Raw genomic sequence first — 144179 nt, forward strand, 5'->3', positions numbered from 1 at the left:
AAGCCGCCTGAGGTGGCTCCTTAAGATACCGTCCCCCCTCACCGGCTTAGCCATCCGGTGGGGAGGCATCCAAGGCAGGAACACTAGTGCAAAGAGCGCAACTGTGCTCTCTTGTACTAGTAAAGCCGAATATCCGGTTTCAAAAATGCAAATTCAGCTCTTAAAAGTACAGGAGCGGCTTTTTGCCACCCCTGGAAATGTATCTGCCGCTGCCGCCGGAGGCGAGCGCCTCAGCCCGCCTCATTAGCCGAGCACCCCTGCCACTAAATCGAGACTTTCTATGGCACCTTATAGCAGCCCCTCTGGCATTTGCCAGAACTCACAGATTGCCAGTCTGGGACTGCGGACCAGTGTCTGGGGATGTAAAATCGTACGCTCATTTGATAGATATTTGGAGCTAGCAATCCAGATTCATGAATTTACTTGAAAATAAATGTCAAACTGTGATCATTAGTTGCTGTGACTTAACCAGATAATGAGAGTGACTTTTCATCAATAACCTAAAATGTGCAATCACTGGAAGAGTGATTCCAGACATTTAAGGGATTATTTATTAAAGGGGAAAATTAAAATTTAATACAAGCTTCCTTATACTGAAGTAACAAACTTTCTAAATACAATCAATTGTAAATTCGGCATTGTTTCTGAAATAATAACATTTATATTCACTATTCCTGTCTCAGCATCTGTATCTCTTTATTCTGTCTTCATGCAGCAGTTGGGTGTCAGATGAATGATCCAATATATCTTATAAGGGGGGGGGGGGGTCTCTCTTTCCTAGCACTGAGCTCACTCAAATAACGGATTCCAGTACAAACAAAATAACTTCGTTTTGTACAAATTCTGCATGTACAGAGACAGGGTTTCTGGTGATCTTAATAGAGTGAGCTCTAATACATCTTCTAGGCAAAAGGAGCATACCTCCCAACATTTTGGAAATCAAAAGAGGGACAAAAAGTTGTGGCGCGTGTAGCGCGGCAACATTTTGGCCACGCCCATTTTGTGACCACACCCCCTAATTACCATGTTCATTTTACAAATTGTATGGTATGTTACACACACATTAACATGCAGTAACACACACTAACACACACACACAGTAACACATGCAGTAACACACACAGAAACACACACTAACACAAACACACACAGTAAAACATACACACTAACACACACATACTAACACACACACGAACAGACTATAAACAGATTCTGCTTTCAAAACCAATTACATTTATAAATAAGTAACATATTACAATCAGCCTTGGGAGGAAACGCACCCAGTGCGGCATCAGCCACATACCTCACAAGCAGCCTACCCCTAGTCCGCCACTGACAAAGGTTCAGCTCTTTGACGACAAAGAGAGCAGCGCTCATTTGCGCACATCCACTGCCCATTTGCACAGACCGCGCGCCCTAGTTTGCGCACGTTTATGCGAGGGCGCCATTAATTACGCTGGTGCGCCCTCGTTTGCGGGGGGCGCGCCCTGCACTGGCTGAACCTGTAACCCAGTGAGGTTAGACAGTCTAATGGTGTATCTGAAGGGAGCATGGTCCCCTACCTGGGAACACTTTGTCCCACTGACCCATATTTATGAGGCTGGAACTGATGCAGAATGATAGTCTTAGGTGTATCATTAAATATCACTTTGAAATCACAACCAAGCCATTCAAATTAGTGTAAAATAGTTCAACTCCACAAACACTGCTACGGACACCCACACAAACAAAAATGTAAACTTCTGCTCGTCACCTTTAATTATGCATATTGAAAGAAGAGTCTTGCACCAAGTTAGTTACCAGGGAAATACCAGCAAAGCTGTAGGGTTTCACGTGCTGAACCCGGACCCTCTGCTGTGCCGAAAGTGCTGAACCCGGAAGTCGGCAAGGAGTGCAGGAATCCAAACCGCCGCGGGACATCTCTCCCTGCTATCCGGGACGGCGGGACAGGCATGTAAAATCGGGACTGTCCCGCGTAATGCGGGACAGTTGGGAGGTATGAAGGAGCCCCCCTATAAGATATATTGGATCATTCATCTGACATCCAACTCATGAAGAGAAACAGAGGCTTAGAAAGGGGTAGTGATTATTTCAGAAACAATGCAGAATTTTTAATTGATTGTATTTATAAAGTTTCTAATCTCATTTCAGTATAATGAAGCTTATATTACACGATGGTTTCATTTTCACAATAGTTCCCCTATTGTTCAATATAAAAATAAAAACGGGTTAAATAGATAGGCTGTGCAAAATAAAAAATGTTTCTAATATAGTTAGTTAGCCAAAAATGTAATGTATAAAGGCTGGAGTGACTGGATGTCTAACATAATAGCCACAACACTACTTCCTGCTTTGCAGCTCTCTTAGTTTCCACTGATTGGTTAGCAGGCAGTAACCAATAAGTGACTTGAAGGGGGCCATATGGGTCATAACTGTTGCTTTTGAATGTGAGCTGCATGCTAAGGATCAATTGCAAACTCACTGAACAGTTATGTCCCATGTGGCCCCCTTCAAGTCGCTGACTAACTCAGAGTTAGAGAGCTGAAAAGCAGGAAGTAGTGTTCTGGCTATTATGTCAGACATCCAGCCTTTATAGATTCCATTTTTGGCTAACTATATTAGAAACATTTTTTATTTTGCAAGGCAATTTACCCAGTTTTTATTTTTACACTGAACTGTTTCTTTAAAGTCCCAATCCAAAAAGATCGAAAAATTTGAGGTTTTTTTTAACTATAAAATCTGAATTTTTAGTGAGGAAAAAAAACTAGAATTCTTTCGAGATTTATGATACCCCCGAGGATGGAAATGAAAATACTCCTAATCAGACCTGCCGAGGTTGTATATAAGTCAACGTCCTGTTTGGAAGTTTCTGTGGTATGCACTAGAATTAGTCCGAAGATCCAACTTTTTCTGACAAAAATCAGAAAAATTCGGACTTTTCAGGTGGGGAAAAGCCCAAAAAGAATCAAGAAATGCAGGAAAAAAAATTACGATTCAGATTTTCATCAATTATATTGAGTTTTTACCCGATCCGAAAAAAATCATGCATTTTTAATAATAAATAATGTCCATTTGTGGATTCTAGTTTGGTTGGACTTTTTTATTTTAAATACTCAGAAAAATTTGGATTTTGATAAATAAGGCCCTTAAAGTTTTGTGTTCATCTTCTAAAAGGTCTTTTCATTGATTTCCATCAAATTACCTGGTCCAGTGGGTGCATTTAGGGATCAGCCAATTGTCATTTTGAGACCATGACTATCATTTTGCCAAGCTACCAGCAGGACCGCCATTAGAAATAACGGGGCTCTGTACTGCAACATTTTCTGGGCCCCCTGGTCCCTGCCCGGCCCCCAAGCCCCACCCTAGATGCCGTCCCCACACCACACTAAAAAGTCTACACAGACATCAGTGCTGAATACGGTAACCCCCCCCCCCTCACATGTTAGAAAAAGCCATTTGTTGTCAGGGCCCCTTAAAAGTTAAAAAAAAAATGGCAGCCAGGATCAAACATAAACTTTTTTTTTTTTAAAAAAAACCCCTACAAGTTAAAAAAAAACATTGGTGGTCAGGGCCCCCTATAAGTTAAAAAAAACTGGTGGCAGGGCCCCCCTACAAGTACAAATGAATCATTGGTTATTTTTTTTTAAAAAAACTTTGGTGGCAGATTCCATCACTTGACTAATTCAACTTCCTCTGATCAAGGCTAAAGCCAACAATCATTTCTCACTACTAATAGAGCTTGATCTCTCAGCTGCATTTGACACTGTAGATCACCCTCTCCTCCTCCAGTCCCTCCAGTCACTTGGCCTTCGTGACACAGCCCTGTCCTGGTTCTCTTCTTACATCAACAATCGTTCCTTCAGTGTCTCCTACAAGGGAGTATCATCTTCTCCCCTACCTCTTTCTGTTGGAGTTCCTCAATGCTCTGTCCTGGGACCATTACTATGCAAATTAATAAACTCGTATGGTTTCCACTACCACCTCTATGCTGACGATACTCAGATCTATCTCTCATCTCCTGATCTCAAAACAGAACTCCTAACTCGCGTCTCCTCCTGCCTGTCCGCTATCTCTACCTGGATGTCGCAACGCTACTTTAAAATAAACCTCTCTAAAACTGAAATGGTTCTCTTTCCTACAACTAACACCAGTAACATCCCGGAAGTATCCATCATAGTTAACAATTCCACTATCACCCCCTCTCCCCAGGCCCGGTGCCTTTGGGTTATCCTAGATTCTGCCCTGTCATTCACTCCTCATATCCAGTCACTTATTAAATGATGTCACTTCCACCTAAGGAACATATCCAAAATACGATTATTTATTACCCAAGATGCTGCCAAAATTCTTACTTACTCTCTCATCATATCGCGTCTAGACTACTGTAACTCTCTTTTAATTGGCCTTCCCCTCCAGAGACTGTCACCTCTCCAGTCCATAATGAACACTGCTGCGAGGCTCATATACCTCAGCAACCGCTCCTCCTCTGCCTCGCCATTCTGTCAATCCCTGCACTGGCTTCCGTTACCTTTCAGAATCAAATTCAAATTAATGACACTGACTTTCAAAGCACTTCATAACTCTGCCCCACCCTACATTTTTGAACTCATCTCTATATACTCACCCAATCGCTTACTACGCTCCTCTACTGACCTGCTACTCAACTCTTCTCTCATTACCTCCTCACATGCTCGCATTCAAGACTTTGCAAGGGCTGCACCCCTCCTCTGGAACTCTCTCCCATGGTCTGTCCGACTTTCTCCCAACCTTTCTGCTTTCAAGAAATCTCTGAAAACTCACTTCTTTCGAGAAGCCTACCCTCACTCTGCTTAACTACCAAACGCAACACCACATACAATACCACATTTCTCACCCACTTAATTCGATCTTGCCCACTCCCACACCGTGTGTATTACTCCCTTCCCTTTAGAGTGTATGCCTATGCATAGGGCCTTCCTCACCATTTTGTACCTGTATTGATTGTGATGTTTGTTACTCCATATGTTCTATGTATAGAATTCATGTGATTTAGTTGATTTACAGTGCTACGCAATATGTTGGCGCTATATATATACATGTTAATAATAATAATAATAATAATAAAGTCTTGCCTCTGGTAATAGCACCATCCTAGTTAATTATAATATTGGTGGTGGACACTAGTGATGTGCGGGCCGGCCCGATACCCGCGGGTTCGGCCGACCTTGCACTCTTCTTCCGGGTTTGTCTTTCTAGACAATGCGCCTGCTTTCCCTGCCCCTTTTGTGACATCATCACGAGGTGGGTCTATATAAGCAACCCAGAAGTCAGATGCGGGTGGCCGCAGGCTAAGCCAGGGCGGGTTAAGGTTGGGTGTGGGTCGGGACCAAATCATATTTTAAGGTGCTCACTGCAGGGGTCATCTGTAAGATCCCCAGAGAAAAATAGAAATTAAGCAATAGCAGAACATTCCAGTTAAGTAAACTTATTTAATTTGCATATTAACCCAACACATTTCAACTCCTCCCCCCAATGTTTTAGGGGGTCAAAGCACCATCCTATTTAACAGTCCTTTAGGCCAATGGCATTTTGTTACTTGCTCATGACTGACAAAAACACACCTGCAATTACCTTTTCTTAGGTTAAACCTATAATTGCAGTGAACCTAAGATTAGTCATGCAGCGCTGTCAACTTTTATTTGGAGGGTTGTGGAAGATCTGCTGATTGCTCACTGCACATGTGCACTTTGTCCTCTGATGGCACTGACTCTGCACATGCGCCCAATGGGTTTCACCAGAGATAGTAGAAAATAGGGGACATGAGATAGATTGACAGGACACAGGTCTGATCATGTTATTGCTTTAGAATGTGGCAGTATGCATCTTCAAGCAATAACATGTTAACACTGGCACAATCCAACCAATTACAAGGTTAGCCCATGTAGTCAGTGTGCGTTTTGGTACCCTTGAGAGAGAATTCATGTGGTTGACCATATTCCCAATGTGGTATTGCACTTAGTAGCTTTTGGGCAGGCCTGGACTGGCAATCTGCGGGTTCTGGCAAATGCCAGAGGGGCTGCCATATGATGCCATAGAAAGTCACTATTTAGTGGGCTTGTGGGGAGCTGATTGGGCCTCTCTGTACTTGGAATGCCAGGACCTATTTTGACTCCCAGTCCAGACCTGCTTTGGGGTCCCAACTGTTTAGCCATTTGTGTTACTGTAGTACCTACCACAAAATCAACAAACCAGTGTCCAGGTGAATAGCTTATTGCAGCAAAGCATAATTCTTCCCTAATGGAATCCACACTCGCATACTGTTGGATAGAGGTTCAGTGTGACTCTTCTGTATCTCTGAACTCTGGTCAATTGAACCAATGAGGGTCAGACTGACCTGTTTGCAACATTTTCAAGGCAGCATATCTGGTTCATGTATAGTGACATGGTGCCAAATGAAATTTCTACAGTTTCTAAGCTAGGATTTTTTTGTCTTTTTAATCATATCCTCAGATGGAAAACTTTAATAATTGAATGTGATATATAAATGTTATATGCTGTAGGGTTCACCTGCCACGGTGCAGACAGGGAGAATGCTTGGTTGTGCCCAGCTGTCACAGTCATTGACTGGCATAAGCAGAGCTTTATTCATTCTCTATGGAAAGAAGAGACAGGCTGTTCCTAAAAATGCCACCATGATTAACATGCTCCATATGATAAAGGCCACCTGATAGCTCATCCTAACTGACTTTCAACCTGGGCTTTTAGGTACAGTAGATCAAGAAGAGGATATAATCAATAAGTCCCATGGATTGGAAATCACTGTTCAAGGGGAAGTCCTGTTGGGAAATTAAGGGCAGTGTGACTGCTACTAGGCAGAGCTTTCCACGTCCTTCCAGTTTAGAACCAATTGCTCTTGTCCTTTCTGGGCAAATGTACATGTACATTTTTGAAATCCTCTCAAAAGAGCATCTTTCAAGATGGGCTTTCTTTGTAGTTTAGTTTAGTTCCAAAAGGACACTTTTTAAATACAGACGTTATACAACATACATTAGACAACACTGAACAACTGATTTATTAAAAAATTGTTTTTTTATTTATCCGCATTAAAACACTTAGAACTCTGAAGAACAAAGAAAATGTGATGCAAGCGTACACCATCTTCAAGCATGTAGAAATGAGAAACAAAGAAGGTATTCCATTACATCTACAAAGGCAGAATACACATCAGTGTTGAGTCATTGGCAGTTTAACAGAATGTAGTGATCAAGTGATGGATGCATGTTGTCATCCCTTCTTAATAATATAAAAGCAGTGTCAGTGTCATAGCGAGAAGTCACCAGGTACCATTGAAAAAACCTTCAGCGGATTCCTGGTGTGCATCTTCAAGCAACTCCTGGGGCCTCCCCCCATGACTTTGGTTATCCTCTTTCCCGGTTTTAGTCAATTTGAAGGAGAAGATGTGGAAGGGGAAGTTGGACTACTATACAGCAGACCCCATGGTTTTGGGGTCTGCTGTATGGTAGCTCACAACTGAGCTAGCAGTGTTACTTTGTTAGATAGACGTTGATTCTCTTAAAGGTACTATTACAATAATATTATTATTGTGCCTGCCTATAACTAGTAATTAAAAAATTATGTTTATGCAAGACTATTTAAGAAACTTGAGAACCCTCATTTTGGTGCTTGGGTTCAAAGGGTGTCCCAAAGTCACTTACATGGATTCCTTAACCAGGTTTTTCCCAGATAAGGGTGCACATTTACATTTGGAGTTAAGTAATTGACCTCTCCTTCTGTCTGATATGGCACAAAATTCTTATTTAAAGTGTTCCATGTCCATCCAGTTTCTAATAGCCAGAAAAAAAAAAAAAAATATATATATATATATATATATATATGTGGTTAATCTCTGAGGCTAATAATGAAGAAAGCTTGTTGACATGCTGAACACTAATAACCAAACTTGACAGTCTAATAGAACCATTTACATATCCATGTCGACACCTCCGGATGACTTTAGAGGTACTGAATCAAATCCATCTGATGATCTCTGAAACAAAAAAAAATATTACCATACATTATACACAAAATACCACAATAGTTTGCAGTCATTTTGGAGAAGTAACAGAATTATGAGATATTACAGGGGGTTAAATAAAGTACAAACTGACATATTGATAATAGAAAAAGACAGCAAAATGTACAGCTATTAAGGATAAACTAAACCCAGAAATAATTGACATGTTCAGCTGTCCAGTGATTTAACCCTTTCTTAGATTGTATGCTCAACAGGGCAGGAACCTCCCTCCTACTGTGCCTGTTACCATATTGCATTTAATCTTTGTATATTTTTTACTTATAATGTTTGCACTCTCTGTGGATACTTTTCTACATTGTATAATTGTACAGTGCTGTGTATCCATGTGGCGCTTCATTAATGAAGCTATACACACCCTGTTATATTATTATGTGACAACTGCTTTTCTATAACCCAGTTACATTTTATGCTCTTTATTTATTTATTTTACAGAGGAAAACATTTTTAAGGTTAATCTAACCTTTCTTTATGTGCCTGAATTTTTGTGTTATTCAACTTTTGTAACGAGAAATAGAACTATAAACATATCAGAAATAAAAGGTATTGAAAGCTGAAAGAGTGCCAGTGCCAAATATGTACATTCTGGGGCACTTTTACTTAGCTCAAGTGAAGGAATAAAATAAAAAATACTTTGAATTTCAAAGTATTTTTTTGGCTACTTCGACCTTCGAATTTTCTACTTCGACCTTCGACTACGACTCAAACTATTCGAACTAAAAATCGTTTGACTATTCGACCATGCAATAGTCGAAGTACTGTCTCTTTAAAAAAAACTTTGCCCGCCTACTTCGCCACCTAAAACCCACCGAGCATCAATGTTAGCCTATGGGGAAGGTCCCCATGGGCCTTCTAGGCAATTTGTGATCGAAGGAAAATCGTTCGATCGATGGATTAAAATCCTCCTTCGATCAAACGATTTTTCCTTCGATCGTTCGATCGTACTAAATGCGGTAAATCCTTCGACTTCGATATTCGAAGTTGAAGGATTTTACGTAGACAGTCGAATATGGAGGGTTAATTAACCCTTGATATTCGTCCCTTAGTAAACGCGCCCCTGTATGTAGACGTCTGACTTGTATGGACCAAAAACTCAGCATGCTACTGAATTTTTAAAGCATAGCACCAGAAATCAGCATACTGCATACATATTGCAATCAGAAATAATACTGGTTTGAAAATAAACCAACATTTCTCAGCTTTGCTAGAGTTTTTTTATGAAGTTTCTCAAAATGACCTAATAGCTTGCATTTTAAATCTTATCTCCTATGGGTCATTTAATACTAATGTGACCAATACAAGATTATAATATGGGGCAATTGTGAATGTCACATAAAAACAGATCATATAATCAAAGATTTGAAGTTTGTTATGATTTTGATTTTCTATAGTCATCTGACTGTTGGGGGCTGTCAGGGGCGCTTCGCCAATGAGGCAAGTTGAAGCTGTCGCCTCAGGCGGCAGCGCCCCACTAGGTACCAGGGGCAGCAAAAATGCTGCTCCTGGTACTTTAAGAGCGAATTTCCGGGGGAGGGGGGGCAGCAGCAACTGCTCCTGCCTCAGGCGGCCGAGGGGCCAGGATCGCCCCTGGGGGCTGTTACAACACATAAACCACAGTGCTTTATTTGCTGGGTCTAAGATGTTAGTCAAGAAACTGATATACAGATATATTTTTTACTTTTGCGGTCTCTACATGACACATACTTGATATAAACCTAGACTAGATTAGAAAGGATTTCTAATCTTAAATCTCTGGGGACTCACCCAGCAACAATTGCTTCTATTAAAAATAAAATATCCAAAAATCTATTAAGAGCACATCCCCTACAAAATATTTATTAAAACATACAATAATAGTTTACAGGCCAGCCTACCAAAATTAATATTAATAAATAATCAACTAGTAAAATCGGACAACTACAGTTTTAAGGATAAAACAAGAAATGAAGACAACTCAACATCAAAAAATTTAATACAAACATTATAAATTGCATTTCAATAAAATCACGAAATCAAGAAAACAAAAATAATTGATCACAAATTGACAGTGTGATTCATTTTCATAATAACTAACACTTTAGTCATACTAATGAATAGTTTTTAGGGGCAAAAATAGATAGACAAAATGAAAAAACAAAATGTGTATGTAGTTTTGTGTGTAAAACACAAAATATTTTAATATTAATATTTAATATTTTAAAAACGTTACATTTAGTAATGTGTGCATGTTACCTGCCTCAGCAGATGTCCTAGTGGACACTAGGGGGCCTATTTAATAAAAGTCGAATTTCTGTTTTTTTACAAATTACATACTTATTATTACATACTAAATTTTTTCAAAGAAAACTATACAAATTTGAGATATTTTAAGGGGCAGATTTATTAAGGGTCGAATTGAAAATTCAAATTCGAATTTTTGATTTTTTTTATGGTCAAAACTGTCAAATTTGACTAGGGAATTAGCCAAACTCGATTCGAATTTTTTTAAAAACTCAAATTAGATTTTTTGAGATTTATCATACTCTTACCTGTTAAGAATTCGACTATTTGCCACCTAAAATCGGCCAAATGACTGTTTAATTCAATGTTTGCAGCCTTCCTGACATTGAAGTTTTTTTCGGAAAAAAACTCAAATGAAGTTTGATCAAATTTGATTATAGTTTTCGCTTCGTTTAAATTAGTCCGAGTTTAAATAATTTGATTTTATTAATAAATTCATTAGAATTTAAGGAAGTTTAAAAAACTCACAGGAATTTGAAATTCGACCTACAATAAATGTGCCTCAAACCACAAAAAATGAATGCAAAAATTTGCCAACTTAACATGGTCAAGGTCCAATAGAAGTCTACACTGATCCTGTTTGAACTTTTTTTAGCCATTTAGATTTTTAGAGGTTTTCAGATTTTTATGCTAGTTATTGTCCGAAAAACTCTTTAGATTTTCACATTTTTTAGCTCATCATTCAGCTTTTTTTGTTCATGCTTTTTATATTCAAATCTTTTAATTACTTTCATTGCATATGTGGTTTTAGAGAAAATAAGTTTATTTGTGGTTTCTAAAACCACTAAAATGAGAATGTTGCACATTGGTGTAATTACACCTGTTAAAGAGATGCAAGTGCCTGCCAATGTGAAGTTTATATGCCAAAAATTGTCATATTAATTTGCTGATGCTATGATAAATTACATTTTTTCCAAGTATTCTTCAAATTTGGCGATTCTCACTTTAGTAAATATGCCCCTAGATCCTTAAAAAGTACTAGGATTTAGCAGAATTCCAAACTTGAGACTGAATACAGTGCATCCCTAACATCTTAATTACCAAAAAGGTAGTCCATACTGTACCTTTCCAGACAAATACATGAACTTCCGTAACAGAGAACGGTGATTATTAAAGATTAGGTCATCCTCTGCATCCTCTCCCTCCATGATAGCACAACTGTCAGCAGCTGGAAGCTCCCCTTCTTTAGAGGGAGCATTCATCATTAAGCGTGAGTACTTAAACTCCAGTCTAGAAAAAAAATGGGAGAGGATATGTTCTATGAAGGCAATAGTCAACCACAAAGACACAAATAGTTATTACTTGTATTAATAGTTATTCTATGGAAACAAATGATTGCTTTCCACAAGCAGTATTACCTTTGCATGAATTTAATATCGTTTTTGCAAACCTGGAAAGTATTTAGCAACCCCATGTGAAAGAAAGCTTTTACATTTTTTAGTCTAAAACTTCTTAATGAAAAAGTTATTTTTTCTCCACAAAACACATAGTGCATTTTTGCCTGCTTAAAGGTGCCGTACCTTTAAGCAGGCAAAAATGCACTATGTGTAATAAAAATCCACAATGTAATAACTGTTACATTACAAAATACAGTTAATGATTAATAAGTTGTGTTGATTTTATTGTTTACTTCTTTTATTACATGTCCCTTTACGAATGCTGTTCTTATCATAAAGGCGCAGAGAATACATTAACCTTACATTCTATGAAGCAAATGGAGAACATTTCCACATACTTTTGATTTTTCCTCCAGAAGTACCCAGTAAGGACAGTGAGCAGCAGAGCAGTGCAGATACCACCAGATACACCCACTTTAAGCCAAAAGTCCTCACTCTTACAGATTGTGACACTTGGATTTGGTAGCTCTACACCACCAACACACAGGCGTGGATCTCTCCACATCGGGGAGGTCCTCTGAAATGGAAATTTAACACTGGTCATAAGTTCAACAAATGTTTAATTTAGAACATGACATTTTTTTCTAGACCAAATTTGTAAAGAGTTGTAAAACCTCACCGCAGCTACAGATTATGTATTAAAACACTAACTGGTGGCCTACATGCAGCCAAGGAATTCTTATGGCCCCATAGCCTGCTCAACAGCAACATTGTATATGATGATGTTACCAATTAGCATTGAACCTGTAGTACAGGTATGGGTGTCTGGAAACCTGTTATCCAGAAAGCTCCAAATTATGGGAAGGACATCGACCATTTTAATAAAATAATGAACAATTTTAGAATTATTTTTACTATATCCCAACTAAGATAATTTTTCTATACTGGAGGTAAAATAATCATTTTGGGTTTAATTAAAGTTGTTTGTTTTAGTAGACTTAAGGTATGGAAATTATAGGGAAACACCTTATCCAGAAAACCCCAGGTACCTAGCATTCTGGATAACAGGTCTTATACCTGTATGCTGTAATCAGCAGACTGCATATAAAAGGTTAAAAAGTACTATTCTGATATCTGTGGCATAATACTTTACAAGCATGTCTTTTCAGATGTCTTTATTTTCAGCAGTAGAACACTAAGGGGCCGATTCATCAAGCTCGAGTGAAGGATTCGAAGTAAAAAAACTTCGAATTTCGAAGTGTTTTTTGGGCTACTTCGACCATCGAATGGGCTACTTCGACCTTCGACTACGACTACGACTTCGAATCGAAGGATTCGAACTAAAAATCGTTCGACTATTCGACCATTCGATAGTCGAAGTACTGCCTCTTTAAAAAAAACTTCGACCCCCTACTTCGGCAGCTAAAAGCTACCGAAGTCAATGTTAGCCTATGGGGAAGGTCCCCATAGGCTTGCCTAAGTTTTTTTGATCGAAGGATATTCCTTCGATCGTTGGATTTAATCCTTCGAATCGTTCGATTCGAAGGATTTAATCGTTCGATCGAAGGAATAATCCTTCGATCGTTCGATCGTAGCATTTGCGCTAAATCCTTCGACTTCGATATTCGAAGTCGAAGGATTTTAGTTCCTAGTCGAATATCGAGGGTTAATTAACCCTCGATATTCGACCCTTGATGAATCGGCCCCTAAGTGATGAATTAAGCTATAACTCTTATTACCTGAAGACCATGCTGGCATTCACTGGTGATTATATGATAGTCCTGTTCACTGCAAAGGGGACATGCCGCCTGTGTCTCCCACAAAAAATGAAATGTGCACCCATCACATGTTCCTTCTGGACAGTCACTGTTAGAAAACAAGGTAAAAAATTATCATACATTTTTATATTGAATTATCAGAATTGTAACTTAAAATTTCCATGTAGAAACTGAGTTATTTGATCTTATTTATATATAAGACCATTATATATGGAATTATTTAACTTTTTGCTCTGCAGCTCTCGAATTTTAAAAACAGCACCTATCTACCCGTAGGAACCGAGTTACTCTAGCAACCTGGCAGTGGTTTAAATGACAGGAATGACTGGAATATGATAAGAGCTAAGAGTACAAATAGAATAAATAACAATACAGTTGTAGCCACCTAGAACCATAGTTTTTTGGCTGCTGGTGTCAATGATCCAAAACAATCTCCCAGAGCAGGGCAGCCATGTTGGAACTGACACATGGGCATAATGAGAGAGTGCTCCAGTTTGTTCAGTATATGTACCTGTGCAGATCTGTAAACCATTTACATCAACTCTCGTCTATTGTGCTCACCAGATAAAATCAACAGAGACTCTTGTCCAACTTAATCTGTGACTTTATGCACACATCGTGATCGTGGCAAACATTGTGCAGACAGCTTACACGTTTCATGCCTTTACTACTGCCACTTCCTCAGAGCTGAGTGAAACTCACGTGATATAACACTTATGGGCAGATTTACTAAGGGTCAAATTTCGAAGTTAAAAAAACTTTGAAATTCAACCCTCGAATTGAAATCCTTCGACTAGAATATTCCAACAATGAAAGGAAAACGATTAAATCCTTCGAATCAAACAATTTGAACGCTTTTAATGTACGATCAAAGGATTTTCCTTCGATGTACAAAGACTTAGAAAATGGTTGTAGAAGGTCCCCATAGGCTAACATAGCACTTCGGCAGGTTTAATTTGGCGAAGTATTGAAGTCAACGTTTTTTAAAAGAGACAGTACTTCGATTATCAAATGGTCGAATATTCGAACGATTTTTACTTTGAGTCGAAGTAAATTCGAAGACGTAGTATCTTATTCGATGGTCGAAGTATTCAAAAAATTACCACTTAATTTAGGATCTAAGTATAACACAATTAGATTTACGTGTAACTTTAGAGGTACAGTTTGAGAGAGATGTAAACGGACATGGTATGTTTGTGGACCCCTCAGAATAGATGTAACGTGTCTATTGAGAAGTTTTTAAATGAATCATTTTTAAATGAATTATATTTAACTCTGACACTTTTTTACATTTTTGCATATGAACACTGTTTTACACTTTTATATGTACTATTTTATATTTTTGTAGGTCTAATGCAGCAAAAGATGCAGAGCACAGCAATGCAGCAGTGACACTCATTTTGATGACCCCTGATCTTACCAGTCTCCACACTTTGTCTCATACACCATCTTGTTTTACATTGTAAGCAGGGCCTTTTTTAGCACTTTTATCAGTTCCATTTTAGTATGTTTTCACATAGTCAATGTTGATGCTCGAGAAATCTCCACCCGCACCCGACCCTAACTCGCTGTGCCCCAGCCCGTACCCAACCCTAATCGGAGTGCTTCCCTCTTTATATCCATCCCCGCATCCGCTGTGATGTCATGAAAAGGCAGGACCTGCACAAGTATATTAAAAGGCACATGCAGAGGTGGAAGTGGGGCAGGAGAAGGTTGCAGGCGGGTAGAATGGAGGCCAAAATTCAACCCGAACCCGAGAACGTCCCGCGGACATCATGCCGGCCTGCACATCACTAGTGTACACCCACGTATAGTACAGCACTTAAATTATGTTGTTGCAATACTTTATAAATATGTGATAATAATGACAGCAGGGACAGAACACAGGGGGACAGATGTTTACTGTCCTTACCTGACCTCTAATCCGTTTGTGAGGTGCAGAGCACATGTATGCCCCCAAAGGCACTGTTAATTAGTCCCCTGAAGTTAAATATTTTCACATTGGTGTCAGTAGAGGAAAATTCTTACCTAGGAGGGGACAATTTGTCCAAAACAGTCAGTTGTGGGTTACAGCGAAGTCGAACAGTTGTGGCACGGCCAGAACGGCAAGAATCCGTGAATTCATTTGACCTAAAGGATTACGCAACAAGTGAAAGAAGAGGTAAGCAATCTTTTTCTTTACATGATGCTATAATTTAGGGTTTGGCAGAAACAAAATGAGTATTTTGGTAAAACATATAAACAGAAATTGCATTGAAAAAACAGAAGCAAAGAAACCACTGCATTTGAAAAACAGCTGCAGTTTGGGTCATAAAGTATCACTGTCAAACTTTTCCCTTCTGCATAGCATTATGGCTTTGTAAAAGATATTTGCTTAAATGTTTCCATAATGCAGGTCCAAATATATGCCCCCATGCTGTTTAGGGTGGGTAACCATGAAACTTCCCACTATAATAAAAAATAGTTTACAAAAGTGTGGTACATAAACCGAGTTCTGGGTAGTAGCAATATCTCTCAAGGTATATCTGGGTCCCCTCAAATGCAATACATGCAATTATTTTCATAATTTATTTAGGTAAATGACAAACAGAAGATTGAGGAATATCTAGCTCCTTTTTAGCCCATAGCCTGGTCTGAGATGAAGTCAACTCTGATGAAAGAGGTAATGTTCTGTAAAATCCGCACTTTACTGAATTTGTGGAGAAACGACCTTTCGCCAGAGCGATAGAGTGTGAATGAACACTAGCAACGGTCTCTTTCACTAGCGAATTGGGGCCTGCAAGCGGGTGGAAACAATGGCGAATTGTCGCTAGCGTTAGCCACTTCATCCTTTAGTGAAACTGCCCCTATGAGAGATGGTCTTCCAGGATAATGGATCCCATACCTGTGCTGGGCATATTTTCAACTGGGAAATATGGCAACCAATTACAGGTATGGGACCTGTTATCCAGAATGCTCAGGACCTGGGGTTTTCCGGATAACGGATCTTTCCGTAATTTGGGTCTTCATGCCTTAAGTCTACTAGAAAGTCATTTAAACATTAAATAAATCCAATAGGCTAGTTTTGCTTCCAATAAGGATTAATTATATCTTAGTTGGGATCAAGTACAAGCTACTATTTTATTATTACAGAGAAAAAGGAAATCATTTTTAAAAATTTGGATTATTTGGATAAAATGGAGTCTAAGGGAGACAGCCATCCCAGAATTCGCAGCTTTCTGGATATCGGGTTTCCGGATAAGAGATCCTATACCTGTATATGTTTTTTCCTTGGTATCTCTAAAACATAAACCCCGGTGACATTAGCAGGGCCAAAAGTCAAGATGCACTTAAAATTATGAAATTTGGGGCAGAAAAAATCTAAAAATGAATGGGAGGAGTTAAAGTGAAAGTTGGTACAAGACCTATGTGTTGACAAAGAAAAGGAAGAGAGTGTGTAGGGCATGGCGGCATACACTTGGTCCATAGATTTTAAATAAGTTATAATGTGATAAAATGAAGGCATTATTATCAGTACTGTACCTAAAGTAGAAAATAATGTCTCGTATTCCTGCATTCTCTCCAGGAAACAATTGTGCAGAAATATTACCAAGAGTTGTGGCAGTTGTCACACCTGATAGAAACAAAATAGGAAAACAAAAAATATAATTTCTCCCTAAATGCAGTCCACTAAATGCACTGAAAATTATATAATTATTTTAAGGCACACAAATATTACCAAGTAGATGATCAGCAATGCTGACTGGTTGAGATGACATTGTGTGTCCTGATGCATCTGATGGTACAATAACAGACTGACAAATGTAGGAAGTCACAGTGTTCCATGATTCTGTCTCTGTCCCTCTGCCACCCAATACATTATCCACACAAGATGCCAGCCTTTTCCCCTAACAGGAGGAAACAACAAATTTGCATGTAAGACAGTGTAATGGAGCATATACAAATAAAGAATTCCAGTGCATTTTACTTTTACCAATATGCCATGGGACTGTGGAACCTAATGTCAACTTATTAGGCATACTAGACTTGTGGCCAATAGGATGCTATGTTAATTAAGTGTACCAGAGGTATTCGCTGGCATTCCCAAAATAGCATGCCTCTTTGGAATGTCTTCTGTATAAGGTACAAAAGAGGGACATAGAGAAATGCCAATTTAATACTATTTTAAAAGGGTTTAAATAATGTAGAAAACATTTAATTGTGCTGAATTAAAATTTTCCTTTAAGGAAAGAGTCAATCATAAGTGGTCACTTCCCACTGGACATAGGCATCATGATGCAACTGATTTTGGAAACAACTGATGCTCTGTCAGCAACCCCACAAATTAGAATTGACAAATAATGTGCATAAGAACTTGATTTGCTTTATGAGAAAGATACAGTAAAAGTAAAAGCTGAACATTTTTTTTATTATTATTATTATTTTTATCAATAATAAAGAATAATTAACTGTAATGGAACTATGGGGATTGAGTGGTACCCTAGCGTTGTAAATTGTGCATCTACAAGCTCTAACTGTACGTTTATATGGTTCATAGCAGTGTTGGACTGGGGGTTTGGGCCCACCGAAGCCTCCAACTTAAGGGCCAACCACCCCCATTATGAACTCCTGCAAATTTCAGGCAACCCGGGGGGAAGGGTGTTTGGTCATGAGCCAGCAGAACATGTCTTAAGGCACAGGTCTTTAATGCTAAAGGGCTTCAGTTACCATGGGCTGATACAGCGGCTGACTGGTACAGTACCCCCAAAACATTATGTGCAACCTTTCTGTCCTACTTCTTTGATACACTTTAGTTCTCCTTTACTAGACAACCATTATTCTGTGTGTGGAGCCAGCCAACACTTTTTACTGTAGATCAGTGATCCCCAACCAGTAGCTCCTGAGCAACATGTTGCTCTCCAACCTCTTGGATGTTGCTCCCAGTGGCCTAAAAGCAGGAGCTTATTTTGAATTCCAGGCTTGGAGACAGGTTTTGGTTGCTTAAAAACCAGATGTACTGCCAAACAGTCTCCTGTAGGCTGCCAGTCCTCATAGGGGCTACCAATAGCCAATCACAGCCCTTATTTGGTACCACCCAGGAACATTTTCCATGCTTGTGTTGCTCACCAACTCTTTTTAAATCTGAATGTTGTTTACGGGTGAAAAAGGTTGGGAACCCCTGCTGTAGATGATCATTATATGTGTAAGTGTGTAAAACATCCATTTGACTGATATCCTCCCTGAAAATGTTCTTCAGTCTGTTTGGGAAAAGTACTGCACAAACTTCTCTTGACTAAATTATACACAATAGGGAAATTGGGCCATCTGGCCAAACAGTTAGATAACCTGGCAATTATTCCCAGAGTTGCCAATCACAGACCTGGTTTCCACAAAGACTGATGCTGAAGTTATGATTATATCTCTTGCCCTTGGTGGTAAAGCTCGGTGGCCCAGAGAATGATGTCACATTAGGAAGAGAAGAGAAATTATATTTCAGCTGCCCCTTTCCTGCTGGTACAGTCAGTAAACAATCACTAAAACATGCTGAATGTGCCTGGGAAAAATGGGAAAATCAAAATGAGTTGAGAAATAATATAAACTATTACACAATTGTGATCATCAGTTTACATATCCCTGGTAGATTTCAAACATGGAGTCCATGCCAGACACCAACAAAGTTACAGATATACTGTATAGGACTAAGATTAAAGGAAACCTATGTCCCCAAAATTCATACTTAAGCAACAGATAGTTTATACCATATTAAGTGGCATATTAAAGAATCTTACCAAACTAGAATATACATAAGTTTTGCCCTTTTATATATTTTAGCTTGATTCCCCATTTTATGATATTTTCTGTGCTGCCTCAGAGATCACCTGACCAGAAATACTGCAGCTCTATCTGGAAAAAGCAAAAGATAGAGCTTTGTTTATTGGCTCATGCGACCTAACATGTATGGCTTGTTTGGTGCGTCTATGTGCACCGTGAATTGTAACATCCCAGGGGGTGGCCCTTATTTCTTAAAGGGGTTGTTCACCTTCCAAACACTTTTTCAGTTTAGTTGTTTCAAGATTGTTCACCAGAGATAAAGACTTTTTTTCAATTGATTTCAGTTTTTTATTTTTTATAGTTTTTCCAAAACTGAAGTTTAAAGTTTAATGTTCGTGTCTCTGGTGTTTCCGTCTGGCAGCTCCGCAGGCCCGGATTTGTGGAAAGGCCACCTTGGCCCGGGCCTAGGGCAGCAGGATTTTAGGGGGGGGCATGCTGCCCAACCACACCCACATTGGTTCAAAAACACTGGGGATGTGCTGTAGATACAATCATTTTTTAAATTTCCCATGCGCCAATCGCCATTGCTCCAGTCCAGATGATGAAAATTTGCATGAATAAAGGGAAGGGGACAGGGGCGATGAATGGCAGTGGGCCTTGGGGCACCCACTATGTAAATCTGGCCCTGCAGCTCCATGATTCAGGAGCATTCTGAACTGTTACAATCGGATACATTTAGTGGCTACATGAGTTGATACATTTCTTAGCAGTATCTTTGCAATAGTAGCAAAGATCAATTCTAATAGCTGACTTTAATGAAATGCAGAGATTCTGACGAAGATAAAATAAATTATCAGCTAAATGTATCAATTTAGAACAGTTAAAGAGTTGGCAACCCCCCTCCCAGAGCTGCTTTAGAAGGTGAAAACTTTACACTTTAGTATTAGAAAAAATTAGAAAATACAAGATAGAAACTTGGAAACTAATTGGAAAAAGCAGTGGTGGGCCTTCAGCAAACTCATTTTAGGGTTTGACCTTTTATACCAGTATATGTTGAAATGGCTCATTATTTAGGGCCTCATGTGGCCTCTATATGTCCTGGGCCCACCTGCAGTCTGCTTCCTCTGTAGTTACGCCACTAGGAAAAAGTCTTTATTTCTGGTGAACAATATGAAAACAACTAAACTGGCAAAAGTGTTTGAAGGTGAACAACCCTTCAGGTTGAAAATGGTTTGTTTAGATGAGGCAGGGTTATTTATATATAAATAAATGTGATTGAACAATACATTTTTTTGTATTTTTAAGACCTGAGAGTGCGGATCTTATTCGTTGGATTTAGAATTAATTGATCGATGCTGCATTATTTTTATTATCGTGAGTGCCGGCTTCTCAGTGGACTGTATTTGGCTATTTTAGCCTGGCACCCATGCATTTTTTGAACATTTAATTAATACATTTTCATACAAAGCCTATACCATGAGTGGCATTGGAAATAACAGCTTGGATTGATATATTCGACATCCTCTATTGGCCTTTAACAGTTTGGAAAGGAAGCAGTTACCAGTATTCTCACAATGCAAGCTGATGATTCCCGTTGTTTTATCGCACTACACCTACCACTTCATCACCTGGGTGAAAGGAACAGACGGGTTGATTCCTGTCTGCATGGTTGAAAACAAGGTGAGCTGGTCGGAGATATACTCAGCCACAATGAGGAGGTGATGTCTGGTGTGTGTTTTACATATGTGTGGGGGAACCCATTGTCACCGGAAGGGACCGGACAGTGATCGACATCCAGATTGACAAGCATGCTCGCGAGATGGTGGAAACCTCCAGCTTTACACCTGTCCGCTGAGTGGTGACCGCTTGCCGACTCTGCGCCCAGACAGAATTATTGTGCTTTTTGCTCACACTCAGTGTGATGATGCATGCAGAGGCTGGGGATGTTGGCTGCTTTGTACAGAGTTCTAACTATTTATGTGAGCATAATGAGCACCCCTCATTGATGTGGAGCTCCCCCCGACACCTTCTAGATAGTCGTCCGTATAAACTGTTCAGTTAACCATAAGGCACACCAATATGGTTTCTGCACACTCATTATACATACAAGGAGATAAAGAGTAATATGGACTTTGTTACATGACGGGGACTCTGAACAGATTGGGACAATGGGACTGGCCTCGCTATTCACATTTTTCGTTTGGCTATTTTATTTTATTAATCATGTTTAAATTAGTGTGATATTGATATATACACAGCGTGTTACTTTACAAATATGATTTATGTATAAGCGTGATGCTAAGGAATTTTTTTGGGGTACTTATTTACACTTTCTCTTACGGCCTTGGGGGACACAGGAACCACGGGGTTAAGCTCCTCGCTCCAGGAGGCAGGACACATACTAAACAAAACAAAAGACTGGACTCCTCCTTCTCCCTCTATATCCTCTCCTGCTTAACTCCCCCATATCAGTTTTTTAGTGTCCTGCCAAGGAGGTAGGATGACCTCTAGGAGGTCCTACTAAAGGATACTACGGTCAACGATTAGCGTTGACACCCGGGGTGTGACAAGAGTCAGGGGCACTCCTGATCTCTAAGGTTAGCCCCCACCGCGGGATACCTCTGCTGGGGTCAGTAAGACTCATGGGAGCAGACCACCCATCACGTACCTGCTCCACGCCTCAGTGGAGCAGGTGATGGCCAGACAGAGAGGCTCAGGAGGGGGAGTCCCAGAAGACCCTCCGGGGGTAAGTAGCCAGCTGGTTGACAAGCGCACCTCCTTCCCCCTTTTCTTGACTCACGCTTGGCTTGGTCTCCCGTCTGCCTGCCTGCTGGGGGGGGGGCGTGGAGGGAGGGGGAGAGGAGGTCGGCGGTCCTGATCGTTTCGTCGATTGGCACTCTTTCCCCGTAGGTTCCACTTCCGGGTTACGCTGGCGCGTGCGTATGACGTCAGCGTCGGCAGGGGAATATCAGCCTCGGTGGATAGCGCTGGAAACCTTTTCGCGAGACGCGCAGGACGGAGCCTGGATTCTCTTCTCTCTCCCTCTGTGTTCCCTCTCCCGGTGCAGGTACGGTGGGTGGGAGGCGGCTTAGGCTGGGCAAGACTGAAGGGGAGCATGTTTCCCAGGGGAGGGAGAGCGAAGGCCTCTGCCTCGGTGACATATTTGGCATGCTCTTTATGCTCTGCAAAATTTTCGAAGGGTCAGGAGAACCCAGTGTGCGCAGCCTGCTCAGCTACAGAGGAACCATCAGTCCCTCCTGTACAATCAGACCATACAGGTCTTGGGAACATTACCCCTACTCTGACAAATGCTGGGGATTCTGTGGGGGCTACAGCATCCCTGCCCAACACTAGGGGGGATAGCCCTCCTCCTTGGGCGCTTCAGTTGTCCCAGTCACTGGCTAACCTGCAGGGAATCAATAATCTATCTGCCTCCCTGGACAGGTTTGTTAAGCACCTGTCGGTGCAGCCCCACTCTAGGAGCAGGAAGTCAGCTAGTAAAAGAAAGACTATCCTGTCAGCATCATCTGGGGAGTCGGCTGAGGAAGTGAGCGATACCGAGTTAAGTGAGGGAGAAATTTCCTCAGCCTCGTCTGAGGATCTTCCCGAGCCTGATAGGGAAGTCCCACATGATGTAGAGGGAATTATCTGGGCCATTAAGCATGCCTTAAAGCTAGAGGAGGCGTCGGGCCCAGGATCGGGATCCAAGGGTCCCTTTAAACGCCAGCGCAAACAAAATAACAAAATGCAGAGTTCCCTTTTCATGAGCAGCTGGGGGAGGTTATCCAACAGGAGTGGGATAATCCAGAGAAAAAGTTTCAACCTTCTCGCAGGTTTTCTCGCTCTTACCCCTTTGCGAAAGATCTCACTGACAAATGGGGGGTGCCGCCGGCGGTTGACGCTCCAGTGTCACGTCTTTCAAAGAACACAGCTCTCCCTGTCCCAGATTCAGCAGCCTTTAAGGATCCGACAGACAAACGACTGGAGGGGTTTCTCCGCTCCATCTTTACTTCGGCAGGTTCCACTTTTAGACCTATCATTGCTGCAGCATGGGTTAGCCGGGCAATGGCTGACTGGGCGCAGGAAATTCTGGAGGGTCTAAGGGTTAATTCTTCTAGATCTGTATTATCCTCTCTGGCATCCCAGATTCTGGACGCGAATGCCTTCCTGGGAGATGCTCTTCTAGACTCTCTTCACACAACAGCCAGAACGTCGGCCACGGCAGTGGCAGCACGCAGAGCACTCTGGCTTAAGCACTGGACAGCCGACCTCAGCTCCAAAAAAGCTCTGACGGCCATGGCTTTTAAAGGAAAGCGTCTGTTTGGTGAGGAGCTAGAGAAGATGATATCCCAGGCCACAGGGGGGAAGAGCACGCTATTACCCCAGCCAAGGACCCGCTCCACTACAGGACAGAGACGGGGCAGGTTTTTTCGTGGCTCAGGATTTCGTTCTTCAAAAGGTTCCCCACCTCCTGTCTCAGGACGTTCCAAGGGTAGATCCCAGCATAGGAACCGTCAGGGGTGGCAGCCTCGCAAGAATCAGCAAAGGACCCCAGTGGACAAGTCCTCATCCCTATGACGGGACAGGCCCTCCGGGGCCAGACCAGGCGGTAGGGGGACGCCTGCAATGGTTCCGGGAGGTGTGGCACCACAAAGTAGCAGACGCTTGGGTTCGCGAACTGGTGGCAGATGGGTACAGGATCGAGTTTCAGTCACGACCCCCAGAACGTTTTTTCCTTTCAAGGGTTTCCCCAAGGAATCCAAAGAGGGAAGCTTTTCTCAAGGTCATTTCAGACCTACTACATGCGGGGGTTATAGTTCCTGTTCCATTGGACCAACTAAATCAAGGGTTCTATTCGAACCTATTTATCGTGCCCAAAAAGGATGGATCATTCCGCCCAGTTTTGGACTTAAAGTGCCTCAACAAGTTCATCAGGTACCGCCGGTTCCGCATGGAATCTATCCGTTCGGTGATCAGATCTCTGAACAGAGGTGAATTCCTCGCATCCTTGGACATAAAGGATGCGTATCTGCATGTTCCCATTTGGCCAGGCCATCACAAGTACCTGCGTTTCGCCTTTCTCCAGCGGCATTATCAGTTTGTGGCCCTTCCCTTCGGCCTGTCGTCGGCTCCTCGGGTCTTCACCAAGATCATGGCAGCCATGACGGCAGTTCTGCGTTTGCAGGGCATATACATTACGCCATATTTAGACGATATACTGGTGAGGGCAGCATCTCTGGAGGAGACGCAGGAACATCTGGCAATCACCATCAAGACTCTGGAGCAGTTCGGATGGCTAATCAACAAGAAAAAATCCTTTCTCGTTCCGAAACAGGTCATGCTATTTCTGGGACTGATATTCAATACAGATGCTCAGTTAGTGATACTTCCTCAGGAGAAACAGGAGAGGTTGCAGTACCTGTCCAGACAGCTTATCCAGATCAGGTCTCCCTCTGTTCGGCTTTGCATGCAGGTACTGGGGTATATGGTATCAACCATGGAGGCGGTACCTTTTGCACAGTTTCATTGGCGTCCTCTTCAGTTGTGCATTCTGCGGAATTGGCGGAAGAAGGAGTCGCTAATGCAGAGGATCGATCTGGATCAGTTGACACGGCAGTCTCTGCAGTGGTGGACAAACCCCCGAAATCTAGACGGAGGTCGGCGATGGGGAGAGACTCAATGGGTAGTCATTACCACCGACGCAAGCTTATTGGGATGGGGAGCACGGTTCGCTCAATGTTCGGCCCAAGGAAGATGGTCTCCAGAGGAGTCCAAACGGTCAATAAATGTCTTGGAGCTTCGGGCCATTTACCTAGCATTGCGCCATTGGGAGGATCAACTGACAGGTCTTTCAGTGCGCATTCAGACAGATAATGTGACGGCAGTCGCATATATAAATCGCCAGGGAGGAACTCGCAGCTTCGCAGCCTGGACAGAGGCGAAAAGGATTCTGTTCTGGGCAGAGACTCGAATTCCAGAAATTTCCGCGGTCCACATTCCGGGAATTCAAAACTGGGAAGCCGACTACCTAAGTCGACACCGTCTAGATCCGGGAGAGTGGGAACTCCTTCCGGAAGTGTTCGACATGATTGTGCACAGGTGGGGACAACCGGAGGTCGATCTGATGGCATCTCGACACAACAAGAAGGTGCCAAGGTTCTTTGCCAGAAGCAGAGACCCACAAGCATCAGGAGTGGATGCGATGACTATGCCATGGCAGTTCCGATTAGCGTACATCTTCCCTCCCTTGCCCATGATACCACGGGTAATCAGGAAGTTTCGGCACGAGAGACTGAGTCTAGTAGTCGTGGCTCCATATTGGCCCCGAAGAGCCTGGTTCACGGACCTCGTATCCCTATCCGCAGGAAACTGGTTCCATCTTCCGCGACGTCCGGACTTACTTCAGCAGGGTCCAATACTACATCACAATCCAGGTCTTCTGACTTTGACGGCATGGCTGTTGAAACCGCCATCCTGAGAGAAAAGGGTTTTGCTGACACTGTGATTAACACAATGATCAAGGCAAGAAGGACATCGTTAGCCAAGGCCTACTACAGAGTGTGGAAGGCATATGCAGCATGGTGTGAACCCAGAGGAGTACCATTCAACGAGCTTGATTTATCGCGGGTGCTTCTGTTCCTGCAGAAGGGTCTCGAAGGGGGTTTGAAACTATCATCTCTAAAGGTGCAAGTTTCAGCCCTGTCAGTTCTCTTTCAGGACCGGCTGGCCTTAAAGGAGGACATTCAAACTTTTTTCCAGGGTGTGGCCCATATAGCCCCACCTTTTAAACAGCCGGCACCAGTGTGGGATCTCAACCTAGTATTAAAATCTCTTCAGGATTTACCATTCGAACCTCTGCGGACGGTGGATTTACCTTCCTTGACCTGGAAGGTAGTGTTTTTGGTGGCCATTGCCTCGGCCAGAAGGGTCTCTGAGTTAGGGGCACTTTCCATGACTTCGCCGTTCTTAGTGTTTCACCCAGACAAGGTAGTTTTGCGGACTAGACCCTCCTTCCTTCCCAAGGTGGTATCGAGTTTTCATGTGAATCAGCCAATTGTAGTACCTTCCTTCTATCCGAATCCGAGAAATGAAAAGGAGACTCGTCTTCATTCGCTGGACGTTGTCAGGGCACTGTCAACATACATAGAGAGAACGGCTTCAATTCGGAAGTCAGATTCCTTGTTTGTGATTCCCTCAGGGCCCAGGATGGGGACAGCGGCGTCCAAGGTGACAATTTCGCGATGGATCAGAGAGACGATCAGTCAGGCATACTTGGTTGCCCACAGGAGTCCCCCGAAGAGAGTCAGAGCCCATTCGACTAGGGCCCTAAGCACTTCATGGGCATGGAGGAATGATGCTTCTGCTGACCAGCTGTGCAGAGCTGCTACATGGTCCTCCGTGCACACCTTTACAAAATTTTATCATTTCGATACATTTTCATCTGCCGAAGCTAGCTTTGGCAGAAAAGTCCTGCAATCAGTCATAGATTCAGACTAACACAGGCACTGGTCTTCGTTTCTTCCCTCCCTCAATATGGGATTATGGGACTGCTTTGATAAGTCCCCGTGGTTCCTGTGTCCCCCAAGGCCGTAAGAGAAAAGGAGATTTTAAGTAGAACTTACCGTTAAATCTCTTTCTCTCTAGGCACTTGGGGGACACAGGAACACCCTCCCCGAAACGTTCCCCCGATTTGAGGGTTTACAGGGGAAACTGTTCCCCTGATTCTTGTTTCTAGTTTGTTTATTTCATATAGTCCTTGTTATGGGCTTGTTATTGAAACTGATATGGGGGAGTTAAGCAGGAGAGGATATAGAGGGAGAAGGAGGAGTCCAGTCTTTTGTTTTGTTTAGTATGTGTCCTGCCTCCTGGAGGGAGGAGCTTAACCCCGTGGTTCCTGTGTCCCCCAAGTGCCTAGAGAGAAAGAGATTTAACGGTAAGTTCTACTAAAAATCTCCTTTTTGAATTGGGCATTATCACATAGTGAGGTACACTACAGGATAATATTGTGTTTTATGAATGGACTTCATGCACATATATATTTATTGATTTATTTAATGAGTTCAGTAGGTATATAGTTACCACACAGGTTTTTTTTTTAAACACTTAGTTTTGGTTAATTAGTTCAGACACCATAATTAGAACATTCTTATGAGTGATTATGGGTGGGTAACCTAAGTTTGCAGAGCTATACATGTGTATATTCAGTGACTAGTGTCATGGAGAGGTGCTGACAGGGTGTTACTGAAAGAGCAGTGAAAGGGTGCAGACGGTGCTGGATATGTGGTATTGGTATGACCAACCATACATAAGGGGAATCTAAGCCTTGCTGTGGGGTTAATGATGCATACAAGAATCATCCCGTAACATAACGATTGGGAGGGCTTGGTCCCTGTTCATTCTAAACATGACTCAAAGAATGATACTAGTAATATAAGTAACATTGTTTATTGCCATTATTGATACTAAGTAATATTACATTGTATCTTGTTTTTATTTTTAGTTCAGATTGAATGTCTTAACTAGGATTTTACAAAAGTTCTGAAAGTTCTGAATATGTAGAAGTAGCATGCTATGTATGCATTGCTTGTATTTTATATTTAGCCTTTAGGGGAGTCGCTTAGTAGTGATGATACTGACATGTCAAAGATTCATTGGCTGTTTTCATGCAATGTATTTAAAACAGGTTTAACCCTAATTAGACACTTTGAGAAAAATGTCAATCTGTGATTGAATGCCGGCTTCTCGGTGGAATATATATATATATATATATATATATATATATATATATATATATATATATATATATATATATATATATATATATATATATATATATATATATATATATATATATATATATATATATATAAAATAAAGACCTACATTGTTTGGGGGTATCGTTTTCCTTTCACAAACACACCTATGTACCATACTGTCAAAACATTTATACAGATGAACTATGAATACTTTCATCATCTGTATAGCTATATGCCTCATTAAAATGCGAATTAGTAACATGATATTCTCTGAATGCTAGATATCAATGTATTGAGATTTATTGTTAAAGTAATTAACAGTTTAATTTCCTCTTTTATATTGTTTCTGTTTTCACAATATGATTTTTGTATCAGGTCAAGTCTGTTATTGCCCAGTAGTCATGATATTTACTTACATCATTGCTTTGTGTCCCTGGGCCACACGGCACACAGGCTTCCACTCCATAGGGTTGGTGTGCGTTTAGTATTGTATTTGATGGACAAAGGGTGCAACTACTTGTTTTCTTGTCAATGTAATGCCCTGGAGGGCAAGAGATACAAAGAGAGTCTGTGCCTAGAGCACAAGGCTGGCACCAAGATGCTACACCATCCTTTGTATTGGTAATATTAATAGAATAAATCTTAGCCACATCTTCTGTGTACTTGCGACCCTGCAAACAGAAAAAACGGTATAACATAAAAACTAGAACTACTTTATTCTGCACTAGTGAAAGCATACAGGGGTCGTTTACCTTTTAATTAACTTTTCTATGATGTAGAGAGAGGTATTCTGAGACAATTTGAATTTGGTTTTCACTTTTTTTTATCTTTAGTTTTTAAGATATTTATAGTTTATTCAGCAGCTCTCTAGTTTGTAATTTCAGCAATCTGGTTGCTAGGGTTCAAATAACCCTAGCAACCATGGACTGATTTAAATAAGAGACTTGAAAATGAATAGGAGAGGGTCTGAATAGAAATATGAGTAATAAAAAGAAGCAATAATAATAATTATTTGTAGCCTTGCAGTGCATTTGTTTTTAGATGGGGTCAATAACCCCCATTTCAAAGCTGGAAAAAGTCAGAAGAAGGCAAATAATTCAAAAACTATAAAAAAAAAAGAAAAGATTAAGGCCAATTTCAAAGTTGCCTAGGATTAGCTATTCTATAACATAGCAAAAGTTCATGTAAAGGCAAACCACCCCTTTAAGTATCATGGAACACTGGAATTATATATCTAGAGCACAAAATCAGATATATATTCTGGGAAAATATACATGTACACAAACAGTATACTGATACATTGTAGAACAAAAACAGAGAAATTAATTAAAGCAATTATTTAAGACCTGGAATGTGAAAATGCCACATAGCAGTAAAATGATTCCTACTTACCATTTCTCTGACACTGGTTCTTTGGAACGCCCAGGTGAAGGTAGTGTTAGCATTCTTTTGTATACGATAGGTATATGATTGCTTCTCCTGAGTACCTACCCAGTTCTTTACAACTGAGCTCAGCTCTGAATTCACAGCCTAAGAATAAATCCAAATTGACATGTTTAATGACCCTGCAGTAGATTTTACTGTATTCAATCTTTATTGCTTATCCTTCTTTTCAGGCCCTTCTCTATTAAGTGTACATTCTGGCTTCCAGACTCCTGTCTGGTTGAATAGAGGAATGTAAGCATTAGCAACCAGAAAGCAGTCATGCATCATGCAAATTAAAGTCAATTATACCCTTAATAAAGGTATCTGGCAAAGGACAAATAGAAAAAACTCCTACAATCAAAATACTGACCTATAAGGTAAATGTTACTACCAAAACAAAGGAAACATATGCATAAGATTCCTCAATGCACTTCCGTCCAGCCATAGTATAATTGTCAGAATAGGCCTTTTTAGAATTCACCAGATAACCTGACATCAATGACTCTCACAACAATTAGATATAGGCAGTGTTAAATTGAACAGGGACTATAAAGACCTATGGTAGGAATAAGAAAGGACTGATGGAAAAGGTTCTTGGCTGGGCCAGCTAGGGCCCACAGAAGATCATCTAGTGCCCAACCTTGCATGGTACAACAGTCTATTAAATCCGAGAATAAATAGGCATTAAAGTCAGGGACTATGCACTCAGTGTTGCATATACTTCATGATTTTCACCCAAACATCAGTGTAAAAAGTGTCAAGAAATTATTTGCTTAGTTATAAATCTGTGTTGTTCTCCTTATATGTGATCGAATGCAATCTGTCTCCTTTACTGAAATCACTAAGGAAATAATGCCATTATTTTACAGGCTGAGATGCTGAAGTGTGTGATTTTAGGCAGTTCCTATTTAAAACAAATGAAGGCACTCATTTGAGTTACTAAGAAATACTGCTGGCAAATTCTCTGTGTGACATTGCTGTAAGAAAAGAGTGAATGTGATACAAGTTCAGGTTATAGATGGAACGGTTGCTGTGTTCCAGGGTCTAATTTTATCACCTTGACTACAGCTATTTTTCTATAACGAGAGAAAGAGAAAAGTAAAACTTGTTAAAATATCGGTCACTAATACCCTTAGCTTCCTCCCCACCAAAGCTATTTTTAATTTCAAATCTTTTCTTATTGCTGCTGTTTTTATATTAAAGCACAACAGATAGTATGGCAGCAGAATAAGAGAAGCACTATGCCACCACTGTAAATGTGCAACTCTGGGTTTCAAGTCAGAAAGATCAAATGGATTAAAGGATTAAATGCTATATCTTGGCTCAGGCCCAGACCGGCAATCTGGGGGTTCTGGCAAATGCCAGAGGGGCTGCTGTATGGTTCCATAGAAAGTTACCATATAGGGGGGTGGGGGGGCTGTTTGGCCCTCTGTGTACTTGGAATGGCAGGGCCCATTTTGACTCCCAGTCCTGGCCTGTCTTGGCTTCTGCATCATGCAAGAAACAAGAGTTCTAACCTCTCCTTTTATTTGCTTTATAATCCGTAGGTCCATTGAATGCCCTGATTTTTGATGCTGTGCCACAATACAGCAATTCATCTGTGCTGTACTTAATAGAGGCGCAAAACTGCACCTTAAAATTACATCTTTATTTCACACTACTCTAGGCCTGGCTTACTCCATCAAAGTCTGTTTACACCTCTTTTATGGCAAACTTTTATAAATACAGTATATAAACATTTCAATTTGTGAATTGTATAATTGAATAAACTAGTAATTTTACCAAACTGAAATGTTTGCTTATTAATGAAAAAATTTGAATAAAAAAATAACTTGATCTAATAGAACCTTGGAAAAAATCTCAAATGCATCAAATTCGTAATCTATTTATCATTTTCAATGAGTTTACAAACTCTCAAAAGAAATATGAAAAAATTCACCAGCTTTTAGATGCCAAAGATTTCAATTTGTATTTTTAACATTTTTTGTGATTAAGAAAATATTGAACATTCAATTTTTGAAAAAACTAATCCAAACTGTAAAAATGTGAACTGAATGTTGATAAGTCAGCCTCATATACTACCAGCAGTTTAAGGTGATGGCAGATGGCATAATTTATACTTTGCTAGGTAGGCAAAAAATTTGTGCATGCTAAAATACAACATATTGTCACTTACATATCGCATTTATTAATGTTGCTCGGATGGAAGTTGGCTGCATGCAGAAATGCAAAGGTCATTGACCAGAAGGTAAACAAAGTGCACCCTTCACATACTGCACACAAACGAGGAGCACAAAATATACACTAATGCCCTGCCTGTTTTGTGGCGATGACCATAATGACACATGTGCTATAACTTTTAGGTAGAATTGTTAGCATTTTGCCTTATACTCCCAGGTCCTACCTCATTTGTAAAATCTACTACCTATTTTATAATGCCTTTGTCAACAGATACAAAGGAGGAGAAAAGTAAGCTCTGCAGTGATTTGTATTTAACTCCACAGCATACAAGTTGTTCCAGTAGGAACAAGATGCCAGAAGCACATTCATTTACTCAGATTTTTTTTTCTCAGTTCACCTACTTCAGTGTATAGCCTACCATCATAAAGTAGAGCTGGCAGTTCACAGAACATGTCATTTGAAATACGATTGTAATGTGGGAAACCTCTTTATTTTCTGCATCTTGTGTAACAGATCGTGGGTGGCTGCAAGAGAAATATGAAAGAGAATGACAATCATTATACTTGCTATTGGTTCTGTGTCCAATCTGAGCACTGATCTCATGCCTTATTACCTGAAGCTGGGAATATTCATAGTGAGCACTATGTAATCATTGTCTGAAGATCCTGCAGATGTGTAAATATAATCACCAGCTACCTCCCATCCTGTAAAAAAGAAGAGCTGTTAGCATCAGGGAAAAAAAAGATATTAGCTTGGACCCTTTGAAATGACTCACATGCTTAAAACTCTAAAGGTCAATTGTAAAAGTCAATGGTAAAAGACTTCATGGGTGAGTTAAACTGCCATGTTGACCAGAAAAAGTGGCAAAATGCTATGACTTGCTCTTTTATTAGCATAACAGCTGTGCTTTATTGGTAAAAGGCACAATAAATCCAAATAATAACATAACTTTTATTTTATGCTCCTTTACTAAAAAGTAAAAAATATCACTCTGTACCGCAACCATTCTCCTTCAGAGTTGCTATACATGCTAAGATTTGGTTTGGCTGTTTTGCCAACTTTAACCATACTTTCGATCCTGTGCTTTCAGAAAGCACTTCACACTGGAACTGCTTTCATATAAGCTATTGTTTCTCCTCCTCAATGTAACTGGAGGAGTTGCAGTGGGATTTGAATTTTCATTATTGAGAGCTGTTTTCATATCTATCAGGGAGCTGTTGTCTTGTGTCAGGGAGCTGTCATCTTCCCATTGTTCTTCTGATCTGAGAGAAAGGCAGGAGGTTGATATCACTCCAACTTGCAGTGTAGAACTAAAGAGTGACTGAAGTTTTGTAGAGCAGAAGTCACATGACTGAGGGCACCTCAACATGTCTAGCTTCATATCAGCTTCATATCAGCTTCAAAATGAGATATTAAAAAATCTGCTGGAGCAGCATTATCAATTAATGCATTTGGGGAAAAAAACATATTTTCCTATAACCCAGAGTCAGTGTATGGAGCATTCTGTAACTATCACTTGCACCAAAGCAGGCATACATTATAATGTTCCCTTTAGGCTTTCTGTGCACACAGTTGGCAAACTAACAGATAGTGCCACTAGTTTAAAGGGATGGAGTCATGCTGCAGCAGTAGCGGATTCCCTTTAATGCACATTTTACCATAAAAATTGATAGAACTTAGAAGAGTTCAACATTCATACAGTGGAACATTTGTAATTATTTACCTGATTCACCCTGGTACTCAAAATTGATTCCACTCATCACTGTGCTCTTCATGTTGGTTGGAAGAACATTCCACCACTTGTACTCAAATCCTAAAACAGCTTCTGTTCCAACTGGGCAGCTACTACAGGCTGCAGGAAGTTTACATGGAAAAGAGAATTTAGAAAATAAACCATTGTGTTTACAGAAAATTTCACAATGCTTTGCACCCTTATATGCATCTAAATGTATGAATCGATTGTAGAACCTCTTTGCAGTGAATTTATTATGATGCACACTTGTTAACCTAGCCAAATGTATCTGCTTGTGATTTGACAACTCCATATTTGGAACTGTATAATGTGAAAGATATATTATATGACCGGAAGCAGAGTTTTTTTTTTTATGAAAGGGGAAATAAATCATGTGAAGACTGACATTTTTGCAGTTTTAAATGGGAAAGCCAAGATGTCTGTATATCAGAACTTACTAGTGCCATTTGAGAATGAATCTTGAGGGCACGGTTCACAGGAACTGGAGTTTGTCTGGTGGAAGCCTGGGTTACAGGGAGGACACTTCTTTTTAACAACTGAGGTTGGCAGTGACACAGAGTTTTTCACACTCTCGCTGCACATCTTGGGCTCAATCCATTTGAACATCAGTTGGGTCTAAGAGAGAGATAGATCGTGTAACTTATTTTTATAGCAGGAGCAATACTCACTTACGAGTCTTTAATAGTAAGAAATGTTTGTTACTTGCCTCCCCATTGGCATCACAAGGTGTATGTGTGTAGAAATAATCTTTGTCTGTACAAGGAGGACGTGGGTTACAGGAAGAAGAACCAGAATCTAAAAAGAAGGAGTGGCACTTAATTTAATAAAATAGCAGATGCAAATATGCCATGGGGTTCCCCTGCATCTGCTGGCGCACTATGTGTGATTCATCTGAAGAGATCAGTGGGGCCAGGGTGCATGGGCCCTTGGCACAAAGAGCAGCTAAGGACACAAGTATTTTTAAAGGGGTTGTTTACCTCTTCATGTGGTATTGTGCAGTGATTTTTCAGAAGCTATTAGTATTCAAAGCTACATGCATAGTGACTATACTGCACCATACAGAAAAGTCACTGTCACAATATTCTGACAATACTGGAATGATTGCTACCATATTAAATTATGCCACATAAATGTTCATGCTTTGCAAGCCAGTTCTGAAAAGCCAAAGTCTGAAATAAAGCAAGATATGTTATAATTTACCTGAATATTTATCTGGGTCGCATGAGATGCAGGAAGAAGCTCCTCGGTTAGAGTATGTGTCTTTTGGGCACACCTGGCAGGTGGATGTTCCGTTGGTAGATGCAAATGTGCCTGGCTTACAGGGGAAACATTCTGAAGTATAGGCAGCACCTGTGATTAAAAAAGCCCCAAACATTACCAGAAACCAAAAGTTCTAAGGGTGCATTTAATGCACAATTACAGTATGCAAAGTGTATATTTGGGCACATGTTTTTATCCTTAGTAAAACAATTTTCAACCATAGTTCCAGCATCATTGTGTCCGCTAGTGGGAGTTGTGCTTAGTGCAGTTTAATGCACTAAAATGCATTTAAGTGAATATTCTTTGAGGTATATTTATCAAAGAGTGAAGTTAATAGTGAAGTTCCGCCACTAGAGTGAAATTCCGCCACTCTCCATTCATTTCTATGGGATTTTTATAGGCGTATTTATCAAAGGGTGAACTTTCACTTCACCCATAGATAAATACGCCTTTCAAAATCCCATAGAAATGAATTGAGAGCTGCGGAATTTCACTCTAGTGGCGGAACTTCACTCTGATAAATTTACCCCTATAAGTGCATTTCAAGTGCATGTTTCAAAAGGTGGAGCACATTTCATGTTGACAGATTTAAAGAGGTTGTTCACTTTTGAGTTAACTTTTAGTATGATGTAGAGAGTGATATTCTGAGACAATTTACAGTTGGTATTCATTTTTTATTATTTGTGTTTTTTTTATTATTTCACTTTTTGTTCAGCAGCTATACAGTTCAGAATTTCAGCAGCTATCTTTTGCTATGGAACAAAATACCTTACCACTAAAGAGGGCTTTGAATAAGAGACTGGAATATGAATAATTACACAGTTAAGTAGGGTTGAAAAAAAGACTAAAGTCCATCAAGATCAACCCTTCCAAATGTAGATTTAAGTGATTTTGTGATGGCTGAGTCAGTTAATGCCTTTAAGAGCGGCTTGGATGATTTTTTGGACAGACAGAATATCAAAGGCTATTGTGATACTAAACTCTATAGTTAGTATAGGTATTGTAGTGTATTTGTCTGTGACTTTACCACTGGAGTAATATAGAGGGCGCTGTGCTGCACCTTCAGCAGTTTTTCTCCAGTGACTGTTCTGCTATGTCTCTCACTCTCTCTCTCTCTCTTTCCTGCACAGCATGGTTGCACCCTGATGTTTGGTGTTAAGTTATATGTTCATTGCTGAATAAACTTCCAGAAAGTTGCTGTTAATGTGCCACCTGTTTCTGGAGCCTTAGTATCACCTACAGAACACTGAAAGGCTGACCAGTGAACACAACATGGTGTCAGAAGTTTTTCACAAGCACAGCTACCAGGAATAGGAAAATGTGCTTTGTCTAAGAAGTGGTTGGATTAAACATTTCTGCAACTACTCACCAGAACCTCAGAAGTCTCCAGTAAAAGTGAGTACCAGATACTGATCCTGCAAACAAAACCTGTTTGTTAAACTGCATAGCAATGGATCATTTCAAACCCCCACAGTCCATGTGTATGAGTGGCAATCTGTCTGAAAACTGGCGCAGATGGGCCCAGAAATTTACACTATATCTCACAGCAGCAGGGCTGGAGCAAAAGCCTGAACCCACAAAGATTGCATTGTTACTGCACATTATTGGGGATGAGGCACTGGAGGTGTATAACACCATGGGGATTGCACAGACCCAAGCTGCAGACAGATCCCTTGACTCTGTGATGCAAGCATTTCAAGCTTATTTTCAGCCCAAAAGGAATGTTGTATTTGAAAGACACCAGTTTTGGACCCATACTTTTGTAGAAAATCAAGGCATAGACAAATTTGTTACTGAACTGAAACTAAAAGCAGCTAACTGTGAATTCAAAGATCAGGAGGAGTGCTTGAGAGACAAAATAGTCTTCAGTATTACAAATCCCCGTTTAAAGGGGAAGTTGCTTGAATGCAGAGAGTTAACTCTAGAACGGGCAATCGAAATATGTAAAGCTAAAGAAATAATATCAGCTCAAACAACTGCAATGGCAAGTGCCACTATAGACAGCAGTGTTCATGCTATACAAATCACACCCAGAGAGACACAACAAGCCCCTAAGTACAGTAAAAGTACTTCCTCTGCGACTCTACTGCCTGAATCAAGCACTCAGACAAAGCCATGTAGCAGATGTGGCAGACAGCACCCTCCCCAGCAGTGTCCTGCATATGGAGTAGAATGCAATAAATGCAAAAAGAGAAATCATTTTGGAAAAATGTGCAGGGCCAGAAATCCTCATACAAACACACAAAAACCCTTTAAAGATGTGAATACTTTATTCATTGCTGCTCTAGAAAAACACAGAGTAGCCAGAGACAGCTCATGGTATGCAACGCTTATTGTACATGGCACAGTCATTGAATTTAAGCTGGACACTGGGGCTGAAGCAAATACCATGCCAGCTTCAGTAATTTCCCAAATGTCAGGTGTTATAGTAAAGCCTACAAACACAATGCTTATTGCATATGGGGGAGAACGTATTAAACCAGAAGGAGTTGTAACACTCACTGCACAAGCCCCGCACAAAACAGCTCGGTTAACCTTTTTTATTACAAATGTGTCTGATGTCCCTCTCTTAGGAAAACAAGCCTGTGTTCAGCTGAATCTGCTAAGAAAAGTTTGTGAGCTTTCCAAACCTGCACCTACAACTAAAGATCAGCTACTAACCCAGTATTCAGATGTGTTTGAGGGGCTGGGAGAATTCCCTGGTACACACCACATATTTACAGACTCCACTATTCCCCCTGTGATACACGGATGTCGCAAAATACCATATTCTATTACAGAAAAACTAAAATGTACTATTGACAGTCTTGAACAGCAAGGTGTGATCAGCAAAGTAACAAAACCTACTGCTTGGGTGAACAGTCTTGTTATTACAGAAAAGAAAAATGGATCTCTGCGGGTGTGTTTGGACCCCAGGGACCTAAATAAAGCTGTATTAAGACAGCACTTCTCTATCCCAACACCTGAGGATGTAATAAGCAACTTAGCTGGAAAGAAGTTGTTCACTATCCTAGATGAAAAAGATGGATACTGGCAGATTAAACTTGACAGTGAATCAGCGGATTTGTGCACCTTTAACACTCCATGGGGACGGTACAAATTCCATCGGCTTCCATTTGGCATCAGATCTGCAAGTGAAGTGTTTCAGCAAAAGAACTTTGAATCCTTTGGGGATATTGAAGGTGTCCATATTATTGCTGATGACATGATCATTGCCAGCAACTCTAAAGAGGAACATGATGCCATTTTACAAAGAGTCATGGACAGAGCACGCAAGCTGAAGGTAAAGCTCAACAAAGACAAGCATCAGTACCAAGTAAGCAAAGTGCACTACATGGGGCACATAATATCCAGTGAGGGGGTCATGCCTGACCCAGACAAAGTTAAGGCAATTTCAGAGATGCCAAGCCCACATGACAAAAAAAGTTTGCAGAGGCTGCTAGGCATGATTCGCTATCTTGCACAGTATATTCCACATGAAGCAAGTATAACTGCACCTCTCAGACTCCTACTGTCGAAAGATACTATGTGGCAGTGGAACCCTGAACAGCAGGATGCTTTTCAAAAACTAAAAGATGCACTAGTATGCGCTCCAGTGCTTTCCTTTTTTGATCCTAGAGAACCAGTTGAATTACATGCAGATGCCTCCAAAGATGGACTGGGAGCATGTCTTATTCAAAAAAACAAACCTGTCATCTATGCATCCAGAGCCTTGACAAAGACTGAACAAAACTATGCCCAAATTGAAAAGGAACTCCTTGCCATCGTGTTTGCATTTAAAAAGTTCCATCAATATGTGTTTGGCATTTCAGTAATGGTACGATCAGATCACAAGCCTCTAGAAGCCATTGTCACAAAAAACTTAAGTAAGGCCCCTGCAAGACTGCAGCGCATGCTACTCCAGCTACAGAAATATGACTTTCAAATAGTCTACACTCCTGGAAAGGACATGTTGATACCAGATACACTATCCAGAGCTGTCACTATACAGCCTAATGCGATGGACACTGAAATTGACTTTGACAATGAGAAAGTGGTATATTCCATTGATATTGCATTGGCTCTCCCGCAGCACCTTCTCCAAAAACTGAAAGATGCAACTGAATCAGATGTAGAGCTGTCGGCACTCAAACAGATGCACAGCAATGGTTGGCCAAACCGGAAAAGGTCAGCTGACATAGTAGTACAACCATATTGGCCTTTGAGACATGAAATTCATATTGATGATGGCTTAGTCATGATAGGCGACAAATTCATCATTCCTAAAAGCTGCCGGCCACATATGATTGAAAGACTGCATGTAGCACACCAAGGGATCCAGAGATCTAAAGCGCAAGCTCGAATGCTCATGTACTGGCCAAATATGGGAAAAGATATTGAGCTAGGAGTAAGCACCTGCAATGCATGCCAAGAAATGCTGCCCAGCAATATGAAAGAACCACTACTTACCCATGAAATACCCAGCATGCCATGGACTAAGCTTGCTGCAGATATATTTGACCTCTATGGGCATTCATATCTACTTGTGATTGACTACTTTTCAAAATATCCTGAGGTACTCAGACTGTCAGACAAATCAGCACACTCAGTTATTGCACGACTAAAAGCTATCTTTGCAAGACATGGCATACCACAGGAACTAGTTTCTGACCATGTACCATTTGCCAGTCATGAAATGATTTCTTTTGCTAATACCTGGGACTTTAAACTTACGTTCTCAAGCCCAGGCTATCCCCAGTCTAATGGCATGGCCTAACGGGCAGTCCAGACTGTTAAAAAGACTTTCGTTAAAGCTGCTCAAACTGGGCTTGATCCACACTTAGCACTGCTGAGCTTGAGAAACACTCCAGTGACAGGCATGAAATATAGCCCAGCACAGTTGTTAATGGGTCGTGTGTTGCGATCCAATTTGCCAGCCTCAGCTTCTGTGTTAAAACCAAAGATTCCAAAGAATGCCTACTCTCATTTACAAAGGTACCAAGCTAACCAAAAGAGATACTATGACTGCGGAGCCAGGCCTCTCACTCCTTTTCAGAGGGGAGACAGAGTAAGAATGGAAACAACACAGGGCTGGCAGCCAGCAAGTGTACAAAACATAAGAGATGAACCCAGGTCTTATGACATAGTAACACCTCAAGGAAAACGCTACAGGAGAAATAGAAAACACCTTAGGCCAGACAAAATACCTGTGCAGCAAGATACTGGTCCAGAGCTATATGGAAACATTGAGACTGATGACACACAGGGAGATCAGGTCCAACAAGCTGCAACATGTCCACAGCAAGAACCAACAGAGGATCATTCAGAACCCAGTACAGAAGCTTCTGCTGAGCCCCATCATATCACAGTCACAAAAAGTGGTCGGATAGTAAGGGCACCCAGCCGCTATAAAGACTTTGTTTAAGATTAATGTTTGCAATTATTCTATTGTTCTACTTTTCTTTCAAAGAAGGGAGATGTAGTGTATTTGTCTGTGACTTTACCACTGGAGTAATATAGAGGGCGCTGTGCTGCACCTTCAGCAGTTTTTCTCCAGTGACTGTTCTGCTATGTCTCTCACTCTCTCTCTCTCTCTTTCCTGCACAGCATGGTTGCACCCTGATGTTTGGTGTTAAGTTATATGTTCATTGCTGAATAAACTTCCAGAAAGTTGCTGTTAATGTGCCACCTGTTTCTGGAGCCTTAGTATCACCTACAGAACACTGAAAGGCTGACCAGTGAACACAACAGGTATGGGTATAAATAATTTGTGTGAAAGTAGGGAGGGGTGTGTGTATGGATGCTGGGTTTTCATTTGGAGGGGTTGGACTTGATGGACTTTAGTCTTTTTTTCAACCCTACTTAACTGTGTAATTATTCATATTCCAGTCTCTTATTCAAAGCCCTCTTTAGTGGCTAAGGTATTTTGGTCCATAGCAAAAGATAGCTGCTGAAATTCTTAAAAAAGTATTTTTTCAACCCGATTTAACTATGTAACTAACTATGTAACTATAGCCTTGGATGTTATGGTTTTTCAAGAAATCATCCAAGCCCTTCTTAAAGGTATTTCATAATCAGCCATCACAACATAATCCGGCAGGGCATTCCACAACCTCATTATCCTCACTGTGAATAAACACCTATGCTGCTTCAAATGAAAGTTCTTTTCCTCTAATCTAAAGGGATTGCCTCTGTTGCGGTGATCCCTGTTATGGAAAAAAAAAAAGATCTACTGCTGTCTATAATATCCTCTAATGTACTTATAAAGTGTAATCATGCCCACCCCGCAAGCATCTTTTTTCCAGAGAGAACAACCCCAACTATGACAGTCTACCATCATAGTTTAAATCTTCCATCCCCTTAACCAGTTTAGTTGCACAACTCTGCACTCTCTCCTGCTCATTTATATCCCTCTGGAGGTCTGGAGTCCAAAACTGCACTGCATACTCCAGATGAGGCCTTACCGGACCTATAAAGAGGCATGATTGTGTTTTCATCCCTTGAGTTAATGCTCTTTATTTATGCAAGACAGAACTTTATTTGCTTTAGTGGCCACAGAATGACACTGCCAAGAATAAGACAACTTGTTTCTACAAATACCCCTAGATCTTTCTCAATTAAGGAAACCCCCAACATACAGCCATTAAGGGGCAGATTTATCAAGGCGTCGAATTTCAAAGTGTAAAAAACTTTGAAATTCGACCATCGAATTGCATTACTTCGATATTTGAAGTCAAAGTTTTTTTTATCTAATTTGGCCATATTCGGTCGAAGTAAAATCGTTCAATCGTACGATGAAATCCTTCGAATCAAACAATTTTACTTCGACTTCTAAAAACGTAGCCAAATGTTGGCTATGAGTTCTAGGAGGTCTCCATAGGCTAACATAGCAATTTGGCAGGTTTAAAGTGGCGACGTGTCAAAGTCAAACTTTTTTAAAGAGACAGTACTTCGATTTTCGAAGTTGAAGTTAGGCCTATTCAATGGTCGAAGTACCCAAAAAATGGTTCGTAGTTCGAAGTTTTTAACTTCGAAAATTCACTTTGACCCTTAGTATATGTGCCCCCTAGTATATAAGAAGAAGATGGTAAATAATTCAGTATCTATACAAAATAATAAATGAAAACCAAATGAAAATTTGTTTAGAATACTACAAACTACTAAAAGTTAACTTAAAAGTTAACTTAAAGATGAACCACCCCTTTAATGAATAGCATCGGTTTATGTTATCGTAAACGAGTCCTGTAATATAGTATAGGTTTGCTTATAAAAAAGACCAATAAAACAGATTTAGCCATTTAATTCCATTCTACAAATGTGACTTTTTCTTGTATATTGATATACCTGTAATCTGTATAGTCCTCAAAAGCACAGGTTTAGGAACGACACTTCGCAAATAGAAAGCCGCTGTTCTCCAGTAAAGAACATTATTGCCTTTTGTCAACTTTACCTGCAGAGATATTCAGACATGGTCCATGGTTATATGGGGCAGAGAGTGCAGCTCTCATACTAGGTAAACAGAGGTAAAAAAGGTAAACATACAGTAACACATTGTATATGCATTAAAGGCTGCTTGCCTACTATAAAGCAAACATAAATCTTACAAGATGTACAAAGGGCTGGGGTGCTCCAGGCAGCAGTGCTCCACAAGTAACCAGGGGGGCAGCCATTCAAAGCAGAAAAAGCTCAGGTTTACATAGCAGATAACAGATAAGCACTGTAGAATACAATGGGAACTTTTCTGTTATTTGCTAACCTGTGCCTTTTCTCCTTTTTTCAAACTGAAAGGCTGACCCCTTGGCTACACAGCATCTTGTTTATATCAACTATTTACAGTTTCTGAAAGAAACATACCAGTTTTACCTGTTCAGGGCAACAGTGCATCATCTTTTAACTAATTTAAAACAATTTAATTTGTTGATGTTACTGTTCCTGTAATAGATAAATTTCTGGAATAACTGGAAATCTCACTCTTTTAGTGAAGAGATCACATTAGCACTCCCCCCCCCCCCAGACCACATCCAGCACGAGAAAGGAAAGTGTGGAGGGAGATGGATGGGGCAGTATCGCAACAGCCGCCCCAGGGCATAACAGGAACTAGACACCTCTGGTGATAGATAAGCAATAGAGAGGTCTCTATCTCATGGCTTATCAAGTGAAAACTCCATTGGGTTGTAGAGAAATATCTGGAGTTTTATCAGGAATAAAGGTTTTTCTCCTCAAATTGAATGCAGGCCATTATGTCTAAAATGTCTGTCTCCATTCCTGTCTAAATAAAATGACAATTTATAGCTCAACAAATTCAATCACAGACAAATATACTAAAAAAATGTCTCTTCACTGCGGTAGATTGTTGATGTTGGATTATAAACAAGACAACCCATAATTTCTCACATGCCTGGTTAGAAGAATGCACCAGTGGTGGGAATCCCAAGGCTTAACTACAATAAATCACCTATATGGTCTTACAAGGCAGGTAAAATGGGACTATGCTTTTCTGCCCCTCCATTGGAAAACTTTAGATTTATTCAAGTCTGTCATTATATCAGTTCAAAATATCAAGTATGCCCTTAAATGCCAAAATCCTCATTTCTGTAAACAATTTGTTGTACTTATTCCTATTCTAAAGGTTGTTCTGTCTCTGTTGTATCAAATCCTCTCAGAGGTGTATTCCCCATTTGCCTTTCTATATGTTAAGGCCTGGGAAAAGGATATTGGACACCTTTTGAATGAGTGAGACGGTCATTATGTGACCATGCAGCCCTAGCTCAATCAATCACATCCTTAATTGAGTCCTGGTACATGGTTCTTCTACACATGTTCATGGCACAGATAAGACTGCTGGTATATCATCATTTATGTTTTAATGGCTTTGGAGAGAAGGGTACAGCTTCCCATACATCATGGCAATGTCCAAGGGTCCATAGATATTTGCCAAGAATTTACAAAATTCTATTTTCCGTCACCACCTTGATATATGTCACGAGACAAAGCTTTGATGGGTAATAAAAGCACAAGCCTGTAAGAAGTCTTATCACTGAAATCATTTTAGCATGAACTGTTATAACTTCCTTGTTTAAATTTACATATAAATATAAATATAAGGTTTTATCATGATGTATCATCTTACCTAACCTTCATTTTCCATTCCCACCTCTTAAACCGCTGAATGTAATAGTAGGGAGAGCTAGGACTTTTTAAGAGCCATAACATAAAAAGTGCCAAAGTGTAGAGTTTATTTTATAGAAAAACAAGAATTGTAAATGTCTTTTTTTTTTTTTTTTAAATGAATGACTACCAGCATATCTAACTTTTTTCTTAAGTGACAATGTTCTAAATTTACAGGGAATGCTATACAGAAAGAATTAAGAGAACTAAACCTGGGGTGATAGTTGATCTTGGTTTAGTGAGCCCCAAGTATGGTGTGACATATGAGTGCAAGTGACTGTATGGGGTTTATTTTGTAAATTTAAAGGGAACCATGAGTTTGACAAAACATAAAATAGAGTAGAAGTGCAGTACATTATCATTATTACTCACTTGGTGATAACTCCATCCTTTTTCTGTAGTTCTCATCCATCTGGAATCTTCTTCTCTTGGTTGGCATTGATCATTGTGAACCTACAGATACAGCACTAAAGATGACTTAAAAATGTTATGACCTCTGTTCATTATATAAGCGCTAATTAGCAAGGGGACATCAGTTTGGTCAAGGCATACTGTGAACAAAATAATGGAGTCATATCTCTAAAGATTTGCTCCCCAAAGATCTACAGTATACTGTTACTATATTGTACAGGCAGAGGTTGTATTTCTGGTCATAGCACTCTGTAAAGGTAGTTTTAGAAAAGCAAGTGATACTCACAAAGAACTCAAAGCCAATGTTACTGTCTGGGTATAAGTATTCAAAGGCTACGAATCCTTCCTGTTTCAGGTTGATAGAATACATCAGAGTGGTTGAACATTCATCTGTGTTTGAGGCAACATATTCACCATGTGGTTCCCACTGTGACCTTAGAGGGAGACATAATAGATATAGTACAGAAGAAAGAGTAATATTACATATTAGACTAGCTATATGACAGCCCTGCCCAACTTATGACGGCAAAGTCAAGATGTAACACCAAATGTAATCAGAAGGCATTGCTTACATGCTACAGTTCATGTTGATTCCTTCCTCTGCTGTGTACTGATTGCTGGACATTGTAGAGAAGCCGTGTGGCAGCTCTTCCCATTCATCAAAACGCACACCAGTTCCAAGAGAGTAGGTGCCTTTTCCACATGGCAAACATTTTTGCTCCTCCATATCAAGAAATTGTCCTGCACTGCAGGAGAATGCTAAGGCAGACAGAGAACAATATTTGCTGTTAAAAGGACCTCTTCTAACAAATCAGTACCTGTACCTCATGCTTACTATGTGTCATTGACAAATATTGTTTCTGTTGTCCAATGTAATTTTAAATTTTGTAAAGGGTTTACAATATTTCCAATATTTCAGTTGAAATACCATCATTAATAATTTAATATCTACTAGGAAAGTAAGTTAAAGTGGTATCAGCATTTACTTGCCATTTTTTTTACCACATTTACATTCTTTTAAAGCCTCCTCTATAAAAGGAATGTCGAGCTAGAGGCCAATGTGACCTTCAAAGTCTTCAGCATGCCCAAGATTGGCATAAACCATTTTGCATGACATTATTATTTTTTTAATAATTTAGCCCCAAGCAATGTGAATTAGAGGAAAATTGGATGACAGAAAGGAAAACATTTGAACTAAATTTTTTTATAAAATCAAGTGTGAATACCTGAGTATTATTCACGCAAGAAATCTTCAAAATATGTTGACTATGTTGTTGGCTATGTTATTAATTAAGAGCTTCTGTCTCAATATTTGATTTTGCCTATTGTAGATTTACTGTAGACAAATTCAACAGATACAGATTTGGTTACAGAGTTAACAAAGGAATATTCAGAATAAAAGATCATACAAAAGCACATCTATCTTGGAACAAGTGCATTTAAACATTTTTCAAAATGTTATACAGAAATGCAGCCAACTGTAGACATCAATCAGATGACCATATGCAATACATTGTAGTGCATGCAATTACTATAAATCTTGTTGCAATATCAAACTTGTATGACCTTGCCTCCCCGATACAACCTCAGAGTTCCTTGACCTCTATTAAAGCACTGCCTCTGAACATTTGTCTTTATAAGGCACTTAGCTTGTGATATGTATTTATATAGAACTATTCAATGACTAATACAAAAGATTTTAATGAATTAAAATACATTTTAGATTCTCAGTTTTCACATTTTGGTTTTTACCTCATAAAATAATAATAATTCATGGCCCAGTACTTTGTGATGGCTCTTAACTTCACCTTCTAAACCTTTTGATCATACTCTTTCCAATGTTAGTATATTCGTTTTCTGTACTTATAGTTCTTCTCTTCCTATACAGTATTTAACCATCTACATTTATTTTAACTGTTTAAAGTATTCTTCTCTCATGCTGCATGGCCATGTATATTATTTTAGTATCCCCAATACAAGCAGCCCGTTGTTGGCCACCTACCCCCAAATTAACACCCTCTCCTACATACTTACAGCACTCTGTGCCCTTGATTGGATCTGGAAGCCCAGTGCAGAGTCCTGGGGTATGAGGAACTGCCACCCGCCACCTTGTTCCTGAGCTGTCACACTCGGTATATTCATAGTGGTACTCTGACTGTAAGGAAGAGAGATCAACATATAACATACTTTTTGCTTTTGTTTTAATTAAGAAAAAAACGGTTTGTATCTTAAGCAAAACAGGAAAAACAGAGACGCTGCTTTCATTTTTAAGCTTCTTGGTTTTGGTAGGTAATTATAAGGAGATGACAGTTAACCAGATCACAAATCAGACAGCAAAATTAACTCCTGCTACCTGTAAGTCAGAAACGCACAACTAAGGAAGTGGATTGTTTATGCAGAGCTCACTATTTATGTAAAGTGAGTGGTTGTTTATACAGATTTTATTATGTTTTAATTATATTTTTTTTTACTGAATATTTATAAAAATTTTCATACAAGTTACAATCAGATGTCTTTTAAACCAAGAGTATTATGTAACAAGTATATAATGGCAGTTCAAATTTGTAAACTTTATCAATCATATACATGGTCTCATCATCTGAAATAACATAATCGACATTTAAGTCATGTTACTTTTCTTTAGTGCAAATGAGAATGATGTAATCTTTCCTTTTAATTTAAATACTTCCCAGTCTATTCACTGTACTCTATATGTAATATGACGAAAACCGCAGAAGTAAATGGGGGGTCAAGGGGTGGTTGCAGAGGGATCAGTCCCACAAGTTATGTTGCCTCTAATTGGGCCATTTAAAATTCCACCCAGGGGAACCACAGTAATTCGTTATCGTATCCCATGCCTTGCATGTGTGCCCTAATCGTTTCCATTGTTCTGACCCATTTGATTTTGGTGATGAGGGCTTGTTGACCTGGGAGGGAGGTACTTTTCCAGTTAGCCGCCCGAAGCATTTTTGCTGCCATCAGTATGCAGTATCTGTCTCTAATTTGTTAGTTTCAGGGGCTTTCAGTGTTCTAATAGGTAGTCCCAGGAGAAATGACTGAGGGTTGGGCTCTATGGGATGTTAAAAAATAGCCAACAGGGTACAGGCTTCCATTTCTCAAAACGTTTTAACTACAGTACAGGTCCACCACATGTGGTAAAATATGCCCCTCTCTCCATATCCCCCGTAACACTGCAGGGAGAGGGTATTGCTTGAGACGTGGGCCAACCTTGTGGGTGTGTAATACCATGTAAATAGTAGTTTGTAGGCTTTTTCCATTATTATTGCACATATGGATGTTTTGCTTGCTTTGTCCCATATGATCTGCCATTTTGCTGGCTTGATTGCCTCCTGCATATCTCTTTCCCATCTGGTCATATAGGGTTGTACTAGGGAAGTGTTGTCTGCTGCTAGATTATTGTAAAGTAATGATATCAGATGGCTGTTTTGCTCTAAAATGTGTCAAATAAAAGCTCAAAATATGTAGGGGCCTGCAGGGGAGTGCCACTTTGTAAAAAAGTCTATGATAAAGTGGCGGATCTGCATATATCTGAAAAACTGGCTATACTGTATTTGGAAGTTTTCTTTGATATCTTGAAATGTCCATATCTCCAGCTCTGTGACTAATTTAGTGCATAATAGAGCCCTGCACATGACCCAGGGGAGAAAAGCGGTCAGGTCCTCACCTGGGGGAACCATTTATTCCATAGGAATAACTGCAACTTTTCCCTGTATTTATCCCAGAGTTGTTTAGGTTAGTTGTGGGAGGGAGTTCCACGAGTGTTCTACTGTCCTATTTGGGCACCCAGATAATCTTGTCTAATGATAGGGGGGGTTGGTTAGCATTTGCAATGTTTAGCCACTGCATTCCAGACATCCAGAATTCTTAAACAATAATATTCCAGTAAGATCATCAATACCAGTGCCTGATATGCCTGGGAGTGTGCATATATGTCTAGCCAGTAGGGTACACTAGAGTACAGCTTAACTTTCCCTTCGGACTTGGCTTTTTACAGTAGGAATATTCATTTGTGGTGATAATTAATTTGTGTCATTCTGGAATTTGCTCAGATTTACCAATTAAAATTAATAAACAGATACATTACTATGATGGATTCATTTTTTTTTTTTACTACAAAAGCTTGTGTTTTATTTTGTCTTGCTTCATATCTTTACAGGAATCTCAACATATGTGTCATTGTTTGCTCTGGCTCTGAGCATGAGGTAAAACAAAGAAAAAGAAGAGAGCCGGATCCAGGATACTAATTTATGCACGAGGCACCAACGGAAAATATTGTTTTAAAGGAACAGTAAAGTTTTAAGCTATCTTTCATTTTATCAGAGCTATCGTTATGATTTTTAAAGCTATTAAATAAAAAATGCATGCTTCACAGTGTACTAACTATTAACCTCCACCCACTACTACTGCTATTTCCCATGTCAAACCCCTTTTGTCTTGCTGTTCCTTATATTTGGAATGCCATTTCTGAATCTCTCCGGAGAGAAATTTTAGAATTCTTTTAAACTCAAAGACTACCTCTGGGAGTACCTGGATAACACTTGAACTGGGAACTGGCACTTTATGGCAGTGTCACCCACTGTAACCTACAGCACTTTAATACCCCTCTGAATTGTGACTGTAAGTTACCCTCCCATTTAGACTGTAAGCCCTATGGGGTAGGGTCCTCCATCCTTTTGTCTCCTTGACACTGAGCACTTAACCTGTATTGTAATTATATTTTATATTTATGTGAATTGTATTTCTAATAATGCACTTATTGTTACTTATTAATGCAGTGGCCCCTTGTTTGATACTACTAATTTATTGTTGCTTTGCCCTCAAGGAGCGCTCTACAAATAAAAATATACATACATACATAAACATTATCTGTTAAAAATCAGAAGCACAAAAATAAGAAAAAAGGGCAAGGAAAGAGTTTGGGAGAGATCATGAGTATGGCGGAACATAACATTGGAGGAGTAACCCAACTTCCACACAGCCAAGCTTTTTCATCCTTAGCTACTATGTTACTAGGTTGAAAATACAGAGAAATGGATATCTCTAAATGGTGCAACAACATGCTTTGAAGCATAGGTCTTTAATATACAGACTGGATAATGTAATTGCAACATTTTTAAGAAACATTGTCTGAGAAGCTCTGTTGAAATATTCAGTAGGCATAACATTAGTTATTATAATACATGGGTGGCAATTTAGAACTGTATAAATATAATATTTAGTAGTAATATGATCTTGTATTTAAAGTTAGGTAACCTGCTGTCTAGCATTCTCACCCTTTCAGAGAGGTTACATAATTTAAGGGCTGTTCAGCTTGCAGCTCTCTAACGGTACATGGAATACAATACCCAGCAGCTCCTGCAAGCTTTAGAAGACAAGCAAAACAAAAATGAACATTAGTAATTTGACTTACCTTTTTATTCTTAAATTGTGCTTAACAGGATTCTTTTTAGAATATCAGTTCTATTGTTTTAAGATACGCTCCTGGGAACCTTACCAGACAAGTTGATTAATCAGTTTATGGCCAGATGAAAGCCATCTTTTATCTGTTGTCTAACCTCTTAGAGAGGTGGCAAATGGGGAGATTAGTCACCAAGCTATACATCTTCAATAATGTGGGCTACTGATCTCCCAAAAATACCTTTCCACTGGCAAGAATGTAAATTTCTGGTGTGATGGCATGCAAATCGCTTCATTTTCTTTGTGAGGCAACTTCGGGCGATTTCGGAGAGATTAGTCGCTGGCAGTAGCGAATATTTATCAATTGGCTACTTATCTCTCTGTGTGCCACCACCATTATGTTCTTTTGCATCTCCCAGTGCTTTTAGGGATAATTCAGAATCAGGGGCGTAACTACAGAGGAAGCAGACCCTGCGGCTGCAGGGGGGCCAGGAGGTATAGGAGCCCCATGAGGCTCTGACTCATATACAGTTTCAATAAATATTGGTAAAACAAGTCAACTGCTAAACATTTTGGGGGCCTGAAAAATAATTTGCTGTGGGGCCCAGTAATATCTAGTTACGCCTCTGTTCAGAATCACAGCTCCCTAAGGGGCAGGGCTCACTATTATGTGGTCATATCCCCAACCATTTGAACACATGAGCAACATTCAGAAGTGAAAGGAGTTGAGAAGCAACACTAGCATGAAAAATGTTCTTGGGGTGCCAAATAAGTGCTGTGATTGGCCATTTGGCAGTGCACCTGGTTTTTAGGCCACTGGGAGCAACATCCAAGGGGTTGGAGAGTAACATGTTGCTCACAAGCTACTGGTTGGGGATCACTGTTCAAGGTGATCTAGGCATATACTGTATATTTATAGTTTAAAAGGATTGGGCACAACACAGGACTTGGTAGTTAATATTGATTTTTATTTTAACCCAAATGCTGTCCAGACCCTTCCCTGAGTTTCACCAAATGTTAATGATGATTAATAATTAGAATTCACCTATTGAAATGTAGCAAAGCATGCATAAAAGCAATGTTTTACTCTCAAAAATGTCATTGAACTTTATTAGGCTATTGTCACGCACAATATGCTGCCTTCCACCCCACATTTTCAAATGCACACACAGGGTTGATTTCAAAGTAAAAAACAAAAGTATGTGTTTTGGTGAATACCATGTCTGCCAGTGTATTGTAAAGATGGGGGTTGAAACAGTAGTTACCCATAGCAATTAATTCAATCTTTTATTTTTCACCTGCTAGACCGATCAAAAATGATTTCTGTGGTTGCTATTGGTAACTACAGTGGTGCAGTATAGTACCCATTTTACTAAATGCATCCCACTGTAATTTTTATGCTTGTACTCAGCAGTCACTTTCATGTTACTCATGTGACTATTTCTATTTTCCTTATAGTAAATAATATTAAAAAGCATGTCATGCTTTAAGGAAGGAATTATAGACATAATATCAATATCAGGGCAACTCTCCAACAAGATTAAAGTGGATCTGTTTATCTAAAAGGATAATTAACCTTACCACACGGTTGTTTGAAGATACCTCTGCCTGCTTAAACAGGCAGTAGTGGCACAGCAAGATTTCAGCAGTTTTGCCAGGCATTTTTCTACTCACCCCAATATAACAAATGTCACCTATGTAAATTAAAGTACTAGTAACATCAAAAAACTAAATTTTAACATAAAGTTTGTCAATGTGAACACCTTGATATTAACTATTACTTATCAACAAATGTCCTATTTTATATAAGAGAGTTTTTCATTCTACATTTCTGTTAAACCCTGTGTAAAAACTAAGAGCAGTCCAGGTAAAGCAGAGTAAAAAGAAGCATTACATTTGTATACAGATATTTTGAACAGAGAACATGAAGAATTGTGACTAACAGAAAAAAAACCCATATAATTGCAACAATGCTATTATAGACTGTGTATAAATGTATTTTCCTTATAACCCAATTAGTACATAAACATATGTCACTGTAGGATCACCCCATTATGTTACAACAGTATGAGGGGTCCAGTGTCCCTAGCTAATTACACACACTGCTGTCTCTATGATAAACTTTAAGTAGAACATAATTCCCAAATACTAACTGTAATGCTGTGCAGAACAAACTATAAAAAAAGAACCCACATTTTTTTAGGAAAACCGAGATGCTGGCATTTAGGGGCCTATTTATTGAACTTCAAATGTTTCTGGTTGAGTTTATAAAGGGGAAAAATTTTAATTTTTAGAGGGAAAGATAGATTGATTATGCTCCGAAAATACTCCACCTAAAACCTGTCGAAATCATGCAGAAGTAAATGGCAGATGGTCCCTTTAACAATTGGAATGTGCTTTTTACCCTCAGGGTTCTATATGGTTTCAGGCTGTTTACACTGGTTTTCGTTCACTAGTCCAATAAATTCAAATTTTTTGGGCAAAAACCCAAAAAAGTCAAATTTTTGGAGCATTTATGAAGATCAATTTTGTCACAACTTTTTGTCATACCCATTTTTTCAAGAAGGTTTATTAAGTAAATTAAGGGGATTGAGGTTTGGTTGAATTTATTTATTTAAGTGAGAAAATAAAGCCGAGTTCTAGTAAAAAAAAAACCCTTAATTTCAAATGTTAAAACAATAAATGTAATATACTTCGGCATACCATTCTCTCCCAGCAACCCAGGCTTTTGGTTAAAGCATTATTAAGTGAAAGCAGAATTATTGTCAAAAGGCTCATAAACCTCTAGTTTTACTCCCAGTGCTATCAGTTTGCTGTTTGCTCATGACAGCACTGGGCTGTGAAGACAGCGTAATGCAGACTTGAAACCACGAAGGCCATCTCCATAGTGAAAAGTAATAAGAAATTCATATGATTCTCTGCATCCACAACTGACTTAGTAGGAGCTATCAACTTTCTCACCTGCCTCATGACACAACTGAATGTATGTCACTCTCTCTGTGTCTACTTTTACCCATGTGAAGTGGCTTTTCTTTTGAATTTCTTTAAAGCTACTTCTCTGGGTTATTTATAAAAAATAAATTCTAAAAGTGGTTGTCTTTATCTGTAGAACCCTGGAAAGTGTAATGATCCATTTTCTGAAATAAACAATCTCTTAGACCTATTTTAGGCACCAGGCAGGCTTCAAAATAGACTTAAATAGTAACAATATCAACTTCTATAAGTAACAAATTTAACAAGACACCGTTTACGTCAAAAAAAAAAAAAAAAGAAACAGATATCACCACCCCAGCATTATTTGTAACATGAAATCCAAATGTTGTCCTGGGAGTTGTAAATCTTCAATCTGTATGCAGATATTATAGTGCCAAGAAGGACAGCTTTAAACTAAGTAAGCTTTTTCAGAAAAGTCTATATAAAAACACTAGTAAACACTCAAAATAATGTTGCTCTGAGTTCTTTGTAAAAAAAAAAAAAAACACATTTCTTTTCCTTCCTTCTCTCAGCTTAAACCTTCAGGACACAGGCTTGAGCATGCTCAGTTTTCTCCTCTCTCCCTCTCCCTTCTCTGTCCTCCCCTCCTGCCAGAGCTATGTGTGAGCAGGATGAGAGGATGAGAGGCAGGTAGTGATGTCATACCAAGCTAATGTGACAGCTGCTAACCTAAACAAACAGAGAAAGCATCTAGAGCTGTTTACTAAGGTATGGTAAAGCATTCTATAGAATAAATATAGCATTCTATCTTGCACTATTTGGCTAATCTATTGGATTCAACCTGCCTCTGCAGCTTTCCTTCTCCTTTAAGGAAAATAGGTTTACTGCAATTCAAGAGTGCATTAGTCACATCACGCTTTTAAAGAGAGATAACATCATACCTTATACACTTACAAAACTGTAGTAATTGAAATCTCTGCAGTCTAGCAATAAAGTGAGCTTGCCATTAGGCCAATTGCACAGCAGGCTGTAGAAATGCATGTAGAAAAACATCCTATTGTGCAACTGCAATCAATGGCAATGATACACAAAGTCGCATAGCATTATAGCACATATGTTGCATTTGAATAGACTCAGTGGAAAAAAACTATGCTGAAATGCAGATTTGAACATCTGTGGGTACAACTGGGCAGAATAAAATGGGGTCATGCACTCATATGCTAAGGTGTGCAAAAACCTCAAAACACACACCACGTGCACATCTCAACACATCAAACAAACAAACAAACAAAAACCCCACCAGTGTCTAAAAGCCTGAATGCTGAACCCTAGAAACCCAATCTGATTACATGGGGCAGAAACAGCATTATCCCAGAAGTGTTAATTATTGTGCTTGCCAATGCCAGGGCTTCAAGACAGACCAGGTTACTCCTGGTCTCCTGCAGTACTAGAAAATCTTACACAAGCACATCATTTTGAATTTGAAATACCTCTTTGTGTCTCCTGCCTGGAGGTGAATTGGAGACACCTGTATTCCTTTATTCTCCACCCCTAAACGTCATGTTTGCTCATAATTTGTACTGCCAGCAGGATACTGATGTTTCAAATAGAATATCTATTAGCTGAATTAACTCTTACACCCTTCATTTTAATAAGTTACTGGAAGGTGATACAATCTCTTAAACTAGGCAGATTGAATTTTCAGACCACCTGCTACATGTTTATGTTTTAGCCATTCAAAACTCAAAGGGTAGGCAGGTGTAATTCTAAGCTCTGTGCTAGTTATGCATAGAAAACACAGCTCATTATTTAAAATTTTACAAGGTGAAAAGTTTCTTCTGTATGCCAGTGCCTGGTTCTGTGAATGTAATGGCTGTTTCAAAAACTTCCCCTGTTTCATTACAATATACTGTATTCAAGACAGAAATAGAAACATACAGCTATTTATTTGGTCTCCTACAGGAACTGAATCCTGAATGTTTATCTACATATTCAGACCCCAGCAGACATCTGTATAGCCAACACATAAAGATGGTATTAACATCTATGTTTCCTCTACGCTGTGTGTCCTCTACATGCACAAGTTAAGATGCAAGCAAAAGAGGAGCACACAGAAAATATGGAAGGTTTTATTTTTTGTAGACTGTAAGGTTAATTTAAGAATGCAAGTAAAAATAAACACTGGAATTCTGGGTGGGAAAGCTGCATTTTAGGTAAGAAAATGTTGATTTGAATTCAGTTTGTGTACTGTATGCATCAAAAATATTTGGATTGATCTGAGCAAATGTATGGTTAAAAAACTTTGCAGAATGGAGTACTCATAAATGCCTCAGTTAACTGATTCCATTATATTCTGCTGGCTGTTTCGAATTGTGTTGGGTTGTGTTTTGAGGCCACTGTCACACAAAGACTGATCTCGGCCTGTGGAAAAAAGAAGGCTGAGGATCAGCCCCTACGCAGGCAACTGCATCCTTTTTTGACTGCACCCAGTACCATTGCGTCAGCCCATGCGCAGGCACATGTGGTGGATTTCAGAGATGAAATGACAAATAAAAAACAAACAAATACAAAAGGTATTGTAGAAGTGATACCTATATTGGCTAACAATAAAAATACATTGCAAGCTTTTGGAGCACCAAGGCCCCTTCGTCAGGCAAAATACAACTTGGTGCTCCGAAAGCTTGAAATGTATTTTTATTGTTGGCCAATATAGGTATCACTTCTACAATACTTTTTGTATTTGTTTCTTTTTTTTTTTGTTACTTTTGCTACTGGCTAACACGGTTTTTGAAAAGTCAAAAAATTAAAGAATTTCCAAAATGCAATTGTTTTGCATATGTTTAAAAATAATTTGCTATTATAGTTTATACAAATAAGGTTTTGTGTAACCAAAGGCCGGCATCCATACCGATAACCAGGGGTCAAATGCCATTTATGGCTCTCTACAAAAACTATAGAATGGAAACCTTCCTCATATAAAATATATTTGTTGTGGAAAGAATGTAAACAGTTTATTTGTTGGTGCTTCCTCAACATTCACAAACTTTGAATGTAAAATAAAATCACTTTTTGACATAAGTTGGTTAAAATGTTGTAATTAGAGTGTTTGAAGAGGATATACTAGATTTTAATTATTTGCAAGTATGAAAATAAGCATGCAAATACCATCCAGTATTTTTTAAAGGCTCTCTAAATGCACAGTATACAATTGCCTTTTTAGACTGATTTTATGCTAGAGTATGTGATTAAAAAGCCAAATGAATTGGACAATAGTTATATCAATATTACAAGATTTAATTATCTAGTGAATATCCTATTATATCCTCATATTTTACAACTGGGGATACATTATTTATTGAGGTGACAGAAATTATTTTTCCAAGCACCAAATATGATGACATTACAAATCACTGTTTATAAGGAATAATTTACAGGATATTTGGGGCTCTTGTATATTATATCGTGAATAAAATGCCCACTTTCAGAAAATATAGGATATTATTAGACACTGAGGAGATTCATAGCCATATAAAAACATGAGGTCTTTGGCCTTGTGCTTTTATAAATGTCATGGAACTCCTAGGTGACATAGGATCTTCATATTTTACAATAGGGGATGCTTTAGTTATTATAATACACAAGATCATGTATGTGTATGAGTCACGTGGCGAAATTACATCACTAAGAATTGATTAAACATGGATGATATCACTAAGCACCATTCATAAGTATATCATTTATAGGATATTCATGGCTTGTATAGTATATAATTGACATATTAAGGCAGCCATCCCCAAACAGGGGCTCACCAGCAACATGTTGCTCATCAACCCCTTTGGCTGTTGCCCCCAGTAGCCTCAAAGCAGGTGCATATTTTTAGGCTTGGAGGAAAGTTTTGGTGGCATAAAAACCATATGCACTCCCAAACAGAGTCTCCTGTACACTTCCAGTTCACATAGGGGCTACAAAATAGGCAATTACAGGGACTTTTTTCTTGATTGTGTTGCTCCTCAAGTCTATTGAATGTGGCTCACGGATAAAAGAAAGGTTGGGGACCCCAGCATTAAGTTGACAGCAGATACAGAGGAAAAAGACACCATAAAACTGGTTCATCATTTATGCTGACCAGACATGGATCAATTTAGGTGATCTTAGCCGAGCAATTGGAGTATTCTATTTGCATCTGAGCAGCTTTTGTGGATATTCTCAAAATTACTTTATTGGAGGTAATACTAACAAAGTTTGGTGCATCGAAAAAGAATTTCAGTATCCAAAAGATACACAAAATAGCTAACTAATAATTCTTGCTTATTTTGCCAATTTTACAGCATCCACATATTAGCAACTAGTATCTCTTACTTACTAACATTTTCCCCCAGTTACTGTTACATTTTGCATTTAAAGGATGATTGAATATGTACTATTAATGTCCTCACAGACATTGCTGATATAACACCTGCAAACAAATGGCCCAGAAATGTGCTTTAAAAGGCACAGTCATATTGATGATATCACTGTAGACAATATGTTAAAAGAAACTACTCTCAACGACTACCTCTTGCACCCACTGTCTAGTTCATGATGGACCCAAAGCTTAACTGCCCTCCGCTCAAGTGGCCGTCATAAAAGTGTTAAAGTGGCTATACATTGAAAGATCTACCCATTTAGTGAAATTGCCAAATTAGTGGATCTATCCCCAATATTCCCAATCTGAGGTGGGCAATATCGGGCTGATCCAACTGTTTGGCCCTTGGGCGAAAGAACGGGACCACAATGACTGGGATACAGGCCATTGGGGTGAGAACCTTATCATGGAGCCAACGTGGTCCTCACCCAAACGGTTTTTATTGGCCTGTGTATGGCCACCTTTACAAAACAAATGGAATAAGGGAACATTGCACACAATTTAACCAATCATATAATTCATCATCATTTTATTCTAATATGTCTCCGTTAGCTACATGGTTATTTATTTTCTTTAAAGATTTTATACCAGCTTTTAAATTACTACACTGTTATTCCCATTAATTACATTACCTTTTTACATCATTTTCTAGCCACTAAATAAAGCTTTTACTCCATTATGTAAAAAAAGTTTTTTTGTGGAAAAAAATGCTAAATTGATTTTTGAATATTTTTCCCTTGTGCCTACAGTTTAGATATGTTTTGTGACCAGACACTGACTTAGCCTCAGAAAAAAATGTAATTGTTGTAAAATATGTTATTGAAATGACAGTGATTTTATGCAAAAAAAATACACTACCCAAAAGCAGTTGTCAACAAATTTGCACAATATGCAACTTAAATGCAAACACGTGAATGGATGAATCCTTCACACTGTCCCACCTTAGCACATGACTTCAGACCCCTCTGCCTGCCTCCCACATCACTGGGTCCAATGAAAATTATGGTCGAATACGGGGGGTACTAAAGACTCATATGAATTTGAAAGAAGTTTTAGGGGGCATACTGTACTTGAGTGAATTTTGAAATTGCTTCCCCATACTTTATCATACACATGTTTTTGTTTATATATTTTTCAGAACTGTAATATGCATGACCCTTGGTTACTGGTAGATTTGTGTTTGCAAATACATGTACAAAAAAAAGTGTTCCTTTATGACCAATTGGATGACTATACCAAATCAGTTCACACTAAAACAGAAAATATTCAATAAGATGTTATGTTGCTTGTACTTTTCAACTTTTTAAGATAAATATTGTGTGAGATTGCTCCGTAGCATGTTTAACATATGGCATTGACACGTGACTACTAACAGCTGTCATGTTAATAAAAGATAGGAAATTCTCGGGAACTGGTATATCAACCCTTCTTTCTCACAGCCCAGTAAAGCTAGTACATAAACTTTTCCAAGTCTCCATTTTATCTATTTGTGTAACATAAAATAAATAAGAAACCTCTTTATCACAAATTATCGTTACTTCTTGCTGTGCCACTTACTTCTTTGCAAGCATGAAGCTGCTGTCCATAAACATGAGTGGAAATATCCAGCAGCAACCATGGAAGGAAAAGCAAGAATGCTTGATGTAGAGCCAAAAAACAATACTGCTTAAGCATGGTTCCAGAACAATTTCCAGAACTGGATTGCAGGAGAGAGAGAGGCTGCTAGGAAAGGTGTAAAAAAAAAGAACAGGTGTTTCCAGCTTTTATCAGGCAGAGAGAAAGGATCCTGGAGTCAGACACACCCCTTGACAAGCTCTGCCCTTTCACTAGGTGCTTCATAAGCCTTTCAACCCCTTCAGTGCCACTGAGAATTTGCTCTAATTGTTTACCTGCTTTTCGGGTCTAATGCATAAAGCCACGTCTGTGTGTCTGTACCAGTGAATATACATCATATATTTTCAAGAAATGAGGGTGTTAGTGCAGAAAAATAGAATATATCTATATCTATATATATATATACATACAGGTGATGGCACTCCCAGAGAAAACAAAATTTGAAAAAAGGCAATGTTGCTGATTGTCAGGTTTATTTTATCCGACGTTTCGGTTCCTATACTAGAACCTTCCTCAGGGAAGGAACTGGCCATCCTGTCCCCCACTGCCAGTCACTTGCAACCTCTCTCTCTCTCTCTCTCTCTCCCCCAAAGCAACTGCTGATTACTGGAACTACCTCTCTTTTTCCCTGAGGCGATAATGTTAACTCAATAAATACCATAAATAAAGGCCCAAAATTGAATAATTGTGTTTTGTAATGCCTAAATATTTTCTGTTAAATTCCAGTAATAGTGTGCCAAATCTCAGAAATCACAGAATCACAAATTACATTTCTCCCAAGCATTTTAGATTCAACACTGTTTATCTATAAATATATAGACATTTGCATAGATACATACACACACAAAGCTTCCAAATGTGTCATTAACTAACAGCACCTATCTATTTAATTTTGCACCAATGTGTCAATGTGGAAATCCTGGAGCTAACACCTGGGTTAGAGGTGGTTGTAGCTACAGGGTTCTCATGCACCTCTAGGCACAGCAGTACTCAATGGCCCACACCCCCTCAGGCCCAGCGGTGGTTTGCCCTAGCTTATCCACCAGCAACATTGCTTGTGGAGATTGTTTGTGGAGGGGGTGGGGGTCAGGGCCCCGGCTGCACGGACTGCACCTTTGGACAGGCCCCCTTGGGGCTACATTCAGCCCCTGGTCATTTAGAAAGCTTAAATATACAGTATATTATATACTAACACAGATACAGTATGAGAGTCTATTGGTAAAGATACATTTTCATAGATACTCTGCAAGTCAAAAAAAAACACAACCAAGGCCAGAGCTGGGTCACATGTTATGTCAACGAAGATATGCAATTTTCCTGTATTTCTCAGAATGAAACTTTCTGCATGAACATACAAAATGTATCTAATTATCGTCTGAAATGTTAAAAATGAATTAAACCCTATTTATTAGCTGGATCTATAGAGCACTGCCTACTGAACAGCACCAAAGTTAATGCATCTAAACTTCTTAATGTATTACAATATAGTGGCACATTCCTGCCTCTAACTAAACTTTTTTAGTGGAGCCCATTTGAAAATAATGTAAAAGTCCATACGTCTCCAATTGTTAAATAGCAAACCACTGGGGCTGATTTATTAGCCCAGAATGGGGTTCAGCTGAAACAAAGTCAATAAATGCAAGTGAGTTCAACTCGCTTGTGAATTCTAGCATTAATTGCGACAAGTGGAATGTTTTCTAACATCATTTCAGCCAAACTCAAATCATGACAAATAATAAATCAGTCCCTAACATGTGATTGTTACTATTGCAGGCTAGTTTCAGTCCCAACCAGGGAATGATAAACTGGAGGTATCAGAGAAGGACCCCTCATTATATATATCAATCAGCAGAAAGTAGTTTATAATCACCCATTGTGCGTTTTAATAACATTATTTGTTCTTTAGAGGCAAGGGAAGCCTCATTTAAATGTGAATACAACTGAGAAAAAGAATTTATACGAAGGTTTACATTTATAGTATTGTGTGTATTTATTTGTATACATGAGATATTTATCATAGGAACATAGGAAACTATGTTCCTTACTTTGGTATGTGACAAACCTAGTTCAAGAGTAAATTACGGTTTTAAAGATAGAAGTGAATGACTTAAGAGCATTATTTCAAAGAAATAAATCAGAAGACCCAAAGAAGATAAAGGTGTACAAGCAAAACATATTTGTGAAAAGTAGTTTTTTTAGTTAAATGTTGATATTGGTTGTCTTTTTAACTTCATATGCCCAGCAGTGTTATAATGTATACCTATATCTCCACAGCTAGTAGTATTTCGTATACGTCTTCTGCATCATATCTTCTCAGAAGTATTTGTTACCTGGTGCATACTTGTGCTCAGTGCATGAACACGGATCAACAGTAAATGCATATAAAGGAGTTGAGCAATGCTGCAGCATTATATTTCAGCTTTGGCATGTGTAACCTTATTCATTTTCTAATATACCTGCATGGTCCTTGAACAGGTCCAACTAGTAATGGATATACAGTATTGCAAAATAGTTGCATCATCATGACATTTATTATACAGGACTCGTGTCTAAAAATTTCTCCTTGCCAACTGAATACAATTTGGTAAGTACTGTAATTTTAAGAATCAACTGTGAAAAACATGAGGGTCAGTCACCACTTTTAGGAATCTTATGTTTCTTATGAACTGCCAGGGACATAGCTAGGGGCCTGTAGGGCTCAGTCCAAATTTTGTGTGCAGGGTTACCACATTGAATTACTTGTGTACCCAGGAACAGACTTTTTTTCAGTTGATTTCTATATTTTATTTCTTACCATTCTACCAAAATGGTTTAAATTAAATGTTCCTGTCTCTGGTGTTTCAGTCTGGCAGCTCAGTGATCCAGGAGCATCTGAACTGTTACAATTTGCTACATTTAGTTGATACATATTGACAACTATTGTATCAGTTCTAATAGCTGCCTGTAATGAAACTCAGAAATCCTGTTCAGCAGGGAAAAAGATAACAAATATATCAACCATATGTATCATTTTAGAATAACAAGTCACCCCCCCCCAGCTGCTTTAGCAGGTGAAAAATGAAGTTTCCTCACAAGTAAACTTTGGGCAACTTTGGAAATCGAAGCACCGCGAGTGCATTGGTGCAGGCTTTTTTTCATTAAAGAAGACACGGGGAAGCAGTTCGGGGAGATTAGTCGCCCCAAAGTAGAGACGATTAGTCGCCGGGCGACTAAATCTCCCCGAATCTCCAGGTGTGCCCAAACCCGAAGGGCTCTTACAGACGAGCTTTTGAAGCTGTGCTCCCCTGCTCCGTTTTTTATGCGTTCAGCCGCAGGGGAGCGCAGGAGTAGACGCATTCAGTTTTTTTCAATAGGGCTGTACTCACACAGGCGCATGTAGGTGCTGAACGCAGGAAAAATGCAGCATGTTGTGTCTCAACCTGCGTTCAGCGCCTACATGCGCCTGTGTGAGTACAGCCCCATTGAAAAAAACTGAATGCGTCTACTCCTGCGCTCCCTGGAGCGCAGCTTCAAACGCTCGTCTGAAAGAGCCCTAAGGCTGCCTCATTGTGCTAGATGGTCTAATCCATATTGCTAATTCTATTAAGGTGGGAAATAACATTTTATCTATTTAGCCTTTGTACAGAATTGTAATCAGGAGACATTGTGCAGCCTCTCATAGCCCACAGCTGTGGCTATACTGTCAGACTACCAGTTCAAAGATTCAGGGCATAATGGAGCAAAAAGCAATTGCCCAGAATAAATAAAGGCTAATAGCACACAAGTTGATTTTTTGTTGGAGTAGATATGCCAGAGGAGAAAAGATGATTGCTGCCTTCTGCTCCCTTTATCTTAGTGCACCAACCAACCAACCAACTCCAGTGTATTTGCAGAGGGCCTTATTTATCAAAATCCAAATCTGAGTATTTAGATAAAAAAATCCAACCAGGCTGAAATCCACGATTGGACCATATTTATTATTTAAAAAGCATGATTTAAATAGATTGGGTAAAAACTCGGAAAAAAAATATATTTTTTTCGGAGTTTTCCCGAAAAAGCGCAGACCACACAAACTTCCAAATAGGATAGGGACCTCTCCCATTGACTTATATACAACCTCCACAGGTCTGAGATGCTGGATTTTTCAGACTTTTTGCAGCCTCTGGGTTTAATAAATCCAGAAAATGTTTAGGTTTTTTTTTTCAACTAAAAAATTTGGATTTTATAGTTAAAAAAACTCAAATTTTTCAAGTTTTTGACATTCGGACCTTGATAAATAACCCCCTTAATGTTCTGCCAATTTTTGGGGTTCTCCCACAAGAATAAATGAATTGTTTATGAGTTTCATGCATAGATATATATAAGGGTTCAGAGGGTGTGTGTCAATGGTGGTATACACATCCATCTGCATTAGGAGTTAATAATCTTTGAGTTGCATGCAAGCCATAGGGCAAAAATCTGATTTCAGGTGGCACTTCATTAGCAGAAGAAAATAACCGCACCTGGTAGATTTAAGGGCTAGTCCACACGGGGAGATAGCGACGCGTTTGCGGTCGCAGCGACAAAGCGCCTGTGCTAACCACACGAGGCGATGCGCTTTTCAACAGTCGCCTGAAAAAGCCTGGCGAGGCATTTTCAGGCGACTGTTGAAAAGTGCATCGCCTCGTGTGGTTAGCACAGGCGTTTTTACATAGGCGCCCATACAAAACTGTCGCCTGCGCCGGTCGCGGCGACTGTCGCGGCGCTTTGTCGCCGCGACCGCAAACGCGTCGCTATCTCCCCGTGTGGACTAGCCCTAAGTCACAAAACAATTGAAATATCACCAAGGAGTTCATGACCCTTTAAAGGCACAAGGCTACAAATGTTCCACTCCAGCCTCTTCTGACAGTATTTCAGCTACAGTTACAGTCTGGAAACCATCAAATAAACTGTTATGTCACAATCCTGTGCTTTGTATGTACAAATAAGTTTTGAATGGGGGTTGTGCAGCTTTTTAGTGCAGTGTGTTTCCTTTCATAGGTAAATGGATAACAACATTAATTGAACTGGAAAGTATATACTGTATCTGTGTACTTAAGAAGGGTGTGCCTAAGTACACTTTATGGGTTTGTGTATCTGGGTGGTTTAGAAATTGGGCGTATCCATCAAAGAACAGAAATGGTAATTTGTACAACTGTGAATTACACATTTGCATGTATAAATTACATTGAGAATGAGGGGGGAAGAGTGTGGTGGAGAGACTGCTTCAGTAGTTTGTATGTAAACCAAAGGAGAGCAGCTTCTCTTTTTTGAACAATACTATACAGCAGTGCTGTCCAATTTAAATGGTTCAGAGGGCCGGAATTTTTCTAATCTGCATGGTGGAGGGCCGATAATGGAAGTCAATGTTAGCCACTCCCTGTTTTTAGACCACACCCACTTTAAACCACACCTATGTTAATACAAGACCATGTCCACATTAATAGCACACCAAAACACCAGATGGTTGGTTCTCACTGCAGGGATCAGAGCCAGAACTAGGGGTAGGCAGAGTAGGCAGCTGTCTAGGATGCCATCATTGAGGGGCGCACTTTTAAAGAGGTTTAAAAGTGCGCCTTTAAAGAGGGGTAGTATGATGGATGGCTGCTGGCACAGGTACAGGGGGGGCTGTATTATGGATGGCTACTGGGCTTGCTGGTACAGGTACAGGGGGCAGTAATATAAATGAAAGTGTTGTACATTTTATTGCTTTCTTTATTTAAAAAACATCATGGTAAGGAGGTAAATGGTAATGCAGGACAGGGGCGCTGATTGAAGCTCTTGCCTAGGGTGCCAAACTACCTTGGGCCGGCACTGGCAGGGATGCCACTCATATGTGAAAAAAGTAAAGTCATATTAAAGGAGAAGGAAAGATACGGAGGCATTTTATTGCCAATAGATTAGCTGCAATAGTGCAAGCTAGAATGCTATATTTATTCTGTAGAATGTTTTACCATACCTGAGTAAAAAGCTCTAGAAACTCTCTGTTTGTTTAGAATAGGAGCTGCAGTATTAACATGGTGTGACATCACTTCCTGCCTGAGTCTCTCCCTGCTCTTGGCTCAGATTACAGTAGAGAAGGAAGGGGTGGGGGGAAGAGGAGCAAACTGAGCATGCTCTTGCCCAGGGCAAGGAGGTTTAAGCTGAAAACAGGAAGTCTGATACAGAAGCCCATGTGTACACAATAGAAGGAAAGAAATGCAGTGTTTCTTTGACAGGGGACTCAGAGCAACATTACTTTGGGGGTTTACTGGTATATTTAGATGGACCTTTCTGATAAGGCTTACTTAGTTTTAACCTTTCCTTCTCCTTTAAGACATACCCTTAAATCCATATGCCTCTTCCTCCCCTGTGTATAATACAGTACCCCAGCATATGATTAAACACCTTAGGGGCCCTTAACAACAATTTTCAAATGTTAACAAACCCCCAGAACAAATACCAGTCTTATGTTCCATTGGGATCATAGGTCAGGCAGAGTATGGCAAAGAGCAGGCAAAGTATGACACACACAGGGAGCATAGGGAAGACAGAACAGAGCAGGAGACAGGAAAATCAGGACCAGTCTAATATGTACTACATACAGTGACACAGTGTTGGTGCCCCATTAGCATTGTGTATAAAGTGTGAACAGTTAAACAATGTGGGCAGTTTCAGTCTGGGTCTCAGGTGTGAACAGTACAGGTTTTAAGGATGTGAACAATAGAGGTGTCACAAGTGTGAACAATGCAGGAGGATCACAGGTGTGAACAATAGAGGGGATTACAGTGCGAATTTGATTAAACAATGCAGGGGCCAGTTAATCTCTGTAGTGATACCTTTTAAATCTTACAAATGGTAAACAGACACAGCAGGCCGACTTTGATATGGAGGCCGCCAGTTGGACAGCCCTGAAGGGTCATCTGGAATTTCAAAATCTACGATTAGCTATGCTATTCTCCCACAATAATGTATCAGCATGTTAGCATGTTTTTAATTTAAATTAATTTCTTTGCATCTCTGCTGGGCTCTTTCTTGATAGATAACTAAAGCCTAAAATGTAATATGGCTGAATATACTGTATGAACAGGGCCGCCATTAGAAATCACGGGGCCCTCGTACAATAACGTTTTCAGGGCCTCCTGGGCCCTGCCCACTCCCTCCCCCAAGCCCCACCCCAGATCCTGCCCACTCTACATCACAGTTAAAAAAACTCTCTCTAACCTATAAGTTAAAAAAAAAATTGGTGCCAGGGCCCCCCTTACAAGCTAGAAAAAATTGGGGCCCCAAAGAATATTTTTTTTAAAAAAAAACATTGGTGCCAGGGCCCCCCTTACAAGTAAAAAAAAATTGGGGCCCCAAAAAATATATTTTTTAAAAAAACATTAGCGCCAGGGCTATACTTGCAAGTTAAAAAAAATTGGGGCCCCAAAGAATATTTTTAAAAAAACACTGGCGCCAGACCCCCCCTTACAAGTAAAAAAAAATTTGAGGCCCCAAAGAATATTTTTAAAACATTGGTGGTAGGGGCCTATAGAGTATTAAAATAATACATTGCTGGCCAGGGTGTTGAACTCGTGGCTTCAGGACTTCAACTTTGCCTCCTTTCGTGACTTCAGGTCTTTTTGCCGCTTCAGGACTTCAATTTCGGCTGTTTTCGTAACATCTAGTCTTTTCGCAGCTTCAGCACTTCAATTTCCGCAGTTTTCATGACTTCGGGTCTTTTTTCCGCTTCGGGACTTTGGCTGTTAGGCTTTTGGGCACTTCCGCATTCTGGATATCAGAAGGAAGGACTTCGGCGCTGTCAAGGAGGGCCCAAAGTTCAGCACTGCCGGGCCCCCCTTCAGGCCGGGACCCGGTACGCTCATACCCCCAGTGCCCCCCTGATGGCGGCCCTGTGTATGGATATAGTAAACATAACAGCAAAAAGATTCTGTAGCCCTCTAACAGTAAAGAACCAGGCTCTTAAATGAAAAGGGAAAGTGACAATCACTGGGGTGATAGTCTTCACTTACCTTATATTGGACCAGTGCTCCTACTAGCAGAAAACTGCCCTGGACTGGGGTTCTTCTAGCAAGCACCAGGAAGCCATCTTCTTCCTGCTTCTACTTTTTCATGCAGGTACACATATGTAGTAGAGTGAAAAGCTGAACTTTAACAAAAAGAGCTGTCTTTTTATACTCTATTGCGTATGCATCTGTCTCACAGAAGAGGAATAAGCTCCATGGTGCTCACGTTTTTCTGCTAACAAGAACACCAGCTTGGGGTATCAGGTAAGTGTGGGGGTCCACAATGTCAGCAGAGGGTCCAGGGGAGTCCGGGAGACTAGCGAATTACACTCTCTCCTCTAGAAGAGCCACATTTCCAGTTTGAAAACCAGAAATTCGGCTCTTAAAGTTACAGGAGCTCCATATTGCCGCCGCTGGTAAGAAGCACCTCCAAGTTATTCTCCTTTGAAGGGGACCCGTCACCCAAATATATTATTACAAATCCTATTTTATCATGTTAGTCAAACTAAATGAACTTTAATTACACTATATAAATTATTTGAATCTTGTTTCTCTCAGCCTGGGAACTCATAATTATAGCAAGCAATTTTGTGGACACTGTTATTAAAGGAAAACTATTCCCCCAACATGACCACTTAAGCAACAGATAGTTTACATCATATTAAGTGGCATATTAAAGAATCTTACCAAACTGGAATATATATTTAAGTAAATATTGCCCTTTTACATCTCTTGCCTGCCCTTGAGCCACCATTTTGTGATGGTCTGTGTGCTGCCTCAGAGATCACCTGACCAGAAATACTACAAGTCTAACTGTAATAGGAAGAAGTGTTGAAGCAAAATACAGAACTCTGTAATTGGTTCATGTGACCTAACAAATATGGTTTGTTGCTATGTTTGTGTGCACAGTGAATCGTATGATCCCAGGGGGCGGTCCTTATTTTTTAAAACTTTTTCATTAAAGAAGTTTTATTACATACACTGCGCAATCACAGTCCTACTGTCGTGTGAGGGGCAAAGTGTTCGCAAAGGCAAATGTGTTCACTTTGCAAACATTTATTCACATTGCAAACTAATTGTGAATGATTTTTCTGTTAGTGACCAATATTACATTCCCCCAAAGAATGCTGAAAAGCTCTTACGTAATTAAACAAATATGAGTTTCCATAAGTTTCAGGGAGTGAGAAGAAATTATTAATATTATTAAAGACCCTTGTGTCTTTAATTTAAGAAAAGAACAGGCATTTGTGTTGTAATAAACAGCTTAAAAGTGTTTATTCACAATATTGCAAACCATTTAAAACAGTGTTTGAGGAATGGACCATCTTCCATCAGATATTGTATATTCAAGTCAGAGGATCCCAAAGAACTCTGTAATCGGCACAGTTTACTGCCCTCTTGTGTCTGTAATAAAAAGTGCAGTATTAATAGATATAAAAATATAACTTATTTTAGGAATAAAAAAACATATTTGGTGGGGTTAAAGGGCTTACAGCAAGTTTGCCAGAAGCTGCAATACTTTGTTAGATTTATCTCAGACTGAAGTGGGTGGATTTTAAGTAGCTGTACCTGAACTTATAGTATATACTATAGTATAGAATAAAACCTTGTATAAGTGAAGGTTTAACAGTTTGCCATATCTAGGCATATAGTATTTTAAAGTTGCAAAATGCTAGCTCAAGTTAGAGAACTGGGTGAAGGATAAAGGATAAAAGGATACCCTTTTACTTTGTCATTTTTTCATGAATTACCTTGAGTTTGGCATTGTAAGTACCGTTTCTGTTTGTGCCAGTGAAGCTAAGCAAAGGATGTTGCTGATTTGAATTGGCTCCAAAAGAGGGAAGATGTGCAGACCCACTGTGTCCCAAAGCCACTAGAAATTTAAAATCAATAAAATAACATAAAATAACTGGAACATTTTGGGTGTAAAAATGACACAGGTATGCTAAAATCGAAACAAGTATAACAGTATGCCAAAAGCTGCAGGTGAAGGCTGGCATGAATATAACCAATCTACATGTGTCAATTGATGTGACAAGATCAAAGCTGTAGGCTGCTGACCCCACAGGATTTTATCTGGTCAAGTTTAAATCCATCCCATGGGCAATGAGTGAGAAACCTGCCTCCATCCTACCAGCATAGCAGAGCCAGAGCCTGTTCAATTCCTGTTCGGAAATCCATGTTAAAGGAAAACTATACCCCCAAAATGAATACTTAAGCAACAGATAGTTTACATCATATTAAGTGGTATATTTAAGGATCTTACCAAACTGGTATATATATTTAAGTAAATATTGCCATTTTACATCTCCTGCCTTGAGCCACCATTTCGTTATGGTCTGTCTGCTGAGATCACCTGACCAGAAATACTACAACTGTAACTGTAACAGGAAGAAGTGTTGAAGCAAAAGTCAGAACTCTGTCTGTCTGGCTCATTTGACTTAACAAGTATGGTTTGTTGGTATGTTTGTGTGCACAGTGAATTATACGATCCCAGGGGGCGGCCCTTATTTTTTAAAATGGCAATTTTCTATTTATGATTACCCAATGGCACATACTACTAGAAAAGTATATTATTATGAATATGGTTTATTTACATGAAGCAGGTTTTACATATGAGCTGTTTTATGCAATATCTTTTTATAGAGACCTAAATTGTTTGGGGGATATCGTTTTCCTTTAAGGATAACCAACCAATCTGTTATACTTTTCCATTTCCTTTGGCCTAACTGAAATGCTCCCATTGTAGAATAGTGGGACCTATTATTTATTTTTGGGCCTATAGCCCCACCCCAATATTACCTAGAAACAACTTCCAGCCAAATTATAATTAGGCCGTTAAGCATGCCACATCAGTATGCTAGGTCTTGCTTTATATTTTATATCAATTCATCCTTGTATGAAGATAGTCCACCAGCATGGATAAGAAGATCTTGGGGCCCGGGGACATGCCCCTGTGTTGGAGGACTTTATGTAGGATTTGAGACAACTGGAGTCCATGGATGCCCTTCCATTTTATACATACTTGCTCCAGTGGTGGGCACAGTTGGCTACCATAAGGGCAGATGCTAGTATGAGTGACCCAGGATCTGTACACATGAGGGAGCAGATCCGGACTGAGAATTAAAATAGGCCCTGCCATTTCAGGTAAAAGAGGCCCAATCAGCCCACACAGAGGCCCAAACAGCCCCCACCAGCCCACTAAATACTGACTTTCTATGGGACCTTATAGCAGCCCCTCTGCCATTTGCCAGAACCCACAGATTGCCAGTCCGGGCCTGTCAGGGAGGGGTACATGAGAGAACTGGAAAGGAACATAATGCAATAATTCATGGCATATATACAGTAAGTCTTAAAATGAGCAAATCCCCACCTGCCAAATTGCTTAACCTCTTTGGTGGGATGTGGGATTTGTAGACCAACAACTGAGTAAAGTGTGGTTGAGCAGTGCAGTGGTCCTTGCATAAAAAACTAAGAGAAAGGGAGATTTTGGTCAACAAATCGTAGGAGAACGGCTGTCTGGTATTTGGCCTGTAAGAGCCAAATCTTTCAGTCTTTAAGTATTAAAATGGTTAATATTCCAGCTAGAGGTGTAAACCTGCATCCGCAGGGTAAAACAATGTAGAGCTGATGTTGAAGAACAGATACTCCTGCCATGAGAAAAGGTGTAAACAAGGGTGAAAAGGGTCACTCTAAATAATTTACCAGTTATAAATTTGTTTGCCACAATTATTACTGTTGTTAATTAGGCTTGGTTACATCCATGAGACAGCACAGAGTTTATATGTTCTCCCCATATATGGGTTTCCCCTGGATACTTAATTTTCCTCTCATACTCAGGTAGGTTACTTGACTCCTGATAAAATTGATAAAACAACCATACTATGTGTGAATGTGATAGGGACCTTATATTGAAAGCTCTATTAGGTCAGGGATTATGTCATTCAAACATGAAAGTTGGGAAGCAGGTACAAGACACAGTGTCGGACTGAAGCCCACTGGACTGCCTTATCAGGGCCCCACAAGCCGTAAATCCCCTCTCTCCCCTTTATTAGGCTGCACTCAAATACCACAAGTGCTCTATACATAAGCACTAATGGTGTGATTCTGCTCCCAATAGTCATTTAGCACTTGTGGCAGGTAAATGATGAAATGTATTGTGTGCCATTGCTCTCAGTTTGGTACATCAGAAAATGAGCAAATATGACGGGGATTATATGTTTTCTAAAATTAAATTAGATTTTTCCAAAACTACGACGTTTCCTCACACACGAGTGCTTTAAAAATCAATTATATGTATGTGAAAAAAACACAATAATTACATTTTTTTTTCATGTACGTACATATAATTGCTTCACCTTGCATTTCCACTGACTAGCGTGTTATACTCTACTAGAGAACCACCATAGAGGTCGCTGTGGAACTGGACTATTTATATGGCTTTTCTAACCACTGTTCTCCCTATGCTTATTATTAAGGGCGCCTGCGCCCGAAACGCGTCAAGCTAGACATTCTGTGTGCTCATCACTATGGATCAATAAAGATTTTGGATTTTTTAAGCACTCTGGTGTGCGGAAACTTCATCATTTCTTCTTCCTATTCAGTGCAGAGTGGGACGCCAAGAGAATCCAGCACTCGAAGATGCATCCATGGGCTGCCTGCATTGCACAGAAGGCTAGCGGTGAGTCGGAGCGGTATTTTTCATTTATTTTACAAAACTACCCCCATACAGGAAACCATACGCATTGCTTGGACGAAACACATTTTTTAAAACTGTTTTTGTTTTGATCTACTACGAATTACAAAGGTCTCTCCTGTTTGCAGAAGTCACTTCAAATGTTTCAATTGTAAAACAAATTCAAAAAAAATTGGCACCCAAAAAATGTCTAGTTGCAAAACAAACCCAAAATGTGAATTTGAAAAGTTCAGCTGTTCAGTATCATACGCCCCTGCTCTTTGGCTACTGTCCAGCACTATACCACCGTCTCCTAGTAACATGTCAACAAAAAATGCAGTTATATGAGCCAAGAGAGTTGAGCATTGGCATCTGCTCCAAATAGTGTTTCCATATACTAGACTCTGACATCAAATGTCACATTCCAGGGATCCATATTCTTTCCCTAGATATGAGAATGATGACACCTTTCAGGGAAAACATATGCAGGTATGAACTTACTTCCATAACTTAAATGTAGGAAATAGCAATATGTAAAAGCAGAAAAGTGTGAAAATCAAGAAAATAGGTCTGTTCTTAAAGAAAAATTTGTAAACCAAGTAGGTAAACTAGGCTCTATCTTTTTGTTGTAACATAAAAGGTGAGTTTTTCCTTCTATAACTATACCATGTGACTTACTATATTATTTGACAAAATTGAAATGTGCTGGAGGATAAATTATTTTTCATAATAATTATAAGGACATATGATATGCAGAGTGAGTAATTTAAATAGGAGTTTGGTCACCATAAACATATATTTTATCCACCCTCTGCTTATACACTGGCTGTAGTTGTATGTTTTTATTCATTTAAAACTAAAACTATCTGCTTAATATACAGGCTTTTGAATTCAATGAATGGGTTACTTGAGCACACCCTTCTAGCACCAGAGAGAGGTCTAAGGCCATGGCATTTTATTTAGTTTTTTTTTTCATTTATGTTTGTCTCTAGCAACCAAGTGATTTTGTTTTGTCTGTTGCTTGATAGCCTCGTACAAAAGGCAGCTTTCCTAAATGGATGACTTGCACAAAATGTCTTAACTTTATTACAGAGCACAACACAAAATGTACAGCAAGAAGCTAAGATGTTTTATCCAGTGACAGGTGCATAATCTCCAATAGTTAGGGAAAAACAATGGAAAACATAAAATGGCTTTAGTCTATATTGGCTCCTAAAGAGATTGTTTTTCATTCATCAGTCACTGGCTCAGTCAGCTACACTAGGGTCCATTAACCTGTATTTACGTTTATGGAGGACAACTGAAAGAGTCACACACACAGGGGAAACATGCGAACAAAGCCCAGCTCAGGAATGTGATTAGGCAGTACAGATATGGGACCTGTTATCCAGAATGCTCGGGACCTGGGGTTTTCTGGATAATGGATCTTTCCGTAATATGGACTCTCATACCTTAATTTTACTAGAAAAGGATCTCAGCATGAAATAAACCCAACAGGCTGGTTTTGCTTCCAATAAAGATGAATTATATTTTTGCTTGGATCAAGTACAAGGTACTGTTTTATTATTACAGAGAAACAAATAATCATTTTTAAAAATTTGGATTATTTGGATAAAATGGAGACTATGGGAGATGGCCTTTCTGTAATTCAGAGCTTTCTGGATAACGGGTTACTGGATAATGGATCCCATACCTGTATTCAGGCCCGGACTGGCAATCTGTGGGTTCTGGCAAATGCCAGAGGGGCTGCTATAAGGTGCCATAGAAAGTCAGTATTTAGTGGGCTGGTGGGGACTGTTTTGGCCTCTGTGTGGGCTGATTGGGCCTCTTTGTACCTGAAATGCCAGGGCCTATTTTAATTCTCAGTCCGGACCTGCCTGTATTACTGTTTTTGTAAAAAGAATATAGATCAGCATTTCCTGTTTAAAATAGCATGTTTTCTCTTAAAGACACACAGCCCAGGACTGTGGGTTCTGGCAAATGCCAGAGGGGCTGCTATAAAGTGCCATAGAAAGTCAGTATTTAGTGGCCTGGTGGGGGCTGATTGGGCCTCTGTGTACCTGAAATGCCAGGGCCTATTTTAATTCTCAGTCCGGACCTGAAAGCCACATTTATATATGGTCCAGATACAGAATTGTTCCTTCTGAGCTGGATGCACTAACAATGCATGGTGTCATAGTTATACATTCTTAACCACAATAACACTCACATACATATAGCTCCCTCTTTCTCTGTAGCACTCACACAAATACACAATCTTACATGTGTCTTCTGTCCCTCTCCCTCATTTGCTTCTAAGCTTCATTTCTTAAAGCCCTAGTGCATGTACTAGAGATCTAAAGGAGCACAATCACTTACCTTAGAGCTCACTTACACAGCACCTGTGCCTGGAGCATGCCCTATGTCAAGGTGCTAAGTACAAGGCTCTATTGGTCTTTATGCCCATTGGTGCTCCCAAGCTCGCCCAATTTAAAAATGGTTCCATGTGCCTCCCCTTGCTCACCACTATGCTAAATTGTGTAATCAAACCTGTATCATCTGCATACAAACAACCAACAGACAAAAAAAAAACATTCATTCAATTTCAGAATGAAACCCACAGCACTATGCCTGTCAGTGATTCTCTAGCAGAAATATTTTCAAAGAGAAAATGAAGAAAGAAACTCAGGTCTGAACTTGTATTGTTAATATTTTATTACAAAATATGGACAAGAACAATCTGGAGAAGTTGGAATTCACTCTTCCATCCACTTCTGTCTATGGTCACTTGTTTGGCTTCTTCTGGCAAATATTTGTGCAGCCAATGTATATCAGTCTATTAATGTCCTTAACCTGATACAAGGCAGGTCTTTTCCTTAGAAATCTCTTGCCAAGCACTGGCAGATGAGCTGCACTCACTCCTTCTCTTCTCCATTTCTCTTTGGTTGAAACCTTTTCTAACATTAATGTATAATGGGGATGAGCACGTCTTGTAAGAAAAAGTCCTACATAAAAGCAGAGAAAGAGATGAGATGATTACACAGTAACACACTGATAACCGGTCTGATTGTTTCTAAGGATCATCTATTGGAGCTTACCATAAGGTCCTCTCCCATTTTAGTTTTATCCTTTCGATAAATGAGCTCCAGATAATAAACAGCTTGTAGCAACTCCTACAACAGAAAGAAGTCAGTTAGTCAGACAGTCAGAAACTCAGTCACATAAACCATATCAATCAGGCTGACAGTTAAGATGACAGTTAGTCCCTGACATAGGGTCCAGAGTTAAAGCTCTAATCTCTTCATGTCAGATTCACTATATACGCGATATTCTCATGTAATGGTTCCAATTACCTCAATGATGGTACTACTCAGCTCTGGGCCTGGTCTATTGAGCTGACTCTCGATTGGAGGAATAGGACACAGCAAGCCCTGCAAGAGAAGATGATCATTTACTCACACAGCAGAAGATTAGATAACATATTCAGAAATCCCATAACTGTCTGGTTTGTACAATGTAAAGTCACGTGATTAATCACATGGTTTATGTGTAATGGTTTAATACTCCACTCAATGTATTTCATGTGATTATATGATAAATCTGGCTTTGATGTTTGAGCGAGGAGCATAATTACATGACATTGCCAGGTCCATTCATATCTATGGCAATTACACTTCTAATGATCATACCATGTAAACTTTCTGCTCCCTGCAAGGTGCATTGGTTACACAAAAATATGTTTTAATCAAACAGCACAAATCTAAACTTACATCACATCTTATATCTCCAGGAATTAGCAGTGGAGTTGGCTTGGGCTTCTCTTGTTCAAACTTGATATTGTCGCTCGGTAAATCCTCTGTATAACTGTTCCACTCAACAGGCACTGGGCAAACCTGCCTGGATTCACAATATTCCCATTTATCAATGTGATTACAGAATTTCTCAGTATCTCGGATATATCTTTCCTGTAAGAGAAATGTGCAAAGATCAGATGTATGGGACAGGGTGCTTTCCATAAACCCATTAATCACTAGTTAATAAGTATCATTAACAGATAACACTAATAATAAGAGGCCATAATGGTTCAAAGTCCACATATCTCCCCAGTATAAATACATAGAACTTACTCTTAAAAATCCAGTAAAAATCAGCAGGGTGATGATTAGAGACTTCATGGTCGCATGTAGTCACTAATCTGACAATCCCAGCTGTAAGCAATGCTTATTCCAGCTTGTGTTAGGGGCACCATTATGATACTAAAAACAAGAGAAAGCAGTAAAACCCCACACTACCTTACTAAAATGAATTGAGATCTAATTATATAAGTGCTTAGTGCTATTATAAACATATGCTTAGTTCTCAATCAATTTAGCACCAACATACAATTAATGGTATTTCAATCGATTGTGTTAATACAAATAATTATGATTAAAGTGCTTAAGTGCTATAAATTAGGTGCCGTGACCTTCAACAAAATGTATCTACACACAATTGATGAATAATCTAAAAGTTCATGGTTCTTATATGAATTAAATAAGGTGCTAGTGCTGTAGTTATAATTTTAAAGTGAGTTCATGGTATCAAACAATTAAAAATAAAGCGTCGGCAATTCATGAATAAAAGTTAGACATTAGAAAATAGTATAGAAGTGGAGTTGTCCCGAAGAAACTAGCTGCGTTGTTCTAAGCCCTGGGACACCACACGTGGGAGAAAGCAGAACACTGAGGACTGTGGTCTCATTACTACGTTTAACTGTCTTGTAAGGAGAGCTAACTTGGCTATAAAACCAACAAATCCTCAGTGCCTTAGAGATAAAAGAGAATAAAAGGAATGAATGCTGCGCTAATACAATTCCATTAAATTTCTCTGGATCCGAGATTCAATTCAAGTTTAAAAAGGTAAGATTTCAATAATGAGCTTTTTTTAAAAAAAAAGGGTTTGAAGGCTCGCCGACGTACGTTTCGCTTACGCTTTATCAAGTGCAGCTGAAGAAGTAACATAGCTGCAGGGGAAGGGCAAGAGTGAAGCTTTCCTAGTACAGGTATGGGACCTGTTATCCAGAATGCTTGGGACCTGGGGTTTTCTGGATAATGGGTCCATAATTTGGATCTTCATACCTTAAGTCTACTAGAAAATCTTGTAAACAATCAATAAACACAATAGGCTGGTTTTGCTTTCAGTAAGGATTAATTATATCTGAGTTCGGATCAAGTATAAAGTACTATTCAATTATTACAGAGAAAAAGGAAATAATTTTTAAAAATGTGGAATATTTGGATAAAATGGTGACATATCCGTAATTCATAACTTTCTGCATAATGGGTTTCTGGATAACGGATCCCATACTGTATCTCTGTTATTGTAATGCTCTCAGCACTGTTTTGCCCAAAATCTTTGCAAGTTGACCCCCTGGCTCCAGTCTGTGATTGATTTGTAATGAGCTTGTTATTTGTAAATCAGTAGCTATTAATAAGAAGAGTGAGTTTGCAGCAGGATTCTGTTTGTATCAACAATGTGTTTCAGTTTTATACACTATTATGTCCCATGCTGATGGGGATGGAATTAAATCTACTCAGTATTGGACATTATTGCTGGGCCTGGTGCCTGGCGCCCCCCCCCCACCCAGCTTTGCGCCCTAGACACGTGTCTATTCTGCCTACCCCTAGTTCCGGCCCTGGCTGCCAGTTCACATTGGGGCTACCAATAGCCAATCACAGCTCATATTTGGCTTCCCCAGGAACTTTTTGCATGCTTATGCTGCTCTTCAACTTCTTTTACATTTGGCTCATGAGTAAAAAAAAGTTGGGGACCCCCTGCACTAATGAACAGTAAGAAGTCTGTGTATATTTTCCATTAGATCAGAGCTCAAACATTGTAAATAGACATGCAGGATTCTTCCTTTAGCTAACATATCATTATTATGCTTTAACCACTTCAGGGCCGTACTCTTGTATATTATTGTCAGCAGAGCTGAACAACTACTTAATATATAATGACACACGATAGGCTCACAGCAACAAGGTACTATTCTCACAGCAGCCACTCACCACCTAAATCAATCGATTTGTAGAGATTGGATAGCACTGTTAAAATATTTAAAAACCTCAATTCATAGGCATAGGGCATGACAAACATTGGACAAAAAGCTTCTTTTGCTGCTTTGTCCTGGCCTGTTGCCATTTGTAAATAACAACTTTTAAATATTTAAAAAAAGGTGAACATAGCAATCTAGCAAAAAAAGGTGTAAAACTTCATCCATGTAGGGGTTTAATTATAAGTGAAGCAGTTTGTGAAGATATAGTCAAAAAGGTTTTTTTTAGCTCTTAAGCTTTAAATTGTGTAACTGTTTGGCTATCATTTTGTTTACGCTCAAAATAAATTGTTATTGGCAACTACACTTGTGCAAGTCCCATATTAAGGGATTCATTATCCAGAAAGCCCTGAATTACTGGAAGGCCACCAACCATAGAGTTCATTTAAAGATAATAATTGTAATTATTCAAAATTTGAATATTCTCTATGATAATAAAACAGCACCTTGTTCCTGATGGTAATGAATGCTGCATGAATTCATATTGGTTGCAAAACAGTCCAACTGGGTTTATTTAATGTTTAAATGATTTTTAGCAGATGGAAGATATTCGTATCCAAATGACAGAAAGATCCATTATATGGAAACCCCCTGGCCCCAAGTATTCTGGATAAAAGATCCCATACCTGTATAAATAAATAAGCCCCTGTATTTGACAAAACACCTCAGAGCTGCTGCGAAAAACCATAGCCTAAATGCAGAGATGAACATACACCCAAACTGCAGTTGTACCATTTGGAGAACATTAGTAATATTTAACTAAAGATCTGTAATAAAATGCAGGTAGGATGAAACATATAACTAGTATTTATTTTCCCTCTAAAAATAACATACATACATGTTACTTTAAATGTGTTATTTTCCATATTCCTATGTATAACTAACTAACAGCGTACCATATATTTGAGTAGAGAACCACCTAACATTTGATGTCTCTGGAATTCTAAAGGAGGCCTGGTGTTATAAAAACATCCAGGCTGCGGGGCTTCAAGTTATCATCCTCATTTTATTAGATTGTTTCCTTGAAAATTTAACTTTTTTGCATATTGGGTATAAACATTTTCTTCCTGTAGAGAACAACTGGTAGGAAAAGTAACAATTTGCCCCAAAAAGAAGACCCTTGGTATCGTCTAAATTCTACTGCAACACTATCAAGTGACAGGAGAGCAGTGTATTACTATGACCCAGAGGTAAGTTACTTTCATCCAACTATCAGCATTTTTCTCCTAGACATGTTACCTGCTTAGATTCTACCCACACACAAGTATGCACATTATATTATATAAAACATTATAACATATATAAACATTATATTATATAAACATTTTAACATATATAAAGTTGACTTAAACTTCTTTGAACAGTGCAATATGGAGAACTAAACAAAAAAAATGTACCGGTATATGGCTAAAAATGCCATATCTCATATACTGAGCTTAATGTACAGGGCTAGAGGTTCAGCATATCTACATAATATATAGAGATATATTGAGCTGAAAGGACCAGTAATATCAAAAAAATGTAAAAAAAAAATCACCAAGACTAATTAAACTTTAAAATCGCACAGCCTTTATTAAGAAATAACTTACCCAAACTCCGCTTGCGATCCTCTTCAGAAAAGGCGATCCATCGTGCGGCCCTTGAATTCTCCACCCTACCTTCCTTATGGAAGATAGCCAGGGAGGAGAAATCGAGCGATGCACGACGGATCATCGCAGTGACGTCTTTTCTGAAGAGAAGCACAAGCAGAGTTTCGGTAAGTAATTTCTTAATAAAGGCTGTGCGATTTTAAGTTGGTGGATTTTTTTTGTGGTATACTAACAATTTTTTTTAAAAAAATGTTGATGTTACTGGTACTTTAATGCACAAGCCTAGAGGTTCAGCATCTCTATATAATAACTATTCAAGCCTTCAGTTTCTGCAAGTTGTCCCAGAAGCTCACCATCTTGGATTTTATTAGGAGTCTCAGTGACACTTCTGGGAAGCTTTTGAGAAGCTCAGTTTAGGGGTCATGGAAAATCATCAAGAAGAAAATTAAGCAATGACGGAACTACCAGGGGAGCAGGGGGTGCAATTGGGCCAGGGCCCATGGCTGTAAGGGAACTGGTTCCTAAGCTGTCATGTTATGAAAATCCAAATTAATTACTAATCAGCCTTTTCTTGTGATTTCCATATTCTATATATACAGTATATTGGGAGTTAGTCCCTAAGCTCAGTTAACGGACAGCAGCAGAGGAACAGGTCTTCACTGCTAAAGGACTTTGGTTGCTTGGACTGGTGCAAAACCTGAAAACAAAATGTAGCATTTCTACCCTACATCTTTGTTAAACTTTAGTTTTCCTAAAGAGTGAGAGACAAAGTGTTCCAAGAGTGGGAGACAAAATGTTCCATTCACCATTGCCCTAATGCAGTGGTCCCACCAGTAGCTCCCAAGCAATATGTTGCTCACCAGCCCCTTGGATGGTGCTTCCAGTGGACTCAAAGGATGTGCTTGCTTTTAAATTCCAGGCAAGTTTTGGTTGCATAAAAAACAGCTGTACTGCCAAACACAGTCTCCTGTAGGCTGATTGTCCACATAGGAGCTACTAGGCCATTAACAGCACTATAATTTGCACCAACCAGGAACATGTTTCATGCATGTGTTGCTCCCCAACTCTTATTACATCTGAATGTTGCTCAGTTAGTGATGGGTGAATCTGGCCCATTTTGCTTTGCCGAAAATTTGCCATAATGCATTGAAGTCTATGGGCGACATTTTTTTTTGATGCGCAACAATTTTTTTAGTCTGTGGCCATCATTTTCACTTCGAAATTTGCAGAAAAATTTCGCTCATCGCTATTGCACAAAGTTAAAAAAGGTTGGGGACCTCTGCCTTGTATGTGTGTGTAATACTCAGAATCATTGTTTGACAAGACAATGCAGGTTCAGTAACCATAATCAGAAAGCGTGTTAACATTTACTACACCGCTGCTTGTTGATACCTCTGGCTGAGAGAAATAAAATAAAAGTCACAACATTATTAGGCAATTGTCTCACCTAGGTCACACACAAAAATACTCTATTCTATAGTAGTACACAATTACCACAGTTCTACAGTCTTGTAATTGTACCCCCAGGTGGGATATTATCTCTAAAACCTGTACAAAAAAATTGTAAATCAACAGAAGGGGTAATTACATGTATCCTTTTAATTATTGTTGTTGTTGTGTTTTAAGAATGAATATTTGCCTCACCCTTTCTTCCAATGATAAAGAAGTCAATCTGAGTTATGCACAATATTCTTTGCATTAATTATTTTTAAAGGGAAAAATGTTTTATTTTGCAGTGAGGTTTTATCCAGTAAGCAAGTAAAATGTAAAACTTTTTTTCTAGTCTCCATCTGACAGCTTGGATTTTACTTTAAAGTCCCTGTATGATCACCATAATGGTCTTCTAAAAGATCACAATGAAACATTATATCAACGAGAAACATTAACAGAGAATCACAGGTAAGAGAATGAACTGTAATGATGCTGTACAATAATAAGTGCTGTACAATAAATGCAGTAACGTAACTAGAGGGGGGCGGAGCGGGCCCTGGTGCGGGACGTGCAGCCGGGACCCCCTCCGTACGCGATTTTCCGGCCGGAATCAGTGGGCACGAGCTGCCGGGAGCCCTGAGGGGGTGCGAGCCCTGGCCCAATCGCACCCCCTGCTCCCCCGGTAGTTACGCCACTGAATAAATGGATACATTGAACATGCAGATTGCATTCAAAAGTACAACCAATAAATAATACAAGAGGTAAAGAGGCCCTTGTTCAAAAAAACTTACAATCTGATAAAAAATGGCACATAAAAGTGGGAGTGAAGTGAATATATTGGGAGGGCCCAAAGTGCACTATTATTAATTGTCTTTATTGCTACACTCGTTGTAGGAGAATTTTGAAAAACAGAGTGAAAGAGATTCCAGACTTGCAAGAGGAGATGCCGTCTGTCAAACAGTGGGTTAGTCCTCAGAGAGCCATAGCATAAATGGTGCTATTGGTAAGTTATGCATTTTTTTTTTTCAAACAATCCCAGTTCATTGCTTTTTTCCGCATTGTAAAAAAAGTTAAAATGCCTTTTCAGATAAATCTTTTTTTCTGAAGATGTTGAAGCTTATTTAATACATATATAATAACAAAGGTGCTAAATTGCAAAATCACACTTTTACAGCAAGCAATAGCTCTTCAGAATGGCTATTTACATTTTTAAGAAAAAAAATCATAAAAAGAAGGGAGCGCTCCCATAGCATAAAATCAATGAGATGCTTTATTTATATAAAAGTAATGCATTTCCATTAAGTAGCAGAATTTCCAGCAGGTATAAAACCAGTTACAGCAGCTCAACGCGTTTCGTCAGAATGTCGATTTCATCATGGGAATTTTTTAATAAAACTTATAAAGAGATATTTAAACCCCTCGGGCTGACGCCAAGGGAAGTGCCTTCTGCTTTTTGGGAAAGACTTCCAGATCAGAAATGTGCATATGTGCATGACAAAGGGGTGCGCTTAAGTACTGGCAGAAGGGGGAGGCGCGCATGCTTAAAATCAAAGAGGTGGAGAGAACTGCACTTTAACAGAAGCACACACCAGAATCTTGACATTCAGTTGCCATAGGAGCCTCTAGAGACACATATTAATATACTGTACATCAAATTAAAAAACTTACAAATTGTATACATATCAAATAAAACTGTTTTTTGAAAAGATTAGATTTTTTATTTGTATGTCTAATATTGCCTATAAAATTAATTCTTTAAGTAAGTCCAAAAACCGGTTTCTTTGCTGTACTGTCACTTATATCTTATCATAAACTGGAAAATAAAGAAAGTACATCAAAGCTAAAAAAAATCATACAACAATAAAATCAAACATTATTAAGCCTTATTAAATAACTATAAAATCTGACATATCAGATTTTATAGTTATTTAATTCTGGATGGAAGATGTTAAAGGGATACTGTCATGGGAAAAAAAATTGCAAAATGAATCAGTTAATAGTGCTGCTCCAGCAGAATTCTGCACTGAAATCCATTTCTCAAAAGAGCAAACAGATTTTTTATATTCAATTTTGAAATCTGACATGGGTAGGGTTGCCACCTTTAATTAAAAAAAATAACCGGCCAGTGGGGGGCGGGTACAAAAAGGAGGCGGACCATGACGCAAAAAGGGCGGGGCTACACAGTGCACCACAAAAAGGGGAGGAGCAACATCGCGGCAATGCGAAGAAGACTACAAAAAAGGTAAGTTCTGCGCAAATAGGGGCAGGCCGAGGGCTTTTTTTAAAGGATATTACAAATTACCGGCAACTGCATTGAAATGTCATGGCTAGGCCGGTAAAATACCGGCCGGGTGGCAACCCTAGACATGGGGCTAGACATATTGTCAATTTCCTAGCTGCCCCAAGTCATGTGACTTGTGCTCTGATAAACTTCAATCACTCTTTACTGCTGTACTGCAAGTTGGAGTGATATCACCCCCCTCCCTTTTTCCCCCCAGCAGCCAAAAAAAAAAGAACAATGGGAAGGTAACCAGATAGCAGCTCCCTAACACAAGATTACAGCTGCCTGGTAGATCTAAGAACAACACTCAATAGTAAAAACCAATGTCTCACTGAGACACATTCAGTTACAATGAGAAGGAAAAACAGCAGCCTGCCAGAAAGCATTTCTCTCCTAAAGTGCAGGCACAAGTCACATGACATGGGGCAGCTGGGAAATTGACAAAATGTCTAGCCCCATGTCAGATTTCAAAATTGAATATAAAAAAATCTGTTTGCTCTTTTGAGAAATGGATTTCAGTGCAGAAGTCTGCTGGAGTAGCATTATTAACTGATGCGTTTTGAAAAAAACATGTTTTCCGATGACAGGATCCCTTTAACTTGTTCATCCGCCATAATTATAACCCCAATAAATCACTCATATGTGAGTCTCCCATATGTTTAGAAAATCCATAAGAACTATCGTTTATTTTAAAACTTTGAAACTATTTTCCCTAAATCTAGCTTTAAGACATCTTTTTGGCTTGCCTTTATACTGCATCCCACAATTGCAGGTAAATAGATAGCTCAAACACCTTTAGTAGTAAAAGAGATCTTCTGTTTTAAGATGAAAGATCTTACCTGTCACTTTAGAAGAGAAGGCTGTAGTATTCCGATGTATATGCCTACAAGTGATTCTGTACATCTACTTAAGACTATGGGGTAAATTTATCAAAGAGTGAAGTTCCGCCACTAGAGTGAAATTCCGCAGCTCTCAATTCATTTCTATGGGATTTTGAAAGGCGTATTTATCAATGGGTGAAGTGAAAGTTCACCCTTTGATAAATACGCCTATAAAAATCCCATAGAAATGAATGGAGAGTGGCGGAATTTCACTCTAGTGGCGGAACTTCACTATTAACTTCACTCATTGATAAATATACCCCCTATATGTTGTATTTCTTTATACTGTGCATTAAAGGTAGTGCAAAAGATGGGATCCTTTAGTGTTCAAGTATTTCTTGTAATAGGTTTGGTCTGATTTTTTGTCAGATTCTTTGTTTCAGAGGTTTCAAAATGAATCTCCTTATCGATGTTCAGGTTAAGAAGGCTCTTACCGTCTTTGCTTCTTGCCCTCGTTTTTTGCCTTCTCTATTAACCACTTTTCATACCCCTTTTCTTTAAATCTTGCTGAGAGTAAATCTGCTTTTCTAGCAAACGCTTCAGCAGTATAACAGTTCTTACTGATTCTGAGGAATTGACTATAAGGAATGTTGGACAACCATCTTGGATGGGAATTTCTTGATCTATTTAGATAATCGTTGATCTGGGGGCAGATTTATCAAGGGTGCAAAAAACTTCGAAATTCGACCATCGAATAGGTTAGTTCGACATTCGAAGTCGAAGGATTTTTAAAATCGTACAATCGTATGATGAAATCCTTCGTATCGAACGATTCGAATGATTTTACCAAAAATCCTTTGATTTCTCTAAACTTGCCCAAACACTCAAGATAGGTTATAGGAGGTCCCCCGTAGGCTAAACAGCAATTCAGCAGGTTTAAGATGGCGAAGTATCGAAGTCGAACTTTTTTAAAGAGACAGTACTTCGATTTTCGAAGCTGAAGTTTTTCACTTCGAAACAAAGTCAAATTTGGCCTATTTGATGGTCAAAGTATCCAAAAATTACTTCGAAATTCAAAGTTTTTGAAATTCAAAAATTCACTTTGACCCTTAGTAAATCTGCCCCCAAGACGTCTTTTAAATATGTGCAACTTTGAATCTCACCATTTTTACCTTTAAGTAATATGTGTCTCTAGAGCAGGGGTCCCCAACCTTTGGTGAGGAAAGTATGAAAAATGTTCCTGGGTGGTGCAAAATAAGTGCTTTTATTGGCCATTTAGTAGCCCCCATATGGACTATCAGCCAAAAGGAGACTCTGTTTGGCAGTGCAACTGGTTTTCATGCAACCAAAACTTGCTTCCAAGCTAGAAATTAAAAAATTAGCATCAGCTTTTAAGCCACTGGGTACTATAGGTACTATGCCATGGGAATGGATGGATTCCAAGAATCTGGTGTGTGCTCTGTTAAGCGCAGTCCTCTCCTCCTCTTTGCTCTTTTCTTCTTTGCTCTCTCTGAGCTTTGTCATGCGAGCATGCAAATTTCTAATTTGGAAGCTTTTCCCACAGTTTCCAGATCTCCTCCATTATACATCATGCGCTCTTACACAGAAAGCTGTATTGGTTGCACACGTCACTTCCCTTGGTGTCAGTCAGAGGGATTTAAATGTCTCTTTATAAGGTTTATTACAGTATGTCCCAGATGAAGTTGACATTCTGATGAAACGCGTTGGGCTGCTGTAACTGGTTTTATACCTATATGCTGGAAATTCTGCTACTAAATCTAAGAGCATTACTCTTATATAAATAAAGCATCTCATTGATTTTATGCAATGGAAGCGTGCCTCTCTTTTATGCTTGTTGTGCAAGTCTGTCCAACTTCATGAGGTGGCTGCACTCTACTATCTACTATGCTATCTTATGACTGATAACCGGGAGATCTGCTGAATCAATTGATTATATTATACCTACCTCTCTCAAGTGTGGGACACTGAGAGACCCTAAGCGCCCCTTTGTTATTGAATATTTAATTTTTTTATTGTGGTATGACAATTTTGTCATTTACCAATTACCATGGCTCCTGGTCCATATAGCCACACCTGGAGATTATGTCTACACCAGTAAGCACAGAATATCTCTTCCATGGTTGTCACTTGTTATATTGAAGTTCACCTGCCTAAGGTAGTTTTATCACAAATTTCTTGGGCCAGTGGGGCCCACCAATCATATCTTTGCTCTTTGGCCCACTGGTGTCAGTGTGTCTATAGGCTAATGCCATTGCTGATGAGTGACTTTTTTTCACCTGTTGGCAGAGAAAAGCTGTTTTGGTCCCATCTGCTTCTTCTTGTTGCATATTATTGTTTTTTCTTGCCAAATCTGCTCAATGTACACTCATAGGCTGATGCCTGTCATTGTACCAAGAAGAAGGAGCAGATGGGATGACATCAGCCTTTCTCTGCCTGTGTGGATAAAAAAAAAAAGCCAATATTCAGCCATGTGCCATTAGCCTTATCAACAACACGAACGTTATCAAAAAGAAATCAGCAGAGATAAATCTGATCCACAAGTCCTTATATGCCTTAATGCTGGCCATAGACGCAAAGATCCGATCGTACAAATCGAGGATTCGTGCGATTTTCAGACCGTGGAGAGTCCCGACATTTTTCGTCCAACGGAGATCAGTCGTTTGGTCGATCAGACAGGTTAGAAAATTTCTGTCGGGTGCCAATAATATCTCTGCGTGTATTGCCGATCGTACGATTTTCAGTGGGAGACTGTCACTAGCTTTGTCGGACATAACTATTGTACGATTGCTGTCAGGGGCAGAACATTTGCTGATCTGTTCTTTAACTACTTTATTTGAATTTTATTTTGAATTGAATCTGAATGGTAAGACTTTGATCTGAATGGTTAGTGGCAGGTCGGGAGAAAGGGAAGTCCGATCACTCGAGGATTCGAACAATCGGATCTTTTCATCTATGGCCAGCTACACAGGGCTGGAACTAGGGTAGGCACAGGAGGCACGTGCCTAGGACATGGCGGGCAGTGGTAGGCATGTATAGACTACCCATAGACTACCCCTTCCCGTAGTGCACATATAGACTACCCCTAGTCTGGTCATTGGCCCCTAAAGTCAATGAACTCCCTCCACCTTCGGCAATGTGTGTATGTGCTCACACATTCGCTACAAATAATTTGCATACATGCTTGGGGGACGAGATGGACGGCCAGGTTGACTAACACGCCAGAATGGCTTGGCTTGGTGCTGCCTTAACCAAAGGGATGATACAAACTAAAATCCTTAGAGCAGGTAGTGTGCATAAAATGGTCAGCAAACAAAAAGAACAAAAAAGTATATTTTAATTTCACGTTCTATAAAGTGTAATAAATGGCAGGATGACAGATTAACTTTGAAAACAAGCTATTTCTTTACCAACTCTAGCCCATACAAGTTTACGGTATTCATTACATTTTTTTAATTAAGTGTATTTCTTTCCTAGTGAGTCATCATACAGCTGCTACAAACCATGGATACTCCCGGAAACACGATGGAGGCTACTACAGCATCTGATCAGCAACAACAGACAAACTCTCTTTTTCTGAAAAATAAACAGGATTGCATTGCTGAACTTTCTTTGTACAATACATTATTGCACTGTATATATAACCCATATAAATATATTTAGGACATTAAGGGGCAGATTTACTAAGGTTCGAGTGAATTTTCGAAGTACAAAAAGTTAGAATTTCCAAATAATTTTTTGAATACTTCAACCATCGAATAGGATACTACGACTTCGAATTTACTTCGACTTCGATTCGAAGTAAAAATCGTTACTATTCGACCATTCGATAATCGAAGTACTGTCTCTTTAAAAAAACGTAGACTTCAATACTTCGCCAACTTAAACCTGCCGAAGTGCTATGTTAGCCTATTCCAGAGCAATTTTCAAAGTTTTTTATATTCGTAGGAAAATCGTATGATCGTACGATAAAATCGTTCTAATCGTACAATTCGAAGTACAATCGGAGTACGATCGTACTACGATCGGAAAATGATCATACGATGAATAAAATCCTCTGAGTTCGAATGTCGGAGGATTTTATTAGATGTTTGAATTTCGTAGTATTTTACACTTCGAAATTCGACACTTGATAAATTTGCCCCTAAGGCTTGCGTTTGTTCTGTAAGTTAAGAACAGCCCTGATGCAGTGCTTATCAGTACATAGAAGGGAAAGTTGTGCTCACCACTAATTTTTAAAACCATTAGGCGGGGGTGCAACGAGGCTGTAACCACAAAATACATATAGACAAATCCAAGAGTCCTCTGCACTCAACCCATTATCAATATATTTAAGACAGAGACATTTTGTGCATACTGCTACTGAAAAATGCCTTACCCTTTAAACAAAACAGGGATTGTTCGTCCATATAGTGCAATATATTTAAGCTGGCCAACTACGTCAAAGTCATCCCATATCTGGCCAGTCCTATGCTCAATTTTCATCTGATTCATTAAGAATTCTAGCAGTATGCATAAAATGTCTATGTCTTAAATATATTGATAATGGGTTGAGTGCAAAGGACTTTTGTATTTGTCTATATGTATTTTGTGGTCACAGCCTCATTGCACCCCCGCCTAATGGTTTTAAAAATTAGTGGTGAGCAGAACTTTCCCTTGTTTGTTATAGTTATACAGGAGCAGTGACCAGCTCCATGTTGTAGCTCCCACCCTTCCCAGCTATAGTCAGGTGATCCCACTGGTGTCTAATAAAAGGGCAGCCAAGTTTGGGAGTTTTACTTTGAAAGCAGCAAGTAAGTTGCAGGTAAAACCTAGTCCCTTTGTAAAATGTATAATGAAGCAATAGAATTCTTAATGAATCAGATGAAAATTGAGCATATGACTGACCAGATATGTGATGACTTTGACAATGCTGTGAGGAATCACCCTGGTGGTCTAGCGGGGTGGCGGGGATTCCCGCCGCACCTTCAGTGGGGACGCGCTGATCCTTTCCCCTTCGCTGCCGGTTGCTCTATGGCGCGTGTGGCACGTGGTGCCAAGAGCTACTATGTGGAAGTGCAAGAGGCAGCTTCAGATAATTTCATTGACATGCCTTTAATAAATGCCATTTTTCTGTAAAACAACTGCAGCAAACGACTGCGGTAGTGCTTTGTAAGTGACCGCTCACACATTAAGCATATGTGAAGCTTTGTATACAATGTAAAATTGTCTCATAGTACCCACATAGGTCTTTGTTAATGTTGATCATAACAGAGTCATAAATTATATTTACTGTTATTACGGTGATTGGCTCCAAACAGCTTAGCATACTCATATCAATAAAGCAAACATCTCACTTATGGAGAAACAAAGGCATATGGCAAGTCATTTGTTATCACATTGCTATAAATCTCACTTCTGACTATCTCCAAGCCTTACATTGTAGCTATATTTAATATGGCTTTGTAAAACAATGTGGTGTTAATAACATAGTAATACATATTCTGTGAGTCTGCCTGCCAACTGCATACCTTTGCGTGGGTAATTAGGTTTTTTTTTTATCCACAGTTTAAAACATCACAATGAATGTCTATATCTCAGTGTCAGCCATTAAAGGCAGAGCATGTTAAACATAACCAGCTCTTTTAATTTGTTTTATAGAAGTATTAAAGGGCATCAATCACATCAAAACTGTTTCACCCACCAGTGGTGCAGGGTGACAGAGTCTTCACTAAGGGGAAACAATAGCATTTTTCAAGAACCCCACACAAGCGATCTGCCCCCCTGCTTTAAGCACATGTATGAAATGTAGGATCAGGGTATGTGTTGTCCAATCATAACTTACACACAAGCACATAATTAGCAATTTGGAGTACTTCCATCATCACTTTTTTTAATGCTTCATTGAAAGACAACAACTTACATGAATAAAACCTGCAGTCTTGCCAAGATAACCAAATCATACCCTTAAACAAGGGCATATCAGAGTATTGCAACCTGCCATGAGTTTAAAGATTTTAATTTAGTCTGCATAATGTAGTTACAATAAACATCAGAGATAAACATGCCAGAGATAAAGAACCGAATTGAACCGCATTGAATCAAAGGAACAAGTGATCCGGAACTCCTTCACTGACACATTAACAGATTTCGGGCCGAAATAATTTATAATTATTATAATATATAATAATTTAATTACAGATGCACTTGCACTGAAAGTAATTGATGATAACAAATTATTTACAGGTTGAGCATCCAGTAATGCCTGTATTTTATGTTTTGCATAAAATACACAAAAACTTGGAGAAGCCTCCGGGGTGCCTGATCGTCTCCTGTATGGGTTCAGTTTTAACACCCCTTTTGTTGACCAGATTATTAACCCCTATGTTTCTTTACATAAATCTTTCATAAAGGATACCAGTGACTTTTTATCAAAAATACAGGAATTGTGAGTTGCCGCAGGAGTTGATTTTGGTTACGCTTGATGTGGAGAGCCTCTACACGTCCATCCCACATAAGGGGGGTGTGGAGGCGGTCCGCATCGAGCTTGACCGAGATCCATCACTAGATGGCGCCCAAAAAAAGTTTGTTGTACAATGTCTGGAAATGGTGCTCTATAACAACTATTTTGCCTTCCAGGATAAAAGGTACCTACAGCTGCGGGGTACGGCAATGTGGTCCAATGTGGCCCTGTCCTATGGGAACATCTTCATGAATAGATTTGAGGAACAGTATGTCTTCACCAACAGGTGGTTTCTGCAATATTGTTTAAGATAGTTCGGTTTTATCAATGATGTGTTCACTTTGTGGACAGGGCCACATTGGACCCTTGAGGAGTTTGAACAAGATATGAACTCCTCACTGGCTTGCATAAAATTTACGGCACATGATAGTCAGGAGGATATCTCTTTTTTGGATACTAGGGTTTCAAAATGTGGTAAGGTTCTATCAACTGATTTGTACGTGAAACCCACTGATAGAAACACTTTACTGCATTTTGACTCCTTCCACCCATTGCAGGTTAAAAAATCGTTACCAAAATCCTAATTCAGCAGAGTTAAACATATCGTAAGTGATGGGAAACTGCTGGGTGGCAGATTGGACGAAATGCAGGGAACGTTTAGGGAGAGAGGGTACCCCAGCTATCTCTTACAAAAGCAATGGGAGGAGATAGAGCATTCAGAGAGTAAAAATGTAAGAAAAGGCCGACAGCAAGGACTCACAGACTATATTTCCTTCGTCTCAAAATTTAATGTACTAAGCCACCAGGTGGCTAATTTTATAAGAAGATATTGGGGGGTTTTGAGGGATGGCATCCCTGGTGTAACTTGGTTTGAGTCACCACCAATGATGTCATATAAAAGAAATAGGACAATTGGATCTATGCTAACCAAATTAGATTTGGGAGTGGAAAAGTCTAAACAGAGATTTCTGGGTCCGGTAAAATGTGGCACCTTCCCATCTGTTTGAGCTGCAACTGCTGTTCGAACTGTTTTGTTTTTTTTTTACCTGGGGGGGGACCCTGGCCACCAATGGGTTTTTCTAACTTGTAGGAGGGGGGGGCTGGCAACCAATGAAGTTTTTTAACTTTTATGGAGAGCCCCTGACCATCTATTGGGCTTTTTATTAACTTGTAGGGGGATTCTGGCCACCGATGGGGTTTTAACTTGTAGGGGGGGGCCTGGTCACCAGTGAAGTTTTTAACTTTTATGGGGGGCCCTGACAAAGATTTTTTTTAACTTGTAAGGGGACCCTGGGCACCAATGGGCTTTTAGCCTTATTGTTTTAGGGCCCATGTTTGTGTGGCTTTTAAGTGTGCAGGGGGTCTAGGGTGGGCCTGTGGTGGGCGGGGCCCAGAATTTTTTCTTATATGGGGCACCATGATTTCTGATGGCACCACTTGTTTTTTATATGATGTTTACATGTGTTTTTGGCATGTTTGCTGCATTGATGCAAACCCTAGTGGGAAACCTAGACTTAAGTCTAATGTTGGAGTTGCTATAATTCCAGGGTTACCCTGCATCAACAGGAACATTTGCATGAAATTCATCAAACAGACTAGGCAGCTGCACTTGGGACAAATGCACAAAACTACATGAAGCAAGATTGGACACTAGTACCTTTTATAAATAGTGTCATTGCACACAATCAAGTTCATTTTAGCACAATCACACTTTCAGCTGTGATTGTAAATGAGCCATAATATGGTTTCTTAATCAGATTAATCAGCATTTTGCAGTTCTAGATACTTAGCCTCAGCACAGAACAGTTCAGCTGCTTTTTTTGTCAGAACAGTTTCTCCATGTGTCAGCATTCCAAAACTGCAGCCGTACTGCTCAAGCAGTGATCTATAAAAAGTCCTTATCTGTGCTGGGCCTATTTTAGTCTCGGGTAGAAACGAAACGTGCACCCAACATGTGTGACAAACAAACATAAATGCTACCATGCATAAATTCTTTAATACTGTCCAGAATTCTGCCAACTGAAATTAGTTTTAATTATAGTAAAACGAGTTTTCATAAGATGAAAACAAGAATGTGTTTCCAATAAAACTAGTGGTTTAATAGTATTTATATTGTTACAGCCGGCAGAGATACTGGGTAATATCTTGTTTGGTCAGACTTGCAACACTGTAAAAAATGTGTCTCCTGCATTCTGCATTCTCCTAGTCACATCCTTAGAAAATGGGAACTAGAAGTGCAGGTGCAAGATATCTCTGTATAGTTCACTTGCAGTTCTCATTACTCTGTGCTTAGTATACTTGTTGTCCATTGAAAATGATCTTTCTGCCAGCTTCTCCAATCACAGTGCAGCTCGCTATTGCAGATATTAAGTTATAACAAGGACATCACTCCAAGGAAGAAGTGGAGATGGGGGGCAGGACTGGGGACAGGGAAGCCAAGCACATGGATTTCACTTTAGTGAGGTATTGAGCTGCATGGCTGTGAAAACGAATGCAGCAGAGATGGGGAAACGGTCTGTAAAATTGCAGATAACAGTGACAAAAATAATAAGTGGAGAAGATTTTAAAAAAGTTTTTTTATGATGTCACATAGGCGGAACAGAAAAATGTTCAATCTAATATTTCACAAGCAGTAATAGGAGTGATGGATAAGGCAGCTAATGGGAAAACTATTGGGAGTTCTGTTTTGGCTGTGCTGTGAAATCCATGCATGTATGGCTGAGGAAAAGTATAGAAAAGCATGTATACATATTTATGTCATAAATCTATTTTCTAAGGCAGGAGGTCTATAAGGAAAGGATGAAGGGGCTGAGAACTGAACATTGTGCTATCCCAACAACCTGGTCTATGGAAGTAAAAGAAAAAAATGAATAGGAGACACTAAGGGGCAAATTCATCAAGGGTCAAATTTCGAGGGGTTAAATCCCTCGAAATTCGACTGGGGAATAGAATCGAATAGAATCAAATAGGCAATTCGGGCGAATTTACGTGCTGGTGAATAGTCGAATTGGCGAATATTCGCCAGGCGAATAGGCGCTCGATCGAATATTCGGTCGAAGGATTTTCATTCGATCGAATGCGTTTTTATTCGATCGAAAACTTGGAAAACAAGCCTATGGGACTTCCCATAGGCTTTTAAAGCAATTCGGTAGGTTTTAGGTGGCGAAGTAGGCAGTCGAATGATTTTTAAAAGAGACAGTACTTTGACTATCGAATGGCGAATAGTCGCACCGTTTTTGCGCTCGATCTATTTGAATCATTCTACTCAGGCGAATTTACGCCAATTCGATAGTCGAGGAGCACAAAAAACTACTTGAAATTCAAGCTTTTTTTCCCTCTATTCATTCACCCAAGCTTGGTGAATGGGCCCCTGAATGTGTGGTTTCATTAGCATGAGAAAAATGAAGAATGAACTTTGAAACTGAATGAGTGTAGGTTTGTAAAAGAAGAGGATGGTTAACTGTATTAAAGGCTGTAGAAAAGTAAAAAGAACATGGATAGAGGAAAGTCCTAAAAGTTGGCAATGTCAATACAGTTATTATAGAACAAAACGTCACTGGATGGCCGTTGAACCCTGATCAATATCCATGTACTATGGATCAGATGGTTTGGGGATTGGGCATGCTGAAAAATCGTATCTGCCAATGCAACATATCTGACAGTGTAAGGTACGTCACAAACGAGGAAGCTGCAGCATCTAAACACTTTATCTTGTTCCAATTACTTGAAACAAGTCAATTGGTTGGATGTGTCATGCCTCCAGCATAGGCTTCCAACACGTTTATTATTTGTTTACTCCTTTGCTGTGATCTTCCTCTGCTGGCTATTTCAAGTATTTATCCAGCACCTCCACACTGCCATTCACAGCAATGCATTTGAACTTATCTAGCTACCATAGCATACCAAACAACTGTCCCGTTATGTGATGGACAGTCCTGATTTCTCTTTGATCTCTTGCAGCGATGCCAGAAAAACATACAAAGTTTCTGAAACTTAATTAAAATAATAGGCTTTTTGGCAGAGAGCCCAGAACACTGAGCAGCTGCAAAGAAACAATGGTAACAATTTAAGCTAAGCAAGTCTCTGTGGGAAACTGTGACTCACAATGTAAAGGGCAATTTTAGCTTCATTAGCAAAACTGTTAAAACATAAAACATGGCCCTAGAACTCTGAGAAATGTGGCTACTGTTTCTGTCCCTCTTTACATTTTTCAAATATTGGGAGGTATGACAGTTCCAACATGTGACTCAGCACAGTGCTTTGTGGGAGATCACCCCTGCATTGCAGGGTCACTGGGTGCCTTCTTTACACCAGTGATCACAAGCTCAGTGACATCTTCCTCCGGGTTTTCTGCCCTGATTGTTGCAGGGGACAGGAGCAGTAGGAGCACAAACCTGCAGGGACAGTTGCCTAACATGAAGGATGAGAGCGAGATAGAGAGAGAGCACACAAGGAGCGTGGCCATGAGACATGGAAAAGGGAGCCGGCATTCCCAGTACCGCCCATGCTTACCCACCCACCGGAGTGCCTCTTCCCTTCTCTGCTCTACCTGGTGTCGTGCTGGCTGCAGTCAAATGTAACAGTAGAGAGTGGCGGTGAGTTGTTACACACATAGGAATGATATTGCAGCCACCTAGTCATTGCTATAGTTCCAGGGGAGCCAGGCTTGGTGTTGCATTCTGTGGAGCCGCCTCAATGATTCATGTCTTGTTATCAGCCAGGGCAGCCGTCACAATCATGGGGCCCCCATAGGGCGTCACCACCAGTATTAGCTAATTGCAATACTGGGCCATATTGAAAGAAAATGTTAATCTAAGTTCCATGCGCGACATACAGGCCCAGATTTATGGAAAGGCCACAAAGGCAAGGGCCTAGGACGACAGAATATTAGGGGGGCAGCATGCCACTCAACCACACCTGCATTGGAAGCACTGGGTATTTTCAGGAGATACAAAAGTTTTTAAAATTTCCTGTGCACCAATACACAGTACTCCAGGACCCAATGCTGACAATTTGCGCATGTGCACAAAGGAAGGGCAGGGGACAGGGTCAATGAACAGCAGCGGGCCTATGGGTGCCTGCTAAGTAAATCCGGCCCTGTCAACATTTAACTCTAATCTGCTCTACCCATTGCCCATTACACACAGAACAATCTGCCTAAACCTTACCCACACCCTCACAAGCCCACGATTCTTAGGTCTGCATATTTCACCCTTGCTTTTCTCAGGGTTGGCTTAAACTTCCTGCCCACACAAACTGTCCTGTTGATGAGGTGCAGGAAGAGTTTTCATGCTGGATTCTGCAGAAGTTTATGGCTGTCTACTCTCAGATTCTCTCCCCCCCCCAGGAGGGAGAAGATCAGTGTGAACTTTAGCCTTAACTCTTTCCTTGTAGTCTATAATTACCTGTGAAAATGTGATGTTTATTTAGTTTTATATATGTATATTTATAATATATATATATATGTATATTTATGTATGCTGAGGGGTATTATACATGGAATTGCCTCTGTGCCATCCCATTATGTATTCTGGGGGTATTATACATGAACTTGTATCTGTGCCATCCCACTATGTATTCTGTGGGGTATTATACATGGAATTGCCTCTGTGCCATTCCACTATGTATTCTGGGGAGTATTATACATGGAATTGCCTCTGTGCCATCCCGCTATCTATTCTGGGGAGGATTATACATGGAATTGCCTCTGTGCCATCCTGCTATCTATTCTAGGGGTATTATACATGAACTTGTCTCTGTGCCATCCTACTATGTATTCTGGGGAGTATTATACATGGAATTGCCTCTGTGCCATCCCACTATGTATTCTGGGGAGTATTATACATGGAATTGCCTCTGTGCCATTCTGCTATCTATTCTGGGGAGTATTATACATGGACTTGTCTCTGTGCCATCCCACTATGTATTCTGGGGGGTATTACACATGACATTGCCTCTGTGCCATCCCACGGGGGCCCTGAAAGTTCCTCTGCAGGGTATGAAGATCTAAATTATGGAAAGATCCGTTATCCGGAAACACCCAGGTCTCGAGCATTCTGGATAACAGGTCCCATACCTGTATTTCTTCCTCCTATAAATCAGACATTGGCATGAAAGATATTAAAAAGCCAAGATTTAGTTGCAGCATGTATGGATGCTGGGTTTTCATTTGGAGGGGTTGGACTTGATGGACTTTGTCTTTTTTTCAACCCAATTTAACTATGTAACTATGTAACTATGTAACTATGTTGATTCAAATCATTTTTTTTACAATGCAAATGCAAATGCACACTGTTATTTTTATAATATACCCAATGCAAATGCTTACCAACAGTATCCTGTACAGTAGAGGGGGATGCCTGTTCCTCAGAGGTCATACTGTCACTGTGACTGACTGATGCCATATTTAGAACCTCGATAAAGTATTTCCCCACCCCCATCCCTATCACTCTTCTGAAACCTCTAGCCCACTCCCTTTCTTTAACACCCTTCATCTTCATTTACAGTCACTATTTCATTCACTGTTCCGCTGCCCTCCATAAATACTTTCTCCTTTGGTTTGGACTTTTTTTTATTTATTTACAATGGCACAAAATAAATCACAGTCTTCCAAGGATCCTATCAACAATGTAGAGGAAGCAGAGAAAGCAGAGAAAGCAGAAAATGGTGAGGGAAATTCCAAAAAGAAAGAACAAGAGGAGCTGCCTCCCTTTGAGATAGTGGAGGGGTAAGTTTTTTTTGAAAAAAAAAAGAACTTCATATAATTACTATGATATAGTTATAAAACTGTGAAGCAGATAAATGTTTTCTTGTATTTCATCTGGTTCTAGAAAATAGGACTTGAGCCAAGGATTGTCTCCTTATGTGGGAAAGATCTTTTAATGGTAGTTAATTACAAAAAGTCACACAATTAGAAATTGCCCACAATTTTGTCTAGGCTTCTTGCACCGATTTTTTAAAGAAATTTTCATGGTAATTTAAGGGGATTCTGATTTCGGATTTTGCTCAAATTTTTGTAAAAATCATAGTGAGAAAAAGTCAAGTTTAGTAAATACTCACCCCCCCATGTGTGAAGCAATACTCAGTATTGTTTATGGCAGGGTATTTTTTGGCATTTTGTAACCACAACAAGTAGCTGCTAATTGTAGCTCTGGCATTTGGTAACTTAGCTCACCCCAATGCACAGAAAGGAAGGTTATCAAAAGAGCAGCATGGGATAATTATTAAATTCAACCCTCCTTTTCTTACCTTCTAGCACTGCATCTTATTTCATTTTATTTTGCTATCTCTGTTGCCACTAACAGTTTCTTACAGTAAGCACAATATTTTATTTTTAGATTCTTTGGTAGTGCTTTTTTGGGAAGATCATGCATTTGTGTTATTTTAGAATTCACAGAACAACAGGTGGGGTTTTATATAGACAAGTAATAGATGGCTGAGCAAATATACTGTAATGAAAACAGGGACCTCTACCTAAATTAACATTTTACATTTACAGGATAAAATAAATCCTACACCACTGTAAAATTAATCATTTTACTTTTTTGTTGTTTGCGTTTTTTAAAGGGGTTCTTCACCTTCCAACACTTTTTTCAGTTCAGTTTGTTTCGGATAGTTTACCAGAAATAAAGACTTTTTCTAATTACTTTCTATTTTCTATGTATGACTGTTTTTCTAATATTGAAGTGTAAAGTTTCATTTTTCAACTTCTAAAGCAGCGCTGGGGGGTTGCCGACCCTGTAAACTATTCTAAATTGATACATTTAGTTGATACATTTCTTATCTTTGTCCCTGCTTAGCAGAATCCCTGGGTTTCATTACAGTCAGTTGTTAGAATTGATACAATAGTTGCAAATACTCCATAGATGCTGCTGAGAAATATTTCAACTAAGAGGCAGATTTATCAAAGGTCGAAGTGAAAATTCGAATTAAAAAAAAAGAATTTCAAGCTAATTTTTGTGTACTTCGACTAGGGAATACTCAGATTAAATTTGAATTTGAAAAAAATGAGAAGATTCGAATTTTGAAATTTATCATGTACTTTGACTTCGACCATTCGCCATCTAAAACCTGTGAATTGCTGTTTTAGCCTATGGGGGACCTCCCAGAACCTATTTGGAGTCCATTGGTGGACTTTGAAAAATCAAAGTTTTTTTGGGGGGAAAAATGTCAAATCGTACAATTCGAACACCACTTCCTGCTTTGCAGCTCTCTTGGTTTCCACTGATTGGTTACCAGGTAGTAACCAATCAGAGAATTGAGGAGGGCCGTTTCAACTGTTTGCTTTTGAATCTGAGATGTATGCTGAGGATCAATTGCAAACTCACTGAGCAGCTATGTCCCAAATGCCCCAAAATCGCTGACTAATTCAGAGTTAGATAGCTGAAAAGCAGGAACTTGTGTTCTGTTATGTCACTCCAGCCTTTATAGATTACATTTTGGCTCACTAACTAGATTAAAAACATTTTTTATTTTGCAAATACTATTTACCCAGTTTTTATTTTTACACTGAACTGTTCCTTTAAGGGGGTTATTTACTAAAACCCGAATTTTTATGTCGGGGTTTTAAAGGGGAAAACACTTTTTTTGTGGGAAAAAACTCACATTTTTCAAGATGTATTATACCCCAAGGCTACTAAAAGGCTGAATCTGAAAATACTCCATCTCAAACCTGCCAAGGTCAATGACAGATGTCTCTTTTACAACTATCATTATTTTTTAGTTTATTGATAAATAAGGCAAAATTGTAGATACTAAACTAATGAGAAATAATGAGAAAATATTTGGTTTTGGTATATAACTGCCAAAATGTAATTGCGTGTAAAGCTGCTCATTGCAATTTCAGGTGCACATAGTCATGTTTTTACCCACAATATAGCATTTCCTCCATAATTTCCAGCATAATTGCAGCTGAGAAGAGACAATTTTTCTTGCACATCAATGCAAACTGGATGTTGGGATGTCATCATTGCTGACATCAAAAGAACATTCGCACATGATTATTTAGAATTGCTCTTTCTTTTCTCCTGTTTATTGGCACAGGCTGCTGTGGGAACCCTGGAGATACTGCCAATTTTAAGTTGGCAGTAGCTTCAGAGTTTCCCTGTATAATAACCCAGTGCACGGCATTGCAAAACTTGAAGTATGCACACAGAGATGCCAGACTGCAGGGTAGAGGTTTATTCCTGGCTGTTATCTCCACACTGCTAATACATATTAAAATGAACATTTGATATTCACACAGGAATGGATGGCACAACATTACACCCTGCATCAATAGGCACACTGTGAGTGAATGGCACAATGCATTGGTGTGCATTTGTGGGTAAGCATCTGCTTTAGATACAAGAACATAAAAAAAATGTAAAAGCTACCACGTTGCACAATAACTGGGGCTATCATTTTGCAACTGTACCCACAGATGCAGCACTCTTGCACCTAAAAAAACATACACAGGCATAATTTTGATGCTTTTGAGTACAGGAAATCGCAATGTAATAACAATAGTGCTTTTTAGTGCAATTGTGCTTGATTAAAATGCAAGCACAATTGCACATGATTTTGGATGCAATTGCACCAAGCACCACTAACCTTTTCAGTTTCAATTATGCTGAAACCATAGGGGAAAATGCTGCATTAGGATAAAAAATAAACTCATGAAGCAACTTGGCCTACTACAGAAAGCTGAAGTGACTCGTATGATTACAATTGGTACGATACGTTCTCCTAAAATGTTATCATCTCATTTATCAAGTTGCGATTCAGTGTTTTAATTACATAAGAAATGCTAAGGGTTTTTGCACTCAGAGCCGGATTTATATATAGGGCACCCCAGGCCAGGACCACTTGTGGCCCCCTTTCCCCCTTCTTGCCTTACTGCTACTCCCTTTATTTATATTTGCATCTAGTAGAGCATGGGGATTGGCATGCAGGAGATTTGAGCTATTGAATCTCCTGCATATCCCCAGTGCTTTGGAACCCATTCCGATGCAGCTGGGCAGCATGCCGCCCCTAAGGCCGGGTCTTTGTGGCCTTCCCCAAATCTGGGCCTGTTTGCACTTATTGTTCAGGGTAAAACCAAGACTGAGGCAAGTACACTGATAATGGGCTGGTAATCCACATTAATATGTTGATGAAGTTTCTAAATTTCTAACTGAAAATGTGTGAAAAGAAGTTTTCTGAAACAATTCAAGGCAGTATGTACTGATACTGCTCTCTGGTAATGATAACTCACGTATTATTGTTATAATTAGTAGTAGTATTGTTATTATGCAATGTTAAAGGAGAAGGGAGGTGATTGTATTTACAGTACTGCAGTTTTCTGCTGATAGGAGCACCAGCCTGGCGTGTAACTTTTGGCATCCCCATGTATAAATTGCCTTTCCTGCTGCCTTAAAACATAAAATAATAAAATCATCTTACCGTATTTAACAAGGCACAAAAAATAACTGGCAAATTGCTTTTTCTAATTTATCTCACACTGGCGTCACCTTTAGTGAATATAAGCTTATTTTTCTAAAAATTCTTTTGTTAGCTGGACACGGCGTAAGACAAAGACACACTTTTGGACCAAATCGAGGTGGCTGATCACTATAGCGCAAACAGCCCGCTATTGCTACAGTGACTTGTGCAGTAACCTATTCTTGTTTAGTCGCCATGATCAGTCAATGTAATCGTAGTTTTTAAAAAAGTCACGTTGACCCATTGCCATGTGTGTTTTCACCCTAAATGTGTAATGCCTGTATTATTATTTATTTTTCCTATCTAAAAATGTTATATGATAGTTTGAGATAAAGCACTGAGATATGAAGTGACTGATCAGTCAAACTAGAACAGAGCTAAGAATGTATCTTATGACATTGACAAAGGAGAAATGGCAGATGCTGCACATAAGGCAAAAGGGATTTTACACCAACAGTTGAAGGATAAACCGCGTTCCAAGGGACATAAAATTTGCCTCAGAGCATTGTGACACCACCCTGACCTGAGCTGATTTTTAATGGCTCCGCTGGTGCTCTGTGCGAAGAGTTTTTTGTGATCACCCTGAACTGAGTCTGATTTTTGTTGATGGAGGTATAATGAAAAGTGCACTGTGAAGTAATTTTAGGCAAGCAGTAGTGAAAGAAAGTCAATACAGACAAGGTATATATTGCAGGGCTGATAACATTGCTTTGTAATGGTCACATAATGAGCTATATTTCTTTCACTGAGATAATCTTACATTCTAATTTCATTCTATATTTGTCCAGAGATATTAAAGGAGTGGTCATGGTGACATATATAACCTAGAAGAAGGAAATAAATAGAATACAAATCAGCAGATGGGACAAGATTCTGTAGGTTTTAATAAAACTAAAATTAGGTTTGCCGCTATGTGCTTTATAGATTACATGCCAATTGTTGGCTGCCTCTTTTCTGTTTCCTTTAATATAGTTATATCATGGATTACTGAGGTGTTGCAGATGTAATTCTTGTTAACAAAAAATTAAAAACATAATAATATATTTAATTTCTGCAGTTTATTTGTAATAATAAAACTACCTGGCTAACTGACCATTCATAAAGCTACGGGGACAGGATCTCTAATGGATACAATATAGACCCTTTAGGGTCCAAACTATGAAATTTTACACTTGTAAACGTGCAGGTACAAGTTGCCCCCTGTGCAACTCTGATGCAAGAAGTGGGGGATAGCTTGCATATTTGAAAGCAAATGCAGCTTTTAAAACCTGCCATCATTAGAAAGGAAGTATATGAGGATACAAGGTGATGTTGAGGGGAGAGCAGGAGTGGGGAGAAAGGCAAACAGGAAGGGCAGGGGTTGGAAGAGCAGTGAGGAGAGGGCAGAGCAGCAGAGGGGAGCAAACACAACATAGGGGTAGGCAGAAGATCCTTTAACATGTACCTGCCCAGGGCCGTCCTAGGTAGGTGCCTCTTCTGCCTACCCATAGTTCTGGCCCTGGTATAGAGTATGGCTAGTTTCAAGATTCAATTAAACAGGGAGGGGGTTATAATGTGAGTGGAATCTTTACTCACCACATATAGGAAGTGGCCCAGGTGCACTCGTGGAGGACACAATAAATCTTTTCTACTTGATTTCTACAATTTGTTGGAAGATCTCCTTTATTTGAGTGCCTGCCATCAGATTTATCTATAGTTTCAAGATTCCTACATTTTCTCTAACAAAATGTACTCTCTGAAACATGATGCCTACTTTGTAATTTGTGCCACTTCTGCTTATTTATGCCTTGCTGTGTTTGTTGAGAGTTGTCTGTGGGCCATTGAATGTGCACTTAATACTGACATACTTTTATAGCCTATGTGACTTGTGCCTGAGAGAAATGCTTTCTGGCAGGCTGCTGTTTTTCCTTCTCAATGTAACTGAATGTGTCTCAGTGAGACATGGGTTTTTACTATTGAGTGTTGTTCTTAGATGTACCAGGCAGCTGTTATCTTGTGTTAGGGAGCTGCTATCTGGTTACCTTCCCATTGTTCTTTTGTTTGGCTGCTGGGGGGGGGGGAAGGGAGGGGGTGATATCACTCCAATTTGCAGTACAGCAGTAAAGAGTGATTGAAGTTTATCAGAGCACAAGTCACATGACTTGGGGCAGCTGGGAAATTGACAATATGTCTAGCTCCATGTCAGATTTCAAAATTGAATATAAAAAAATCTGTTTGCTATTTTGAGAAATTGATTTCAGTACAGAATTCTGCTGGAGCAGCACTATTAACTGATTCATTTTGGGAAAAAAATTTTTCCCATGACAGTATCCCTTTAAAGGGGACCCGTCACCCAAAAAAAATATTCAAAATCCTATTTTATCACATTAGTCAAGCAAAATGAACTTTAATTACACTGTATAAATTATTTGAATTGTGTTTCCTTCAGTCTGGGAATTCAAAATGATAGCAAGCAGGCAGCAGCCATTTTGTGGACACTGTTTTTAAGGACAGCCTTGCATCATCTCAGAATCTTGTTTGTGCACCAGAATGGGGGACCCAATGTCCATTCCCATGCCCTGGCTACACAACTAAATGGTGAAGAGAACAGGGGAATGTGTGGAGAGCAGTGAAATCTAGGAAGTGCTGAATGGAAAGTGAAAGTAATTGTCTGCCCCGCCTCTATGCCCATGGCATAGAGGAGGGGCAGACAATATTTGATTGACATCTGAGATTTTTAAATGAGCTTACAGAAGCTATGAATGCTTAAATAAAAAATAGAAATTGGATTTCATGTTTAATTTGAAAAGGACTTTTATTATACAGATTTTTGTGTCTGGATGACAGATCCACTTTAAGTAGAACTAATAAGCACACAGAAATCTTATCAAGAGAACAAAAATCTCCTGCAATTATATAATCTTATTAAATATATAAGGGGTCATTAACAAACACATCTGCAAGTATTCTAAACTGGACACAATGAAAAGCACATATTGATACAATTCATTAAGTTAGTTCTACTTGCTTGTATATGTTCCCATTCTGCCTCTTCTGATGAATGGTGGCAACTGTGCCAATTGACGCTGGAGTCTCTTGGAGTCACATTCACCTTGGGCCTTGTAGTAGCTCCAGGATTCCCACAAGTTGCATTTATAGGTGTAAATTATAAATCGAATTGCATCCATTTTGATGTATGAGACAATTATGGTGGATGCTGCAATTATGAGTAAATAACATTTTCATCTAAAATTGTACTTTGTGTTCATAAATGGCCCTTATAATGTTTTACTTCGTGAAAGCAGTTACAAGTGAATAAAAATTAAATAAAAATACTTTTAAAATGCAAATGTGAGGATAACTGTTTTTTACTAAGTCATTGTGTACTATTTTTTTTCAGGAGTCGCATCCCTGCTTCTTCTTTCATGTTTCAGTTTAAGAATGTTGAGTACAGTTCTGGACGTAACAAGACCATTCTGTGCTACACTGTGGAAAGACCTGAGGGTCAAATATTCCATGGATATTTAGAGGATGAACATGTCTCAGCTCATGCCGAGGATGCCTTCTTTACATCTGTCCTGCCTCAGTTTCTCACCTCAGGGTCGGTGACTGTCACTTGCTATGTGTCATCTAGCCCATGCGTTAATTGTGCAGCCTCCATCGCTCAGTGCCTGCGGCGATACAAGACTTTAAGAATACAGCTAGCAGTGGCACGGCTATTCCAATGGGAGGAGCCAGAGACCCGAAGGTCACTGAAAGGCCTCCGCTCCGCAGGCTGCCCAGTCAGAATGATGAGGGGTGCTGACTATATTTATGTGTGGAAGAACTTTGTTGAGCCGGACATCACCCTTGATGAAGAGGGAAAGGAGGTAGTGAAGGATGAGCATCAAGACTTCATACCCTGGGAAGATTTGGAAGAAAATTCCAGGTATTATGAAGAAAAGCTTTCAGAGATTTTAAGATAATCAAACAGGACTTTGACTGGAACAAAAGTGATATATGGCTCTTAATTTTTGAACAGTTTGATTATGTGTGTTTGGTTTCTCCCTTTCTCTAATAATGGTCTTCATTCACTGTGGGCAAAAATGCCAGTTTTTAACAAATAAAAAGTTGCAATTACATTTTGAGCTTTTACTGTAGAATAATAAATAATAAATTAAAAGAGACTAGACATACCAACAGAAAATACTGCTGCTTTGTGCAGGCCTGTTGGCATTGCTGTAGGGCACCAGGAATGATTCTCTATGTGTAAGGCCAGATTTCATTCCATAGTTGCACTTGCATATTTGATGAGGTCAATTTTGACTCCAATAAGGTGTCAGGGTGGTGTATAGTCCATCCATCTGAATGCAAGCCTGCTGCTCATTTGAACAGATGTCCATAGTCAGCACAGTGAGTGAACAGAAATATCTGGCTGAGCTCACAGTATCAGGTTGCAGCTGTTAAATGTGAATCTAGATGTGCTGCAAAGTAATTATACATACACTTTCAAACTATTGGAGTATGTATCTGGTAAAATAATATCCCATAATATTAGAAAGCCCAAGTAATATATTTTACCAGTCCAGTTCAAGAGGAATATGTTTGACTTAGACTTTTGACTTTATATTGATAAATCAACAAATACACCTTGAGTGATAACATTAGATAATAATTACATGGTTGGTTCACCTTTAAAGGGATTCTGTCATGATTTTTATGATATACTGTTTACACTGCAAATAATTCACTATACAATATAAAAATTAATTCTTGAACCAGAAAGTTGTAAAATTGGTTTGTAGGCAGCCATCTCAGGCTATTTTGCCTGGTCATGTGCTTTCAGAAAGAGCCAGCACTTTAGGATGGAACTGCGTTGTTTCTCCTACTCAATGTAACTGAATGTGTCCCAGTGGTACCTGGATTTTACTACTCAGTGCTGTTCTTAGATCTACCAGGCAGTTGTTAGGCTGCTGGGGGGGAGGAGAAAGGGGGTGATATCAATCCAACTTGTAGTACAGCAGTAAAGAGTGACTGAAGTTTATCAGAGCACAAGCCACTTGACTGGGGGCAGCTGGGAAACTGTCAATATGTCCAGCCCCATGTCAGATTTCATAATTAAATTAAAAAAGATCTGTTTGCTCTTTTGAGAAATGGATTTCAGTGCCAAATTCTGCTGGCGCAGCACTATTAACTGGTGCATTTTGGGGAAAAAAACAAAATTTTTCTCCAAGACAGTATCCCTTTAAGTTAAATTTTAGCATATATAGCTAATTGTAAGCAACTTTTCATTTGCCCTTCATTTATTTTAATAGTTTTTGAATTATTTTCCTTTATCTTGTGACTCTTCCCAGCTTTCAAAAGGACCCCCAATGCATGGTTGCTATGTTAATTCAGATCCTAGCAACCAGATTGCTGAAATTGCGAACTGGAGAGCTGCTGAATAAAAAGATAAATAACTCAAAAACCACAAATAATAAAAAATTTAAAAAATTAAAACCAATTGCAGCTTGTCTCAGAAAATCACTCTCTACATCATATGAAAATATAATTTAAAGGTGAACAGTCCCGTTAAGCTCATATATATGCGATAACAAAATTATTGGAAACGCTAATGTTTTGTGGCTCTATTGTAACTTGATTATCATTATATCATCTATATTGTACAATCTGACTTGGATTTGGAAGCTTATTGGACCTGGTCAACCTGTATACTGAAAATCAGACAGATATCTATCAGGCTGGTTTGAAAAATGTGTTATAACCCACCATATGGGTGTTGAAGTTCAGAGAAAAGATTATGACAAATTGTAAATTGAGGTGCATACAGCTAAGAAGAAAGCATGTGTTGAAAGCATAGTGACAAAGTGTCACTAAAGAGTTTTAGCGTGGCTCAGTGTAAAGATCACTAAATAAGCTGCACACCGTCATTAGATGCAAATATACCAGCCTCATTTGAGTGAGCACCCCCAAGTTGCACAAAACCAATGTTTCAGCCTCTGCTGCAAATTAACACTATAACGGCTGATTTTCAACCCTAAGAGCAGCTTGCACAATGCTAAAAAGGTCACAATCAGCCATTTGCATGTTGTGTTTGGATGTGAACAAATGTTACCTGCTGTTCTCTTCACAAATACATCATTAATTGCGTTATTTAGCCCGGTATTAGTTAAGTATTGGTGATACTTCAGAGCACACTGTACAGGTGGGCTCAAGTGCTCCCAAAATGAGTACTAAGGGGTGCACTCGTGCATATGTGCCCCACTCATGATTGTCCCTTCTGTATTCTGCAGAATAAGCTGTAAAAGGTAAATGCAGATACTATTATTAACTTGAAAAATGTATATAATGTTATATAAGCATTCTGCCTCCCTTGCTAAGAGCAAATTATGGGCCCCCCTATGGGTGAAGGGTGAGATTCTGGCGAAATGGTCTCTAGGTCAAGTTCAAAAAGTTATTTTAGGCAAATATGTCTCACTTTCTGGGAGATGAATCCCAACAAGCTTTTTTGTTAGAACAGGACTGACTACAACTGTTGGGCATTTTATGTATATTTGAACAAAAAAACGTATAAAATTACAGAGAGATATGTTGCTTCTATTTCAAGTTCATATCCTATAGTTTTCTTTAAGATCCTGTATACTGTAATGCAGTCCATCTTGGCCCCATCTTCCACCATGTGAAGAACAACTAGAATATGTTTCATGTAAGTTTTAAAAAGCTAAAGAACTACAGGAATTTTGCCAACCTACATAACAAGTTATCAAACAGTGGGAGAGGATTTCATCTGCCTTTATCATATAGCTAATGGGTCGGTGACAAGTTAAGGTTTTCAATACCCACCTTGTTTTTGTTACTGTTACACTTAATAAAGAGCTAGGCAAACAAAGTGTAGTGTGCTTCAACTGAATAATAAAATGCAGCAGACTTTTTAATACTGCATCAAAATGGTATTTTGCTATTTTTTACTATAATGGTCCTCTTTACCTCTTGGTAAGTATTTATATAAAATCTATATAAAATACAAGTTGGATGTATAACCCCTTATATTGTATAGAACTGTGAAATATGTTGGCACTTTATAGATACATTATTAATAATATGCACAATATGTATGCTTTACATTTAACTCCCCTGAGCATTACACCTGATGCTACAATCTACCATTACTCTGAAAGATTATAAAGGAAAGAGAAGACAAGAGTTTGCCTCATAATACACCATGTACTGACACTGGAGTGGAAACATGCATGTGGACAAAAGAGAAGGGCGATGTGAAGTAAATTTAAAGGGAAGGGAAACCCTGTTTACCCCCAACCACAGGTAATATAGTTGTACTGTAAACTCTGAATCTGATTTAAATGCAGCTGTTTTTATAAATGGTATTTATTTGTAAAAATATAGTCATGAAATATATATATGGTGTTTCAGGCTGAGTTCATGTGGGCTTTAATTAAATATTAGTGTTTGATGTGTGTTGCTTGTAACATAGAGAGTGCCTCAACTTTTTGTTTTCGAATGATTTTTTTCGTTTATAAACATTTCTTTGTTTTGCAAATATGAAAGGTTATCAGGTGAGGCTACGCTACTGGTTTGTTACCTTTTCTACCAAATATCTATTCTTACATTTTGGAGTTAGAAGTAAGGAACATGCCACATATATACAATGAATAAAATAGTTTAGTGGAATCCATGGTGCACATGAGTTTGAAAACAGGGTGTTGGGATCTTGATGCAGAGTTTAATAATCCATCAGAGCAAAAGGGCATTTATGCATGATAACAAAGTATACATTTTTTCTTGCTCATTGTTGTTCATATTATCTTATTTAAGCTGCTTCCTGAATATGGGTTACAAACTATTACAGTATATATTAATAAGGATCCGGAGATACTTGGAATACACTGTGACAGTGTGTTAGAAAACACATCGGTCTGGACTAAAATGTACAGGGTAGTATGCATTTAAGTTACATTAGACAGGATGGAAAGATTTGCGTGGTGGTGATAGGGTTAACATTTTCTTGCAGTTAGGTAATTAGGCTGCAGGTGAGATTAGACTTGCTATTGCCTATAAAGGAGGTGTGCTCCTTCACCAATGGGTTCTTCCTTGGATGACTGATAGAGACAGGGATTTCTTGTGTGTCTGGAGAGGAGACACAGTTCTGGCTATAAATAGCGAGTGAGAGGAAGATTAAGAGAGAACCAAGAGGCATGTGGAGCCTGAGCAAAGAGGCAGAGTTGCTGAGCCTGAAAGAGGAAATGAGAGAGGTAGTCTTTTGAAGAAAGTGAAGTAATGAAGCTGAATTGGAAGTAAATTTACAGGGTCCTAACCAGAGGTCTTAGGAGAGTCTCCGGGGTATAATAAAACTTGAAGGGGGGTCTCTAAATAGTAAGATAGTTACTCACCACATAAAGGAAGAGGCCCAGGTGAACCACCCTGAGCCCTCGGCACGGGGAGCAGATAAACCAAAAACACTTCGGAGCAGGCACTCAAATGAAGGCAATCTTACACCAGGCAGTTAAATCAAAGTGAAAGTTTATTGAGTCCAAAGCCTTATGTAGTCTTTGGGGTAATCCAGAGGACTACAAACTCACATACATACATGTATAAGAGACTGTTATATTTTTGATGCTATACAAAGATAAGCACCTCGTTGGTGTATTTTTTTTTCAGTTGAATAAAGTACACAAAGACCGATTTTCCTGCAATTGCTTGTGTCTGCCTCTTTTCTGCAGAAGAAACCTGTTGCCTACCTTTTAGAAAGCTAATCCTCCCACAGCAGACACTTGGATACATCCACAGATACTTGGAAATGTATATTTTACAATCACTAAAAATTAAGGGGCACATTTACTTAGCTCGAGTGAAGGATTAGAATAAAAAATACTTTGAATTTCAAAGTATTTTTTTGGCTACTTCGACCATCGAATTGGCTACTTCGACCTTCGAATCGAACGATTCGAACTAAAAATCGTTCTACTATTCGACTATTTGATAGTCGAAGTACTGTCTCTTGAATCCATCATTCGATCGATGTATTAAAATCCTTCGAACGAAAATCATTCGACCGTCAAAGTAAAATCCTTCGACTTCGATATTCAAAGTCGAAGGATTTTACTTCGACGGTCGAATATCGAGGGTTAATTAACCCTCGATATTCGACCAATAGTAAATGTGCCCCTAATAATGCTTTGTGTACCCTTTTAGAATAGAAATACTTAAACAAAAGCTGACCATACATGCAGAGATCTGCTCATTTGGCGAGGTCGCCAATAGAGCAAATCTATCACTGATATGTCCACCTTGAGGTGGACAATATCGACTGATCCAATCATTTGACCCTTTGGCCAGTGATCGGATCATAATTGCTGCTAGGCAGGCAATTGGGGCAAGAACCACATCAAGGCGCGGATGTGATCCTCTATCCATCTGCAATTTTTGAGGAAAAAAACAGCTGGCACCCAGGTCTGGATTTACATAGCAATTGCCCCTAGGCCCACTGCCGTTTGTTGCCCCCTGCCCCTTCCCTTTATTTATGAAAAATTTCTGTTCTACACTTATTTATTTAGCCACCAGAGTCTTATGGGCCACTTTGAGCATTTCCCTTAGTAAATAACTTCAAATTGAGTCAGTGGAAGTGAAGAATTGTCTCCTTGCAAATGGGGCTCAATAATCACTAAAGGTCCTCATAGGTTAAGAATTAGAACACAGACTTCCGTCTCAGACATATAAACACTAAGTTTCTGTTACTTGAAGCATTTGACAGGAGTGAATAAAAGGCAGGGTGGAAAGTCGGACCTGCACCTGCTTATCAGCAGATTTATTTAGGACAAGTGGTTACCCGGTTACAGAGGGCTGGACTCCAAAGGCATCAGCTATGAAAAGTCAGCCACTAGACAGATCTAAATATATTTCCCAGAATAGAAAACTCGTTATCTCACTGTCAACACCTTACCACCCCTTCTTTGCTTTCTCTTTGACAAATTTTAGCTTATGTTTTTTTCTATCTCTTGATAATAATTCAAATTATATTTCTCTATGGCATATTTATGTTACCTATTATCATAATAACACACAACAACAACAGAAACCTCCTAATTTAATGCAGAATTCTAGGTATAATGTATGATTACCCATCATCTTCTAAGTACATTGTATGCTTTTAGCAGGTTATCACTTTGTTCATTTAAATAGCACCATGTTACATTAGGTATTTCAGTTATGAAATATTTAATAAAGGCATGATAATCCCTTCAGTTTTGCTGATCCAAGGTCCTAAGAGTTGACCTTGCAAAAAGACAAACATTTGCTCATATTACATGGCCCTCTCGCCATATGATACTACTAGGCAAAACATTGAAACAGTACAAAATAAATGTTAATGAAATGGATAACACAGTGTGGGAGGAAAAGAAAGAAGAACCTTTAGCATTAGAAAATGAATCAAGCTATTAAAGACATTGTAATAAAAAATATAAGATGTTACAGCTATCTTTTTAACAGCCAAGGAGGGATATTGTGAAAGGGAATGATAATATCAAAGAGATACAATAATGGGTAATACTTAAAGATTTTTTAAGTTCAGCCTGAAATAAGATAATTTTGAAAAATTTTTATTTAAACAGGTATTCAGAGTAAGATAAGAAATCCACATTACATCATATGAGCAATTTATTTATTATGAATTGCATAGCTTCACAAAAGAATTCTGTATAATTGTGACACAACTTCACAGTAGTATTTCTCAAATTCTCATGTTATGGCATTTTATGGAAGCGGCTTTGCACTGTTTTTTCACACCGTGGGAAACCTTAAATAGCAGAAATTTTATTTTTAAGGGTATCTAAATTAAGCAACATTAGATGGTGTAATATTAAGATAGTTTAGCAATTTCATTTTTTTTGTTTGTTTTAAACAGTTTCTGAGATGTATGCAATAAACCATGTTCTTTGCACTTTCGACTAGTTTTGCTCAGTGCCAATGCGTCCGTCCTCCTCCTTCTGATCAATCCTACAAAATTGTCCCTAATGAAAGCCAGGATATGACATTCATTCCAGGGTTCCCACAGCAGGTTAATTCAATAGGCACTACAGACTTGCATCCAGCAGTTGGACATTGTGTGCAGGGTATACGTACATACACTAATACAGCATTTGTTGGGTGCAATGACAAAGACATAATGATAGCTATAACTGCAGCAACCTGCAATACTATCTCTATAAGTAGTATGGTTGACATACCGGTAACTGGTATAGATACGTAAAAATTCACCGGCACACAGGAATTAAGTTAGCAGGGCAAGGCCTTGCAATTTTATTAATGCAGTGCAACGTTTCGGGGCATCCCCTTTTTCAAGCCCTGAAACGTTGCTGTAATGGAGACTAACCTTGGTGGTCTAGTGGTGCGGCGGAGATGCTCCTCTTCTCCTGTGCCAGCTCCTTCCTAGTGCGCGCACACTACTGGTGAAGCACGAGCCGAGACCAGGGTGCTTGTTCTGGTGTTGTGTGCCGATCGTGACAGTTGCACTGCATTAATAAAATTGCAAGGGCTTGCCCTGCTAACTTAATTCCTGTGTGCCGGTGAATTTCTACGTACCTTGGCTTAGAGGTTGCCGATTCCTCTACCACCGGGCATCAGGATACGCTCTTTTGGTTTTGTGAGGTGCGCGGTTCCTCCAATTCGGCTTATAACTGGTATAGATACAGTAGATACAGGAATCATGAAAATTTGTGCCCCAAGAGATACAAGGTGCAGAAAAAAACAGATGCTCTTACAAAAGTATAGATTATTCCTGCAACAGGTCCTCAACACTTTTTGGAATGAAGACATAATTCATAGAGTACCAGGAAATAGTGATGGACAAATAAATTTGGCAGGTGTGAATTTCCACGTTTTGCCACCAGCAAATAAAATTGCGAAACTGTGGCGAAAATTGTAGCAAGATATTTCTGTAGTACAAATGCATATACAAATTGTAAAGCAGCAAAATGACTGCAATAGTTGGGTGTGCTCTCATATTCCTACAAAAACAATAGTAGGATCAATAGGCAACAAGTTTGACTATCAATCCAGTGCTATTACTTTAGTTACTACAATGCTTGGTTAACCTCAATACAAAAACAGTTTTAAAAAGAATGTAATGAAGGCTGTTCAAAACCACACTACTCAAATGCACTTTAAAATTCAGGTTACTGTTGTAGTGTCTATCTGCTCCAAACACAGAGTTTTGGGCACATTGGCAAAAAAGCCACGTACAACATTAGCCTTATGAAGGCATACTTTCATAAAAGATATGGCTTATAATTTCTGGACCTTATCCATAAATGAGCCTAAATGGTACTGATGCCTATCAGAGGCTTACTGCTTGCACCTTTTCACATTAAACAGGCCTGTTTAGCACACTTTTAATTTTCCAGGAACAACAAATACATTTTTACATCAACTTATACATATACCAAGTACAGTAATGCAATGGTTCGCAATATTGCCTTACAGCACTGAGATCATAAAATTGATTCCTGCCAGAGAACTATCTGCAAGGAGTTTGTATGTTTTCTTATGCATACAAGGGTTTCCTCTAAATACTTTAGTTTCTTTCCACACTCCAAAAACAAACAGGCAGGTTAATTGGCTACTGATGCAATTCACCATAGTATGTGCAAATTCAATTGGACCTTAGAGTGTAAGTTCTACTGGGGCACAGTCTGATGTCAACCTCTATAAAGCGCTGCAATATACATTGGCACAATATAAAAGAATAATACAGTAATTTATCTGCATCTGCTGCCACCTACTGGCTATGATGGTGTAACACCTCAATGCTTAAGAGCCGAGGGCTTGTCAGGAGGTAATTGACTGAAAAAGCAGTTTGCTGTGTTTCCAGAGAACTATCACCTGACAACCGATCGCTGAAGTGCTTTGCTGATGAAAATCAGAGGGGTTTCAGATGATATGGAGATGCATTTTGGAGCCTAACACAGACATGTCACACACTCTTTACAGATTAAAAAATGGATTGCGTGTGCCTAAATGGAGAGAAGAGCATAAACATTTACTGCTGAGAGACCAAGCATATACTGCCTACTGAAAGACAAGTATCTGACAGGAAAGATGCACACTATATGTCAGGCAGCAGTGGCTAAGGTTCTCATACAGATGGACCAAGTGATATCTTCAAAGAGTGGAGTAAGGGGTGATCAGAAAAATTTAGTTTTATTGTACAGTATCTATAATACATGTGTCAGATTTTTTAATAAGCACTGATATTTCATGTTGATCATTTAATGAATAGTATACTGGGTGTTCATTTTTGGGTGAGTGAGACTTCCATTCCAACGTGACACATTTGGTGAGTTAAGGCTATAATAAAATAAAATTACATTTGCTCTGTGTGTGTTTATTTTCCCATTTGCTACCAGCTTTTGTCTGGTCTTTCATTTCAAAATTTTCCCTTTATATGATTTGATGCCAATGCTGCTGTACAACTCAACAAGGTACCCCTTGGCTGTTTTCAAGTCCTAATTCTGTTTTGATGATTAGAGTGTGGTCCATATCCAGTTTATCTTAGACTTAAAATTGTCAGGTGGAGAGGGGTACTTCACGTTTACCTAAAGGGTCCCCTTTTACCAGAGCATGCAATAATGTGCACAGACGTAATTGGCTTTCAGGAATATTATAAGTGGAAGCCTAACACACACACACACATCCCAACCCTTTACTATCAATGTATTTAAAAAATAATTTTGGATTCATTTTACTTTTCACTGCAGTTCCATTTTCATACATCACATACTTTAGTTACCTTTAGGTAACTTGAATACCTTCAATGCACATTTTTTCTAACTAACCAGTGTGTCATATTATGTGGAATATGGATGCCTTTAAGGGTTAATACCGTTATATACACAACCACACATGGACTAAGAATCCTGCACAAACTGGACCCAACATCCATACATAGGGGCCCACATACTGCCCCCACATCATATATTATATCTAGACGCTTCAAACACAGTTCCAGCCCCTTTGCAGTCATACATCTATATAGGTGCACCACACACTGCCACACAATCACAAATATATTTAAGGAGCCAACACACTGCCAAAACCCCCTGCGGCAATAAACTTATCAAGAGTCTCCATACACTACCCACCTCCCCAAAGTCACAACCATAACATTGGTCCTTGCACACTGCTCCACTCCCCTCCCCACAGTCCAGAATAAGGCAACAGCCATATCAATGGGTGCCACATACTGCACCAAAACCCTTTGCAGACATAATCCTATATGGGGTCGTCAAACTCCACCCACCTCCCTATTAACGCATATACATAGGGATCTCACACACACTGTGCCTATTCATGTCATACAAATACTTAAGAATCCTTATATTGTCCACCTTTCTCCCAGTCAGACATATACCTAGGGGTCCCTACACACTGCCCAAGAAAGAGAGATATCTTGGGGCCCCACACATTGCCCCAAAATCTGCCTCAATGCCATACACATATGTAGGGATCCCAAATCCCATTTTGACCATAAAGCTGTACAGGTGCCCCAAACACTACCTTAACCCACACCCCAAGGCCACAAATGTACCTAGAGGCCCCACATACTGCCTCAACATCTCCCCCCAATGCCATACACATATTTAGGTACCCCAAATCACACTTTGACCATAAAGCTGTACAGGGGTCCTTAACCCCCCCCCCCCAGGCCACAAACTGACCTAAGAGTCCCTACACGCTGCCTTACCATAGGATGGTGTGTTACCAAGATTATCTGGAATCTGTTATGTAACCTGTGACTTTTGTGCTTTTCCATCTAGAATGGCTGCCCCCATGGTTACACATGCTTATTTATATAAACTATAATAGTGTTTCTGAAGCAAACACAGAAGTTTTACCAGAGCAGAGCAACAGTACATTATGGGGGTTATCAAAGTGGAAGTGGATAACCCTGAATATGCATTTCTACCAAAAAAAGAAATAATGCATGTGGCTAAATATCCTTCACCTAAGATTTAGCTGGATACAGAATTGAACCCAAATGTGCATATTCCTATCTAAAAATTATATTACATTAAACATATTAGTCATCCATTGCTTTAACGGGGATCTAAACTGAAGAAAAAACGTTGTTATCCTCAGAGCACTTTTGCAAATTCTTAATCTTAGTGGTTTTTTCGATAGTAGAATTTTTATACAATGTTGGCAAGCTATGATCTCAACACCTCTAATTGAAGGTCTGAGTAAAAAGCAACCCTAAATGTCTTGTAGACATTCTGTTGCTAACTTTCAGACAGCACTGTTAAAGGGGTAGTTCTTCTTTGATTAATTAAATTTAGTAAATTAGTATGTAATAGAATGTCCTCTTCTTAGCAACTTTTCAGCTGGTCTTCATTTTTATAGTTTGATTTATTAGCCTTCCTCATCTGTAGTTTGATTTATTAGTCTTCCTCATCTGTAGACAGATGACTGTCTATACACCGATATATTTTAATTTGGTAAAATATTACACCAAACTAAAAAAAAACGTTTGTTGGTTCAGGAATAAAATTTTATGTGGTAGAGTTAATTATTTGTAATATAAACAGTGTAATTTACAATTATAAAAATAATGACAGAATCTCTTTAGGGAAAAATCTATCACTATGAGACCACAGTTCTGCTGTTTTTCCCTTTAAAATTGAAATGAAGCTATGAAAATGTTCCAGCGCTGGATACAAGGCTGAAGCTGCAAACTGTCAGTAATACCTTTGTTGAAGCTAGGGGGAACAAATCAAAACAGAAATGATTATCTGGTAATATGCCCATTAGACAAATTTAACAAGGAGTAAAATAAGTGCTTAGCAGTTCACTGCAATGGGTTTCTTTGTTTCATATATAGTTTGATTGTTGGATTGGAGAGACAGACATTTTAATTGTACTCATATTCACTTAGACCCCTCTGCTGCACTGGCTGAATATTCTATAATTATTATAAGCTACAAAACAGCAATGCCTGCATAAGCAGAAATTTCTAGAATGAAAAGACAACCTTTACCATTGACTATATTTCACCTTCAGCAATCAAACAATTTTACAAGATTCTGACAGTAGTTGTGATACGTGATGAGCCCATAGATTCCAAATTGTCACTCGCCCATAAACTTCTATGCATTTTTGCATATCTTAACCGTTTGGCGAAGCAAACGGGTCAGATTCGCCCATCGCTAGTTGTGATCCAACAAATGATTTTTCTTGAAAATACATCTGTGGTGTTATGGTCTCCAAAGAGTATAAAGGTTACTCACCACACAGGGGAAGTGGCCCAGGTGCACGGGGGGCGGACAAACCGACGAAACCAATATGGAGCAGGCACTCAATAAGGCAAACTTCTACCAGGCAAATGTTCAAAAGTGAAGAAAGTTTATTGTGTCCACAGTCTATGATTTTTCTATCTTATAAAAATCATCTGTTTAGGCAATCATAAAAATGGTACCTTCCTGGTAAAATAAATGTTATGGCAGAAATAAATCTTTTTAAGGAGGTAGAGCTCATCCTTTAACTACCTATTTATATGGGAATAAGGTTGCTGGTGACCCAGATGCTGGCTTAGAATAAGTCTATGGTATACTTGCTGTTTTTGCTGTACGACGCAGTCAGGGATTACAGCATGAAAACAACATGAGTTCAACAAACAGGGCTTCACTCAAACATTCTTTTTGCTTATTGTTTAAACAGTTTTTATAATTTATTAAACCAAACAGGGAAATTAAAGCTACTCCACATTTGGTCCTTGAGAGGGAGATAATTATATAACCACTGCCCAAATATTGTCACTGCATAACGGATGAATGAAAGAAGTTGTATACTGGTAATTATATACCTCAAAAGGACTAAACATAGAGTAACTTCAGTCTTCCTGTTTAGCCCATAAAATGACTAAACTTTTGATTTTTAGTGATTAGTTCAGCACAACACCTGCTCACTGAACACATGTTGAACAAAGGAGTATACTGCCCAAACTTTTCAAAGCTTGTCACTGTAACTATTCTCTCCCCATAACAAGAAACACATTTTTGTTAAACAGGCTAAAGTAAACATTTTAATCATGTCGCAAAAAAAATATTTTCCAACGCTAAATAAGTTTAATGTGTAATTCCCTAAACGATTACATTTCAATATTATATAGGTTCTTAGGCCAGCTAAAATACAAGACTGCTTCAAGGCATGGTTTCTAAAATGTTTGCCTTGTAATAATGAACAGGGCTTCCATATTAAACATAGCCACCATTAGATATTTAATGACACTGACAGTTTGTTATTCAAAGATTCTAACAATTTTTATCTGTATGTTTAAGCATTTTCCATGGACAGAAATATTTAGGAGAAGAGATCACGTCTTAGGGTGCACGTATAATAGGTTTCCAAGCCACCCACCCCCCCAAAGTAAACCCTTAGCCAATAATTTAAAATGTTCCCTTATCCATAAAATGCATATCAAATGCTATGAGAGGAACAAATTACAGATGAGGTCAGGCAAAAATGTTCCTTTTGGGGAATGCATCATTCCAGTCCACAATATCCCCTCAACAACACAGATGATGTCCAGACCTTGTCTCTTTAATAATCCATGGGGAACAACAAATCCACAGTCCCTTTTGTCTCTAGGTAGGGTGATCATGGTTCCCAGTTTTCATGTAGGTTGAGAGACTGCAAAGCATCTGATAAAGTTGTCACTTGATGAACAGTACATAAAAGGACATAGCAATGCAGGAAATAGAGACAGCCAAGTGTAGACGAGAACCAATGACTGCAGCTAAAAAATAAAAAAAAAAAGCAGAAAGACAGATTATCTCCACTATAGCATCCATAGTTGCACAAACTCGGTTCATCTCATCCTTGTGGGTTTGCAAGATAAATTTTAAGGGATAAAATCAAAATTTTCAGTCTGAAAATAGTCTTTTGTTTCTAAGCTGAAATACATTGAGTGTGTTCATGCCAGAGCAGACACAAGTGAACACTGAAGAGGATAAGAAGAGGATTCTGCTAGTGGTCGGGGCTGAAATCGGTCAGCAGATTTCAGCAGGCTGGTTTCAGCCCCATCTGGCCCTAGCTTTAACTGGGAACCATTGACAATCTTTACTTTATACACGTCTGATTATGTATATATGGATGTATTGTAAGGTTACCAAATTATTTTAAAACTCTGGCACACATCTATTAAGGGCAGATTAATACTCCCTTTCCCAAAATTAGTTAAGTGAATAAGGCTTCACTGGTAATGAACATACCTTTTGACCATTGTTTTAATTATAAACTATGTACAGCTGTTATTTCTTACACTAAGAAAATGAATCACTTTCACTTTGCAATGTTCTATTCACTGTTCCAAGTCCTTCCACTTCCTAAATAACCGTTTGCAGAAGAAAAGCCGATAAGCCCTCTGTAAACTATGAGCAAGCAAAATTAAAGGGATTGTTTACCTTTAAATTCACTTTAGTATGATGTAGAGTGATATTCTGAGACAATTTACAATCTGGTTGGTAGAGTGCCAATTACCCTAGCAACCATGCACTGATTTGAGTAAGGAACTGGAATGTGAGTAGGCAAGGGCCTGAATAGAAATGAGTAATAAAAAGTAGCAACAACAATGAGTGTGTAGCCTCAGGGTAAGGTCACACTGAGCGTTTTGGGGAGATTTGGTGGCCTGGCGACTAATCACCTCGTCTTTGCGGCGACCAATCTCCCTGATCGCCTTCCCTCACTCTGTGCTGGCTAAAATGAAAAAAACGCGGTGATTCGCTTTCCGAAGTCGCCCCAAGTTTCCTCGTAGTTTTCATTTTAGCCGGCGCAGAGTGAGGGAAGGCGTTTGGGGAGATGAGACGGTTAGTCGCCAGGCGCTAGTTCTGGAAACTGGAGTGTTATGGAAATAAAAGACACCTCACATATTGAAACTTGACTTCCAAAGAAAGGCTGTGCTTTGGAAAGAAAGGCATTTAATTTAAAGAGGCTGGGGGTACTATCTGCCACTCCCTAAAACTGCTGAAACACCCATACACTGCAAAGAAACAGCCCATTATATGTCAACAACAAAGGCAAAGCCTCTCCATAAGATCAGATGCCTTTCTCAGTCTCTATGGCAGAATGTCAGATGTTACCTTTATAGAAGACTCCCCATACTCCCTTCTTCTCTGAAAGCAGCCAACTGCGCAGACGTGGCACCTTCCTGAAGTAAGCGCAAGTACACACAAACAGAAGTGCAAACACTAGGAGGCCATCCAGCGAATACACTGTTACAACAATAAACACACGTTAGATAAACACTGGCATAATAGGAATCATAGTTACGGACTAATACGGACAAGCTGACAGTTTAAGGGCCAACTGGCGTATATACGTATTACACACTGTGGAACATGTTACCCTCTTACCGTTAGTCATTGCGAATAATGTATCCCTCCGCTCCTGCTCCTGTTTAACCTCAGTGCCACTAGTATCCGCGCTTGTCTTCCTGGTCCACCTCAGCAGAGGGAAACTAGTCGACCAGGGGCTCAATCACGTGACCACGCCTTACCGGAAGAGGCGGGACTCGTTATAGCTTGGCGACGTGAATACGAAAAGTTGTGTACGGAAGTCTGTATGATATGAACTAATTTGAGAGTGTTGCAGACTGACTTGTTGCGATGACGTTTGGTAAGCAAATTCCTGCTGGGACTGCGGAATATTATGTAAGGACGTCAAAGGGGTTCCCTATCACTTACATTTAGTATAAATACCTGTTAGCATCTCTAGCGAGATATAAAACCTGGTATATTATTATTTTCATGCCCTCCGTCCTGTATTTACATTATAAAATGAGAGAACGATTAGATCATACTGTAATATTTTAAGTCCGCTTACTCTATAGCACTCCTCTGATCTGACCAAACTTTACTATGATGTATATACTTTATATAGTGGATAATGTACCCCCTACTGTAATTTATAAAGATATTATAAGTCACCGAGAAGTTATGTGACCATATCGGCCGTGTGCTTTTATACAAGTCACATAACTCCGAGGTGACTTCTGATATCTTTATAAATTTCTAGTAGGGGGTACATTATGCATTATAATCTACATTTTGTGGGGGGGGTCGGAGTGGAAATTCTGGTCGCCGGCGTCAAATTCGAACACGCATCGTCAAATTCGGTGGCCTGGGGCCCCTGTTATAAGCGGCGCGTTCTGGCGTCAAAATATAAGGATATTATAAGTTACCGAGGAGTTTCATGACCATATAAAAACACGAGGCCAAAGGCCGACTGTTTTCATACAGGTCATAGAACTCCGAGGTAACTTCTAATATCTGCATATTTTACAACTGGGGGTACGTTATTTATTATAACACACAAGTTTCAGTGAGTCATGTGACAGAAATGACATCAGAACTCACTGTTTATAACTGATGACATCAGAACTCACCGTTTATAAGTATATAATTTACAAGATATTCATAACTTTTGTGTATTATGAGGATATCATTTACAGTCTTGTCCCATAGGGAAATGACCAGACTGTAGATTATATAGTGAATAAAGTACCCCCTCTTGTAAAATATACGGATATATTATAAGTTACCGAGGAGTTTCATGACCATATAAAAACACGAGGCCATGGCCGAGTGTTTTTATAGAGGTCATGGAACTCTGAGGTAACGTCTAATATCCTCATATTTTGCAACTGGGGGTACTTTATTAATACACAAGTTTTAGTGAGTCGTGACAGAAATGACATCAGAACTCACCGTTTATAAGGATATCATTTACAAGATATTCATGGCTTTGTTTTGTGTATTATATATTGTGATAGTTATAATCAGTACTTGTGATGCAATATTAGAAGTCACTATGGAGTTCCATGATGACCTGTGTGAAAACTTTGCCATGGAGGCATTCGTATATTTTACAGTAGGGGATTTACTATTTCATGCCATTTACATTAATCCCCAACCCCAGAAAAGCTTAGGAACTTGGGTCCCTATCACGTGTCAATTTTATCAGAAGCTAAATAACTAAACTTACATATTGTGGCCAGTTTTTTTTGGGGGGGGGGGTTTGCAACAATTTTTTTATAAAGGCTGAAGTGGTGAGCTGGCAATCACTTTTCTAATAGAATATAACAGAATATAGGTTAAATGGAGCACTGACTCATGGCTGTTCTAGCAGCTTGTACAGTGTTGACTCATGCCGTTCAGCTGCATGCTGCCATTCAGCCTCTAGAACAGAGGTCCATAATATTTTTTACCTGTAAACCGCATTTGATTGTAAAAAGAGTTGGGGAGCAACACAAGCATCAATAAAGTCACTGAGAATACCAAATATGGGCTGTGGTTGACTATTTGCTAGCCTCTATATGCACCGGCAGCCTACTGGATGCTCTATTAAGCAGTACACCTGGTTTTTATACAACCAAAATTTGCCTTCAAAACTGAAATTCAAAAATAAGCTTTAAAGGGGAATTCAACCCCCCAACTAATAAAAAACCCTTATGCGCCATAGTCCCCCCTCCCTTCTCTCCCCCCCCCCACAGGTGTTAACACCTGTAAATGACCCTAAGCCTGTAATTACCCCTCGTTGCAAATTCAGTGCAGCTGAGTCCATCTTCAGCGATTCGGTAATCTTCGGTAAGAAAGCGCCGTATCAGCGCATGCACAGTTGGAGCAGTTTTCCACTTTGTGATAACTGTGCATGCACCAAAAGTGTTGAAAATTACAGAACTACCGGAAGAAGACCCAAAGATTACAGAAGGGACGGAAGATTGCGCTGCGAGCTCTGCTGTGCTGACTCTGCAACGCGGGGTAATTACAGGCTATTAATTAACACCTGTGCGAGGGGGGGAGCAGGGAGAGGGCACTAAGGAGGTTAGGGGGGTTGAATTTCCCTTAAAGGGATACTGTCATGGGAAAAAAAATTTTTTTCAAAATGAATCAGTTAATAGTGCTACTCCAGCAGAATTCTGCACTGAAATCCATTTCTCAAAAGAGCAAACAGATTTTCTTATATTCAATTTTGAAATCTGACATGGGGCTAGACATATTGTCAATTTCCCAGCTGCCCCTGGTCATGGGGGTCAATTACTCTTTGCTGCTGTACTGCAAGTTGGAGTGATATCACCCCCCTCCCTTTTCCCCCCCAGCAGCCAAACAAAAGAACAATGGGAAGGTAACCAGATAACAGCTCCCTAACACAAGATAACAGCTGCCTGGTAGATCTAAGAACAGCACTCAATAGTAAAAACCCATGTCCCACTGAGACACATTCAGTTACATTGAGAAGGAAAAACAGCAGCCTGCCAGAAAGCATTTCTCTCCTAAAGTGCAGGCACAAGTCACATGACCAGGGGCAGCTGGGAAATTGACAAAATGTCTAGCCCCATGTCAGATTTCAAAATTGAATATAAAAAAATCTGTTTGCTCTTTTGAGAAATGGATTTCAGTGCAGAATTCTGCTGGAGCAGCACTATTAACGGATTCATTTTGAAAAAATGTTTTTTTCCCATGACAGTATCCCTTTAAGGCCATAGGGAGCAACATTTACATCCATGAGCCACTGGTTGGGGATCAATCCTTTAGAACAAGGAACTCCTATGTGTATCTTAACTGGAGCTTAAATGCTCCTTGCCTTTCTCCAATATGGTCTTCCTGCTCAGTCACACATTGCTGGGGGCAAATTATTTTAAATGCGGTACAGATTTAGAATCCTAATAGACAATGATTGACAATGATAGTGACAGTGAAATTTATAGCTGGAACGGTCCAAATCCTAAGACGGACGAATGGCTAGTGTCAGAGGCTTGATATTTGTCACCCCCGCCCTCTATGACGCCATAATGCTATAGGGCCCAAGGCAGGATGGACTAAAAAGGGCTAAATGGTCTACTGTGGACAATGGTCACTCATATAACTTATACTAGGCCATACAAATAAATGATCCCCACTCTGTTACTTAGATTCCAGAGTGTCAGCATATGTGTCAGCATGTCTCTTATGCCCTTTTGCAGAAGTGTTGCTCAATAGTTGTCTGTACCACAATGGCTATGTTTAGCCAACAGATGTTTACGAGGCTGTGGACAGTTGGAACCAGAAATCTCTTATGTTGCAAAACTGCACATCTTACAGGAATGTACAAATATATGCCAGTAAGTCTCCTCTCCAGACCATGTATGGTATTTCCTTGAACCCCTTGTCACAATTACTGTAAATGCCTTCTGAAAGCTATATAATGCCTGGACCAAGAGGTGGGTCTTTGGTAAGTCCTTGGCTGACATTCTGTGTGTTACTCCAACAGCTTACCCAGACAAAACTGTTATGTTGTATTATGTAAGAATAAATTGCCTGACTATTTCTAAAGGTTTTCCTTTACTGAGTTTTGTCTTACACGAGGTCAAAAATGGTACTACTAAAAATACCATCATATGGTGACCCGCCGACTGTGATTCATTTTTTTCCAGTCAATTTTTTTCAGGCAATGGAGGGCTCCAGGCTGTGGCCATTGGAGTGTACCCGAGGAAGCTTTGTTCCCGGATGTCGATAGTTTACCCGTGGATATCTCTTTTCCAGGAAGGTTTCCCCGTCGAGCTTTACTTTACGGATGGATACACGCGCGTAAGTACCCCCCTGGGTGGGGTATATATGTTTTTCTAACTTCTTCTTTTTGCCTTTTGTTTTGTTAATTGTTGTGTTAATCAGCTGAAATTATCTGCCATTCATGATAGGAATTCGCAGTTTCCTTCCTGTTTTTGTATTTTGTACGTCTCTTATTCCTTATCATGAAGTGTAGTCTAAAACATCTTGAAATAGAAATTACACGTGTACTGTATGTTGTTTGATGAATGCAAAAGGATCCATGAATGTTGAATGTTTGCCTAGCTGAGTGTGTGAATAACTTTAGTGTAACTGTCATATGTGTAATGGTGTCTGCTTGCTGTTTAGGAATTTTTCTGCGTTTCCTGTTTATGGGGCGAAATACGGAAAACTAGGTTTTCTGAAGGAAATTCTGTAGAGTGTGAAGTGTGAATCACTTTCCTGTCCGTTTGAATTGTCAGATGAAAATGAGAGCCCTACAAACATTTAGGTGTTGTCCAACTGCAACTTCAAACCTATTTTCTCCCTTTCCACTCAATTGTAAGCTTGTTCTAAATTACAGAGAAAAGTATAACATAATTTTTTCCTGCAGGTGACTCCAGTTTATATGTATGTTTGTTTGCCCTGTTTGTTTTATAAACCAATGTTAATAGCTCGCTGCTAAGCTTTTTTGCATCCTACAGGTCTGTTAGAGCATATTTTGAATGTAATACTTGTGTGTATGTTAGAAAGAAAAGGACTTGACTTGACTTGACGGTTATATGACTTTGATGTGTCTGTAATGAATATGTTTACCTTACTGTTTTTGGTTCTCTTTAATGTTTATATGTTTTCATAGGTACCTCTGGTAATATAATATTTGTTCTATGTGTCTGTCACTACAATATTGTCATTTTGTCTTAGACTATCATGTCACTATTCGTATCTTATCCTAACATTGTCTTCTTTGTTATTATTCTCATAGTAACATTAGTTCTCTTGTGTATTTCTGTTTGTGAATGGGTTACTCGTGAATAAGGTTAATTCACTCCACTTGTCTTTCTTGTGTTAACAGAAATATTAGTGTTGTCTCTTTAAATGTTCTCTGTTATAGTTTTTTGTCTCAAACTAAACTTACTTCTCTTTTTTATCTTTATGTGTCAGATTGATAACTGTTTTCTAAGGGTATTATGTTTTACTTGTGATCTGAAGAAAAAAAAGAAAAAAACATGTTCCATCAGTTTAGAATATCTAACAATCCTCCTAGATATGCTAGTTGAGTGCCCAAAACATTTTAAGTTTCAAAGCCTTTGTTAAGTGTCACAGTGGAGGGGACAAGACTGCGTTTTCCTGGCCAGAAGGCGATAGTATTCTTCCCTCACAACTTGAAATTCTACTGTGACAGATAAAGGATAATTGTAAGAGTAAATATTTTACTATACCAATTGCATGCCATTAGATCTAGCAGGCTTTTGCCAACAATAGAAAGTGATATTTCTCACATATACTTCAGCTGAGACATTACACCTATTCTCTGCTCCTTGCCAGTCCTTTATATGGATACCCAGGAGCAATTAAATGCCATTTTGAATGTGCCTATTGGCAATTTTAGAGTGACACAAGGTTACACAATCTCAGAACTTTTGGTTCCACAGATGGTGCAGCCCCCAGTAATGAAGATTCTTATTGAGCTAATGGTTCAGAATGTTTTCAGCTTATTAACAGTAGTACTTCCCCTGAATATTCTGAAGAAAAAGGTCCTGACAACCAAATAAATCATGGTCAGTTGTTTCACACTGAAGTACTTAATGGTGCATTAGATTTACAGCACCCTTTAAGAGGAAATCTAGTTCATAGTCCAATTAATAACAAGAAGGATTCTGTTTGCTGGTACTGTCATAAAAACTACATTTCCCAGAATCCTCCGTTGCACAATATTTCAGATGCTCAACTTCTCTCACTGTTTTGTAACTTCCTCTTTTGTCAGGCAGCTGGCTCAGGAACTTTTAACCACAGCAAATATTTTTAACTTTACCATTTCATATTCATCTGTATTTTTTTTCTGTATCTCCTGCATCTGGATCTTTTTCACCAACATGAAGGTAAACTTGATGCAGTTTGGATCCATACCCGATTCACTCATTGGTACAGGTTAAATTATTTTCATTATTCTCTAGACAGATGTGAATCCATTATTTCATATTATTGTACTGCATTTGCAGTACAACAAGAGGGGAGTATTATATTGTGGGTTATGTTGTTGTTACTATTTTTTCTAATTAAATAAGTTTCAGTTAATAAAAATGCAGCTTATGTGCTTGTGCCGCTGCTACAGAAAAATTTCTCCCGTAATCTTTGCACTTGTGTATCTTGCATCACAAGTCTGCAAGTGTAAGAAAATGCAGAAGTGACTTAAATGTATTGTTGATTTTGTCTGATAACCAGTAATTTCACTACCAAATTTGTAGAAATAAATGATGCTACTAAAATGGGTCTATGTCATTTTCATTTAGGCTAAAAATATAAAAATATATAGATACAAGAGAGAACTTGTTAAATGTTTTTCCTGGTTATGATTAATCAATATTATTTTGTTATAAGAAGGAAACAGTACAGGTTGTATTTGATAGTTTACACAATTACATTTTCGATTCTGTTACAAATTTGCAAATATCACTGATCTTAAGTGGAGTTGTGTCTTTGTACCATCCCACTTCCAACAACACAATCACTGGCAGCATTTGGTTGGATTTATTCCCAGTTGTCCTGTCAATTCTCTGCAACAATCCTATCAGGTGTTGTGGACTCTCTCCATTTGAATTAAGCACAAGAAAACAAACGTCCTTCACTCATATCATAAATGTACAACCACTTCTCATTACTGACAGTTCATACAGTAGTTTCATTAGAGTTCTTTAGCTAGTACACTAGATAAGTCAGTATTACCAGAACACCAGATATTGTCACATTGTCTCTTTGTTTCCAGGTTGGTGATCTGAGCAAAATTCCATCAGTAGCTGTTGAGATTATTCCAATCCATTCCAAATAGAACAGCTATCATTGATCCCACCACTCATTGAAAGAAACTCTGCATACATACAAAGAGCCATTTCAAAGTTTGCCATTCATATCTGTGATGCCTTTACATTTTTGCCTATCCTAATATCGAAACTATGGACTGATTATGAACTCTAAAAAAAAGAACTGTACAGAGACTGCTGCATTGACTGAATACAAGTGACTGTTGAATATTTCTTCATATGCCTATCCACCGCCATGATGTCTCTCTGATTGGACTTTCCCCTATAATGAACTGATGGACTGATATTGAAACGGGTTAATTTTAAGGTTTAGATTCATACAGTATTGAATGTGATATAGTTAAATTGTGTGCAATTTATAAGAACAATGGGAATGTGATAATGTAACATTTTCTCTATATGTTTAGTTTTAGATTAGTTATGAAAACAACAAAGGTAAAATTGTATCTGTTTAAAAAGTTTTTAGAAGGGAAGTTTCCTGTAATTACTTATTATTGTATTATTGCCCCAGGTCCTCAGCTCTATATGTAGCCGGTTGTGTGTAAACAGCACTGACATAGAAAAAATGATAAACCCCATAATAATAGAACTCTGTCATGTGCTAATATTAGTATTGAGTAGAATCTAGATTCCAAGAATAGTCCCGCCCATAATGTTAAATCTATAAAAAAAAAAATATAAATCTTCTCACCGTCATAAACTAAGCTCTATAGTTAGTATAGATATGGGTATATAGAATTTGTGTGAAAGTAGGGAGGGGTGTGTGTATGGATGCTGGGTTTTCATTTGGAGGGGTTGAACTTGATGGACTATGGTCTATTTTAAACCCAATTTAACTATGTACGTAACTATAAACATAGAGGTTGTTCAAATAAATAGAGTAGCTGACCAAAATAGTATGATTTTAGATTAGCATGTGTTTTGATAGGAAAAAGAAGGTTGTACTCATATTGTTTCTGAAATGTTTGTTGAATGTCATATAGTCAAAGTTTTAGAGCTGCAACAATAAGTGTAATCTTTTTATAGAACAGTTCAGTTATTCCAAATGATTAGGTAAAATTTTATAGCTGGTTAAACAACTCCATTGAAAGTTTCATTAAGTCTATCCATGTCATCCTAGCATTAATACTTGGTCTATATTTCTCTGTTAGAATTTGTGCTATAAGCACCTCCCCCCAACTTCTGCTTTCATTTGATTTACATCTATAAGGTAAAGCTTTTCTCAGCCATATGTGGGGGGGTTTGAAAGAAAGAAAGAATTATTTTTTACTTTTCAATAGTAATGAAATCAGTATTATCTTACTCAGGATGATTATTACTATGTCTTATTATCTCTATGTAATGATGTTTTATTATCTCTATGTAATGCTTTATTTTGCTTTATTTTGAAACCTAAGTTCACTATAATCATATATTTGCTTAAATCTTAGGCTACATGTTATATTCAGACAGCTCTTGCTTCATTCTGCGGTTCCAGCGGTCACTAGTCAAGTTAGTTCCTCAAAACCAGGAAATATCTCTAGCCCCCTAGCTTCCTGTTTTCTTTGTTTTTACTCATTACAGATTTTTCAGCTACACTTCTGTATTGGTGCTACCACGACAGTTGAACTGTAACTCACAACAGCATACACCACTGTCCCATTTATAATAGACCTCCCTTGTTCCTGGGGGTCCTCTCAGCACTCTCCCTGTGCCTGTAATTACTAATGTGAAACATATTTAATGTTTCAAGAGAGGTAATGACAGTGAAATTTATAGCTGGAACGGTCCAAATCCTAAGACGGACGAATGGCTAGTGTCAGAGGGTTGATATTTGTCACCCCCACCCTCTATGACGCCATAATGCTATAGGGCCCAAGGCAGGATGGACTAAAAAGGGCTAAATGGTCTACTGTGGACAATGGTCACTCATATAACTTATACTAGGCCATACAAATAAATGATCCCCACTCTGTTACTTAGATTCCAGAGTGTCAGCATATGTGTCAGCATGTCTCTTATGCCCTTTTGCAGAAGTGTTGCTCAATAGTTGTCTGTACCACAATGGCTATGTTTAGCCAACAGATGTTTACGAGGCTGTGGACAGTTGGAACCAGAAATCTCTTATGTTGCAAAACTGCACATCTTACAGGAATGTACAAATATATGCCAGTAAGTCTCCTCTCCAGACCATGTATGGTATTTCCTTGAACCCCTTGTCACAATTACTGTAAATGCCTTCTGAAAGCTATATAATGCCTGGACCAAGAGGTGGGTCTTTGGTAAGTCCTTGGCTGACATTCTGTGTGTTACTCCAACAGCTTACCCAGACAAAACTGTTATGTTGTATTATGTAAGAATAAATTGCCTGACTATTTCTAAAGGTTTTCCTTTACTGAGTTTTGTCTTACACGAGGTCAAAAATGGTACTACTAAAAATACCATCAATAGATAATGAGCTTGGATATTTTGGCCAAAGTGTGGTACCAGCACCTTATTTTTTGTACCAATTATTTATAAGCTTAAACTTTGCAATGACAATCATCCTCCTTCTTTTTGTAGGAGACCTCACAAACTCCGTTCAGATACTGACTTGGAGGGAGCTTAACTTCAAACCCCGGCAATACAAGTCAGCAAGGCTACCGACGGTTCAACCATGCTGTGGCTGTGGTTAGACTGAGATGAACTAAAAGGAAGCAGTAAAATCCTCTACAGTGCAGTGAAAGCATTCTGAAAACAGCAGCTATATACATATCACAAATAATAAACTTTAATCCTCACTTAAAGGGGTTGTTCTTTCCAGTTCAGTTGTTTTCACTCTGATCTCATACATTGTATATGGTTTATAGGCAGAGCAGGTGAAGTGGGAAAATATGTCAAATGACACATACAGTTTATATACACAAGCTGCTGTGTAGCCATGGGGACAGCAATTCAAGCTGGAAAAAAGGAGAAATTCACAGCAGATTCACAGATAAAAGAGGATAGAAGAGGATTCACAGCAGATAACAGATAAAACACCATTGTATTTTACAGGTCTTATCTGTTGTCTGCTATTTGACCTGTCCCTTTTCTCCACCTAGAAAGGCTGCTCCCATGGTTACACAACAGCTTGTTTATATAAACTATAGTGGTGTTTCTGAAGCAAACACAGAACTTTAACCAGTGCAGGGCAGCAGTACAATATATTGTAATTACATTGATACACTTTAATTTTTTGGTGTTACTGTTCCTTTAACGTAAAAAACCTTTCCTTCATACGAAGAATATACCAGCGCTGTAAGCTTAGGGATAGACACCAAAAAAACACAAAAATAAAATATAATATAGTGTAGTATTTTCAGATAAGGTTTGCACCTCTTTGTGCAGCTGCTATATGGTGTGGTTTGATATCTTCCACCAAGAAATTCAATTGCCCTTTATCCGTGCCTTTTTACTAATATACGTGGCCACCTCCTGTGTGAGGTAATGGGTACTTACAAACGTTTAGTTTTTCCACTAGCATATAGTGTGATTTTTTGTCCCAATCCTGGTTATCTTTAGAACTCTAAAAAGATATGCTAAAATCGTGTAAAAACTTCTTTAATATAATAAAAAGATAAAAATACAGGTTGCACTCACATATGTGCGCTTAAAATAAGCATAACACAGTTCGTCTTGGGGTTCTCCGGTCCTGCGTTCCACTCTGGATTTTTAATTGCCTGGCGTTGTTAGTAGGACACGCACTCCTGGTCTCCCCCTGATTACGTCACTGCTCAGCCGACGCGTTTCGTCTATGCGACTTCCTCAAGGCTTACAACTTCCTACTGCGCAAGTGCGCCTTTTGTGGACGGGTCCTGGCCATGGATGCGCATGCGCACCTCTCCCCTCTCCTGGAACGCACGCGTCTCCATGGCAACCCGCCGCTTTAGTATACCACGAAATTAGCATAAAGTTTGGGGGACTTTTATTCCTATTTGTTTTCTTTAACCCATAACATAAAAACATTTTTTGTGAAGAGAAACATCTCGGACACAATTAGAAGACAGTAGAATAAATGGGACTCTCTAGTACTGCATATTAACATTGTTTGGTTCTACGGTTGCCATGGAAACAACGTATTTAGCGTTTCTGTTTCTAGGTTGCATGAACATCCATGGCTTGTCTCATACATACAATGTATACATGCAAATACGGCATACAAATATGGCATAATCGAACTTCATTAAAAGGAACCATTGGTTAGCATTTTAAATTGATCATGTTCCACCTCCTAGATCTGCTATAAAATCAGACTGAGTAGTGGTATGTGATATATAGGTAGATAGTTAATCTTATAAAAAGGCTCTTAAATTTATATCTATATTGAGGCCTTTGGGTATAGATGTTTCTAGCAGATGTATCCATTTACTTTCACATTGTAAGGTTTTTTTCACTAGATCCCCTCTCCATTTATTTTTTACCTTTTCTAGGCCCCAATAAGTTAGACCTGTAGGATTCATTTTATGGAACTCTTTAAAGTGTTTGGAGACACTATGGTTGTCCTTTCCCATCCACAAGCAACCACCATCCACAATGGTTAAGAAGCATCCCATATAGTCAGATGTGTAGAATAAAGAAAAACTGCAATGAAGAAGGGGTAATGAACAAACAGCTTGATATTATGGGTAAAAGATTTAAAGAGAGAGGGTATAAAGAGAATATAATTAAACAATCGAGAGAAAAAGTGAACAAAATAGAGAGAACAAGACTTATAGAAAAAAAGGAACTCAAAGGAAATAGTGAACCAGAAATGGTATTCTCAACAACCTATAACCCTCTCGCTAATGAGATTGGAAATATCATTAGAAAACATTGGGATATATTAAAATGTGATGCAGATGGGGGGGCGTGGCCAACTACTGATGTGAACAGACGCACGTTGCCTTAGCTCCGCTGATTTACTGCTATCTCCGGATTATATCCTGACTTTACCAGCCCACTTGTGGCTCTCCAGACACTTTGCATCGCTGCCAATAAGCTTATGGGGGAAAAAAAGCAAGCTGTGGCACAATCCTCTGATATTCGGCCGCATCTACGAGACTCCGTGAGGCCTTCCAAAATCGCCGACAAACCTAAGCCTGACTCATCTAAGGAACAACGCTCGCGGCCTGTGCATCCGGCTACTTCCCCAGCTCCTGAGGTCTCCACGCCACACAGTGAGACTGCTGCGACGGATACCTCCACTCCCCAGCACCAAGATCTCGACCATTCCCCTGATCTCAATGGTGAGGGGGAACTCACGCTGGCAGAGGTAGTCGCGACCCTTCGCTCCACTATCCAAACCTGCCACGTGGCGACGATGGCTAAAGTGGACGAACTCCGAGTCGATTTTGCGATACTGAGACAGGACCTCCAGCGAGTCCGGGAAAGGACTACTGAAGTTGAGCGGCGGGTGAGTGACCTCGAGGACTCATGTAATCCTCTGCCCGAACGTCTAGATTTATTACACCGTAGACTTGAGTCGGCTGAGGCTAAATCCGACGATTTGGAAAATCGTCTCAGACGAAACAATGTCAGATTTGTCGGGTTTCCTGAAAGAGTGGAAGGGCCTGACCCTGCTAAATTCTTGGAAAACTGGCTAAAGGGGGAATTTGGAGATGCACCATTTTCCTCGGCTTTTGTTATTGAACGGGCGCACTGCATTCCAGCTAGGCCGCCACCACCTGGAGCACCCCCCAGGCCTCTGATAGCCCGAAAGGGGAATTACGCTTTGAAAACACGGTTGTTTCCCTATACCCGGATTTTTCAAACGACCTTCGTAAACAACGTCAACAGTTTATGGGAGTGAAACGGCGCTTCAGAGATGCTGCCATTCAATACGCTATGATCTATCCAGCGAAGTTACGTGTTTCCTCGGATGGCAAGACCCTCTTTTTTGGCACTCCCAACGAAGCATCCCAATGGCTAGATCCGTCGATGGAATAATGGGAGCCATATCTCAGCTGGCATTGATGCTCTATCCCAACTTGCCTATCAGAGCTTGGAATGCTACCGTGGCCTTTAGGCCCCACAGTCTTGCTTTTTGGTTCTCTTACTACTCCGGAGCCACTTTCCACTTTCAGTTTTTTGGGTTTTTTTCTGCTGGTGAATTACTCCGCAGCAGCGGTCTCAGGGAGCTGCATTTTGGCATTTTCTTAATCACTTGGTGGAGCACCGGATGGTATTGCTCATCTGATATTTGTGAATGCTCTTTTTTTGTTTATTACATTGTTATTTACTTCTATGTAACTGTTACGTGTGCTCACTGTTTAGGCGCACCCCTCTAGAATTTAACTTGTTTTGGGCTCCAAACTTCTCCACTATGGGAGTAAGTAGGGTGGGAAAAGTGGGATTACTTCTCTGCCTTTTTCTCTCTTTCTTTTTCTTTTCTCTCCTTCTATTCTTTCCTTTCACTTTCTTTTCCTTGGAGGGGGGGGGACAATACCATACATTGTACTATAACCAACCATGTCGGAAATAACCGCTATAACATGGAATGTTAGAGGCTTGAATTCCCCCATGAAAAGGTCTCTGGTCTTTAATTTTTTGAGAAAGTATTCCCCTCATATAATTTGTCTCCAGGAGACCCACCTCTGCAAAGCCTCTAACCCACACCTTCTTAAAAAGCCTTGGATAGCTCATGCCTTTCATGCGGTATATTCAAATTATGCTAGGGGTACTTCCATATTAATCAGCAAGGCTCTCCCATTTCAACTCCTGAGTATCCACACTGACCCAGAGGGGAGGTTTATTGTTCTCCATGCCTCATTTGCAGGTACTCCCTACATTATAGTGAACTTGTATATACCACCGCCCTTCCACGATGATATGCTATATCACCTACTTCCACTAATTGTGGCCTTAAGCCCTGACCTAGTCCTCATTATGGGGGATTTTAATGCTGTTGTTGATCCTGAACTGGATCGTCTGTCTACATCCACTGCACTGAGGCCTGGTCCCTCTGCACTAAAGCTATGGGCAGAAACCTCTGGCTTTGAGGATATATGGAGGGCCCGCAACCCTCTCAAGCGTATGTTTTCTTGTTATGCAAGGGGTTCTATGTCAAGGATTGACCTCGCCTTTGCCTTGATTGACTTGTCACCCAAAATTCTCAAAATGGAATTTCTCTCAAGAGGTATATCCGATCATGCCCCCTTACTGATATCTTGGCGTTTGCATTCACACCCCGTACAAAGACTTTGGCGACTGCACCCATATTGGATCACACACCCTGATATTCAAAAAGAAATCCATCAGACACTGCAATCCTATTTTCAAGTTAATATAGACACTGCCCCTCTCCCTTGTGTCTGGGATGCCATGAAGGCAGTAATTAGAGGGTCCTACATCGCCAAAATAGCATATGTCAAGAAACGGGCTAGACAATCAATGTCCGAGACAGAGGAGGAGTTGAAAGAGGCAGAGGCGAGGTACGTCCATACTCCTACTGAACAGAATAAACTTTGCCATGTAGTAGCGCAGAGGAAATTTGCCCAGCCACATTGGAAATTGGCTCATAAAGGGCAACTTCATCACAAATTTGCACTTTATGAAAAGGGTGATAAAAATGGCAAAATGCTAGCTTTGCTTGCCAGGGATGAGTATACTAGACCTGCCATACATGCCCTACAAAACCCGGACGGTGAGATTCTTACTTGCCCATTCGCAATAAATCAATGTTTGGCTGACTTTTACCAGGGGTTATACTCCTCCAAGCTACAAAAATCCCCGGTGGACATTGCAAAATACTTAGAACAACTAGATCTCCCCACTCTCCCCTTGGAATATAGATCCTTACTAGACGCCCCAATTCAAGAACAAGAGGTCCTAGAGGCTATAACATCATTGCCCACTGGGAAGACTCCGGGTCCAGATGGGATCCCTAATGCTTGGTATACTACATATGCCTCCCTGTTAGCCCCTTATCTTACTGCCATCTTTAACCAAACCCTCACTACGACCCAACTGCCAGCCTCTTTTAAGGAAGCTGTCATAGTACTCATTCTTAAACCAGGCAAGAACCCCCTTTCTAGCGCCTCCTACAGGCCTATCTCACTCATTAATTCGGATTATAAAATTCTAACCAAAGTCCTGGCTAGACGCCTTAATCTTGTCCTTACCTCCATAGTAGCTCCAGACCAGGTCGGGTTTATACCTCATAAAGCAGCAGAACTCAACGTTAGACGACTAAATACTAACTTAACTATTTCCCATGACAACCCAGGTACTAGGGTTATCGCCTCTCTCGATAACGAGAAGGCATTTGACTCTGTCGAATGGGCTTATCTTTGGGAAACCCTCAAAGTATTTGGATTCCGAGAAAATTTTTTAACTTGGCTTCAAACCATATACAGTAGCCCCACGGCTAGAGTCATGTCGAATCTTGATATCTCCCCTTCCATATCTCTAGCTAGAGGAACCCGCCAGGGTTGTCCTCTATCTCCAGGTCTCTTTGCCTTAGCCATGGAGCGCCTAGCGTGTTTGATTCGAGCCTGCACTGAGGTCCGAGGTCTTGAATTTGGAAATTTCCCTCTTTGCTGATGATACTCTCCTATACCTGCACGACCCGGGCCTGTCCCTCAGGGCAGCCCTTCATTTAATAAACTCCCACACCCTATACTCTGGCCTTAAGATAAATTGGTCTAAGTCCACCCTTCTCCTTCTTGACTCAGGAGCAGCCGATGTGCTTGACCCTGACCTCCCGCTACAGCGAGTCACTATCATGAAATATTTCGGTATCTATGTCCACCCACAAATTGAGAAATTTAAAGAATTAAATATTAACCCTCTTATGATATCCCTTCAAAAGGCAGTTGATAGATGGCTTAGACTCCCACTTTCTCTTATTGGTAGGATTAATCTTTTCAAGATGAAGTTCCTCCCTAAATTTCTCTACTTATTTAGACAAGCACCCACCTGGTTACCCCCTTCTTTCTTTAAGCAACTACGTTCCCTACTCATCAAACTGTATTGGTCTCCGGGGCCGGTGAGGGTCAAATACACAGCATTGATTCCCCCCCCTTACTAAAGGCGGCCTGGCAGCCCCGGATATGCTAGGATATTTTTTGGCCTCCCAATTGCTGCCCTTGAAGCGGTGGCTTGAATCTCCCCCTGAAGACCCGGTGACTCTTTTAGAGGCCCAAATCGCTGGCTCTTTGGAAGGGCTCAGGAATCTGATCTACAGAGATAAACTCCCCTTAACTCACTCCACATTTATGATGAAGAATGTTGTCAGGGCTTGGAAACAGGTACACCATAGGCATGATGCACTAACTGCAGTTATTTCTCCGTATACTCCGCTATGGTTAAATCCGAATCTTGACCAATTGCTCACACTGCCTGACCCTTCTACCTGGGCACAATTTAATGTTAAGTATATTAATGATGTCTATGCGGACAATGTCTTGCTCACGTTTGACCAGCTTAAGGCCAAGTACAATCTCCCCAATAGGATGTTTTTTTCGCTATCTGCAATTGCGGCATGTACTCACACAGCAATTCCACGCTAGTCCTCTTCGGATACAAACTTCCTCAATTGAGGACCTGCTCAGAAAGAATCAGCTCAACAAACCTCTCTCAACCTTATATGGACATATTTGTCAAACCAACCTCCCTTCTACCCAAGACCTATTTAAGAAATGGATCGTTAATATTCCTGACCTTACCTCTGAACAGTGGAATACGATTTTGCAGGACACTTTATCTCCACTCATCAGGTCACGTGACAGACTCATCCAGTTTAAATACCTTCACAGAGCATACTATACGCCTTATCTCCTCCATAAAATCAACCCAGCAATACCTGATCAGTGCAATAGGTGTAAAAGCCCGCAGGCTGACTTCTTTCATATGATATGGTCTTGTTCCCGAATTCAGCTGTTTTGGACAGACATTGCTACTTACCTCACTCAGCTAATGGCATTGCCAATAGATTTCCACCCAACTGTTCTCCTACTCAACTATGTTGCTGATACAGTAATCTCAAGATCAGAAAGGACTTTACTTATTTTCTTACTTTTTCAGGCGAAAAAGGCCATCGCTATTAAGTGGAAAGAGGAGCAGCCACCTACGTTAAACTTCTGGATTGGCCTAGTAGAGCAAACCCTGCCAACCCTGGAACAAATCTATGCAGCTAGGGGTTGTCCTGCTAAGTTTAACAATACTTGGTCGCTGTGGATACTTCATAATAACTCCTACTCAAATAGACCCAGTGACTCGCCTACCCCGATTATTGATTGGCTCACACTGGATGATTAGTATGGTGTACCTTTGCCCTCTGTACTTTGGATGTACGAATTTTTACTTTTATGCGCTGTACCTTGGGACCCTCAGGTTATGTGTCTCTCTGACTCCTTATGCTAATATGACTCTTTTCTAGGTGATTGTGTGTACTACGGCAATCTAAGCTGGATCTGCCTTTCCCCATCGTATTGCTTCCTGTCTCCCCTCCTCATCTCTCCTCTTTTCTTCTCTTTTCTTTTCACCTCTCTTCTTCTTCTTTCTACTCTTACCTGATCTGTTTCTGTCTTCCTTCTCCCCTTTCATTGTGTACTTGCACCTTCCTTTGCAGTTCTCCCGGGGGTTAAATTGAAAAACTCTTCATTACGATGTCAACTACTTTATGCTGTACATTACTCGAATGCATCAAACTGTATGACTATGTGTTGAAGTAATAAATAAATCATTTAAAAAAAAAATGTGATGCAGATCTTAAAGACACCCTTCCGATGTGCTTGACCCTGACCTCCCGCTACAGCGAGTCACTATCATGAAATATTTCGGTATCTATGTCCACCCACAAATTGAGAAATTTAAAGAATTAAATATTAACCCTCTTATGATATCCCTTCAAAAGGCAGTTGATAGATGGCTTAGACTCCCACTTTCTCTTATTGGTAGGATTAATCTTTTCAAGATGAAGTTCCTCCCTAAATTTCTCTACTTATTTAGACAAGCACCCACCTGGTTACCCCCTTCTTTCTTTAAGCAACTACGTTCCCTACTCATCAAACTGTATTGGTCTCCGGGGCCGGTGAGGGTCAAATACACAGCATTGATTCCCCCCCCTTACTAAAGGCGGCCTGGCAGCCCCGGATATGCTAGGATATTTTTTGGCCTCCCAATTGCTGCCCTTGAAGCGGTGGCTTGAATCTCCCCCTGAAGACCCGGTGACTCTTTTAGAGGCCCAAATCGCTGGCTCTTTGGAAGGGCTCAGGAATCTGATCTACAGAGATAAACTCCCCTTAACTCACTCCACATTTATGATGAAGAATGTTGTCAGGGCTTGGAAACAGGTACACCATAGGCATGATGCACTAACTGCAGTTATTTCTCCGTATACTCCGCTATGGTTAAATCCGAATCTTGACCAATTGCTCACACTGCCTGACCCTTCTACCTGGGCACAATTTAATGTTAAGTATATTAATGATGTCTATGCGGACAATGTCTTGCTCACGTTTGACCAGCTTAAGGCCAAGTACAATCTCCCCAATAGGATGTTTTTTCGCTATCTGCAATTGCGGCATGTACTCACACAGCAATTCCACGCTAGTCCTCTTCGGATACAAACTTCCTCAATTGAGGACCTGCTCAGAAAGAATCAGCTCAACAAACCTCTCTCAACCTTATATGGACATATTTGTCAAACCAACCTCCCTTCTACCCAAGACCTATTTAAGAAATGGATCGTTAATATTCCTGACCTTACCTCTGAACAGTGGAATACGATTTTGCAGGACACTTTATCTCCACTCATCAGGTCACGTGACAGACTCATCCAGTTTAAATACCTTCACAGAGCATACTATACGCCTTATCTCCTCCATAAAATCAACCCAGCAATACCTGATCAGTGCAATAGGTGTAAAAGCCCGCAGGCTGACTTCTTTCATATGATATGGTCTTGTTCCCGAATTCAGCTGTTTTGGACAGACATTGCTACTTACCTCACTCAGCTAATGGCATTGCCAATAGATTTCCACCCAACTGTTCTCCTACTCAACTATGTTGCTGATACAGTAATCTCAAGATCAGAAAGGACTTTACTTATTTTCTTACTTTTTCAGGCGAAAAAGGCCATCGCTATTAAGTGGAAAGAGGAGCAGCCACCTACGTTAAACTTCTGGATTGGCCTAGTAGAGCAAACCCTGCCAACCCTGGAACAAATCTATGCAGCTAGGGGTTGTCCTGCTAAGTTTAACAATACTTGGTCGCTGTGGATACTTCATAATAACTCCTACTCAAATAGACCCAGTGACTCGCCTACCCCGATTATTGATTGGCTCACACTGGATGATTAGTATGGTGTACCTTTGCCCTCTGTACTTTGGATGTACGAATTTTTACTTTTATGCGCTGTACCTTGGGACCCTCAGGTTATGTGTCTCTCTGACTCCTTATGCTAATATGACTCTTTTCTAGGTGATTGTGTGTACTACGGCAATCTAAGCTGGATCTGCCTTTCCCCATCGTATTGCTTCCTGTCTCCCCTCCTCATCTCTCCTCTTTTCTTCTCTTTTCTTTTCACCTCTCTTCTTCTTCTTTCTACTCTTACCTGATCTGTTTCTGTCTTCCTTCTCCCCTTTCATTGTGTACTTGCACCTTCCTTTGCAGTTCTCCCGGGGGTTAAATTGAAAAACTCTTCATTACGATGTCAACTACTTTATGCTGTACATTACTCGAATGCATCAAACTGTATGACTATGTGTTGAAGTAATAAATAAATCATTTAAAAAAAAAAATGTGATGCAGATCTTAAAGACACCCTTCCAGAACGTCCAAAAGTGGTATTTAAAAAATCTAACAATCTAAAACAGATGCTCACAAAAAATTATTGCGATACAGAAAAAACCAGAGTGAAACTAAAAGAATGTATATGGTCAGGTTTTTACCCCTGCTCCTTATGTAAAGCCTGCCAATATGGGAAAAAGAAAAAAGTATTCAAATCAAATGTAAATGAAAGAGAATTTAAAATTGAGGATAATATAAATTGCACAACTACAAATGTTGTGTATTGCTTACAATGCCCCTGTGGCCTTCAATATGTAGGCAAAACAAATCGTACATTAAGAGAGCGGATTCGAGAACATGTAAATAATATAAAAAAGGGAAAGGACAACCATAGTGTCTCCAAACACTTTAAAGAGTTCCATAAAATGAATCCTACAGGTCTAACTTATTGGGGCCTAGAAAAGGTAAAAAATAAATGGAGAGGAGGGGATCTAGTGAAAAAAACCTTACAATGTAAAAGTAAATGGATACATCTGCTAGAAACATCTATACCCAAAGGCCTCAATATAGATATAAATTTAAGAGCCTTTTTATAAGATTAACTATCTACCTATATATCACATACCACTACTCAGTCTGATTTTATAGCAGATCTAGGAGGTGGAACATGATCAATTTAAAATGCTAACCAATGGTTCCTTTTAATGAAGTTCGATTATGCCATATTTGTATGCCGTATTTGCATGTATACATTGTATGTATGAGACAAGCCATGGATGTTCATGCAACCTAGAAACAGAAACGCTAAATACGTTGTTTCCATGGCAACCGTAGAACCAAACAATGTTAATATGCAGTACTAGAGAGTCCCATTTATTCTTCTATCTTCTAATTGTGTCCGAGATGTTTCTCTTCACAAAAAATGTTTTTATGTTATGGGTTAAAGAAAACAAATAGGAATAAAAGTCCCCCAAACTTTATGCTAATTTCGTGGTATACTAAAGCGGCGGGTTGCCATGGAGACGCGTGCGTTCCAGGAGAGGGGAGAGGTGCGCATGCGCATCCATGGCCAGGACCCGTCCACAAAAGGCGCACTTGCGCAGTAGGAAGTTGTAAACCTTGAGGAAGTCGCATAGACGAAACGCGTCGGCTGAGCAGTGACGTCATCAGGGGGAGACCAGGAGTGCGTGTCCTACTAACAACGCCAGGCAATTAAACATCCAGAGTGGAACGCAGGACCGGAGAACCCCAAGACGAACTGTGTTATGCTTATTTTAAGCGCACATATGTGAGTGCAACCTGTATTTTTATCTTTTTATTATATTAAAGAAGTTTTTACACGATTTTAGCATATCTTTTTAGAGTTCTAAAGATAACCAGGATTGGGACAAAGAATCACACTATATGCTAGTGGAAAAACTAAACGTTTGTAAGTACCCATTACCTCACACAGGAGGTGGCCACGTATATTAGTAAAAAGGCACGGATAAAGGGCACTTGAATTTCTTGGTGGAAGATATCAAACCACACCATATAGCAGCTGCACAAAGAGGTGCAAACCTTATTTGAAAATACTACACTATATTATATTTTATTTTTGTGTTTTTTTGGTGTCTATCCCTAAGCTTACAGCGCTGGTATATTCTTCGTATGAAGGAAAGGTTTTTTACATTGTGGTTGATCTGAGGGAGAACAAATCCTTTACCGGCAAAGGGAGTGAACTGCAGAACCTTTGGATTTTATTTATTTCTCACAACTGTTCCTTTAACACCTCTCAGGGTGGTCTTGAATGGCAATGTTTTTTTTATTCGGCTAAATCATGACCTAGTGGGCCTGTGCATTAGCACGATTATCTTCATTCCCAACCAATATCTAACTAGGCTTGTATAGGTACCAACTGGACCAGGTGGAAAGTCCAGTAACTTGAGGATTACAGTGATGTTTACTGAAAACTGCATTACTGCATTTTCTGGGCCTGTTTGATCTGTTTTTTTAACCTGAGGGTAAAACATTTGGATCACTAAGAAAGTCCTTCTATAATATGTCCAAACATATGATACAGATGCACTGAGTAAAACCACCAATCCTGGTGCCACCTATAATCCAGTTACAGACAGAACTCTTAAATATGCATTCATTTCTAATGTACTTTTAAATAACGATGTGCTGTTTAAATTTCTGCTGTTTTTAAGCCCTGAAATCTTCAGCATTTATTCAGCAAGCCTATTATGCCCAATACAGAAATAAAGCAAGCTCAGGGAGTGCTAATAGTTAAATAGAGTATAACTAGCATGCAAGAATTCAAGCCTAACCCTCCTGAAACCCAGTGAAATGTTTTGAAATGAAGTCCTGCCAGATATATAAAATATTAGAAATTAAACACACTGACTTTACTGAGCCATAGCTGTAGCAAGCAATGCCAGTCAGCAGCATAAAGGGAAAATAAGGTCTTGAGCTATTAAGGTCTTGAGCTATTAAAAGGGGCATTGATTTACAGGAGGAGGGGGTATAGAGCACTGGTAAGGCCCCATCTAGAATATGCCGCACAGTTTTGGTCTCCAGTGCTCAAACAGGACATTATTGAATTAGAGAGGTTACAGAGAAGGGCAACTAAGCTGGTAAAAGGTATAGCAAATCTTAGCTATGAGGAAAGACTGGCCAAATTGGGGTTGTTCAAGCTGGAGAAAAGGTGATATGATTACTATGTATACATATATAAGGGGATAATATGATTATCTCTCTAATCTCTTTACCAGTAGGTCTTTCCAGCTGACGCAAAGTCATCCATTCCAATTAGAAGAAAGGAGGTTCCGCCTAAATATTCAGAAGGGGTTTTTTACAGTTAGAGCTGTGAAGATGTAGAATTCTCTCCCTGAATTAGTCGTACAGGCTGATACATTACCTTACATTAGCTTTAATTAGGGATTGGATGCTTTTTAGCAAGTCAGGAAATACAGGGTTATGGAACATATCTAATAGTACTTAGGGTACTGTATTTTACATGTAAGGAGGATGGGCTATAGTAAGATTACATCAATATTTATTTGCATAACATCAGCAAGTAAGACAGTGTTTACATTAATTTATATCAAAGGTCTTACAAAAATGTAATAAACAAGTGTTACAGAATAAAAAATGGGATATGGTCGCTGTTCACAAAGCTTGCAATCGAGGACATCAGATTTATCTCAGTCCAATTACTCTGACACTAACCTCTTACACAGAGTTCTGACATTAATGTCCTTCCCCCAATATAAATTCTTTTGTGTGGCTGGTAAAATTGTGGAAAAGTGGAAAAGGCAAGAATGGACTGTGGCTATTTCTAAATCTTGTTACACCCTTTTGCGCAATGCTAAGACCATACACCAGGTAAAAGTATACATAAACCAAATACAACACATTTCTTCTAATAATTGGACCTACACCTCAGGCTGTTCTGATATAAGGATATACTTTATTTATTAGATTAATAGACTTAACCAGTACCTAAAAACACTTAAAAGAATCTCTACTAAGTTCAAATATAAAAATATATCAGTCAAGGTGAAACATATTGGGAGAGTCTGAACTTAAAGGGATACTGTCATGGCAAAAAATTTTTTTTTTCAAAATGAATCAGTTAATAGTGCTGCTCCAGCAGAATTCTGCACTGAATCCATTTCTCAAAAAAACAAACAGATTTTTTTATATTCAATTTTGAAATCTGACTTGGGGCTAGACATACTGTAAATTTCCCAGCTGCCCCAAGTCATGTGACTTGTGCTCTGATAAACTTCAATCACTCTTTGCTGCTGTACTGCAAGTTGGAGTGATATCACCCCCTCACTTTCCCCCCCCCCCAGCAGCCAAACAAAAGAACAATGGGAAGGTAACCAGATAGCAGTTCCCTAACACAAGATAACAGCTGCCTGGTAGATCTAAGAACAACACTCAATAGTAAAAACCCATGTCTCACTGAGACACATTCAGTTACATTGAGAAGGAAAAACAGCAGCCTGACAGTGCAGGCACATGACCAGGTGCAGCTGGGAAATTGACAATATGTCTAGCCCCATGTCAGATTTCAAAATTGAATATAAAAAAATCTGTTTGCTCTTTTGAGAAATGGATTTCAATGCAGAAATCTGCTGGAGCAGCACTATTAACTGATGCGTTTTGAAAAAAACATGTTTTCTGATGACAGGATCCCTTTAAAGTGAAACGATACCCCCAAAATAAATACTTAACAACAGAAAGTTTATATCAAATTAAGTGGCATGTTAATGAATATTACCAAACTGGTATATACATTTAAGTAAATATTGCCCTTTTACATCTCTTGCCTTGAACCACCATTTCATGATGGTCTGTGTGCTGCCCCAGAGATCACCTGACCAGAAATACTCCAGCTCTAACTGTAACAGAAAGAAATGTGGAAGCAAAATACAGAACTCTGTCTGTTAATTGGCTCATGTGACCTAACATGTATGTTTGTTTGTGTGCACCGTGAATCATAGGGTCTTAAGGGACGGCCCTTATTTCTTAAAATGGCAATTTTCTATTTATGATTACTCAATGGGACATACTACTGCAAAGTATATTATT

General features: G+C 39.3%; 5 protein-coding genes and 1 long non-coding RNA gene across 6 annotated transcripts; 4 read left to right on the forward strand and 2 right to left on the reverse strand.

Moving 5' to 3' along the window:
- Positions 1 to 7049: 7049 nt before the first annotated feature.
- On the reverse strand, positions 7050 to 58657 carry elapor1.S (endosome-lysosome associated apoptosis and autophagy regulator 1 S homeolog). Its single transcript, XM_018249390.2, has 22 exons — positions 58465 to 58657; positions 46185 to 46305; positions 44723 to 44909; positions 44437 to 44584; positions 44112 to 44192; positions 41916 to 42021; positions 34533 to 34682; positions 34039 to 34127; positions 33770 to 33947; positions 33303 to 33431; positions 32193 to 32283; positions 31998 to 32103; positions 29366 to 29503; positions 28390 to 28644; positions 18826 to 18999; positions 17185 to 17353; positions 16989 to 17079; positions 15495 to 15596; positions 13428 to 13554; positions 12087 to 12265; positions 11416 to 11581; positions 7050 to 8026 (listed from the first exon to the last, which is right to left on the reverse strand). The coding sequence occupies exons 1-22, from the start codon at positions 58579 to 58581 to the stop codon at positions 7961 to 7963; spliced, it is 2970 nt and encodes a 989-aa protein (XP_018104879.1). The 5' UTR covers positions 58582 to 58657; the 3' UTR covers positions 7050 to 7960.
- Positions 35601 to 48784, forward strand: LOC108709490 (uncharacterized protein K02A2.6-like). The gene is made up of 2 exons (XM_041583885.1): positions 35601 to 40322; positions 48328 to 48784. The coding sequence occupies exon 1, from the start codon at positions 36043 to 36045 to the stop codon at positions 39346 to 39348; it is 3306 nt and encodes a 1101-aa protein (XP_041439819.1). The 5' UTR covers positions 35601 to 36042; the 3' UTR covers positions 39349 to 40322; positions 48328 to 48784.
- A 12876-nt stretch (positions 58658 to 71533) lies between the features above and the next one.
- Positions 71534 to 86997, forward strand: c1orf194.S (chromosome 1 open reading frame 194 S homeolog). The gene is made up of 5 exons (XM_018249391.2): positions 71534 to 71670; positions 78325 to 78441; positions 80624 to 80739; positions 81166 to 81274; positions 86869 to 86997. Exons 1-4 carry the CDS (start codon positions 71596 to 71598, stop codon positions 81260 to 81262), a joined length of 405 nt encoding a protein of 134 aa, XP_018104880.1. The 5' UTR covers positions 71534 to 71595; the 3' UTR covers positions 81263 to 81274; positions 86869 to 86997.
- Positions 86998 to 96289: 9292 nt separating this feature from the next.
- On the forward strand, positions 96290 to 104392 carry LOC108709492 (C->U-editing enzyme APOBEC-2). Its single transcript, XM_018249392.2, has 2 exons — positions 96290 to 96560; positions 103674 to 104392. Exons 1-2 carry the CDS (start codon positions 96418 to 96420, stop codon positions 104236 to 104238), a joined length of 708 nt encoding a protein of 235 aa, XP_018104881.1. The 5' UTR covers positions 96290 to 96417; the 3' UTR covers positions 104239 to 104392.
- Positions 104393 to 116646: 12254 nt separating this feature from the next.
- tmem167b.S (transmembrane protein 167B S homeolog) lies at positions 116647 to 119845 on the reverse strand. Its single transcript, XM_018249394.2, has 3 exons — positions 119674 to 119845; positions 119401 to 119532; positions 116647 to 118058 (listed from the first exon to the last, which is right to left on the reverse strand). The coding sequence occupies exons 1-3, from the start codon at positions 119681 to 119683 to the stop codon at positions 117976 to 117978; spliced, it is 225 nt and encodes a 74-aa protein (XP_018104883.1). The 5' UTR covers positions 119684 to 119845; the 3' UTR covers positions 116647 to 117975.
- On the forward strand, positions 119818 to 129665 carry LOC121400552. The gene is made up of 2 exons (XR_005965813.1): positions 119818 to 119935; positions 129426 to 129665. It is a non-coding gene; the product is annotated as an uncharacterized LOC121400552 (long non-coding RNA).
- Positions 129666 to 144179: the final 14514 nt, after the last annotated feature.

The sequence above is a fragment of the Xenopus laevis genome, chromosome 2S (assembly GCF_017654675.1).
Source record: "Xenopus laevis strain J_2021 chromosome 2S, Xenopus_laevis_v10.1, whole genome shotgun sequence".
Taxonomy (NCBI): Eukaryota; Metazoa; Chordata; class Amphibia; order Anura; family Pipidae; genus Xenopus; species Xenopus laevis.

What these genes read in the sequence shown, in the direction of transcription:
- tmem167b.S (XM_018249394.2), bottom strand. An exon ending in ATGGGGAGTCTTCTATAAAG is followed by an intron (nt 118,059 to 119,400) that starts GTAACATCTGAC and finishes TTTATTTTTTAG; the next exon opens with CTGCAGTCATTGGTTCTCGT.
- LOC108709492 (XM_018249392.2), top strand. Translation starts at nt 96,418, where the DNA reads ATGGCACAAAATAAATCACAGTCTTCCAAGGATCCTATCAACAATGTA. An exon ending in CCCTTTGAGATAGTGGAGGG is followed by an intron (nt 96,561 to 103,673) that starts GTAAGTTTTTTT and finishes ATTTTTTTTCAG; the next exon opens with GAGTCGCATCCCTGCTTCTT.
- LOC108709490 (XM_041583885.1), top strand. Translation starts at nt 36,043, where the DNA reads ATGGATCATTTCAAACCCCCACAGTCCATGTGTATGAGTGGCAATCTG.
- c1orf194.S (XM_018249391.2), top strand. Translation starts at nt 71,596, where the DNA reads ATGTCACATTCCAGGGATCCATATTCTTTCCCTAGATATGAGAATGAT. An exon ending in TTCAGGGAAAACATATGCAG is followed by an intron (nt 71,671 to 78,324) that starts GTATGAACTTAC and finishes TTCTTCCTGTAG; the next exon opens with AGAACAACTGGTAGGAAAAG. An exon ending in ACATTAACAGAGAATCACAG is followed by an intron (nt 80,740 to 81,165) that starts GTAAGAGAATGA and finishes CACTCGTTGTAG; the next exon opens with GAGAATTTTGAAAAACAGAG.
- elapor1.S (XM_018249390.2), bottom strand. Translation starts at nt 58,581, where the DNA reads ATGCTTAAGCAGTATTGTTTTTTGGCTCTACATCAAGCATTCTTGCTT. An exon ending in ATCAACATGAACTGTAGCAT is followed by an intron (nt 44,585 to 44,722) that starts GTAAGCAATGCC and finishes TCTCCCTCTAAG; the next exon opens with GTCACAGTGGGAACCACATG. An exon ending in GCCAGCTCTACTTTATGATG is followed by an intron (nt 29,504 to 31,997) that starts GTAGGCTATACA and finishes ATTTATTCTTAG; the next exon opens with GCTGTGAATTCAGAGCTGAG.